General features: G+C 44.3%; 3 protein-coding genes across 4 annotated transcripts; all 3 read left to right on the top strand.

Moving 5' to 3' along the window:
- The first annotated feature begins 1,859 nt into the window (after positions 1 to 1,859).
- Positions 1,860 to 29,057, top strand: LOC306779441 (calpain-9). Its single transcript, XM_079271362.1, has 20 exons — positions 1,860 to 2,155; positions 8,305 to 8,374; positions 10,194 to 10,312; positions 11,306 to 11,439; positions 13,324 to 13,495; positions 13,674 to 13,745; positions 14,051 to 14,142; positions 15,603 to 15,677; positions 17,214 to 17,374; positions 18,249 to 18,400; positions 20,180 to 20,388; positions 20,482 to 20,524; positions 21,742 to 21,816; positions 22,817 to 22,874; positions 23,898 to 23,962; positions 25,044 to 25,112; positions 25,233 to 25,311; positions 26,457 to 26,573; positions 26,725 to 26,783; positions 28,552 to 29,057. Exons 1-20 carry the CDS (start codon positions 1,904 to 1,906, stop codon positions 28,576 to 28,578), a joined length of 2,100 nt encoding a protein of 699 aa, XP_079127488.1. The 5' UTR covers positions 1,860 to 1,903; the 3' UTR covers positions 28,579 to 29,057.
- A 5,829-nt stretch (positions 29,058 to 34,886) lies between these two features.
- Positions 34,887 to 95,591, top strand: LOC306780074 (alpha-actinin-4-like). 2 transcript variants are annotated; one of them, XM_079272275.1, is made up of 22 exons: positions 34,887 to 35,281; positions 68,192 to 68,306; positions 70,107 to 70,226; positions 75,401 to 75,487; positions 76,769 to 76,856; positions 77,849 to 77,927; positions 78,179 to 78,260; positions 81,224 to 81,309; positions 83,329 to 83,421; positions 83,552 to 83,677; positions 83,843 to 83,947; positions 84,168 to 84,315; positions 84,938 to 85,088; positions 85,942 to 86,050; positions 87,288 to 87,428; positions 87,523 to 87,705; positions 88,623 to 88,757; positions 89,373 to 89,552; positions 89,739 to 89,885; positions 91,957 to 92,037; positions 94,593 to 94,751; positions 95,394 to 95,591. In XM_079272275.1, the coding sequence occupies exons 1-22, from the start codon at positions 35,159 to 35,161 to the stop codon at positions 95,550 to 95,552; spliced, it is 2,697 nt and encodes an 898-aa protein (XP_079128401.1). In that variant the 5' UTR covers positions 34,887 to 35,158; the 3' UTR covers positions 95,553 to 95,591. The 2 variants fall into 2 exon arrangements, with proteins under 2 accessions (XP_079128401.1, XP_079128400.1); XM_079272274.1 differs by lacking the exon at positions 81,224 to 81,309 and adding an exon at positions 79,535 to 79,620.
- A 3,217-nt stretch (positions 95,592 to 98,808) lies between these two features.
- LOC306780099 (SPARC-related modular calcium-binding protein 1-like) lies at positions 98,809 to 115,102 on the top strand (the record flags this gene model as incomplete). The annotated part of the gene is made up of 10 exons (XM_079272308.1): positions 98,809 to 98,968; positions 99,501 to 99,734; positions 99,841 to 99,894; positions 100,208 to 100,255; positions 100,462 to 100,536; positions 101,529 to 101,703; positions 102,477 to 102,550; positions 103,336 to 103,429; positions 106,249 to 106,542; positions 114,964 to 115,102. The coding sequence occupies 9 exons, from the start codon at positions 98,809 to 98,811 to the stop codon at positions 106,472 to 106,474; spliced, it is 1,140 nt and encodes a 379-aa protein (XP_079128434.1). The 3' UTR covers positions 106,475 to 106,542; positions 114,964 to 115,102.
- Positions 115,103 to 138,806: the final 23,704 nt, after the last annotated feature.

Below are 138,806 nucleotides of genomic sequence, written 5' to 3'. Positions count from 1 at the left end.
ATGAAAGTACAGGTAAGTTTGAAACCGAAGTGATGAAAATAATATCAAATTCCCCTAAAAGTAGTTCCAAGGAGAGCTGATTCCACACAGCTGACAGCTGTTTCAGCACATGTGGATTTAACTCTGGGCACCACCCAACTGACCGTTCCCTACAGATCTGAGAGACCCGTCTCGCTCGTTCGCTGCAAACATATCGGCGATATACACTCACCGGCCACTTTATGAGGCACACCTGTTCAATTGGTTGTCAACACAAATAGCTAATCAGCCAATCACATGGCAGCAACTCAATGCCTTTAGGCCTCTAGACGTGGTGAAGAGGACTTTCTGAAGTTCAAAGCGAGCATCAGAAGGGGATTGAAGTGACTTTGAACGGGGTATGGTTGTTGGTGTCAGACGAGCTGGTCTGAGTGTTTCAAAAACTGCTGATCTACTGGGATTCTCCAATGGCCACATCTCAATCCAACAGAGCACCTTTGGGATGTGGTGGAACGGGAGATTGGCATCATGGATGTGCATCAGACAGATCTGCAGCAACTGCGTGATGATGCTATCGTGTCAATATGGAGCAAAATGTGTGAGGAATGTTTCCAACACCTTGTTGAATCTATGCTACGAAGAACTAAGGCAGTTCTGAAGGCAAAAGAGGTCCAACCCGGTACTAGCAAGGTGTACCTAATAAAGTGGCCCGTGAGTGTATGTCGGGCCCAGATTGTTGAGTGATTCATAGAAAATAAGTAGGTCCTCAAACAATTCTATATGTCACTGGACTTAAGAATCTGAGAAATATGTTCTCTTTTCTTGGTTTGTCAGTATTCTGCCAGCTGCATGTCTCTCACCTCGTTAATAATCATAATCATTCATCAATCAAAAAAAGGAAATTGAATACAACATTTACACGTGATGGGATGCGCTTCTGTTTCTTGCTCTGGGAACAAATTCCATGAGCTAAACTTGGGCGCTGCTCAGGGTGTGACCTTTTAAGGGTATTTATCTGAAATGGATCCTTTTGAGAAAAAGATCTTAGCACTTAAATGTTCATGGGAAGCTCCAGGTCACGGGTTGTGGAGAAAGGTTTGATATCAAATGACCCCAGTTATGATGAATAAGTATGACGGCACACAGGCTTCCATCCGCACTGAGCTGCTGGTTCATTGAAGAACTATCACTGCTTTCCAACATTTGAAAGCAGCAGTTTCACAATGTCATGTTATGATAGAGCTATGACATGAGAGGTCCAGCTAAATATGATCATTCTTTTGTTGTTGTGGTTGTTTCAGTGTTGTCTCACATTAAGCAAACTCAGTGAGACGTTAAAAAAAATATATACGCCAAATATTGATAATTTAAATTATTTTTACTCCCAATCACTGCATGTTAAAATTTTTCCTCTTATGGAAGTCCATTTATGTCACTGATGAATAAAGATCCTGTAAATCATTCTGAGAAACTTTCTCAAAACAATAAGTATCTCATAATTATAATAATATGGTATATCATAATCTCATAATCATGATATACTACTGTACTCATTATTATGCGATACTAAGTCATTATTATGAGATACTAAGTCATTATATTAGGTTTCTCATTATATTGAATTACAGGATCTTTATTTATATCACAGTGGCGGAAATGGGCTTCCGTACCCGCTTGTACTTCTACCAATGATAATGTTATTTTCGTGTGAAAATAGGTGGACAAAATCTCTCAGTACAGTACTTACCATATATGTAAATATACTTCGACCGGAAACTTCAGCTCCACCCTCTGTCGCCTCGCGCTCAGGTGAGCGTCTACCTATCTAGCGTGCATTGGTTTGGGCGTGGCTTCTGAGTATTATCTTCTGAAGGGCAGAAAGTCGAAAGCTCCGTTTCAGAGAGCGCGTGTCTGCTTTTCCGACATGAAGAAGTCGCTGAGTGTGTCGTCCGAAGGCTCCCTCCCTCCGCTGGACGACGACGCGGACTCGGTCTGCTCCGACGAGCTGCTCGGCTCTCAGTCCCGCAGCTGGCTGTCGGACCTCATGACGAACGGGCTCGCGCCCCCGGAGAGCGAGGACGCGAACACGATCGCCCGGGACGGGCTGTTCGTGGACTACAACTTCCCGCTGGGAAAGCTGGAGATGCAGGCCGGGGTCAAGTGGAAACGACCAAAGGTAAAGACGGAGATGGAGGCTGAACCTTCTGTACCTCTTCTGCTGTGGTGCAATGTATCAAGTACATGTACTTCTGTGCAGCTTTTTGTACTTTACTTGACTATTTCTACTTTCCACTAGGCCTATATTTTGGAGGCAAATATTGTAGTTTTTACTGAACTATATATTTTTTGATCCCTTTAGTTCCTTTGCAGGTTCAAAAAAAAATGTTGTATTAAATATTACAGATTCTGATACCAGTGGCGGCTGGTGGAACATGTTCTAGGTAGGGCCATCTTATCAATTTGCTGAAATTGATAAGATGGCCCTACCTAGAACATGTTCCACCAGCCGCCACTGGTATCAGAATTATTACTTGGCAGTTAAATATTTAACATGTATTCCAACATGAAAACAATCAGTAAATAACACTTATATAATATAATATAACATGTTAATTTATTGAGATGCCCCTATGGACCTTGTTATAGGAGGTAAAGATCAGGAGAAGTAAACATGAAGTGTAATTATGAATACTGATGTTAAATTAAGCTATGATGAGTTTTCACTGTTAATTTAACATCTCTATTACATGTTGATGCCTCCATGACCAAGTTAAGCAGATGAGACTGAGGACAACTATGTAGAAGAAAAGATGTTCACTTTGTCTAATATGTAGCTTGACAGAGTTCTCATGTGTGTCCTGGTGTTCTCATGTTTCCTTACCTCCTCATCCCTCACTCCCTACCCTGGTGTTCTCATGTTTCCTTACCTCCTCATCCCTCACTCCCTACCCTGGTGTTCTCATGTTTCCTTACCTCCTCATCCCTCACTCCCTACCCTGGTGTTCTCATGTTTCCTTACCTCCTCATCCCTCACTCCCTACCCTGGTGTTCTCATGTTTCCTTACCTCCTCATCCCTCACTCCCTACCCTGGTGTTCTCATGTTTCCTTACCTCCTCATCCCTCACTCCCGTAACTGTCCGTGCTGGATCTGTCCCCGTTGTTTTAAAAAGCTAAATAAATGATTAGCATGACGTCATCCAGCTAGCCAAACCTGTCTGGTGTACAGCTAGTACAGAAGCTTCATGTACTGCTTCCCTTTCCCGCGAGTCTGCTGTCTGATTGTGAGGTCAGGCTGATCTGATATCAGCTCTTTGGCTGCAGAATCTCCGCCAAAGTTCTCCTCTCAAACGGGTCTTGGAGGAGGAGTGCTCGCCTGTAGAGACTTCTCCTGACGAGAACGCGCAGCGAGGGGGGCCTGATCGTTCTGGCCCACAGCTGAATCTATTTGAGGGCGCTGATTGGCTAAATTGTATGTCACTCATTTATATCTTGAATCAGCAGTTGGCTAAACTGCTTCATAGACCCGTCTCTTTTGGGCCAAAACGATCAGGCCCCCCAAGCTGCGCGTTCTCAGAGTGTCGTGCACACAGACAGAGAGCACGAGCAGAGAGCACACAGGCGGAGAGGACGAGCAGGAAAAGCATATATTTTGCTTTGCTATATTTTTAAGTTACTAACCAAACCCTGGCTTTACAGCAGGCGGCAACTTCCAGTTCTGCCGAGTGAAGCCAATGCAGAAGTGTCTTAAAAGTTGCATTCTCTCTACTGACCAGCAGGGGGCGACTCCTTTGGTTGCAAAAATAAGTCCGATTGTATAGAAGTCTATGAGAAAATGACTCAGTGAGACTACCTCAGCAACAACCAGCGGGACAGAAATATACCTCTGAAATTGACTGAATTTAGGAATGTGATCACTCTATAACGTTCTGTTGAACAAATCCACATCGAGTACTCGAGTAACGTTGCTCACGCCCATCCTAGCTGTTTATCTGTCTTATCGAATAGAAACTATCAACCCTTTTTTAGAAAGGTTTATTTGGGATGACAGTCTTAGCTTAGGCCACTGTAAACATAGGCAGCCATGCATTTAGCTAACATTGACAGAGTTATAAAAAATCCACATTGGCTGCTTTATAATTTGCAAACGTATACATTGTCTGATCAACTTGGTGTAGGACTTGTTGTTGCTTGTCATTTTCAAAGTATTATGTTGAGCTAGTCCGTTGCTTGTTCAGTTCAGTGTCCTCAACCTGGCAACCGATCGTGAGCTTGAATCTTGGGAGGAGGGGCGGGGGGAGACAGGGGGGAGTCTGGCCATCAATTTCATGTTGTCCCTTTAACCCAGGAGGCAACCTCTGGTGAAGCCAATGCGGAAGTGTCTTAAAACTTGCATTCTCTCTACTGACCAGCAGGGGAGCCTCCGGTCCGATTGCATGGACGTCTATGAGAGAATTACTCTACTTCTCTCTTGATTTATTCCCTCAGTAAACATTGTAAACATAAGTTTATGGTCTCAATCTCTAGTTTCAAGTCTTCTTCAATACAGCATGATGTTCATGTAGTAGATGATGGTCCATTTAGAGTCAAACAGACCATAAAGCAGAGTATGCTTTAGGGCGGGCTTACTGTGATTGACAAGTCGCTACCACTACCAGAGCCGAATACGGCGCCTCTATATCACTCCTCCCCATTCCACATAGAGTAAAGGCTGTATTCCAAGATGGCGATGGCGAAATTGCCAAACTCGAGGTTTCATAACATTAGTCCACAAATCAACTGAGTGACGTTACGATGACTATGTCCACTTCTTATCTACAGTCTATGTTCACACTGCTTGATGCCCTCAAATCCGAAGCACTGCGCCTTTAAGCATAATTCTGCGGTTCTTGAACTTTACTTGAGCATTTCCATTTTATGCTACTTTGTACTTCTACACCTTTAATATTGACTGACAAAACTGAAAGCTTAAAGTCATACTTTATTTTGTCGAGTGGAGGCTTCCTTTTTACAAATACATGGTATTCTTTATCATTTTTGATTCTATAGGGAGAAACTCTATGTGCAATATACCATAAAGCACCAAAGCAAAAAACTAGCATCTCATGGTTTAAGTTACTATAAGGAACAAACCACGCAGGATGAAAACATCCTCATATAAAGTCCTAATACACTCGCATTTACAGTATAACTCTGTACTGTAGTGATCACTCCTAATGAACTTGAGGCTCACTATTAAGCCTTAAAGCAATATAACACCAACACTGTAGTCGATCCCTCAGAGGTATACAAACACACACACGTTATGCCTTGTTTATGAATGTTGCAGCAAGTTTAATAGCAGGCTTTTATAAAGTGAAATACTGTGGGTAAATGCAGAGTGCTAGAGCTCCGAGAAAACTGACGTAACGGCCTCATAAAATCACTTTTACTGTCAGTGAGTCACACCGGGATCGTGTCATGTCAGGAGGCAGACCTGCCATGACATTTATGAATACCAGTTGAAGTTTGTTCCGAATGTAAACCTGTGGTTTTTTTATGCACCAGTGTCTTAACTGGGGAAGCTACCTCAGTTTTTTGATATTGTTCAATTTGTGAGAAGAGGAACAATTGCAGATGGGTGCGTTTCAAACAAATCACATGGAGGTATAATAAAGACAAACAAAGGGCTGCAGGGCAACGGGAGGGAAAGGAAGATGTCAGCCCAGTGTTGTCCATCAATACACTCGGTATCGGTAGAAGTACTCAGATCCTTCACTTAAAGGTTCACTATACAACATTCAGAGCATTAATATAGCAACAAACGGCTATTATCTCTGTAAAGATATAGTGGAGTAATGTCTTCCTGAGCAGAGAATGAAGTTGTAATCTGAGCCTCTCCACGCTTTGTGTACGGTACATATGCGGCCAGGCAGCGCATGCTTTTAGTGCACCGTTAGCTGCAAGCCGCTGGCTCAGTCCTCACCATGTTAAGAGCTGCTGTATATGTGTGCTCTGAATTTGCGTTTCTGATCCCACACTGAGAAAATACTCCTCTACAAGTCCTGCATTCAAAACCGTACAAAGTAAAAGTATGTAAGTTTTATCAGCTAAATGTACTGAAAGTAGTGAAAGTAAAAGTAATGATGGTGCAATTAAATGTTCTCTGTCAGTGTTTTACTATTATATATGATGTTTCTGGATTCATATCACTGCTGCATTAATGTGTATGTTGCATTTTAACTCCTTTATGTCCTGTTGGTTAGTTTATTCTGCATCAATGCATCATATTCTATGAGATCATCATGTTTGTAGCGTCTCTGTCCTGTAAGAAACCTTGTGTCTCTAAACACACCAACAGTCCTGTTTTCAGCTTTGTGACGATGCATTTTCCAGCTGATCCAAGAGGCTTTTTAAAGAGTTTACTGAGATGAAGAAGTAGGAGGATTTTCTCAACACATAAAGGAACACTTCATCCTTCAGTTTATCACAAACACTCAACATCAACACATCTGGAGATACGTGGTTTCCACTGGACAGGAAGAGGAGGGGAAACTGTCATCTGAAAAGTAACCAGAGCCAGAGCCGGGGATCGAACCTCTGATTGAAGGACGGTCCTGCTCTCCACTGAGCCACCGTCGCCCGCCGTGATGTTTGTACGTGGGGTGAACAAAACAACAAGAACGCCTCAAAACTTGCAGAAGGAAATCCAAACCTCAGTCTCAACACAAATAAAAACCATAACGAGCTTCACAAAGGTCGCATTTACTGCAGAGCTGTCGCACTGCGTGTATCAATCCCGCTTTACTTCTTTCACTTTCCCCAAAACCAATTACTCACACGTTATTTCCATAAAACTATAAAAACAATAAAGCGAAATCCCTGTCATTGGTAATGACAGGGATTTCTGTATGTACTTTATTTCAAGTCTGTTTTTGACCATTGGTCAAATCTTTCATGTAATCTAAAGCTGCTAAAGTGTGTCAAGACGTTAGACCAATCTGAACAAATGTCAGTAAATACAGATTTCAATCTATGATTTCTCAACAAGAACAAAAGATATGTCCGTGTTTAGAAAGAAAGTTGTCTATAATCGAGTCGTCATCATTCGTCGAGTGTTTGATGTGTCATCTTCTCTTTGTGGAATCTTACCACATCTTGGCACAAGTCCATCTGCTGACCTAACATGAAATGACATTCAGAGACGAGCACTAGCAGGTTGTCAATCATGTCATATATGCCTGAGTTGTAGTTTGATCTTTTGACATCAGAATGTTCGTTTCCAGGATTCACATCAATCCGGTTCAACTGGCACTGTGGACTGTCACACACACACACACACACATATACTGTCCTGCACACATCCTCATCGCCCTCTTCAACAGCGTTTATATAGGTCACAAGTCACTCCGCTCATAATGGAACACTCACAGATTTATCTCTGTCACTTCTGTTTGTGTCGCCTCCACAAAGTACCATCACACAAAAGGTGTCCCTGAAGTATCTATTATATGTATGAGCTAATCTACGATGAGTGTAATGATAATAATAAACTTTATTCATAGAGCACTATGAACTCCTAGATAAACTAATAAACTACTAGAACACAAAAGGTGCTTTACATGGTTGAATCAGTAATGAAAACAGTTTAGGACTGCGAGGAAATAAACTCAGTTTACAGCAATATAAAAATCAAATGGAATGAAATATTTTCCATATTTAAATCTATTTTTGGGGCTTTTTTTTGTCTTCATTTGATAGTACAGCCAATAGATAGGAAAGGTGTGAGAGAAAGATAAAAAGCGGCCGTTTATTTTCCATTTCCTCCGCTCTTGAACTTGCCTTGCCTTCCATGTGCAGGCCTAAAGCGTTGTGTATGCAGGCTGGTGTTGGATACACACAAATGTGCCGTCGTCGTGGAGGCTCGGTGATGACAGAGCAGCTCAGGTCAACCCGCTTACTGCGACAGGCTGCGTTCAAAACACAAGTTTGTTGCTGTAACTATCGCAGTCTTGTGAGAAGGTTTTCCTGAGGGGCTAGTTCACGCTGCTGTTTCTTGTTAACTCGAGAATATCACATACCGGTACTTTTTAGAATTATCACTTGTGCATCTACAAAAATGATCAATCAAACACTTTGCACCACCGCACAGAGATGCAACTAGTATCAATCTTCCCGTCTGACTCCGGGCTAAGAACTTAATGAGCCGCCACTCCCTGTTCAGACGCTCTGAAACCTGTTTTTTTTTTTTGTCATTTCACAGTTCCCTTCTTCTCCGGTTTCCTCCCGCTCCTCCTCTGTTTTTTTTTGTTTGTTCAACCAATCATCAAACTCCTCTCTGTTTCCAGGAGCTCTGTTCGTCGCCTCAGTTCATTGTAAACGGAGCCACGCGCCTGGACGTCCGCCAGGGAAAGCTCAGTAAGTAGACGGCCGCTGTGGTGTTACACAACACAGTCTGTTCAGACACGACGTGTCCACGGAAACACGTAAAAACGTAAAAAGAAACGTTTTTAACGTTGAATGGCATAACAAATGGTGATATATTCATTGGTGTATTTTTTAAAAGGTAATGTGAGTTTACCCTCCAGTACTTTTGAGTTGTTCCTGTCTAGTTTTTATGTGACATGGGTAAGACATGTTCTTCATGTCCTGACAATAAAATAAATATTTGGTACCGGCTGCCAACAAGAACAAACAGGAACGTTTACAACTGTTTACATCCGGTAGTGGATTTCTTTTCACTGGTCCACGTCATGTGATGCATCTACCAGTGGTTCATCATCATACATACAGCTAGTAGTGGTGTAACAGATCATAAAACTCACGGTTCGGATCGTACCCCGGATCAGAGTCACGGATCTGATCAGCACAACAAAAAAGGGAGCAAATATAACTTTTAGAGGCCACGTTCACGTTTTTTTTTTTGCCAGCGATACTAATTGCCGATCGTTGATGATCCATGTTGACAGATACAGATCCCTTTGCTGTGTGATTATGGCAGCTGGTCTACATTCAGCTGATTTCTTTCTTTGCCAGTGTCCAAAAAATCATTCCAACCACCTTGAAGTCTGTAAACAATCAAAGATTATAAATATTGTTCTTTGACTTTGGTTTACTAGATTTTTCCATAAAAACACACAATTTAAATAAGGAAATAAAAGATTGTTTTCATATAAATTAAAACAAATCTTGTCAAAAGGAATTTGAACATATTTTTATTTATTTATAGAATTTATTCAAGTTTCTCATCAACAATACAGTTTACGAGGTTACATTTGAACACTTCATGATGACGTTATAATTTACCTTCGCCCAATTCTCGTTTTCACTGAACAGAGCCTGAACGCATCACGATGTGCACCTGAACTGAACCTTCGTTGGTTTGCTGTTAGCGGTGCTGCTGACGTTCACGAGCTCTCTACGTGTCAATTTAAACACTGATTGGTTGTTTACAGTGTAACATTACCAGAGATTGGTGACTAGAAAAACAATAAATGCCGATGTCCTGATCGCATATTTCACTGAATATTGGAGGATAATTACTGATAATGATAAGAAAAACCTCATTTCACACTGTGATGGTTAACTGAGTTAATCCGTGGTTCCCATACGTGACTTTGACACGGAGGAGCCGGGCATCGAAACCCGCTGATGGAAGACCCGCTCTACCATCGCGAGCTTTGCGCTTGTGTCTTCGTGAGAAAACATAGTTTGAAGACCTCATCTGGGATTCCAAGTGAAAGATCTGGAAGAGTCCCGATTACAAGACGGCAAGCTGCGTTGTGTGAACAGTACAGCGAACTGACGACTTTGAAAGTCTCACAGTGGGAACTTGGTTTTAACTTTTATTTGTTCAGCTTTGCCGTCAACTGTTCTTACGTCTATTTACTGTACATTGAGAGAGGTGCAAAACCAGAGTCAAATTCCTTGTTTGTGCACACATACTTGGCCAATAAAGATGATTCTGATTCACATTTGTCCCCCAAATAAATACAAAGTGGTCATGTGATATTTTCTGCCTGCATGCACCATGAATCAATCTAGCTCGTGCACAATGAATCATGGGAAACTGAGGTTCCACAGAGGATGCACCAGCTGTGTCAAAAGACGTCTGTGTATTGTGGAGACTCCAAAATGGAAACTTACAAAACAGTTCATGGCACTCTGTGGTGAAGTGCAGTCATGACGCACCCTCCTGATAACCTGACCTACCTGCCAAACCTCTCTTTTCCTTCAGATGATTGCTGGTTGCTCTCTGCCATCGCGTCTCTCTCCGTGCATCGCGTCCTGCTCAACAAGGTCGTGCCTCTGCGACAGAGCTTCCAAGACGGATACAAGGGCTGCTTCTCCTTCTGGGTAAATAGCTGAACGTTGCCCAACATGCTCCTGTCTGTGCAGCACGGATGAATCTCAGTCTCCAGAAGCCGACATTTAAAGTCCCAGTGGAGCTGAAGTTTGAGCGTCTTTAGCTCCTCAACGTATTTCTTTGTGAAACATGTATTTCAGCAGTGTACAGTCACAAAACTGATTCAAATCGAATCCTTTGCATTGGATTGGACCGGTAAAAAGTAGTCTGGCTTTGAGTTTAGCGTGATACGGAGCAACAGAAGACTGTTAGTTCCACACACACCTCCATCCCCTGTTGTTACATCAGGAGGACGAGGGAGCGATGAAAGGGCAACTTTGCTCTGTCACATTACATGCCGATTGAACGGCGCCCGGCTTAGCTCCATCACCATGTCAGTGGCCAGCAAAACTCTGCTGGTCCTTTGGCGTCATCCGGCGGACGTTCATCTGCATGTACTGCAGTGACACAGGCGGTTCGGAAATCGGCAAAGTTTCCCTTGAATGAATTTAACTGAAGCCACATTGATTTGGAAATGAAAAGTAGAGTGTTTGCCCCCTCATATGCAAACACACATCGCCTCTAAGTCGCCCGAGGGATGCATTTTTTGAGTGCAGGATGAGTCAACAAACATTTGAAACTCTTGAACAGAAGAGAAAACCCTTTTACTGGTATTTTTGACACATATTTAGCTTACAAACCACAGAGAAATGAGCGATTAACACAGCGACACAGGTTAAACTGGGGAAATGTATTTTCGTTTCACTGGAACTTGTGTTGTATGTGATACAGACATGGGGTTTCAAATAATCAAGGACAGTGACAAAAAGGAACTTTTTAATCTTTCTTTTCTTCTGTTGACAAAATAATGTAGCTTTCATCGAGAAAATCTGCATGATAGATTTTGGAAAATGTTGAAATATTATTTTTATGGCCTTTGTAAACTTGATGAAAGCAGGCCACTTGTGACCCCCCCCCCCCCCCCCCCATCTCTCTCGCTGTAGTTTTGGCAGTACGGTCAGTGGGAGGAGGTGAGGATTGACGACCTGTTGCCGACTCAGAACAACAATCTGATCTACCTCAGCTCCCCAGAGAGACTGGAGTTCTGGAGCTCCCTACTGGAGAAGGCCTACGCCAAGTCAGTGTGTGTGTGTGTGTGTGTGTGTGTGTGATGAAGAAATCATCACCTCATTTGGATGCGAAATGAGATCAACCTTCACTTAATTAGAATGTGAGAGTAATAACATTCCAATTAATTGACCAATCGCTAATTCTCGCCCGCCAACGCAGACTGGCCAATCGTAGCGCAGGCCAGCTATGACGATTATCACGCACTAGACTCGCATGCAGTCTTTTCAGATGTTCTTCCTCTTCAGGCTGGTTCAGAGGATTGACGTTGTGTAATGGTGAAGGAGATATACCTTTCTAAAAAGTTTTGTTTCTATGTAAAAACCTGTGGCGCTAACATTAGCAGAGTGCATTAGCACATCATGAACTTGCATTAGCACTCCTATGCTACGCCAGCTACTGAAGCTACACTGAATGTATACACGTGCTGTTATGAATACCTACCCGCCTTTATTTCATTGTCTTCTGTCTGGATCTCCAGGTGATGTGGTGGATCACTTTAACGCAGTGATCTGTAGCTTTAGCTTCTATCTTTATCTTTTTAATCTTTTTAACCTGTTTTCACTGCTGAATCACTTTGACATCCTGGATATATTCATTAAACGCTTATTGCAGACCTTTCTGTCTGCTTCTCTGAAATAGCTTTTACGTTTTTCCAGAAAATGAGATCATCTGTGGGGAGTGCAGTTAGTGACAGTGTGGGCTCTATAGCTCTCACACCTATCGGAGTAGCAGGCGGGTGGTGGGGGCTTAGTGAAGGGTCAGTTGTGACACTTTTTCCTACGGGCACCTTGAAAAAACATTTCATTTCTAAAATCTCTGGAATCTCTGGAAACACCCTCAGAATAGACCTTAGGATGCAAATTCACCATGATGCTGTGCTCTTTGCTCAATAGTCTCAATGAGTGTGTTGAACATTGCTCCAGGGCAACAATTTAAGGCCTTTACACACCGAGAAATTCAACTGGGGAGGATAAACTAGATCCTTATTTTTTTAAACGCGGTGCCCTATTTATTGCTGAACAAACTAAATATATCTTTAATATCTCCAATTCATCATTTCCCTTTATGCCTCTTGGCATGTAGGGCAGCAACAAAAGTCTTCCCCTCCTGTCTGTCCCGGGCGAGTCGCTGGATGGTGCCCCATGAGTGGTTGAGGCTCTGCATCTCCTTCTCCACAGTTCTTCTCCGTGTGTTTCTTGGTCGGCCTCTTTTTCTTTTCCCTTCTGGTGTCCAATGTAAGGCTGTTCTTGTGATATCAGCAATCTTTTCTCAACACATGTCCCATCCATCCCCATCTTCTCAATATCTCCAATTATACTGGGTTTATTCTAACAGGTTTGACCACACCAATACCCTGCTCTTGAATCTAATTGTTTTTAACTCTGCTCTGTTGTTTTAATGTTCTTTGGATTTTATTTTTTTAATTATTTTCGTGTGTATTTATTCTGTTTTAATTGTAACATCGACCTCATTGAATATAAGGGCATGCCCACAATGATTCCCTTGAGATTTAAATAAAAGTTAAATGAATGAATAGATGGATGAATCTATCTACTGTATAACCAGAAATTAACTTCAAGAAAAAATATGTAAAATATTCATTAAATTTGTGACATCCTGAAGTCCTTCTCTTCCTACTTTTCCCTCTCTATGCTACCAGATGGAATTCAAACATATTGGAAAGTACATCCTCAATACTGGAACAGATTTACCAATTTCTAGGAATTAAACTCTGTTTGTTCACCTGTATTCATGTTTTCTTAGAGAAAGCCTGTCTCTCACAAGCCTTTTTATTCCCAATCAGACCTTGTTTTTCCAGTTATTTCCCTGTTCGTTTACCACCTGGAATCTATCTGATGTTTTTTTGTCCTCGCTGTGTCTTTTGTCCCAGGCTGAAAGGTGGCTACAGAGCTCTGGACATGGGCTTCCCTCACGAGGCCATGGTGGATATGACGGGCGGGGTGGCTGAGATTTTGAAAATCTCCTTGCTGCCTCGAGACCTGCCGGCCTTCCTCAGACACCTGCTGGCTAAAGGAGCGCTCATCAACTGTGCCAACTGCCAGGTACGGGGAGGAGGTTAGCGGTGGCGTGGAGGCTGGAGGGATCGACTTGTTAGGTCTAGTTTAAATCCCCGGAACACAGAAGCAGAGCATGTTCCCATTGAAGCTGTACGTGAGGTTGGTGTAACGTTTCTTCTGTCCTGACAGCAGGTGGGTGGATGTGTGTTTTGTTTTCCTCCAGGGTCCTTTGGAGAAACAGGATGAACTGGGGATCATGTTCAGACATGCCTACTCTCTGACTGCAGTAGAAGAGGTAATTAACTATGCCCGTTAACGGTCCTATTTTTGAGAGCCTCACTTGACTTTAAACAAAATAACGTCCAAAATATTATTATTATACTACATATAAAAACAATATTGGTAGCCGCATGCTTTGGATAAAAAAGTCTTATCACAACCCTCTGATTTTTTTAATTTAAAGACTCATGTGTGCACTTCAGAGAGGAAGAGGGAACTCCTTCTACTGAGGCTACAAGTCCTAAACTCAAGAGGAATTGAAGTGGAGGATTTACATGCATTCATGTTGGCCTGCTCTCTCTGTTTGTCCTCCTCCGCCAGGTGAAGACGGCACACGGCAGCAAGGATTTAGTACGCCTCCTCAACCCCTGGGGCAACACAGAGTGGGAGGGGCCCTGGAGCGACCTGAAAGGGTTGGAACACATTTTCGATTTATTTGAAGAGGAATCACATTTTTCCCCTCAAAAGCTATGCCACATGACATTTTTTGTTTGTGTGCATTTGCATTTGCATTTGTCTGCCTGTCTCAGTCCAAGTTATATATTTACTAGGGGTGTAACGGTTCACAAAATCCACGGTTGGGTTTGGTACGATACAGTGGAGCCACGGTTCGGTACGGTTCGGTACAGTAGAAAACTATAAATGCCAGAGAAATGTACTTGATTTTAAAATATATTTATTCATTACAACTAACATCATAAAGTTATTCTTTGACTTTGAACAATGATGGAACTATACCTGAGTGACCCATCTTCTGGGGTGTCTTCTTAGCAACACATAAGCATAAAAAACTAAAACTGCTCCTTAATGTTATGTTGTATTGTTACTTACATCTTGTATTGTTACTTACATCTCGCAAAAGAGATTTTTAATCTCAATGGGACTACCTGGTTAAATTAAGGTTTAAAAAAAATATATATGTATATATTTTTTTTTTCCAAATGTATTCGGTTCGTCATGCCTACCGAACCGTGAGCCTCGTACCGAACGGTTCAATACGAATACACATACCGTTACACCCCTAACATATATATATATATATATATGTATATGTATATATATATATATATATATATATATATATATATATATATATATATATATTAATTATATATAGTTTTAATTGTTTGATGCATCAATAACTATAATCCAGTAATCTAATATATATTATTCTGAAATGCGCCATCCTGCAAGATGTGTACTTTTAAACATCATGCAGGATGTGCTTTAACTATATTTTACTATTTAACATTCATTATTAGCACTGTTGGCTCCCAACTGTCGCCATGTTGAGAGCCGCATGGAGGCAATCCCTCAATCATAGACGTGCTCTGAAGTAAAAAGATCTGAGTATTTCTAACCACCACTGAAAATATGACTAAAATAATCACCCAAGTGGGACTAAACCTAATTAGAATCTAAACACAGGAATGCAACATTATGTAAAGTAACATATAAAGTAAAACATAGACTGGTAGCCTCGTGAGTAACAGTAAAATGTGTAAACTGCAATGTGAACTGTAATGTAATATTTATATACGTATTGAGAACAGTTGTAGATTATATGTATCGAAATACATATACTGTGAAGGATATTGTTTCTCATGCTTGTCACCTTTTCTCCGTCTGCCTTTCTTTGTCACAGTTTCTCAAATCTGGCGTCAAATTTAAAAATTCAACAATAATTATGCATATTAACTGATGTACAGCTTAATTTATCTGTATTTACAGATGGTACTTAAATATGTCTCAAAAAGACAAAAATATAAACATGCTTCACTAAGAGTGGTAACATTTGACCTGTTTGTGTTTTGGCGTATGTATGAAAGTCTCCTCTCTACTGGTGTGCCTGTGTCTCTCTGTCTCTGTGCAGTCCAGAGTGGAAGACAGTGAGCGTGGAGGAGCAGAAAAGGCTGGAGAGAGTGAGCCGGGAGGACGGGGAGTTCTGGTGAGTTTGTGCATCTGAGCGTGCTCTCTGTGACCCCGACCGCCCGCCTTCTGCAAACATGTAACAACACTCTGACATGCGAGGCTTAACCGCAACGAGAACAACGAGGAAAACAAGTCGGCTTATCCGCTACCTTGTCGCACGCACATGTGCTTTTCATTGTCATTTGTCAAAGAAAGGAAAAAGCATGCAGTGAGGCTTTGTGACTGATGATCTGAAGGACTGAGTCTGGACAGTGTTTTCATTTTCTACTTAAAGTATTCTTACAAGGCAAGGCAAGGCAAGGCAAGTTTATTTGTATAGCACATTTCAACAACAAGGTAATTCAAAGTGCTTCACATAAAACCATTAAAAGCATCAAAACATAAGGCAAAAGAAAAGGAGATTTAAAAACAATTAAGAACATTCATTAAAACATTAAAAAACAGTGTAAGAAATAAAATGCAGTAGTAAAATGCAGAAATGCAGGAAATTGATTAATATATGAATTGAATGTGGTTCAATTAAAGGCAGCAGCAAACAGAAAGGTCTTCAATCTTGATTTAAATGAGCTGAGGGTCTCAGCAGACCTGCAGCTTTCTGGGACTTTGTTCCAGATATGTGGAGCAGAAAAACTGAACGCTGCTTCTCCATGTTTAGTTCTGACTCTGGGAACAGAAAGTAGACCGGTCCCAGACGACCTGAGGGGTCGGGATGGTTCATAAGGTAGCAGCAGATCAGAGATGTATTTTGGCCCTAAACCATTCAGTGCTTTGTAAACCAACAGCAGGATTTTAAAGTCAATTCTTTGCTGGACAGGAAGCCAGTGCAAAGACATCAGAACTGGGGTGATGTGATCCACCCTCCTGGTCTTAGTGAGGACTCGAGCTGCAGCGTTCTGAATCAGCTGCAGCTTTCTGACGGACTTTTTACAGAGACCTGTAAACACACCGTTACAGTAGTCCAGTCTGCTGAAGATAAATGCGTGGACAAGTTTTTCCAAATCCTGTTGAGACATAAGTCCTCTAATCCTTGATATATTCTTCAGGTGATAGTAGGCTGATTACAGATTGAACGATATATATATTAGTGGTGCAACGGATCATAAAACTAGGGAGCAAATATAACTTTTGTGGATCCCTGATCCCATTTTTTTTTCCCGCTGATACTAATTGCCGATCATTGATGATCCATATTGGCAGATACAGATCCCTATGTATGTATATATATTCTTTTATTCATAAATAAACACAATTCAAACGATAAGGAAAGAAAAGATTGTATTTTTACTGTGTTTAGTAGTTTTAACGATGTATTATATGCTGCTTAGAGCTGGGTTAGGAAGTTAAACAGCTCATAATTCATCTCTAATATCGCTATATTTTGTTGTGACATCTCCAAGCAACTGGATTCATTCAAGTTTCTCACCAACACTACCTTTTACCAGATTACATGTGAACACACCATGATAATGTTATAATTTACCTTAACCAGAGGAGTCGCCCCCTGCTGGCCATCACAAGGCATCTATAACTGGCCTATTTCTCTCTGCATCAGGATGTCGGTGTCAGACTTCCGACAGCACTTTGAGACGATGGAGGTGTGCCACCTGGCAAACGATCTCAGTAAACCAGGGTCCAGCGTGGTGCCGTGGTGTTGCGTAATGCATCATGGGAACTGGGTGCCAAGCATCTCGGCGGGAGGCTCCATGCAAGGGGGTAAGAAGACACACGGCATCTTAACTAACTCCAGCACATTTACAGTGTTTCTAAACCTTTTCAAAATAAAAGAACGAAAATGTTTTTTGTTCAAACAGACCTGGGGCCATTGTTTGCACAGCAGCATTTGTTTGTAAATGTACAGTCTGTGGTATCTTACCTTGTGTGTACAGTGCTGGAGTCATAACCGTCCCTCCTCCCTTTTTTAATCCCCGGCCACTGAGGTGTGTTTGTGTATGATGAGTTGCAGACTCATCATGCTGAGACAAGTTTATTGGTCTGGTAACAAAGTGGTGCCACGGTACAGTGTGTTTGATCACTGTAACTGCTCTTCAGTCACTGACCATGACAATCTTGCAGGTAAAAGTGAGAATCTAAGACATGAAATAGTGCTGAAGTTAAAGTATAGTGAGCCACGGTCGTATTAGTATCAGATAAAAACAATGTCCTGACTTAAGAGTTTCATTCGCAACATAAAGATACTGTGTAAATGTCGGTCAGTTCATTGTTTTCTAGGCAGATGTACGCTGATCTCGTAGAATGAGATGGAATTAACCATGTTGAACATTTCTAGTTAAAGTAGCAGGATGTCAACTTTAAGATTCAAGTGTTAGCGTGACTCTGACTGAGTATGAGTTAATGGCCTTGCTTGTCTTAACAGCACATTTACTCCTACATGCATGTTGTATAAATCTGAAACCAGTGAGTAGAAAGGGGAAAGGCAGTTGAAGCATTTGTGCTGATCAGCTGTTGTCATAGTGAGAAACGGAGGAGGGAAATAGTTCACACTACTGTACTCGTTCCAGTGTAGGGTTAAAGGCTGAGGGACGCAGTACAAAGTGTAGTACTAACAGTGTGTGTGTGTGTGTTCCAGGTTCGTTCTGGCAGAACCCTCAGTACTACTTCACGTTGTCGGAGGTGGACAGCGGCACAGCTAAGAAGACCTGCTCCTTCGTTTTGGCTCTGATGCAGAAACACCAGAGGCGTAGGGGCGTTAACCTGGCTATAGCCCTGCATATTTACCCGGTACGCACGCACGCACGCACGCACACACACACACACACACACACACACACACACACACACACACACACACACACACACACACACACACACACACACACACACACACACACACACACAGTTATTCATTTATTAAATGATCACAGAATTATTTTACAGGTGCAGTTACTCTGAACGTCAAGATATTACATTAAAAAAACATATGTTTATTAATTACTTTACATTGATATATAATAAATCAGTGGTTTCCAAACCTTTTTACTTGCAACCTCTTACACAGAATGGAAAGTGTAGTTAGGGCTGCTTGTCATGCCTCAGTTGTCGATGGGACAAATATTGAGATCAGAGGAACAGGAGCAGCTACAACAGTAAAACGCTGCTTATACATTGACACACCAGTATTATAGTTATCTAACAATGATATAATATTTATAAATCATTCATAGGGAACTCTACTGCACAATGAGTACTTTTACTTTGGATACTTTAAGTCTTTTTGGCTGATGATACTTCTTTTACTTATGTAGGATTTTAAATGCAGGACCATTGTATTTTTACATTGTTGTTCTGGTACTTTTACTTGAGTGAACGATCTGAATACTTCTTCCACCACTGCAGAGAAGTGTGGGAGGGTGGTATAAGTACAACAGCGTATTACAGACAGACGGACGGACGGACGGACGGACGGACGGACGGACGGACGGACGGACGGACGGACTGACGTGACTGACGTCACTGACGTGACTGACGTCACTGACAGACGTGACTGACAGACGTCACTGACGTGACTGACGTCACTGACTGACTGACTGACTGACTGACTGACTCACGTCACTGGAACCAAAACAGACTCAATAAATAATCTGCTGGCATTTCCACTTCCTGCTGCTTCCCCCGAACATCACACTGTGGCCCTCCTCCATCGCTGAGTCTGTGTGGTAGTGGCATTCTCTTTTTAATCTCTAACATGTTTTATACTTTGTGTGAATATCATACAATAGTCTTATTTCTATATATGTATTTTGTATAGACCCTTTGTTAACACCTTACCGTTAAGGAACGGAGTCACACGCGTACCCTTCCGCTAACTTTGCCGTTTTTATCGCTAGCTCTCGCTGGGACTGTGTTGGGCAGACTTGGTTTGGGGACTGTAGGGACGCTGGTTCAAGTCCCTGCGCTTGCCAAGTATGGGGCGTGGACTGGCAGCTAGAGAGTTGCCTGCTGGCTTTCTGGGCATCGCAAAGGTGGCCCTTGAGCAAGGCACCAGCCCCTCAAACTGCTCCCTGGGTGCTGTTTACTAAATAGCTGCTTGCTGCTCCTAATACAAGGGTGCTGTGGTTTAATTGTACTGTGTCTGACAGTTAAAGTTGATATGATTTGATATGAATACATTTACCATGACATATAGTATATGGGTGCATTACAATGTTGCCGTCGGCTGATTTGACCACCGAGATGCGAGTGACTGCTGGCTTGAGCGCAGAGTGATGAGTGATGTGGCTCCTTCACAAACACAACAACTTCAGATTCATCTCAGAGAATTTCACTTTCTTACTAAACCACTGTAATCTCGTAAATGTACCACTTTTCTCTGCCCAAGCAGCGTATTCATTTTTGTTTTACCTACAATGGCTCTAAGATGTTGTGCTACATAATAGCTTGGATAGCATGAGGCTTTCAATCTGAAGGTCCAGGGTTCGAGTCTCTGTTCAGGGAGACGTTGCACAGTGAGAAACAGTGGTTTGTGTGTCCACGTGTTCTAAGTGTTTGCTGTCCCGCCAGGCCCATCCTAAGAACACATACCTGTCCTCAGAGGACCTGAAAGTGCTCCAACCGGTCCTCTACAGCCACAAGTACTCCCCGCGCCGGGAGGTGGTGCTCCGCGGCTCCCTCCCGCCAGGCCGCTACATCATCGTCTCTTCGACCCAAGCAGCCAATCAGCCGGGAGCGTTCCTCCTCCGGGTGCTGACGGAGCAGGGCAACGATGCCACGTGAGTCACGGATACGACCTGAGATTAAGAAACATCAGAGGGCTCTTAATCATAAGAGTGATGATTTTAATATGTGGGGTTTTTTTCTCCCAGTCTAGCCCGCAAACCGGCAATCGACATCCCTCCATTGAAAGAGGTATGAGACAAATCAGTCAGTAAACAAATACTCACCTGGTGGAGTGGAGTGGGCTCCAACGAAATTCAGCAATGATGGAGATAAAAGTCACAGAAGCTTTTATGCGAGACAGTGTCAGTTGGGGTTTAAGTGTGTTCACAAGATGTGTAGGCTGTAGAAGAGCCGTTGTACGTTGTTTTCGCTACTGTAAAAGATTGCTGCTGAAGCCTGGATAGCTCAGTTGGTAGAGCATCAGACTTTTAATCTGAGGGTCCAGGGTTCAAGTCCCTGTTCAGGCGACAGGAGTTTTAGAAAGCTAGTATAAGGCAGGACCAGGAAAGTCTCTCTGCAGTTCTATCTTGAGTACAAAAATGTGCAGTACACATAAATCATATAATATGTTCTGCAGTTCCTGAGAAGAAAGCTGCATTGCTTCTGTCAGTCCATGATGCTTGTTTTAACACATGCACGCCGAAGGTCAGGCACAGCAGTAAGTACATCACAGTCACTGTTCTGCCTCAATTCCATGTCACGTCCAAGTCTTACATCTACTGTAAGCAGCACAGAAAGAAAATATAACAGCTACTCACACAGCTGCATAGATTTCATATATAATAGAAATGAAGAAAAGCAAGAGCTCAAAAAATCCCCCACAAAGTATAAAAAATCCCCCACGAAGTATTAAATATGACAATCAAGATGTTCTCCATTTAGTACTGATTGTTTTAAAGCCGCTGATTGATTTTCCTCTTATAGCTGTCAGTCTCTGGGGTTTTAAAACAAGTCTCGCCTGAACAGGGACTTGAACCCTGGACCCTCATGTCTGATGCGCTGCCGTCTGAGCTATCCAGGCTCTCCTTGTGGAATGTAACACTGTAACACGTATTTTTCAAAAATCTCTATCTCTGTGAAAACTCAATTCTTAATATTACTTAATAATATTGATGTTTGCAAACCTCTTTGTTAGTGTTTCTCACACGTTGAGTTTTCTGAACTTTTACATCGACAATGTGTCAAGGTAAGACTAAAACGTGGGAATTCAGAGAAACAAAACCTTCCACCTCAGGAGCAGATACGTGCAAAATATTGTCACTTGAGAGTGAATTTAGTTTATCTGAGCAGCGTATTTTTAAAGGAGATACACATAAAAAAACTTCAATATGTGGTTCAAAAGTTGTAGAGGAGGCATGTGTTTGAGTCCTGTTTCTGAATTGAGGCTCTGTGTTTTCGTCTTGCAGCTTTCATATCCTCACCAGGCTGCTCTTCCTTCACTTGAATCAACCAAACAGCTGTTCAAGAAGCACTGCAGCAAGGTGAGATATCTGCTTTATTTCGCTGAGTCATCATCACTTTCATTTGAGTGACTTCTCTATTTTACAACCTGGACATGCTTTTCACAACATTTCCTTGTTTTGCTTCTTCATATTAAAATCTCCCAATTATCTAAAGAATGGGGGACTTTTATTGTGAAGAATTTATAGGGAACAAAATTCTATTACCGTATTACATCCGCTGCTTTTAAATGTCATCGACTCAAGACAAGCGCGTCGTCAGTGAAAGACGTACCTCGGGCTGACTCGTCTGAGTCAAGCCAAGGCGGCACATGAGGAAGGCCGATTGTTCCCCACACAGTTTAGACAACCGCAATATTTAATTTAAAAGATGTTTTCTGAGCTTCTTGGCACAGATCTGAAGAAAGTGCGTTCAACTTCCATCCTCTCTACTGACCAGCAGGGGGCGGCCCCTCTGATTGCAGGAAGAAGTCCCATTTTATAGAAGTTTATTAGAAACTTAACCTACTTCTCACTTGATTTATTCCCTCAGGAAACATTGTAAACATGAGTTCATGGTCTCAATCTCTAGTTTCAAGTCTTATTCAATGGAGCATGATGTTCATTCAGTAAATGATGGTCCATTTAGAGTCAACCAGAATATAAAGCGGAGTATCATTTAGGGCGGGGCTACACAGTGATTGACAGGTCGCTGCCGCTACCAGAGACGTACACGATGTCTCTACGTCACTCCCCGCAGTCCAAATATGGTCACTTCTGTTCACTGGTTGCAAAAAAAACCAAGATGCCGGCAAAATACCGAACTCGCATCTTCTAAACCGCAGGCCACAAATCAATGGGGTGACATCACGACGACGACTATCACTCCTCATACTGCAGTCCATGGGTAAACCCCACCCTTCTGCTGCTCCCAGCAGTTTGATACAAATACTGAAAGGTGAACCTGCAAAGACTGATGTGTGTGTTGCACTGACCTGTTTGTCTTGTGTCGTGACTGTTTCCTGCTTTGTGTCATCTGAAGGGGCTTTGCAAACCACTGCACCTCCACAAGCTGCTGACCGAGGCCATACAGGAAGGAGGTCAGTGGCGGTCATCTGTCTCTTTTCTCTTTCAACAGTAAATAGTTGTAACGCCCTTAAGGATTGTTACACGTCATACTCAATGTTGTTTTCTGTTTGCAAAGCAGCCGCGAAGGATTTTCACGGGAACAGCAAAGCAGAATAAGGTCTACAGTCGTCACATTTTTAGTGTCATATTAGTTTGGCGGGCATTCGTCTGGGATCATGACAGACATCTACAGCTGGTTGGTGTGGAGCATTCAGTTCCTTTAGTTTCACCTGCTCAGCTCAAACTAAATCTGTATATTTTAATCTTAAAAAAAAAAGAGAATCTAAAACATAAAATAGTGCAGATGTTACAATATAGGAATGAAATATCATATAGATATACTGTTGAATTAGAATAGAATATAAACTATGATACTGTGGGTAGACTGGTGTACAGTAGTATAAAATGAATAAACTGTAATGTAGACAGGATTTAATACAGAAATATATATGTTTACTGCGGTGTGTTCAGGTAGTAGTAGAAGTAGGTAAAACGTATGTTTTGTTTTTGATCTTTTTACAACACTTGTGGATTATGACACATGTTCATGAGGGGTATAAGATGATTATTTTTTCCAGTAGGTCACCACACTAAATAGTCAATTGACCTGAATTATTTTTGTACTTAAAGGGGCCAGTGTGTGTGTGATCTGGCGCCATCTAGTGGTGAGGTTGCAGATTGCAACCAACTGAAACTTCTCATGTATCATGGTGTTCGGTTTGTCCGTTCTGGGCTACTGTAGAAACATGGGACATCAAGAGAAGAGAAGGATGTGCATCACAGCTTCCTTTTTAACAAAAGAACATTCCTGTGCTTTTTTATTTTATTTTTGCGATAAACTGATAGAACTATTGCATGTCTATGAAACACAGGGGTGTTTGGTTTCACCACTGTTGGTCCAACAGCCACCTCTACTGAAACCGACCGACTAACAGAACAATATATGACGCATGCATGGTAAAGTCTCCACTAACGGTCTAACCTGTTGTGCTCAGTGTTGGCCGGCAGTGAGAAGTACTTGGCCCTGGAGCACTGCAAGAGCCTGGTGGTCCTCATGGACGTATCCTTGAAAAGTGACATCATGTCCATCACCTGTATCATATCTGTCATCATCTATCTGTATCTATCAAGCACACTCCGCATTGGACATAAAAAACATCTTTTAAGTGGTAAACAGCAACAACTTCACACCATTGGTAATTAACAAATGCTGCAGTAGAGACATAAGACTGAGTCTCACAGACTGAGAGCTGCATAACAAAGTTACATTTCTCCTGTTTAATGACATGTAGTCTAAATGGTAAACAATAAGAGTTTCATACTAATAGCAGAAGAATGAAGAATAAAAGAAAGAATCCGATGCAAGTACGTTTCCACATATATACCATCATAAACTCACAGAACGTAGTCTGTAAACTACAACCAGCCTACAAATCTGATTTAACAGGATGTAACACTCTGTGTGACTTCCTGTCTGTTCTTTAAAGGCGAGGGCCGGTTCATCTCAAACAAGCCTTGTTTTTTGTGCTTTCTTTCAACTGTGTTCCACTATATTTATGCGTAACACTTGGACATGTTATGGAATTGAGGCACACACACTTGCTTCTGTCAGCGCCGAGGAAACTTAAAAGATGTCTGGCCTGAGCATCAACTTGAACCCTGGAACCTCACATTAAAAGACATTTAGGAATGATATTTTAGCGGTCAGAAGAAAGAATGACGGTGAACTATTACTCCTCTACAGTTCCTCTACATCGGTGAATACTCTGCCATGGTATCAATATTTTCAAACATATACATAAAGTAAAGTATGTGTGTACTTTTCTATTTGTTATCTACCTGATAAAACATCTTGGTGACAGCTGCTGTTCTGCAAAAAAGCGCTCACTGTTATTTTGTCCATCCTTTTATCCCAACGAGGGCAGGCTAGATAACAGAAAGGCCTCTGTGTGTAAAGCAAAGCATCACAAGCTGCAGCCTCCAAAACAATCATTCTTTCTTGAATGTCTGTCATGTTCGTCTAATTTGTCACCCGTTTGTCTGACTGACATGAACACAAAAGAAAGAGGAAAGAGAAGTCTCTGTTGAGGCTCGGTGGCATTTGTCTGGTTTCATGTCCTTGACCTCGGGCTTTTCTTCAGACTCAAGGCAACGCTCGGCTGAACTGGCTGGACTTCCAGTGTCTGTGGGACAAGATCAGGAGGTGGACGGTACGATTATCACTTTTGTTTTTAATGCTGTTGAGAACCATCATAAAACTTGCTCCATGTGTTCATCAGTTGGACAAAGTCCTTCTCTTCTGTAATGAGACGCGGTGTCGTGTGTTTCAGGATATCTTCCTGATGTTTGACAAGAACAAAACACAACACCTGGAGTACAAAGAGGTGGCCCCCGCTCTGAGCAAAGCAGGTAGGACTGAGGACACACAGCCAATGAAGTTACTTCATTCACATTGAATGCATTTCTCAGTCAACGTGTAAAGCTAGTGCAGCTGTCAGAAAACAACCCGTATGTGACCAGCAGGGGGAGCCAGACCACCTCTCTTTACCTCTTCAGCAGCTAAAACTATTAATACACACCTAAAAACACCAATATCAGTCTTACTGTGTGCTTTATTTAGAATATGTACCTTCAGAGCACAGGATGTGCTGGTTGTCCACCTCACTACCAATCCATTTTAGGTCACTGACTTTTAGTCAAGGACATTTTTTGAACTGCTGCATTGAATGTGTTGTAACTCTGTAATGCTGTTCATTCTGTACACACGGCATCATTGCACTTCTGTCCATCCTGGGAGAGGGATCCCTCCTCTGCTGCTCTCCCACAGGTTTCTCCCTCTTTTCTCCCTGTTAAAGGGGTTTTTGGGGGAGTGTTTCCTGTTTCGATGTGAGGGTCCCGGGACAGAGGATGTCGCACGTGTACAGATTGTAAAACCCTCCGAGGCAAATTTGTAATTTGTGATTTTGAATACATTTATATACATTTATATACAAAAATAAATTGAATTGAACTTTAACTTCTACTTCAATAAGAGACCAGTAAATTCGCAAGATATCAGCAATAGCACTACACATGACACTGTTTTCTTCCTTTGTCTGTGCCAAGCCCTCACACATGCTCACAGCGCAGGGGAGTAACTAAGTACACTTGGACTACTGCACTCAAATACAATTTTGACTTGCTTCATACTTGTATTTGTCACTCCACCACATTTATCATCTTTCGTTACTTTTCTGATGAAAACCTGTGAGTTTCCAAAACAAGATATAGTTCAGGGTAGCATTGATATCACTGTTATAGTCAGAATAATCCGATCATATAGTATATGATACGGTATCATTGTAAAGACCTTTACTTTTGCTATTTTAAGTACTTAACCTTTTGAATGCAGGACTTGTATTTGTACGCTGTGCACTTGAACAGAACTTCTCCCACCAGCGCCTGCACACACGTGGATTTAAATACGTCTAATGTTTGTTCGACACTGCACCTGTCGAATGATCTCGGATTGATTCTGACCCGTCGTTGGTTTGTCCCGTGTGTCTCGGCTCCAGGCATCGTGGTGGACGATCTGATAATGCAGCTGGTCGGACTGAGGTACACGGAGCTGGACGTGACCATCAGCTACCCCGGCTTCCTGTACCTGCTGATGAAGCTGGAGAGCATGACCCGTAAGGGAGGGACACGGAGAAAGAGGGTTCTGAAACATTCACACCGTTAGAAGAGCTTCTCCAAACACCTGCCACGACAGGCAGGAAAACATGTCAACGTTTGCCATCTTAGTTCAAACGCTTCTCAAACATTCCCTGTCCTCTTCTGCAGACAAATTCCAAGCGTACGACGTGGTGGGGATTGGAAGCATAACTGTGAGCTACAGACAGGTACGGCCAATCATTAAGACTCCTTCCTCTGCTTTAGATACTTTGAACAGAGAATTGAAAGAAATACAAACATGGAGGTGGCAGCTGTGGTATTTATCATACTTTTAAAATGACTTAAATATCTACATGGCAGTTTGGCAGTTTGGTCATTAAAGCTGTCAAACACGACAGTAAGCGATGCACACTGCAGTTAAAACGTTCTGATTCAGCCGTTATGTTGGTGTTTTTCTTCTTTACTTCAGTCATGACTATTTTTTATTTATTTTATTGATTTAAAAGGGACCATGTACAGTTTAAACATAGATGTCTCCATTCGATGCACTGTACCAGGTTGTAGTTTAAGCAAATTTGCATATGCAGTCCCTTGGCAGGTCAAACAAGGACAAGACAACAACACAGTAAAAGGAAAAGACATAATACAGAGATATACCACAAAAAACATACAAGACACCCAATACAACGCTACACACAAATAGCACATCAAAGATGAGTGTTTGTCAATAAAATCAAGTCAGAAAAGACTAGAAGAATTGAGGTCAGTGTGTGCAGTGTTGTGCAGTTTTTTAAATACTTTTTAAGTTGGCTTTAAAAGTGCTAATGGTGCTGCAGCTCCTCACAGCTTCAGGCAGGCTGTTCCACTGCTGTGTTGCTGTTACAGAGAAGGCTGATTGACCAAAAGTAGTGCGGCGAAATGGTCTTGTACAGTCTCCTGTAGAGGATATTCTCACTGATCTAATCGAAGTTGCTGAGCGAGTATATACAAAGTCACGGAGTGGAGGAGGGGCCAAACCATTTAAAAGTACAGACCAGGCACAAATTTGAGAACAATCTAAAATTGTTAAAGCTCAGTAGATTGTGCTTCTCCAGTACCCGACAATGGTGAAAGTGCAACGGCCTTTTGTCCAGAATTTTTATTGTTTGCTTATATAAAGACTGGAGAGGTCTTATGGCTGTTTCACCAGCCTGCCCCCAACACGTAATGCAGTCAGACATATGTGAGAGGATCATGGCATGCATAAATATCTTTGCTGCATTTGGAGAGAGACAGTTTCTGATGTGTCGAACATTTGCTAGGTTGTATTTTATGGTTTTAACCATATTTTTTTACATGTTTCTTAAATTTTGATCTAGTATCACACCAAGATATTTAAAATCAGTGACTATTTCTAGCCTTTCTCCGTTGATAAGAATGTCCGCATCAGGATGGTTTTAGAAAAAAACATCCCTTTTGTCTTATTTACATTTAGAGTCAGACATGATTGATCGAGCCAGTGTGTGATCCCTTCCAACGCAATTGTTAGCTTGGCAGCTGCTAACTCATCTGCATACATTTGCAGTTCCACATCATGACACTGTTGAGGGAGATCATTAATATATAGACCAAACAATAAGGGAGCTAACACTGACCCTTGTGGAACACCCATTGTGCATTTCAGGTTGCTGGAGAGATAAATACTGTACAATTCAGACACCAAATGTTTTATTTACGTTTGAAATACTGTTGAAGAATGAACGGTGCATCTGAGCTCTAAATGTTGAGTGGGCGTGTCTTTCTTTGGGCCCTCTGCAGTCTACTCAGTGGTTAGATTGAAGAGGTTTAATCTGCGATTAGTTCAGACATTCAGACATATAGAGTCGTCCTCTCAGACGTCAATCAAGCTTTGTGGCAGGAGATTCATAACTTTTGAACGGTTGTGTAGATATTACTCTTTGCCATTAAACCAGGTGAGTTTAAACTAAATGTTTTCTGCTCTCTGATTGGTTCCAGTGGCTCCACATGACCATGTACAACTGACCTGGGCCACTTGGAGGGATTCATCAGGATTTGCTCTGTCTATTCTCCTTTCTTCTGGTTTCCCTGCAGGATTTTAATGTGTTTATTTTTTGTTCACACGTATGAATGTAGATGCACAGCTTGCTGATAGAAACATGTAGCAACAAATCATTTTTTTAATGTCAGTAATCAACTGGGCACGTTTCCTGTTCATTTTCTTACCCTACCCGCCTGCAGTGTCTCCCTTATGACCCATTATTGAGGGTATTACTTTAATGTCAAGAAGTCTATTAATTGATTGATAATTAAGTTGACTCATCATTTCACTGTCCTCCACTATGCATTTATTTTTTACATGCTTTTATTGTGACGCCTTAAAGCAGTAAGGTGATAACCTGAATACAAAAGGATCCGTTCATCTGACGTGTACTTGATTGTAAAACAATGTACAGAGGTTTTGACCTCATGTTTTGTTTCAGCCTCACGCTGCGTGAATAAAGAATAAAGGAGTCACAGTGTGTGAAGTCCTTCTTCAGTTTGTTTAAAGGTCTCTGGAAAGGTGAACACACAATTCATTTCGGACAGAAATACATTACTGAACTGCTTCAAATCGTCCCAGCTCTGCAAACAGTGGTAGAATGTTTGCTTACTGTACTTACATACGCAAAGTACTTGTACTTTATTTGAGCATTCCCATGTCACGCTACATTATACTTCTACTCCACTACATCTCAGCAACCAGGAAGAAATATAAAAAGGACTACACAGAGACACAAAGACTCACAATGACTGTGAAACGGGGGTAAACAACCACACAGAAACACAAACATCAGCTCCAAAGAGACTCGGAAAAGACAAAGAGAAGCAAAACAACTACCAACTGGGCCAAACGAACAAAACCAAAATAAAAGAAACTACAAACAGACCAAAATATTTACAAAGAGACACAAAAACAACTGCAAAGAGACACAGAATGACCACAAAGACACAACTGTTTTTAGAGATACGAGGTTCTCACAGGACAGAGATGCTACAAACATGATGATCTTATAGAATATGATGCATTGATGCAGATTAACCTAACCAACAGGATATGAAGGAGTTAAAAACATCTACAGCAGTACAATGCAACATTCACATTCATGCAGCAGTGATATTAATCCAACATATTCACGTTACGTAGCATCATAGAGCAGCATAGAGTGGCAGAGGGAACTGTATATCAACTTTGTTGACTTTGAAAAAGCATTTGACTCCATTCATCGTGAGAGGCTGTGGCGTATATTGCGGCATTATGGGATCCCTGAAGATATAGTTCATGTGATCCAAAGTTTTAATACCAACTTCACATGTAGGGTTGGAAACAGTCTCCAAACATTCCAAGTAAAAACAGGTGTGAGACGAGGATGTGTGATTCAATATTACGATTGACTGGGTAATGAGACAAACAACTGAAGACCAAAATAGAGGCATTGGATGGAGACGATTGTCATCACTTGAAGATCTCGACCATGCAGATGATCTCGCTCTTCTTTCACATACTCATCGACACATGCAGGAGAAAACATCCCGCCTCAGTGGTTTTGGTCAGAAGATTGGCCTGAAGATCAGCAAAAAGAAAACAGAAGTGATGACTCTGAACATTCCCGATCCCTCACCAATTCAGGTAAACGGAGAAGATCTCCATAAAACTGACGAGTTCACATATTTGGGCAGCACTGTCAGACACGATGGGGGCACAGATAAAGACATGAAGAACCGTCTCAGTAAGGCAAGGAACGCTTTCAAAGTACTGATTAACATATGGAGGTCACAGCAGTACACCATCAAGACCAAACTCAAATAGTATCAGAGCTGTGTTTTATCCACCCTGTTGTACGGTTCTGAATGCTGGAGAATGACACAAGAAGACCTCAACAGACGATCAACCTTCCACACCAAGAGTTTAAGAGGAATACTGCACATCTTCTGGCCAAACACCATCTCAAACAAAGACCTGTAGGACAAATGCCAACACGAAAGCATGGAGACCATCCTAATGAGCAGAAGATGGGGATGGATGGGACATGTGTTGAGAAAAGATCTTGCTGATATCACAAGAACAGCCTTACATTGGACACCAGAAGGGAAAAGAAAAAGAGGCCGACCAAGAAACACACGGAGAAGAACTGTGGAGAAGGAGATGCAGAGCCTCAAGCACTCATGGGGCACCATCCAGCGACTCGCCCGGGACAGACAGGAGGGGAAGACTTTTGTTGCTGCCCTACATGCCAAGAGGCATAAAGGGAAATGATGATGCTATTAATCCAGAAACATCATACAGTATTTAATAGTACAAGACTGACAGGGAACATTACACTGCACTATACTATTACTGACCAGATACATTTTGCTGATAACACCTGCATGCTTTTACTTCTTCAAATGAATGTCTCAAACATTTTTGGTACTTCTGAGTATTTATGTCTCGCTGGTTTCTTGGGTCTTGTCAGTTTTGTTTCCATGATTCGTCAAATGTACACCGGATATTTGTGTGCTAGTCTGGTGATGAAGAACTTCTCTGTGACTTCTCTACATTCTCTGAATGTGTGTGAACGACCTGACCACAGGAGACATTTTGAGAAACGGCCCTCTATTCTTTGCTGATGTCTGGTATGTGTAAATATATGTCCTCCACCATTCTTTAAAGTGAGAACAGTCAGTTACAAATACCGGAGGTTGTGTGTGTGCGCGTGTGTGTGCGTGGCTGTGTGCGTGTGTGTCACTGCTGGAACATGCAGAGTGTTTTTACAGTGTGGTAGCTGCTGTTGTTTTAGGATTGCATGTGAAAGTTTGCCCTAACGACACGCTGTCTCTCTGTCAGCTCTCAGAGTGCTTCATTGAAATGAACATGAGACGACTGAACTTGCCTCCTTTGTTTGATCTCGCAGGAACTTACGTGGATGAAAATAAAAGCCATCGCCCCTCTCGGCTCCGAGTAACGGATTGCGTGGGCTCAACCACCGGATGACAAACACGAGACGAATATAACCCCAAAGGCTCAGTTGACCCCAAAAACAAAGAACTACAAACACTCCCAAAATTCAATGCATCAACAAATCTACAACGGTGGCAGCCAGTACAAGAACACAAAAGCAAAAACGTGTTTTTCCACTTAGCTCGACTGATGTCTGTCCATGCTGAGAGCTTTTGTTTGAGATATCTGCCTCTGAAATATCTGTTGCACCTCAGATCAATGCCGGGGAATCACTGAAGTTTCCAGAAACCATTTCTTCAGGAGAGAGAAAACTGTTTCCACAAAACAGATAAAACATTCATTTATATAGTTTTTAATGGGATATGTTGTCATTATTTGTAAGATGATGTAAAAATGTGTTGTCATGTGAAATATTGTTGTAGGATTATATAAAACATGTTTGTAGGACATTTGAACAAACTGAGGACTGTGAGAATGTGTTGCTTGCAAACACAAAACACTGACTGAGTTTTGTGCCTCAGCATTCACATCGTCAGCTCCGATGTAAACATCACCGGCTACATTTGGAACTCGACTTGTCTTTGTTCAATTCAAAAACATTCCATTCAGAAGTGGCTCCTTGCTGCTAATGAGCCAGCGGACCAATCGCAGAGCTGCACTATATGGCATCACATGACAACATCAGAGCTGAGGCAGGGTCCTGCTGCAGTCTGTATGCCGCTCTGGGCCGCGGTGACGCTAATGGGCCGGGACAGCCTGAGCATGACCTACTTCTGTAGGTGGCTCCTGCAGGCGGGGGGGGGGGGGGGCAGACAGCCACCCTCCAAATCAGGCCGAGCCTCCGTGTAATGGATGATACCGTGGATCAGGCTTCTCTGTTTTATGAGTGTCAGTCCTCTGGGTCAGTGGCTCTCGAGAGGTTTGGATCTTGACCTATTGATGGTTCACCGGCTGGACATGAATCAACCACTAAAAATTGATTTCCCCTTTTCAGCTTGTTTCATTTTTTCCCCTATCAGCGGAGAAACTGGATGCTATTTCATATTTTACAAGGAAAAACGTTTTTTTCAATGATAATAATCAATAATCAAGGACATCACATTCAAATTAAAGAGCAACTTCTGGCCCTGCATCAGCTGGTGATGCTCAGAGAAGTCACAAACAAACACTGCTGGGTCAGAGGGGGGAAGCCCCATGTTTGACCAAACTGCAGCAAAAGTATCCTCCTGGATGCACACATGGTAGATACATTTGAAATAAGAAGTGCCCCCATGGGAGCACCTTCCAGTGGAGAAAACATGATGACATGCCCTTCAGGATCAGAATCAGAGTCAGAATCAGAATCAGCTTTATTGGCGGTGTATGCGTGCGCATACATTGAATTTGTACTCCGGTTACACATTACTCTCATCGTACACACACATGAAATATATACAATAAACAAGACAAATATAAGAAAAACAAGGACATTTAACAGCTACAGTGTAAGTATAAATATATCCCAAACAAAAAGTATATATATATATGATGCAATAGTGCAAACAGAGGTAGTAATGCGATATGCCCTTCCAGTGGAGAAAACGTGATGAAGCACCCTTTGGATGTCTGTCTAGTGAAGGAAACATGATGAAGTTCACTTCAAAATGCCCTTCCAGTGGAGAAGAAGCGATCAAAGGCCCTAACAGGGTATTTTCTGCATGCTGGTGCCGCACCGCATGCCGCATCCCCTTTGTACAATATGTCGTGCACAATATGTCGCCATTTCCTCCGGGACCGAGTTCGTGCAAGGCGTACACTATAAAACGCAGATCGGCAGAGATCTTTTCCAGACGTGGTTTGTGTGCGAGTAATTGCAGAATTGCGGCAGTGTATGGTTGATTGCGTGCAGCGTAATGTCTCAGGGAGACATCAATTATTGTTTCAATGTATGTTTTAAATCTCCTTTACTTTTTACTACTGAATTTTATTTCTTACACTGTTTCTTTAATTGTTTTTAAATCTCCTTTTCTTTTGCCTTATGTTTTGATGCTTTTAATGGTTTTATGTGAAGCACTTTGAATTACCTTGTTGCTGAAATGTGCTATACAAATAAACTTGGCTTGCCTTGCCTTGCCTTGCCTTGTATATGTTTTACGCCCATGCCCCTCAGACAGCATGAGTCCGCCACTGTAAGAACAGATCAAGGTCACACTGTTACAGAAAAATCACACATAAAACAACTCCTCAATACAAGTCGTGTTCAAGTCTGGCAACAGATGAGGCCGACTGTTGCAGTTTGGAGTCAAATATGCTGCTCAAGGGCACCTCAACAACAGAAACCTGCATCCTTCTGCTCACAAAGTGGCTTCTTTACTCTTATTCCCCTGCACATACAAAGGTTACTCGTCTCTACCTTAAACGAAATTGATGCTTGTGTAAAATGATCAACAGATTAATTTGCAGTTTTATTTGATAAGACGGGTGTGACTGTTGGTTGGGTATAAATATGTGTATATGTGTGTACATATATATATGCAAATATATATATATATTTTTTATTTTTTTTACATTTACAATGTTTCATTGGTGCAGAAGCTCACGTTCAAATAGTGTATGAATATGCATTAGCTGTCTGGGCCTATAGAAGCTCCTGCAGACAGGTGTGTCATTTTACACACAAATACAGTTCCACAGGGCGACATACGTGACGTTCCTTCAAAATAAAATACCATAACTTTGTGTGAGGATTTAAACAAAATACACCCCAAATTGACTTTGCTGTTCGTTTCATATTGATAATTTATAATACAAGTTGGAGGCATTCACATTATTATGGAAGATGGAGATTAGGGACATTTTCAGAATTGATAATATAGATTTCTTGTTGTTTTTTTGTTGGAAAATCACAACCCAGTTTATTGCCAAGTAGGTTTGCACATACAAGGAATACGCCTTAGTGTGTTCCTTGTATTCCATAACATAAACATAGTAGGAAAGAATGAAAACACAAGGTAAAAGAAAGATATACATATTCATGAATATAATATGAATTTCAAAAGTCCCCCAAATATGTACAATAAACTAAAATATAGAATGGAAGAGAAATACAATAGTTTTTTATTTTTGAAAAGTCCTATCCAAGCAAATATAATACATTTGTGTAAGAGAAAAAGAAAAAAGCCCCCCTGAACAATTCAACAAAAAACCTCAGAGGTGTTTGTGTTGGTGTGGGGGGAGATGAAAGCTAAAACGCGCACAAGAATTACTTTGAAAGGCGACACCGGAAGCGTCGCTCCCTGGCGCGTGCAGCTTGTCGGTGCCGCTTTCAAGCCTGTAGGAGCGGCCGGTTCCTCCCAGCAGCCTCACAGTTCCGAGGGAAAGCTTTTTCTTCTCACAGCAGCAGCGGAGATTTTCTGGCTGCACACGCCGGATATTCATCATATAAAAAAAAGACACTCACTCACGACCGAAAGCGGCGAGAGCTAGACGGACACCTCCCTGTGTCGTGTATCCCTCCACGGTCCTCCTTGGTTAGGCCGTAGTTGCGGTTTTTTTTTTCCCTCTTCATTTTTATGTTTTACGTCTAAATTTTTTCATACGTGTTGTCAGTCTCTCTGTGTCGCACTCAGGTTTGGTTGTGCTGACATGGTAGATTACCACGCTAATAATCAATCCTCGACCGGACGCGCGCAAATGTACATGGAACCAGAAAACGACTGGGACCGGGACCTGCTGCTGGACCCGGCATGGGAGAAACAGCAGAGGAAGGTAAGGGAACCTAAAATCGGGCCCAGCTGGGCCGAGTCGAGCCGGGCTGAAAGCGGCGGCGGGCGGAAAGAAAATGGCAGGGGAGGGATGGGACGGGGAGTGGAGGTCAGAGACCGAGCACGGGCCTCTAAACCCCGCAGCTCAGCTCACAATGCCCCACTTTATTTTTTTGTATCAACCATTTTCTTTCTCCCCCCAGCCAGGCTCTCCTCTTCGCTCGTCTCCTCCGTGTACAGCTGCATTATTTCCCCCAGGTCAAATGCTAATATATTGTGTTTTAATCCCCCTTCCCTGTGAATGAAAAGTAATAATTCGGTTTGCTGAGCAAAGTCTGAACATTAGCTTTCACTCCTTTTTAAAAGGGAGAGATTTTTCCCCCCTCTCCGCGAGCGGAAACACGGCGCCACATTGTTGCAAAAAAAAAAAATCGAAATTGTTGTTGTGCTGACATTTGGGGCTTAAAATAGCGAGAGATACTGTGCTTTTTGGACATGGTTAGTGCGTTATCGAGGCTTCCTGTCCCGCTTGGCTTGACTGGCCGCTCGGAGGCCGATAACACCGAGGCTGCTGGAAGAAGAGCCGACCGATACGACGCCGTTCAGGGGCCGATATGCAGATCATTTAACCCTGAAGCTGCTGCGGTTTGTTGCGTCCCACTTTAGTCGTTCGTGTTAACTGAGAGGAGTTAGTGATTTAACCCATTGTCCTGCTGGGGACATTCCTAGCATGGTTGGTTAGCTTTTTTTTTTTATCGGTTTATGGCTATTTTTTTTTAGAGCAGAAATGAATCCCAAACATTTGAAATTACTCTGACACATTGTCCGTCGTGGATTAGTAAACCAGGATGTTCTGTGAACAGCAAAGGTGTTTTAAACTAAGAGCTATGTTGAGCACACCTGTTGTACAAATATGCACACACTGCAATGATTGAGGGAACACACCCATATGTAAAAACGTTTGCAACATATATCTCCTTAAAAGTCTAACCAGGGACATGATCTGCTTCGGCTACAAGTCCTTAACACATTGCATCTGTTGCACTTTATTTAAATGTAACATGGCCTGTGTGTTGTCCCTGTTAAATATATAAATACAAAATAAAATGTTCTCTCCACAGCTCTGGGACATGCAGGTTTCTGTAGCCACACTGGTTTCACTGCACAGAACTAAACGCTCACTTGCTGCAGATTTTTTTTATTTATTTTTAGCTCCAGTAACGATTCTGCACAAATTGAGACAAAAAAAATGATCATAAAACCCCACTCGGTACCACGTGGAACATCGTTCCCCTGTTCTTTGGCCTAACACTACGCCAATCCTTCACAGTTGTACTCCTCTTCACCACACAGCGTTGTGCTATTTCTACTTGTCTATAACCAGCAGCTCCTACTCCTACTCCACTCTCCCACCCCCACCTTCATCAGCTCTCCGTCCAACTTCTCCTCATCCTCTAACTCTTCCTCGACATGGTTATTTTTTTTAACAGATTCCGCTAATGTTCCTCCTCTGATACTCACTAGACAAAGGTGACCTTGTTTTTTTTTTACGCAGTGTCTCCTCATGCCTCAAAAAATAGACCCATTCAAGCTCGTGCAACATGAAAATGGGCGTGGCGACGCGGGACACATCACCCTCTCCCATGAGGGAGTGGAGAAGTGCTGAAGAGCCCCTGCCTAACGGAGTGGAATGATTTGAGTGGGGTGTGTTTTTCATGCTAACCGCCCCCGTCTTACTCACTCGCCGGCCGGATGACTGGCATACTTTTACTAGTGGTGCAGCAGCATGCCGAACATTGACTCGTGCATTTCTATCTGGCCACTCAGCGTTTTAGGCCGTCGACGTCAGACATTCCTGCTGCTGTCGATTGGCATCAGAACCTCTCGGGCGGTGCCGGGCCTTTCGCCTTTCCCCTCGTGGCGGTTGGACAGCCCGCGAGGACTCTCTGCGTGTTTGTTCTAGACAGCGCACGGGTCAAAGTTTCCTCAGCAAGAACAGAAAAAAACCCTAACCTGCCGATCATTAACCGAGCGAGGCTGTTTGTGCAAACCTGGGCCGAGGTCCACCCCTGAACCTGCAATCATGGGTGTTTGGTTGCACAGGCCCGGCTGGGGACACGTCGTCCCTCCCCTCCTCCTCCCCCTTGTCGAGCCTGAGCTGCTGGGGAACCAAGGGCAAATTCCTGCGGTGCATTCGCGCTCACTGTGCTAGTTATTGCGCAAAAGTGAGCACATGCCCTCCCACAGGAAATATGAAGAGAGGAGTGGATGTAATGAGTGTGGGAATGGATTTGTCCTTGTAGGTGTGTGTGTGTGTGTGAGGGGGCTTAGTCCGTGAGGTCAAAACCAGGAGCAGGTTTGTCGGAAGCAGTGTTTTTTTCCTCATGCTGACTTAGTTTACGTTGTCCCTGTTGAGTAATCTAACACGTGGGGGGGGGGGGGGGGTGGCATTCTTTATTCAGTGACCGTCAAGTTGAGCGGGACGGACGGGGTGATAGGTGTAATGTAAAACAATTAAATGCTTCATACTCGCACCTTTATGTTTTCAGTAAAAAGTTAGAAAAGATGCTTCAGAGACGTTTGATTTTAATTTGCTGTGTTGAATAAACTTGTTTTGAGCGTCTCTCGTGATGTCTGAGTCGCACAGTGTTTTGTTTATTTTGCCATTCGAGCATGTCCCAACAGCCCAGAGTACCTGGACTGAGCCCAGCTGCCTCCGGTTTGTAGCAAGGCAAAGCTCCTCGCCCCCGATACACAAAACAAGTCTTTCTCGCCGCTCTTTGCACAGCAGGCTGCGACATGTCAAAGGTATGCAGCGACGCCACCCGAGGTTTCACTGCCGCTCTGCGCATGTAAATGCTGCTCCTCGGCGACAGTTAGGCTGTGGCGACCGTGCAGCGAGGTGGGCGGGTGAGCCAACCGGGGAAGCAGTTAAGTACATAAGCCAGAAGGCTTGATTGTTCTCATTCGTCAAGGCCATGCCTCATTCGTCAAGTTTGAAATCACATTTACCTGAATTTGTCCCGCCAGTAGTGTTTGGTTGATTCACAAAACAAAGCAAAAGGTCGAACTTCAGATGATTTGGACAACTAGATAAATGGAGCCATGCAAATCAGAGCAGATGTGCTGCCAAAGCAAACTGATTCCTGGATTCAGGTCGGAGCTCTTGTGTTTTTATTCCCTTCCCTCAGCTCGTGTCAGGAGTGCGTAGCCACGACCGTGGAGCATTTCCTCATGAATCAGCTCGTGGCTGAATCAGTTGCGGTCAAATACTGTGATGTTTATCTGTCCTTCATTTTCCTACGCTGACTGCTCGAGTGCACAGACGTGATTTGCATCAGGGGAGGGGGGGGGGGGGGTGCGAACCTTCTGTTCTTGTACGTGACCTGTCAGATGGTCCGTTACAGTTTACACATTAAAAAAAACCTCCATCTTTTTCTTGTCCCACGTTTAGTTGTCCCAGTGCGGATGTGTCCTCCGATGTCACAAAGCAAGCAGCACGAGTTGTGCATAGACGGCCTCCTCACCAGTGCCCAGACTTGCAACAAAACACACACGGATTTATTATTTTCCCGTCACTGCCAAGGTGGCCAGCCGGACACACAATGTTAGTTTGTTCCCCTGCCGCCCACTTTTCACATGCTTTCTGCATGACTGGCAGGCGGAGCCAGGTTCAGATGGCCCGGTTGACTCTGGACATTTCGTCGATCGCTGCACGATAAGCTGTCAGTTTTTTTGTTTTTTCCTCTTCCAAAACATAAAAAAAAGAAGAATAAATGGTCGACTAACTAGCCGACTCACGAAACAACAATAGACAATGCTCTGTTTGTAGAGAGTTAAAGGAGAATACGCTCCAATTGGTTTGTTTTTACGTGCGAGCGTGTGATTGGCTGATTCGGTGTAGCCAGGACCGACCTGACCGGGGAGTGGCCGATTCAAGAGGGAGTCAAAGCTGTGGAGCTCATCGGGTTGTGCAGTTTAATCCAGATTATATTCCAGATGTGTCTGCATCGTGTGTGTTCTAGATATGAGGTCTCGCTGATGATGATTGTTGTTCAAATGTCTTTTCGGAGAATAAAACTGACGCGGGAAATCTGGTGCAAAGAAAGTCAACATTTTTGCATTTTTAATTGGAATCATAGTTTTGTGGAAACAATTAGTCAAAGGCCGAAACATTTTAGACAACCGATGAATCGTCTGCTTCAGTTGTGGAAGAGAGTTGGGGTTTTGCAGGATTGCAGATGTGGTCTGTGTGATTGGAGGCGAGAGGAAGAATCCTCCGTGGGCGAGGATTTCCAGCTGCGGCGCTGATCCGTCGCTCCAAATATTTATTTGCAGAAATGTTTTCAGACTCCACCAGACCAGAAGAGTCCAGCACACCGAGCCCCTTAAAACACAACCCGATCAGTGGGGGGACTGTAGCCGACATTGGTCGGCTGTATGCCGGAGTCTTCTCATTGAAAAATCTCTTTCCGGGTGGGTTTCACTTCAACTCTTTGTGTTTGCGCGAGGAAGGCGTTGCATTCCGGGGTCAGTGAGGAGGATCTGAATGTTGCAGAATCCACGAATACAGTTTATGGCTGACACAACCTCCTTAGCTGCCCCCCCCCCCCCCCCCCCCCCCCGTAGTTATGAGGATTAGTAAATGCCATTTCCCCCTGATGAATTGCAAATCGGCAACAATGGAGTAAGAATTTCCGTTTGGTCGGCTGCCAGCGCGCATGGCGTGGTTTATTTTGAAGCTCAGACTCCCTCTCTTCTTCTTCTGTATCCTCAACCGAGAGATTTAAAGGAAGATCAAACTTCTTCGTTTTTGATTCATTTGTGTAAAAACAGTTATTGCAGTGTTTCTGCTGACCTCAGTGCTTTACATCATCATTTCACACTGAAGACAAAAGCTGAAACCTGGAGTGCTTTTGTGAAAAGATGTCATGTGTCATCAATTCATCATTTCATTCTTCTGTCGAGCTAAAGTGCAGAACATTTGCAGGTTCCCACGTGTGAATTCTTGCTTTGGCACATCTTTGTGTTTTGGACGGGTGGACAGAACACGTTATTTGAAGGTGTCTCGTTAGGCTTTTGTGTTTTTCACTTTTCCCTCGTTTCTAGATAAAGTATTATAGCTAACGTTAACAGAGGTTGCACTGAGTTACATTATGATGCACCAGAGAATATATAATCTAACATAAAATTCATGATTCATTGCGTTATTTGCTCTCAATGAAGCAACGTGCTGCTCGGTTTAACGGCGGTTTCTTTGAGTTAAAAATGAGTATTCGGCAAAGCTAAATTCTAGCGTTATCGTGATGTGTTCAAATGTCGTCTTATGAAATGTAGTTTTTGGTTAGAAACCTGAATGAATCCAGTCGTTTTGAAGGAGATGTTTTCCTAACACTAGCTGTGAGTTTATTGTTTTGTCTGCCATCAATAATTGTGTCATTTCACTGGTATTATGGACCACGGCATTTCTGGTACTGTGACAGCCCTCCCTAGAGCGGACGGTGACCTGTGTGTTCTGAAGCAGTGTTTTGGGGTGGTGGGTGCAGTCTGAATGGGAGGTTTACCAGTCGAGTCACATAGCTGTGGGTTGTCTGCCGGTAAACAAACACAGGACATCATGTCTTCAATTACTGCCAGTTTCAAACGAAGGTCTGTTGAACGCGGGGAAATAAAACACGTCTGAAGCAATAGAATATTGAAAAGGTTGCAGTTCAGCTTTTTGCTTTTAGCAACTTCCTCGTAAACAAACGCCTCGATAGAATTTGAATTGAGGAATTACAGTAACCTCAACTCACACCCCCGCTTTATGTAGGTGTGTAATTGGGCTCCACTTACACCGCTTAAAAATAATAAACATCATGCTGCGTTCACTGCTGCAGTTTTCTAAAACGGGAGACTATTTTTCTGAGAACGACTGCAATGAAGGGTCCTTCTTCTGCAAATTTAGATTCTAGTAAAATGTCATTATAGTCAAACTAACTTGTGACAATAAGGGCTGAAAGACATGATAAAATGTTGACGGCAGTCGTTTCGTGAAGCTGTTTTAATCTCTTTAAACTTTAAAGGGGGAACTTCACTGATTTTACACACAGAGGGAGGGAGTACCACCTCTGCCTGAAGACTGTTGTTCTGTGGAGATTGGTGAAGTCTAACATAAAGATGATATTCGTTGCATTATGGGAAATGTAGGATCTGGTGATTTTGGAGCTTGTCCCACACCAGGGACTAAAAGTCAGGATATCATTTCCTTTTTATCTCGTACCAGGTTTAGCAAATAGCTTTTATTTCAGTGTGGAACAAACCTTGTCATGTCGGTGTGTGTGTGTGTGTGTGTGTGTGCACTGTATGTGTTGTTCGCATAGTCTTAGGTCATCCTTAATCTGGTCGTTGCTGTGCAGCAACATCTGTGTGTTTGGGACACACTGCCACTCGCCCAGAGATTACATCCCAGCTCAGATGACCAGCTTATGTCCAGACCCGACACAAACCTGACATGAACAGAAACGGTGGGGAATGATGCGCATGACACCTCCGACATGGCCGCTGCTTTATTTGGCTGTTTGGTAGCGAATTAAGAGTAACAAATGTTAGACACACTTTTCAAGATTGGTGCCCTAAAGAAAACAATGTCCTCGTGAACGGATTAAAAGGAGGTGAATAGCTGTCTGGAACGCATCAAAACATAAGGCAAAAGAAAAGGAGATTTAAAAACAATTAAAGAAACGGTGTAAGAAATAAAATTCAGTAGTAAAATGCAGAAATGCAGGAAATTGATTAATATATGAATTGAATGTGGTTCAATTAAAGGCAGCAGCAAACAGAAAGGTCTTCAATCTTGATTTAAATGAGCTGAGGGTCTCAGCAGACCTGCAGCTTTCTGGGACTTTGTTCCAGATATGTGGAGCAGAAAAACTGAACGCTGCTTCCCCATGTTTAGTTCTGACTCTGGGAACAGAAAGTAGACCGGTCCCAGATGACCTGAAGGGTCGGGATGGTTCATAAGGTAGCAGCAGATCGGAGATGTATTTTGGTCCCAAACCATTCAGTGCTTTGTAAACCAACAGCAGGATTTTAAAGTCAATTCTTTGTTGGACAGGAAGCCAGTGCAAAGACCTCAGAACTGGGGTGATGTGGTCCACCCTCCTGGTCTTAGTGAGGACTCGAGCTGCAGCGTTCTGAATCAGCTGCAGCTTTCTGACGGACTTTTTACAGAGACCTGTAAACACACCGTTGCAGTAGTCCAGTCTGCTGAAGATAAATGCGTGGACGAGTTTTTCCAAATCCTGTTGAGACATAAGTCCTCTAATCCTTGATATATTCTTCAGGTGATAGTAGGCTGATTTTGTAATTGTCTTGATATGGCTGTTCAGGTTGAGATCTGAATCCATAACTACACCTAGATTTCTGGCTTGGTTTGTGGGTTTTAACATCAGTGACTGAAGCTGAGCGGTGATTTTCAATTGTTCTTCCTTGGTACCAAAAACAATTACTTCTGTTTTATCTTTGTTTAATTGAAGAAAATTCTGGCACATCCAGTTGTTGATTTGTTCAATGCAGTTACCCAGCCCTTGTATGGGATTATAGTCCCCTGGTGACATAGTTATGTAGATTTGTGTGTCGTCTGCATAATTATGATAACACACTTTGTTGTTTTCCATAATCTGAGCTAGTGGAAGCATGTAGATGTTGAACAGAAGAGGCCCCAGTATTGAACCTTGGGGAACACCACATGTCATTTTAGTCAGCTCTGATGTGTAATCAGCTACAGACACAAAGTATTCTCGGCCCTTCAAGTAGGATTCAAACCAGTTTAGTGCTGTGCCAGAGAGTCCCACCCAGATTTTTAGTCTTTCTAGGACATCTAGTAACACTAAGACTGAACTTCTGCCATTGTCTATGTTTAAGTGGATGTCGTTGAAAACCTTAACAAGAGCAGTTTCAGTACTGTGGTGCTGTCGAAAGCCTGACTGGAAAACATCAAAGCAGTTATTTACGGTCAAGAAGTTGGTCAGCTGTTGCAAAACTGCTTTTTCAATTATTTTACTTAAAAATGGGAGGTTTGATATTGGCCTATAATTTTTCATCGTTGCGGAGTCTAAACTAACCTTCTTTAGGAGTGGTTTAATAACTGCAGTTTTTAGGGCTTGTGGGAAGACACCTGAGAGAAGGGATGTGTTTACAATTTGTAAAAGATCAGTGGTCATCCAGTTTGAAATATTTTTGAAAAAGTGTGTTGGTAGAATATCCAAGCAGCAGGAGGATGACTTCAGATGTTGTATAATGTCTTCTAGGCTTCTACGGTCGATTGAATGAAATTGTGTCATGATATTTGAATGGATGTTATTCAGAGATCGGGACAACACATATCCTGTGGTTGGTGTGGAGGCACTGACTGCTTGTCTAATTTTCTGAATTTTGTCAGTAAAAAAGGTGGCAAATTGATTGCATGCCCAGGTGGATTGGAGTTCAGCAGCTACCGACACTGGAGGGTTTGTTAGCCTGTCGACAGTAGCAAATAAGGCGCGTGTATTGTTCTTGTTTTTGGTTATGATGTCAGAGAAGAATGACTGCCTTGCATTTCTAAGTTCCAAATTATAATTGCGAAGTCTCTCTTTATAGATGTCACAGTGAACCTGGAGATTCGTTTTTCGCCACCTGCGCTCAGCTTTCCGACACTCTCGTTTCTCCATTTTGACCAACGTAGCATTTCTCCAAGGAGATCTTTGCTTACCCGAGACAACCTTCACTTTAGTGGGTGCAATGGCATCAATAATATTTTTAAGATCAAAATGATGCCGAGCTTTAGGTTAAGATTTATTTTCCTTTGCTGTTTCAGTTCAGGAATCCATGAAGCAGACTCTTCAGATAATAGCGTTGTTGCTGTAGAATAAAGCTTGATGGGTATCTGCATAGTCGGCCACACCTAGACAGGTTGTTCTCCCTCTGTGTGTGTGTGTGTGTGTGTGTGTGTGTGTGTGTGTGTGTGTGCGCGCGCAACAAACAGGCCGTGCTAGTCTGGTAACAAAGAGATAGCTGAGGTCCTCATGCTACATCTGGGATACGCTTACACGCACATACGCTTACACACACATGCGCACACAGACAGGGGGCAGACATCTGGAGGAGATGTTGGGCTGCATCTGGGTTTAGCACCGTAGCTGCTGCAGCTCCAGATAAACCATTAGACAGGCATTAAAAAAAGACTCCTGATTATCTTCGGTTCTTCACCAGACACAAAAAGCTATTCCTGAATTTTGTTTTGGTTCCTCGTCGCAACCAGGTGGAAACCTCTGGTTCTGAAGAGTGAAGCCAATAGTGAAGTGTCTTAAACTTGCATTCTCTCTCCTGTCCACCAGGGTGCGGCTCCTCTGGTTGTATAGAAGTCTGTGAGAAAATTACTCTACTTCTCTCGATTTATTACCTCAGTAAACATTGTAAACATGAGTTCATGGTCTCAATCTCTAGTTTCAAGTCTTCTTCAATACAGCATGATGTTCATTTAGTAACTTATGGTCCATTTAGAGTGAAATAGACCATAAAGCAGAGTATGCTTTAGGGCGGGGCTACACGGTGATTGACAGGTCGCTGACCAAGCTTCAAAACGTCTCTTGTAGCAGACTGTTGCGTTGCACCTACGCTTTCTGAACGTAATAAAATAACGGCAGACACTTCGTTATCGCCCACATTGTCAACAGCAGCGCATAGCGGCTTCACTGCTTCCGTTCTGACCTTTCACAATAAAAGCCCTCGACAAATTGGCCACACCGCATCAAGAGGCAGACAAGATCAGCTAGGCGTCACATGCACGTCTTCGTCCAATCAGCTCACACAACGGTCTGTCTGCGTTTAAACAGAGCAGTGAAATGTCTTTAATCGCCATGAACAGGTTGTTCAGGAAGCTGTAGCTGCTTCACAATAAAAGCCTTGTAATGTTTGGCTGTTGGAGAGCTTCAGCAAAGCATTAGTGTTTTTTTCATTAGCAAAGTCGGCGCATGTTTTCTTGATGGACTCATTTCTGTGTAATTCCACATCACATGTTGATTCTGTTCTTTACGGACGTTTGACTTTGCACCGTTGTCGGTGCACTGAGCTGGACTCAGATCTGCTTCTGGGATCTGCAGGCATCGTTTGTCGTGGAGCGGCTTTTAAAAACAGAAGACACGAGTGGAGACGGGCCAAACGGACCATGATTCAAACAGAGTGCGTGTTTGTTTCCTCCGCGGCCGTCTCTGATTTCCTCCCGCTGTATTATTTAACAGCTTTCTCACTGGGGAAAGAGGTGTAGAGGAGAGGCCTACTGGGACACACGCATGCATACGGCAGACATGCTGCATAGTGAGTATACAGTTATTTCAACACGCACACTACAACTGCTTTCCATGAAATATGTGTGTGTAATATGTATGTATTTCCAAAGACAGTGAGTCTATGGCAGAATCGGAAACATAAAGTCCTTCCCAAAAGTTACACGATGCCAAAGTGACATCTGGTATTTTACACAGCACATTTGAAAGCCTGATAAACATTTTGTGGATCTTTTAAAAGATTGATTTGTAAATGAGAGAAGACAAATCCAGACTTTTAAACTGGTGTGAAGTAAAACAAATAATTGGGAGAATTTGTACACCTGAAGCAGAAACATTTCGGTGGAGCTTCCATGTGTGCTGGTTTCAGGGCACATAACGGCAGCATTAAATATTTACTGACTGTGCCTGGCCTTCAGCGAGGACGCTCCACTCGCCAGAGAATCCCACGCAGCGCTCTCCCTCTCCCGACTCCACATTCATTCCTTCCCTTCGCACATTCTCCACCAGCTCTCTCTCGTCTTCGCCAGAGTCGTTAAGGCAACCGGTTCAGACAGAAGAGAACAGGTGTGTGTGTTGCTATTTTCAGGACTTGGCCTGTTTGGTGTTGCAATTGTTGCCCTGTGTGATTCAGCTTTGGGGCTTCTAATCTATATTGCGCAGTATATTTCTGGTCGGGCATCTCCAGGACCACCCTGGGGTCTGTTCACTTCAATCAGTTTATCGTTGTCTTTCATAGTTCAGAGGAAGTCCTTCAGAGACCACACGCCCAGAGCTCCTTCTCCGCTTAGAGTTTTACAACACAGAAGAACTCTGTTGGTCTTTGAGCTCATACATGAACATTTCACTTTAAAGACCCATAGAATCGTTGAATATTTCGAAGCATTAATTCCTAATATTGACATTCAAATTATTATTATTAACTCACAAACATTGTTTGCAATAATCCACCTTCTCCCGACCCTCTCCTAAACACACACGCAGCGAGCAACGCAGCACACACTCATTGAGATGTATAACATCATATTACATTTGTTGGCGTTGAGCCTGTATCTGTATGGGGCGGTCTAGCAGTAATCTAACGGCACCATGAATTACACTTATGAATCACAAGAACATCAAATATAATGACATACTATTGCAGCTTCATTGGAATATTCTGAACATGATGATTCGGCCAAGCCCTTTTTGGCATAGTGTTGATCTGCAGAGAACAAGCGAGAAATCAAGACGCAGACGGACGGACCTTTACAAACCATTATTTTGGGATATACAGTCTCCTAATGTAAGACTGCATTCAGACTCCAATAGCTGCCAGCAGAGAGCTCGAGACAGATGGATGATAAGCACTTACCGCAGGTTCACTGCCGGTTTATGCTGCTGCTGGCCTCAGGGTTTCACACAAATATGGAAAGCAGAAGGATTCCTTTCCTCTTTTCTGTCATTTTCCTGGTGACTGCATCGGAGAACTGCAAATCTGAGGAGTTGATAATATTGATTTTTGGTGGTGAAGTGGTTGTGTGTGTGTGTGTGCGCGTGCGCAGACTGAACCGGTGGAAGAATGTGTCACGTGGACAAATAATTTGTTCAGAAATCCAGAATGCAGAAATAATCCTTTTATTTTTGATAAATGGCTCAGTGTTAAAGAAAAACCCCGAACCTCAGAAGCAGAGGATGAGTGTGAGTGAGGAGGAGGCGTTGGAGGGTGACTGCAGCACTGTGTGTTTTTTATCCCCCTGGGAGTCGTAGTAGTGGGAGAAAGAGGAAGGAAGGCTCTGTGGTTTCTGCGGTTTTCTGTCTCTGATATAAAGGCACCACACACGCACGCAGTCGGAGAGACAGACAGATAGCTGTGTGTGTGTGTGTGTGTGTGTGTGTGTGTGTGTGTCACCCCGCCTCAACGGACCAGATGGCTGGCCCGAGAAAGCAGGCACCCACTGTATATCGAGTAAACGCACAGAACAAGGAGTTATCTGTCACTTTTAAAACTGTAGTGAAAAATGCACTTCACACAGTTGTCTTTATGTTTCAGAAGGAAAATACCCCCCCCCCCCAGTGGAAATACCAGAAATGAAACAAAACAATTGCAAAAATAGGGTAGTAATCCTCAGCTGAGGTGGAGAAGTTGCAACAATCTGCACTAAACGCCATGTTGACCAACTGTTTCATGGCACTTGTACGTGAACGCTGAAGATCCTTGACAACTGACGTTTTAAATTCTGCCTCCAGAAGACTTTAGGAGTAGAAGGCTGTGTAGCAGGAAGTGGTCCAGGTCTCCGCACTCAATGTGGGTCAGGGAAGTCCTCTCCGCCATCGGCCACGAGCCCACTATCCTGTCTGATCCGATCAAAGCCAGCCTGCAGGGGGATTACTCAACTACCCCCCCCCCCCCCCCCCCCCCCCTTCGGTTAACAAAGACTACTCTGTTGGCCCTCGTCTGACTCTCAGAGCTGTGGGGAGTGCATGCGCCGCAAACACAGACCCTGGTACGGTTTTGTCTCGGCTCTCTGGCAGCGTGAGCGTTGCAGCGTTTCCTGCTAAACGCGCTCTCTTAACACCTTCACGGGGTCGACGGGTTATTTCTCGCTTTCTCGCACACGTCGATGACTGCAGCGGTGCTGCTCTCCAGCTGCGCTTTGTTGTAATAAGTTGTTTGATTTGTCGGAGTATATACAGGTGTGTGAAGTCTACTTTAGAGGAGGATGGAGGTGACGGGGGCAGCAACACTCTGACGGATGAGAGGCCAGAGAATGAAAGTGTAGTCGGACTGGTTGGTACCAGGGACACCAGGTGCATTTTAAACCGTTCTAAAAATAAGATGCTGTAGCCCTGGGTTGCTTAGCAACAGCCCTGAAGCAGTCGGGGTGCTCATACGGCTGCTGCGTTATCCTTCACCACCAAACTGTGCATGAGGATTTTTTCTCAGTGAAACTTAGTGATTATCTATAACAGCAGCTGTAACATCTCATTTGAAGACATTTGCAGATCTGTGCAACACTCAGAAGTCTGTCAGTTCTTGGAAGAGAAGTGTCTGTAAAGTGGAGGAAGCCAGCCGAGCGTTGAGCTCTGAGACGACCGAGGTGTGAATGTGCAAAAGGAAGTTCAGCGTTTCAAAGTCTGCCCCGACAGATCCGATACCAGTGTGATGTAAAAAAAGGTTAAATATGTCACAACGACCTCTCTAATATCTATTTTATGTTGCTGAGAAACAACTGGAGTCATTCAAGTTTCTCGCCAAGAACTACATTTTACGAGATGACATTTGAATGCATCGTCGCAACGCAAAAACGTGTAGCTCTGCCTCATGCTATTTGTTACCGAACATAATTCAAACATATCATCGTGAAACTCAGTGCGACCTCCGTTCACGTTAGCCGTTGGCGCCAATGGTGCTAGTTAGTTCACATTGGCCCAATACTCATTGTTGCTGAATGGAGCTTGAATGCACCGTAATGCTGCTCTGTTAGCTCCATCGTTTAGCCAAACAGGACTGTGCTTCAAAGCTCTCACTTTTATGCAAACAATGCAATAAATTAATATTTAGAAGTACTTTGCTGGCGTTCACGCTTCAGGACTGTCACAGTTGAATGCTTTGTTCTGGTTTGATCATGAGATTCATGCTATGTTTCGTTTACACTTGGTTTAGGTTGAACTCCGGTTCATTCTGCTCGTCCAGATGGACAGGAAGTGGTTGGCGTAGTTTTAAAGGGATAGTAATGATCTGCAGCTGTGATTTTATGCACCACAATTGTTCCACAATCGACGACAACAATAAAACAGTCTGCCTGGTAATCCCTGACCGCCACTTTTAACTTCTGATGTGGCTGATTAATGTCCATTTGCATGCCGATTTGCTTTGGCATGCGCTTGACTGTGTGTGTGTGTGTGTCAGACAGGCTTTGGGCCAGTGAGTGTGGAACGTGTGCGTGTTTAGTACGGGTCATCAACAAGCGGAAACTCCAGAAAACAAACTCCTTGTATCGCGATCTGGACCCTTTCAGCTCCCTTACGAGCCCCCCCCCCCCCCTTCCTTATGACAAGCAGCACCAGGAAGTCCTTGAAAAGTCTGGAGACCGTTTGCATGCATCTAGATTGAAGTCCTTGTCTCGCATCAGCTTGTAGATATCTGGTTTTACCTGCCGATGACTGGTTAGCATGCATGCCTTGAGTTTGAAGAATATTTTTGACTCCCTGAGAAGTGCAGAAACTCCCACACGGGGTATTAAAATCCAGCACATGGGAGCCAAGGCCGCCTGAAGACACGCACACGCTTGTTGACACTTGTTCACTTCCTGTCTCTCTGCGTCCCTCCTTCTGCTCGTCGGTCTCTCTCTTCCTGTTCCTGCTGCTTCATGGGAAGCAGAACGGAGGCACAAAAGGTGCATTTGTGTGTGCGTGTTTCACATTCCTGCACTTTACAGCACACACACACACAGTGGACATGGATGCACTTGGGTTACTTGAAAGGATCTTGAAAGGTGTTGCCCTGAAAGTGTTTTTTCATTTAATTCTAAACTCTGCATGTCCATTCTTGGTGTGTTTATTGGGGGGTGAGTGTGTATCAGCGGCGGGGGGCTCACCTTGCTACCCTCTTACACCATTGTCGCTGTGACAGCCAGTCAAATGCGTTGCCTTATGAGGTAAAAGTGTGCAAGGCGGGTGGAGAGGAGGAGGGGCAGGAAGAGCCTGTTACCGTGACAATGCTGTCTGCTGCCGGGCAACTAGGCCGGCCTGAAACTCCCGTTTGGCCACATTTTCTCTCTCACGCTCACACACGCGCTCATGCACAGAGCCCTCCGTTCTCTCCCCTTCGTATCTGGAGCGCCACATGATTCACTCATTTAATATTTGCTCCATGAGATAAGAGACATTTCTGTCCCTTTGTCTGTCTGTCTCTCTCTGAGGTGTGTGTGTGCACTGGGTTTTGTATGAGATCAGCAACACAAATTCCATTTTTTCGAGGGAATGCCAAGTATGTAGATTTATAGCTGTTGGAATGTCGCGCTTCTCATACCGCACACACGCAGATTACGCTGCTGTAAAACAAGCAGGCCTGCTTTGTTTGTTCACACTCAAACCGTGCAGTTTCTTCTCCTTTTCCTTTCTTTCCTCCCCCTCAGAGGTCATGCTGCACTGACCTTGGTTTTATCACTTGATAATCAGCCGTGTGTGTGTGGTAGAGGGAAGCGATGCTGCCAGCTAATCATGTGTCTCTACAGTGTTTAAATTAAAATAACCCAGCAGCACTGAGTCTTGTAGCGCTCACTCATTCCATCTACAGCGGTGTTTCCTGTCTGACACGTTGACCCGCTACAGACAGAGGGGAGATCAGGTACAGCGCTGGTGAAATGTTGTTTCTACTTGTATCAGTAGTTTTAATGCCCCACCCCTCTAGATGAAGACAATAAGAAGTTCAGTTCTCACACATTGTGCACCAACAAAAATGACTTCTCTTTTCGGACCAATAACTTCCTCTAGCTGGTTATCAGTCACGGTTACAAACTGACTCTGTGGTGTGATGGAACAGTAGAAAACAGAAGTTAAGCATCCTCTGCGACCGTTGCCTAAGCCTGCCTTTACTTCGTCACCAGATGCACTGTTTAGTTTCATTTCTTTTGAATGTACAACAGTGTTGGCGAGGTAATAATGACATGCATCAAAATAACAATAAATAGGTGCACTGTGCAGCAGTAAAACACTGATAACATGCGGCGATCAGAGAAGAGACTCAGTCAGAAGTGTATGAAGGTGAGATCTAAAGAACCAATCAGACTTTGTTGCTGGTCAGAAAACTGGTCCCGCTCCTTGAATACTCGTCACTGCTGATGTTTCATTGGTCGTAACCACACAAACCATCAGCAAGGCCTCCGGTCTCAGACGCCATCTTCTCTTCTCCTGCTGTGTCCCGTGCTGCACATTGTGATCTATGCAAGCCGCATCGCATGACATCTTTTGTATTTACACCATCATCTCTATTTTGAGATGAGGCCGGTTCTTTTGTAACATTTGAAGGTGTAAGAGTATGATTTTTGAGGGAAGACGCCCAATGCTAATATTTCTGATAAAGTATGCCCACCATCATCTAACACGATAACATAATAGCTAACGCATGTTAAAAATACAATTATCTAACTAACTGACTTTGATACGCTCACAATAGCGTCTGACTGTGCTTTACTCTACAATATGAAGACAACGAGATGTGACTGGTGAAAGTAGTCCAGTGTGTTTGTGTCGAGCTGGTCTTGTGTGTTAATGGTGCTGATGAGCAGTGAACGCCGTAGCGGCAGCCATCACATCATCAGCAGCGCCGTCATAATAGTGGACTTGGCATGTGTTGGGGTCTGGCGCTATCTCCTGGCTGGCTGAGCTCCTCACATGCTTCCCTCATTCACCAAAAGCCTGACCTCAGATCAGACAGTCATCTGCACAGATGACCACACCTCCACCTTCGGCCACAGCTGAGGCCAACTCTCCATTGGCCAAGAAAATGCCTCCCGCTGTGCGTGAGACCAGGTTTATAAGCTCGAACACGGCGATATTCCTCCTCTTCAGCATGGACCTCAGTCCTGGCTACACAGAAGATCCATCGGCCCCCCCCCCCCCCCCCTCCAGCGTGACGCTGGCCACGAGGAGCCGCGGCCTACCACCCTCACTCAAACCCTGACAGGTCACATGCCATTTCGCTGGACGAAACAGACAGTGTGCCACGCTGAGTAAGGCCCCTTACCCAGCGATAACTAATCCGCTTCCGTGATCCGTTCTCTGCTTTTTTTCATTTTGTGCACACTCCGGCAGGAAGACGTCTAATCCTCTCCTGACCGATGATTCCCGGTAAGACGTACGGACCACGTCGTCTCAGCCGAAGTTAACTGTCCTCCCTGCAGCGAGAACAGATCGGACCTGCGTTTGCTCACACGAGCCACGCCACAACGGACCGAACACAGCGCCAGCTGCAAAGCCGCGCCGATCAGCAAGCTTCACCTGCGCCCCTTCCTGACGAGGAAAAAGGACAACTCTCCCACGAACACTCTTCCCTTGATTTCATTTTGTTTTCTTGCTCTATTTCCTTGAATCGATTCTGTGAGTGAAGTGTGGAAACGCGACTATCGTGCACAAGTTTCGTCAGTTCGCGAAGCGACAACGGCAGCTGGTGCAAGATACGATCTGCGACCCTCACGCTCACCACGACGCGACGCCGCACACAGAAACTCTGATTCCTCTCTCTGTCCTTTTATCTCTCTTGGTTTTCCGTAACTTGCATACACATAGTCTGCCCCTGGGTAACCCCGTTGCCTCTTGTCCCAACTCACGCGATGCATCGACACACGTGATTACATACAGCTGACCCCCCCCCCCCCCCCCCCCCCCCTCCGCCATTTTGTCTAAGTCACTCGACTACGCCATCTGGTGGTGGTTTAGCTGTAGTTCTTTAAGGCCCCTCCTCTTTTACACACGTGACTACACAGACTCCCCCTCCGCCATCTTTGTAGTTTTCGACTGTAGTTTCAAGACCCCCCTTTCTTTTCACACACAGACCCACACACATACTTGCATACATACACCCTCACCCATTTCATTCATTTGACTTTGGGTATTAGGCATATAAAATTGTATGATAACATTTGTTGGTTGCAATATTAATTGATTTGATCATTTACTATTTTGATTTAATGAACTCAGTTGTACTTTAAGGAGCAGTCGTCTGTGATTACTTGTGCGTAATGAAACTGTATGTAGTAGCCGTGTGTACGAACTTAAACCTTCACTGTCACTTCGAATGTGTAGTCGCACCCGACTATTGACATTACGAGTGGCCACCAATTATGAGACTTAGTTTTATCGTTTGGTTATTGGTCCCTGCTCGCAGGGTGGTGCCCCGTTGTTATTAATAATAATTAATAATTGTTACATACATTCATAATTCTGTTAAGAATTCAGTTTCTTAAATGCTGATAACCCAAACACGCTCCATTACATTCCCAACAGCATGCTATGGTTCAGCCGGTTGTTACTCAACAAATGTGTGCACACGGACACACCCGACGTTAATGGTGACTCACTTCACACTGGCACAGAAAATCACGTCCACATGTTTTCCAGAAATATCAGCTCTGTAAAGAAACCTTGTGTTCACTCCAAATGAATTCCTTCTTGACCGACTTGTTGATGCTTCATATCATGTTTGCCGGTTTTACCAGCTGTTTAATTCCACCGTAAAGCCACTACGAGGAACTTTTGTTTTGTGTTGATCTTGGCGGTCCCTGTGGACAGAAGCGGTAGTGTCTCCAAGCACCAGTGTCTCTTTCAAAAACCCCTCGTTTTGACTGCAGTACGGGTCTGCCGGTCTGCCCCGCTCAGCCCTGGTTCTGGTTCCCCCGTGCCTTCTTTCCAGCGGGACGAAGCAATGCGACCTGGTTCGCCAGCGCTGTGGTGTCTTCATTGGCTCCCGGCGGGTACCGGTGGAGAAGCGAGGTCCGCGGCAGACTGTTTGCTGCCGTTAGGTTCCAAGGGAGTCTGAGCTAAAGGAGTTGCTGGTGGACCTGCATGATCTCCCACCAAATTCCGATTCAGTTGCATCGATGACTGATCATCAAGAATCCCGATATAGAAATAACAGCCGGGGGTCTTGTTCTTGGTCTTGTTCACTTATGGTGGACATTTAGAGGCATCCTTATGATAATTGACTGTTCCTTTAAACTTTAACCATTTTAAAGAAATCTTTCCATTTCATGTGTTGCCATTGCTATCGTATATTCTTCTTTTTTATGGCATCAGTCTGGTTTGTTGCCATTTTCTGCACTTACAGAAACATGTTTGTCTCACGCTGGGAAAACCCATAAATGTTGAAAAAGCCCCAACAGCAAGAGCCGGCACCAAGAGCCAGTTTGGCATCGAGACAACGGAACGCTTTGTAACCAGAAGCGGGTTCGGTGGAGTGATTCCGTCTCCTGCTGCCTGAACTGATCAACAACAGAACGGGAGAACTGGCGCTCTGGAAAGATTCAGCCAGCGGTTTTAATAAAAGGCCGACAAACAGCTGACGCTTCGCCCTGCCAGCTGCTATCGGGCCTGCCAAAGCTCCTGATTGGGACTGTGTAAAAACACACACACAGAAGTGGGTGTGTTTGGTAATAATAATAATAATAATAATGACCTTGGCTCATTCAGCGATTGCAGAGCTCTGGTTTTGTAATGGGAGGTTGGGCTGAGGAAACAAGGGGAACACCGCTCTGGCTACCGGTGGTTCTGGCTGCCCAGACCATTAGAACGTAGAACGCAATGAGCCACTTCTACGTCACAGCAAGGCAAAAAGTCAACTCCATCAAAGTCAAAAGAGGCGTCGGCTCTCTGTTTATGGCGTTAACATTTCCAGATTTGCGGCCAAGTTGAGACTCGACTAGTGCGGTCAAAGCTTTTGTCCCGTAAAGAAGGTGATGTGAAGTTAGATTCACTCAACTTGGACATGAAGCACGTCGTTCGTTTCCTTATCTGTTTTTCTGTCCACCTTGTCTGGTTGTCCTGTACACAAGCTCCAGTTTCCAGGTGTACTCATGACCATGAGCTGGCTCTTCACGCGTTGGTCCATGCTGAATGGGATCCTGAACTGGATGACTGTGTATGTCACCACACAGATGTTTTGAGCAGACGTCATGGAGAACAATGAGGGTCTGTCTTGGTCTAGCTCGGCTAAAAACACAGAATCTGTTAGCATGTTGCTCACCAGCCAGTTTTTATCCGGCACCGTCGACGTTGTCTTCACTTCACTTCTTCAGCTTTCTTTAGCAGTTTAGCTAACACAAATGTGAACTGAGCACACGGCGGTGCGACACATGCAGAGTGAATGTGGGGAAAACACTGGAATGGATACTTTCTGTTTATTTTTTTTGCCTGTCTAACTATAAGAAACGCACCTTGTTGACTGTTTGTGTACATTTTGAAAAGTATATTCAGTCTTACTTTACTGTCGAGGACTTTGAGGAAGTGTCAAATATAGTTAAGTAAATGCAGTTGAAGTGGTGACATATCAAGCGAGTCATGCGTAATAGTGTGCGTGTCATTCCCTCAAGAGTAGTGGAACTTTTCCAAACTCACACGGCGGTTGTGAAAACGACAGGCCGGTTGAGTCATTGAGTGGGCGGGTTTTAAGGCCCTGGATTGTAAAACGCCGTTGGTCATTGCACCGCCTGTTCTCGTAATCTTTACCACGCGGTCGGTTACCTGAGGTGTGGCTTCTATAAGGAAGGACTGTGTTCAACAAGAGGAGTCATATCTCTCCTGGGATCAAGTGAACAATTCATCTTTTTGTCTGTGAAAGTGCAGTGTGCGTTGTTTTTATTTATTGCCATTGTTAATTCATTTCATACTGAAGCGGGTTGTTTTGAACATTTACTTATTTTCTTATTTTAATTAATTTGGGCAGGCCCCCTCAGCATTTGGATGCCTAAAAAAAAAGATTCCATTCAACTGCATTGTCGTTCGTTAGGATTTAGAAAATGATCCGAGAAACATCAGTTAGCCACAGGAGCAGGTGTTCATGGAGGGACAAAACGAGCAATTTGAACATTGTTTTGACATTTTAAGTACCGGTAGACAATAGATTCATGCAGTTTCTAAACGATAACCTCGTAATCAATAATTCGAATTATGGTGAATTTCAGTCCTAAAATCTTAAATGTTTTGCTGTGAATTTGTCTGATAAGCTAGTTGGGAGATCTGTTACTTGTGAGCCCATGCAACCTTTCTTTACAGCCTCCGTGATTCCATTGAACCAAACAAATGTGACGGTGGATCTTTCTGCTGTGGCTCTGGCCTGAGAAATACAAATTGCAAGTGTGAGATCCTGAGAGTGTAATTGGCCAGATACCGGTCACCTCTCACCTCCAGACTTTCTGCAGTTAGCAGCGCCTTCCGTCCCACTAACCTCACTCGGCTTTCTACATGAGTCACCTCAGTTACTTGAATCACCACAGCGCAGCAGCCTTTATGAACTTCCTGTGCACGTTCCTTTCTGAGCCCATTGTCTGTGGACATGGAGGCTGTATACCTCCAGACGGCTAAGTTTCCTCGGGGGTTAATGTTTCACGTCTTGTACAGTTGGGATTCATTTGCCGCATTCCTGGGGAATTAACATGGACATCCTCCCGCCCCCGCCGCTTCCTGTGCTGCGACTCTAAAGACAGGAAGTGGATTAGTTTGGCTGCTGATTGGCTGGGGAGAGGCGATGGTGTGATATGAGAGAAACAGACGCACACACTGAGGGGAAAACCTTTTGCGCAGTAATTCTGACCTCGGGTGAATGAAGTTGTTTTTTCCTCTCTCCTCGCTGTGTCTTTGAGCTGATCTTATTCATCTTTTTACATTCAGCTGCAGCAGAACTTTGTCCTACTGTATTTGACATGCAAAGACAGAAAGAAGGTTTAGGGGGAAACGGAAAAAAGGACAAGTGAATGGTTTGTTTGATTACTTCATATCGGTTTCCATATCACTTTTGATCATAGAAGTACCAATTGAGTGCCCGCCCACATGTTACAGCTTATTGGAGAGTTGAGGATCCTCACTAGGTCCGTCACACATGACCTCTGCATTTTTAACTTATCGACTTATTAAGCGATACTGTATTTCCCCAAAAAAACTTAGAATTCGGATACATACAGAACAGAGACGTCAAGCAGTTTCCTGCTTGGAGGAGATTTAACTGTTTCTGGCCTCCACAAGCTTGAACATAGTATGAAAGAGAGAGCGAGAGCTGAAGACGAGGGTGGGATAGAGGAAGGAGAGGAAGTGGCTGAGAGGAGGAGAGAGAAGATGTGCTGGACGGGGGGAGTCAGAGGGAGGAAGAACAGCTGGCATTCCTGACGTCTCCGTCATGTTGAGCAGGGGTTGACACTCGTTCATCAAGCGTTCCCTTCTTCTCTTTCATCCTGTCCTTCTCTCCTCACCCCTCTCACCTTTCTCTATGTTTCTTGTACCAGCTCTGCTATGCAGAGCTGGTACAAGAAAAAGAATTTCACGAGAAATGTTTGTAGTTAATTTTTAAAGTGGGTGGAGCCAGACAACACAAACATATTAGAGTTGTCTGACAACGGCAGATCAATTATGCAGATAAAATTGTCCATGACATTTGCATACTAGTGGCTCTGTTTTGCTTCTGTGTGCTCAAAACAACAGAACGTTAGTGTGTATGTACCGGTAGTTTGTCAAACCTTGTATCCCCCCCACCTTTTCTGTTGTTGCCGCTCTTCCCTTCATTTCCTCCCGGCATGAGTCCCAGTGTCCGAATAAATCTCTCTACCCCCTTAGCCCCCTCCTGCACACAACTGTCTCCGAAGCATCACACATTAGTTGTGCACATTTTGAAGTAGCACATTAGAAAAGCTGCATGGAAACTAAACAACGAAACCAAATTTGATTCCTCAATTGCTGCGGTCTGTTGACGCTCGCTCGGGATGGTTTTTGGCTTTTGTTGAAATAGTGTTGACGGCTAAATAGGTAACGGAATGGGCCTTTATTGATTTAAATGCTGACGTGGCAAATCTTTTCCTCACGACTGATCAGCTGTTTCCCCCGTCTTCCCAGATATTCCCGCGTGCGAATGCTTGTCTTTTTGCCGAGTTGTAACAACTTCCTGAAGACCCCTCTGTGTTTTTCTCTTACAGATGGTTTTGTTTCTGGTTCACAACCTACTCTTCTTCTTCTACTTTTATTTGCAGGATTACAGACTCATGTCTGCCAACATGGTGCCAACTTGTGACCAAACTAGCAGATTTCTAAACTGTTTAGAATTTAGCGAGTGTCCGGATAAGAGAGGGAGAGTGAGAGTTTGTGACGATGAGTATGACGTTGACGTCAGTGACGTAGTAGCCGTGAACGTAGCAACGCTACAACAAGTTCCTGTGTCTTGCATGTCATTCAGCTGATAATGGTGAAGCTGGTTAAAACGTAACATTTTCTCATTAAGCGTTGAGGCTCTGGGTGGTATTTGCGCTCAGACTCCTCCGGTTTATTGCGTAACAGCAGGTTACACCGACTACCTTTAAGGAGGAGTGACTCCTTAATGGCGGCCCCCTTTAGAGCCGGAGTGATCACACTTACTTTGGAGGATTAATATTTTTAATGTCTGGGCGATTTTCTTGTCTGAGTGAAGTACATGTGGTGGCTTAATGAACAGTAAGTATGTTCAGTCCAATTTCTAATGAAGACTTGACCATAAAAACCTCAGCACATGCGTAAATAAATCCATCTCTTCTAGAAGTCTTTGAGTGACACACCAACCTTTTTATACGTGCTACGTCGCGGATCATCGTGTCAGCCGAAATCCTCACCTGGAAAAGCAGAAGATTAAGAAACGTGTGTCTTTTGTGGTGGACGGTGTCGACATACGGCGATGAAACGCTGACGCAACCGGCCCCAAAGCCCCCAGCAGTTAGTATTGAAACACAGCCGGACGACGTGGCCTCGTAGTGTAGAAACACGCAGCCTCAGGTTGACTTTCTTTAGGACAAACCGCTTCGATATGAGAGCGGTATGTCGAAGTATTTCAATCTTTACTGAAGTAAAAGTACTTGTACCACACTGTAAACAAGTCCTGCATGGAACATGTTAGTTGTACTTAAGTATATAAATGTCCCTGTGACTATTTCATATTCTATCTTTAGATTATCATTACTCATGTAAAAGCAGTAGTTAGTTGGGCTGGAGCTTGTTCTACATTATGAACTATTGATTATTTTCATTATGGATTCATCTGCAAATTATTTGCAATGCAGAAAAATATTCCCCGTCTTTTAATTCAAGTAAATGAATTTGCGACAAACTTATTCATGAGTTAGTGTTAATCATTTGTTAGTCTCGCACAGCCAGTGTGTGTAAAGTGCGTCTTGTTTTTAAGAGCGAGGTCGCTGATCCTAAAATAGGACACAGTCTCTGTTGGTGGAGGTGCAACCCGACCCAATGACGGCAACAAAGACAGGAAGAGGCATAAACAAATGAACAAATGACCCCACTGCTCGACACGTCAGCCCTCCTCCTGCCCTTGTTTCCTCTCCTCACTCGCCACCTTTTTAAGTCTCCTCTCATAACATGCTAGCTATTCACTAAAAGCCAGCAGCCAGCTGCTGATTAGTTTGGACTTTGGCCGATAAACGGTCGTGTGTGTGTGTGTGTGTGTGTGTGTGTGTGTGTGTGTGTGTGTGTGTGTGTATCTATATCTATATCTATATCTATATATATCCCCTAATGAACGATGGCGTGACCGTTTATCGGCCAAAGTCCAAACTAATCAGCAGCTGGCTGCTGGCTTTTAGTGAATAGCTAGTGTGTTTGTATATGTATGTATATATATGTGTGTGTGTGTATATATATGTATGTGTGTATATATATATATATATATGTTAAAAAAACTATGTAAGACGTGTGCTTGGATAGACTAGTACCAACCAATAATATTGTGACGTCCCTCCATCGATCAATCTGCAACTTTTGGCCACCAAGGAGGTGTTCGTGTGGCGCCACAGTCTTCTTTAGCTCAGTATCAAAGCCCGCCTACTTTTTAGCCATCCAATGAAATGCGAAGGATTCGTGTCGGCCGGGCGCCGAGCTCTCCTCCTCCCCGCCGGAGGATCCGTCTGTGGGTGAAGTTCTTTAGAGAGGCCGGATCTGTCCGCTGACGTGCATTAAGACTCACGATACTCTTCTTTATGAAGGTCCTATAGAGGCGGCAGCAGTAAACTGAGGCTGTTCTCATCACCACTTAAAAGATCCCCGCATGAACTCTAATTATATTTGTCACATATGTCATCTCTCTTCCTCCCAGTTGGATCATTCATCATATGTTTCTCCTCCTCCTCCTCCTCTTGATCATCTCCTGGCTTCCTCCCTCCCCCTCTTCTGCATTTCCTCCCTCTCCATTTGTTTCTGTTATCTCCTGGAGAGCCGTGTGTCCGCTCTAAGCTTGTTGACTCACATAATGGCATATCTGAGGGGCATTCGGCTGGCCAAGAAGCACACAACAATTACATGTCTGTCAGCTCCCTCTGGGGTGTGTGTGTGTGCCCCTTATTATAGCAAGCACTACTTTACTGACTACCTGTCGGCACATGAAACAAGAGGGAGGCTCCCTGTGTGTGTGTGTGTGTGTGTGTCCTCTGCCGTCCAGACTTGAGGGCAATGAGACCAAAACAAACCTCTGCAGCAGAGCTGTGCGTCGTCTTCCTCGTCTTCTTCCCGGATCTATTCTTCCTCCTGTTCGCCGTCACATGGCATGAACATGTTGTCAAGACTTTTCTCACAACAAACTGTTCACTGGTTTAGCTGCAGGGCGGTTCCTCGTCGTCCTCAACCCCTCAGTTGTCACACACGCATGCACCGATTCACTGTGAAGCCCCCCCCCCCCCCCACGGTGTGGTGTTCCCTTACTGTGACTCCAGAGCGGTGCAGCAGCTCTACAGTAGTGGGCCTGCATGTCCGCTTCCAACTGCATGGAACCAGAGTGCAGTGGAATCTATTTCCTGGTTTGCGGTGTCTAGATTTCTGTTCCCGCTCTGCGTCGTTGTGGAAAGGAGGCGTCGTGATGCTTGTTTCTCAAGTAGAGTTCGAGGAATCTTGAAGATGGTGATTTGCGTTGTGGTTTGCTTGACTTAATGGAAGACAGTTGTGACTCCCAACATTTTTAAATGTGGAGTTGACCTTTTGGTAGTTGACAGATGCTGGGAATGCATGTGGGAGACTTCTCCTCCCTGTGTGTTGAGGCACAAAGACCAACCCGTCCTCCACAGCGTCTGAAGCCAAAGACTGACGACGGTGCCACGGTGTCGCACGCCACAGCCCCATTTTAGTTTTTTTATAATCCCCGTGCCTCTAAGAATAGGAGGCCTTGTGTCAGGCCAGACCAGACTAGCTGCCGAGGCCTTTGGTCTGGTGCAGCCGGTCCAGTCTAGTACGGCTCCATCCGAAGTTCCTTGAGGTTGTAGCTCTCTGCCAGCAGGTCCCATAAAACTCCTTTAACTAGCAGCTCAAGTTAAAGTTTTGATGCAGCAACTTGCCGTCTGCTTCCGTTTTTTATAGTTGCGCTTTTTTCGTTCTCTGGCTCGTCGTCGTGCCAAGCCCGGGCTTCACCTCTACACAACAGGCCTCTCAATACAACCAACCTGACTACGTTTACATGCACACGATATTCCAAAAGACTGCTTTCACTCATGAATTGTATTTGGATTATATATTTCATTACATTGCAATTTTCAGTTTCCAGAGTCTCTTCCTAACCTCCCCCGTGTCACTTTGGCTCTTCTTCTCTTTAGTATTTTTCACGACAGTCTCGCTGGTGTTGTCGAGGTGTTTTTTCAGCAGCAGCACAGTATGGAGGACAAACACTGCTGCCTAATTAATTCAAACCGCACTTTCAAAAGGTGCAAACTGTTGCTCTGCAATTGTTTTTACAGGAAGTGACAAGACGTCTTCATGTGTCAACAGTTTCATCAAGTCAGAGTCTCAACGTAGCAGTGAGATATGAAACCGAGATGAATTGCACAACTGGGCTGTGGTAGGAGTGTGTTTGCAGCTTGTATAGAGGTGTGTGTGTGTGTGTGTACGTGTACCGTGGCTGTGCTAGGAATACATCTTGAGGAAGACCTTGAAAAAGATGTGGCTTGAAAGCGTGTAGCCTTTTTGACTTGTGAGAAGAAGTGTTGCCTCAATGAGGTCAAAACTCTAAGTGTGAAGAAAATGAAGTGTGAAGAAAAGTGTGTAACTGAGACTGTATATGAAGTGGACGTAGTCATTGTGACTTCACCAATTGGTTCGTGGGCTGCTGTTTGGAAGCACTGTTCTTTTTGGCCATCGCCATTTTTTGCTACCGCCGTCTCGGTTCTTGTCCATCGCCGTCTTTGTTTTTTGGCCGTCGCCATCTTGTCTTTGTGGAACCAGAAGTGACACGAGAGGATGGCGTTAGGTACAGCTAAATGCTGAACAAGACTTTCTTAGGTGACCAAATTCTTACAATTAACTTTCATGAGCTAAACACGCAGTGAAAGGGGCTCATTTGTTAAGACGAAAACACGGACAACACCGTGGTAGTGACCTGTCAATCACAAGGTAGCCCCGCCCTAAAGCATGAAAATAAAGATATTTCATAACTTATTGAACAGACTAATATGGTTTAGTAAAAACATGTTTACCAGTTCAATGTTTCTTTTTTTTTTCCTCTGGAATATTTTCTGAGATCTGATAAGATAAATGTTTATTGATCCTCAGACGGGAAAATCTGTTGTTGCGGCAATACGGATATAAAGAGAAAGTAATAAAAACAAGACTAGAATTTAAAAAGAACTATACGAGCATGTGGAGAGTTAAAGTGACAGTATGATAGCTGTTTGTTGAAGAGTGACACAGTCAGCAGTGTGGATGAGTCAGTGGAGCTGCCACAGAAACAGGCTGTCGGTGTGTGCAGTTGCTTTAAGAGTGAGCTCATTGGCGCTGGCAAGACAGAAAAAGGGTGTGATCTACAAAACACACACACTGCTGACATGCAGAGAATGCACGGCACTAGAGCAATAATAGTGTTCAACCTGGCTCATTCTTCCCAGGTATAGCAAGACACACTAATATCTGTGTGTGCATCCTTCAGTATAAATACAATTAGGTTGCCTATGTATTCAGAGAACTGCACATGCATTAAGTCGTTGGGTGTGGGAAGAACTGGTGAAATAGTTGAAGAGAGCAGCACAGGTATATGATAGGTGTGTAGTGGACCATCCATTCAACTGTGTGTGTGTGTGTGTGTGTGTGTGTGTGTGTGTGTGTGTGTGTGTGTGTGTGTGTGTGTGTGTGTGTGTGTGTGTGTGTGTGTGTGTGTGTGTGTGTGTGTGTGTTCACTGTTTCAAATGGAGGTTTGTGTCATGTGTTTTCATGTGCGTGTGCATTTTAGAGTTTAAAACTTCTGCAGAGTTCCTCTCTTTGAAACGAATAGCCATCGGACCCTTGACCTTTGACCTCTGTAGGGCCCATTAGGGTTGGGTGGTGTCACACTGATGACTGTGTGTGGAAACGGAGATCAAACGGCTGACCCCAGTAGACCCCGTTAGGCTCAGTCTGTTTTTCCACCCTCTGGCAGCAGTAAAGCAGCGAGGAGGCGGCTGTATATCTGCCACGGAAGACGGAGACACGTTGGACGACTTAACCGCTTCCAGATATTACTCCAGAACACAAACAAGGATGTCTGATTTTGTCGAGGGACAGTTCATGCTAGAAATCCTGACCCGGTTGCTGAAGATAATCCACAGACCTTGTTGTGGGCAGTTTCATGGTGGAACTACAAGTTCCTTGTACCAAGACAAAGATGAACATGAACGCATTTTAACATCAGTCCATTGCACTTTGAGAGCTAGATCTATGAAGAACTTTGTGCTCTTGTAAACAATTTAATCATTAAACCCGTTGGTTGTATATGTACAGCGATGACACCAGTCACACCCACAAAGTGTGATAAACGAGACGGGGGTCAGGGCGGGTCGGTTGAGGACAGTCTGCCCCTGGGTTGATGGTATTGCAGGGAGTCCCTCCCACTAACCCTGTGCACCGTAAGGCTGCTTTGATAAGGATTTTCTCTTTAATTTGTTTAGACAATGATAGATGTAACAATTGGCCGCCGCCGGTAGATAAAATTATGACTGTTACAAATGGAGCTTCGGACGTGTAAAATCCCCAAAAGCAGCTCTAACCCACGTCACCGTGATGATGCGTCGGGGTTCAGCAGTGGCCTCAAACGGCGAGACGAGAGCCCATGCGCGAAACAGTGATGTCAGAGAGGACGTTGTCCACCGTGACTACAGATACCGGAGGATGAGAGCCAAGCTGGGTCGCAAGTGTTGAGAAGGTGCCGCGCAGACGTCTGCTTGTTATGTGTCCTCAGAGCAGAAGTCCTCTGGTCTGCGCGCGCGCGCGCGCACACACACACACACACACACACACACACGGAGCAGCTTAAACAGGCTTCACTGGCACTCGGCCCATTTGGTCAGTTCACTTTTAAAGTCTGTCGGTTCAGCCAGTAGATATCCACGACAATCAAAACTGGAACTCTGATGCGATAACGACTTGCAAACTCATTTAAATGAGCATGTTAAACTGGGTGATTTGAAAGCCAGTCGAGGTGAAGCAGTTGAAATAATGCTTGCAGGCACCAGTACAAGGTTTGGTCGCACCCTTCTTTTCTGTTACAGCAAAACATGAGTCAATGCTCAGTCTGTCCCTGCTGCACTTTCCCCACTAGCCTCCTCTCTGTCCTCATTTTTGCCTTTTAGAATTATCAGCCATGTGCTGCTTAATTTTTGGCAATCAGTAATCGATGGTGGCTGATATCTCTAATCCATAATGATGTGTTTGTACGAGGGGAGTTCAGATCAGTTCACCTTGCCTGAGATATCTCACGATAACGTTGTCACATGCTAGACCTGATGGTGTGTGTGTGTGTGTGCGTGTGCCCGTCCGTCCGTCCGTCTTCAAACATGTAGCAGCACCACACCTCGTTGTCCCGGAGTGACATCAGCTAGCCAGAGGCGTGCTACGTCCCCCCCATGATCAAAGCTAGCTGAACGCTGTCACGGACTCGACTACAGGGCTACTGTAAGCTACGACGAAGCCGGGCTGAAGTGCCCTCGAGCAAGGCGCAGAGCGGCTGACGGGGGTCTGACCTCCGGTCCCTCAGAGGGAGGTGGATGAAAGCCGTGGGATCCGCAGCCTCGTAAAGTTCCTCTAGCTCCCTGCAGGTCTCGACCCGTTCCGGTATCATCCTCGTCCCCGCGCCCAGTGGCAGCGCTCCTGTTAGAACAGAGCCCGCGTTTAGCACGGCTGCTCTCCCATACGGTTTAACGCTCCTTTTATTTTCTTTTTTTTTTTTTAACAAAAGCATCCAAACTTGCAGAAACCCCTCGTCGTTCCTCACTTCGCTCCGTCCGGGTTTAGGTGGCAATTCAGAAAGATTTGTTTTTTAGTTTAGTTCACTTGATGGTCCACCAACAGCTACACCTCCTCTTTTCTTTTAACAAACCTGTTCAACATCTGTTGGTCTTGGAGCATGGAACAGTCTGTTGCATCATACAAACTCTGTACGAGGTGAGGTTCATAGTAAAGTTTGTAGAAAGTACTTTTCAAACAAAGTTTCAGAGTGAGACGAGTGTGTGAATGTTGTTGTTGGGAGATGTGGCCATTCTTCTATCCAGATATAGATCCTTTATATCTCTGACTATAAATATCACCATGTAGCATGTTTTCTGCTGTGTGAAATAACTACGTCTTAAAGTGAAATACTAGATTAAAAATAACATAAATACAGGTCTATTCCATATCTTATCGAAACAAAGATTTCTACACGTCTGAATCGACTCCATAACCTCGCTGATTATTCTATTGTCATTGAGTTTTTTGTACTTCTTTCAGACCTGCTCTGTTTACGTTCGGTGTCATCGCGATGTATTGGACGTGTAAGCGCCATGGCGTCACACAATGTTGTCTGTTATCTGGAGGTGTGTGCGGCCTCCACATTGTTTTATTCAGTTTGTTAGAAACAACGTTGTAAAAATTCCAACTGAAAGACATTTTTACACATCGTCATGTCGTCCAGCCCGTTGTAATGCGCTTTACCAAATTAGATTTTTTTGTATTAAAATAATAGAAATACAAAACGTATTGTCGATGCTTTACGATGCTCTCAAACCGGAGGGTTCTTTCATCTTTGCAAGGCAAGGCAAGTTTATTTGTATAGCACATTTCAACAACAAGGTAATTCAAAGTGCTTCACATGAAACCATTTAAAACAGAAAAAGAAAAGGAGATTTAAAAACAATTAAAGAAACAGTGTAAGAAATAAAATTCAGTAGTAAAATGCAGAAATGCAGGAAATTGATTAATATATTAATTGAATGTGGTTCAATTAAAGGCAGCAGCAAACAGAAAAGTCTTCAATCTTGATTTAAATGAGCTGAGGGTCTCAGCAGACCTGCAACTTTTTGCAGTGCAGAGATCAGTGACGGTGATGGATGCAGCTCCGCTCTGATTGTCTGCTTTGTGTTGAACTAAGCTGGAACTTCCTGCTGCATTGTCGTTAACTCTCTCTCTCTGTGTGTGTGTGTGTGGGGTAGAGAGGGCATTGTCTTTCTGCTGCCCCCCTGCCCTCCCAACTTTGTCTGTACGTCTGTTTGTTTATGTGAAATGTATCTCCCCTTCCTCCCTCCTCAGCGTATGTACTGGTCCAGTGTTAAGTGTGTGTGTGAGTGTGACCCTCCCCCAGATAAGCAGATACCAACCCCCAACACGCACGCGCACACACACACACACACACACACACACACACACACAGCTGTGTGAGAGAATACAGGGGGCTGAAGGGTGCTATTATCCAGGAGGCTCAATGGGCGCTTTGTGGCGGTGTCCGTGGTGGGACGGGGGGGGGGGGGGGGGAGCTGGCAGGGCAGCGAGTCCCCCTGTCATGATGTTTGTGAACGCACAGCGGTGGAGAAAGAGGTTGATCCGTACGGGTCATACCGGAGCTAACGGCTAACGTACGGCGGTTCCATAGAGTTCCATTATCTGGAGCCTTGTATAAGCTGCTATAACAAGACAAGACGACAAAAAATATCATCGACAATCGGTATCGACAGCACAAACATGTTCTCGCGGGCATCTCTAAAAGTTATATTTGCGCCTTTTTTTTCTTCTGCTGATCCGATCTGTGACTATAAACGCTGATACGATCCATACCGTGTGTGAGTCTGCAGTGAAGCCAGAGTTCATCTCTAGGATTTTAAAATAAGTCTATGAATTGTCTGGTGAGAACTCATCTTTATCCTCCAGTCCAAAAGTGAAATGTATATAAATAAAGATGAAATGTACAATGAAAGAAAGCATCAGCAAATTTCTTAGTTACGAAACTACTAAATGTTTCTAGTTCATCTTACTTAACTGTCTGTTTTACCTCCTTTTATTTTCCAGCTGGGGAAAACCTACTTTCCGTCCTTCACGTTCTTGCTTCCTTTTTCCTCCTCCCCTCTCATGACGGACATTCCCTCTCAAAGCTGTTTCATTCCACCCGTTGTGCTTTATAACACGTATTTTAGTCACTTGGCATTTTTTAGGCACTTGCCCTGAATTATGTAACACGTCAGGAAATAAGTGTTTTGACACATTGACGAGCCATAAGTGTGATTTCTGACTGAGTGGCGTGACAAAAGCTCTCAGTGCCACAAAACCCTTTCACAATAAAATGATTCCAAACACATTTCTGCTGGCGAACCAGAAGCAACGTGAAAGCAGCTGTTGACGTGTGAGATTTGTGCTGCTCGCAACGCCACATTGTCATTGTGACATACAGTGTAAATTGTTCTTTGATGTCACTGGCCGCTCATTTCTTAGCTGTAGGTATTGTATTATAACATCTGTCTCCTCCCCTTTTTTCTTCTGCTACTTCCTGTCTAATCAAAAGTAACTCCCTGACCTTCCTTCCTGTCCATTGAAATTCATTTTCTTTTGATTTGAAAGTGATTTATTGTCATAAAAGCTGAAAAACCAACAAACCAATAATAACCATGTGCCTCCTGTTTCTGTTCTCTCTCACGCAGACGTTCACGGCATGGTGCAACTCCCACCTGAGGAAGTCCGGCACGCAGATCGAGAACATCGAGGAGGACTTCAGGGATGGGCTCAAACTGATGCTGCTGCTGGAGACCATCGCAGGTAACTCGTCTGTAGAGAGTCGGGCTGCAGAGTGGACACGTTTTTTAAAGTTATATCTCGACTAAACCGGCCGTAGGGACGTTTTACACAGAACCCGCAGGAAAAGCCGTCATGGCACACACACACACGTGTCTCTGAGCTGTCAATCAAAATGTTGTTGGTTGTTTAAGATGCACAACGTCTCTGTCTGTTCCGGGGCGTGGTCGCTCACAGCCTCAGCATGGACCCACAGACTGTATAAAGATGGGCGACATGACAGCTCAGCCCCCTTGTGGTTGGCTGCAGTACAGGTCCCAAAGTCCTCCATGTTAGCGCCCAGAATAAATCAAAGTAAACGTCGAATAGATTTTTCCCAAATATGCGGTCTGTGATTTTTGTGGAGTTCTTGTCACGCCGATGTATGTTAAAGTGTTTGTTCATTCTTTATTTGATGCTTAGAGATTCATGTGACATCATGACTGACAGCTGAGTCAGCAGTCCCAGATCTGGATGCTTGGGGAAATGTACGAGACAGGAGCTGTAACTTTGACTCTCCATAACCGTCTGGGTGATAGAGCGTGTGTCAGTTTGTCAAATAGTGGCCGATGGTTAGCCACCAGTCACTCGGGGACGTACGACTCCACATTATAATCTAGACAAATGTTAAATACTACATCAAATAGCACTCGTACTTCGAGACCAGCACTCCACTCCGGCTGTAAATGCCAGCAGACTTAAAATTTTGATTTGGATATTTAGAATGTTTGAGCTATTTTTCTTCAGAAAGTAACGATCCACTTTATGTCCATGCATTCCAGCAATAACCTTCAAAAATCCACGATCGACCTCCAATTTATAGAGGTATCGTGGTTCGTTATTGTGTGCTTGCCAAAAAGCCACCGCGGCACTGAAGTAGCAGCTATGTGGCTCACGCTAACAGACTGTGGCCGCCTTGCTCAGCTCATGATTGGCTCTAGCGGGTGTTTGGGCAGGACCTCGATGCCGCTGTGGCTCCAAATGACGTCCAAATCGTCCAAGTATTATTTATTCCCTCAGTAAACATTGTAAACATGAGTTTATGGTCTCAATCTCTAGTTTCAAGTCTTCTTCAATACAGCATGATGTTCATTTCGTAAATTGTGGTCCATTTAGAGTCCAATAGACCATAAAGCAGAGCATGCTTTAGGGCGGGGCTACTGTGATTGACAGATTGCTACCAGAGCCGTATACGGCGTCACTACATCACTCCACATTCCAAATATGGTTACCGTTCATCGGTTGCGAGGAAAACAACATGGCAACAGTCGTATTCCCAGATGGCGACTAAAACGGCAGTCCACAAACCAATGGGTGACGTCACAATGACTCCGTCCACTTCTGTTGTACAGTCTATGGGCAGCGTCCTTAACTGGCATGCTTTGTCTTTACCTTTGTACAGTGGAAGGAAGTGGAGCCGCGTCGCCCATCTGTATATACGGTCTATCTATTGACCACAGAAGCATAGAGAACCTGCTCTACATCTGTCACTGTATGACTGCAGTCCTCTCCTTGTGTTTAATAGCAGGTTGTAGCTCAGTAGATCATCATATTAACTGCTATAATAAAATCTGACCTTCTTCACATTCACTCCAGTTTTGTTTTTTCTGCCTTGAGCGACGGCATCGTCCCCTCTGTAACTCTAACTGTCCTGACAGTGTGTTTCTGCTGAGCCTGTGGAAACATGCTAAGCTGTCGTCACCGCAGGAGCTAACTCTTCACTTTTTGTTTGTTCCCCCGTGTGTGTGTGTGTGTGCGTGCGTGTGTGATTGTATGTTTCCACAGGCGAACGGTTACCCAAACCTGAGCGAGGCAAGATGAGGGTGCACAAGATCAACAACGTCAACAAAGCCCTGGACTTCATCGCCGGCAAAGGAGTGAAGCTGGTCTCTATTGGAGCAGAGGGTAAGCGTGTAAAAAGAGGACACCCGTCCCCAAATAGAAACATATTCATTAAGAGTCCTCAGACCTCACTGGTAAAACATGTCATCATCCACCTCTGTCCTGCTTAAAACTTCTGACCTCACGATAGAGGTCAGAAGTTCTACGCAAGAGTAGAATCCACAGCGACGGTAAATCTGAACAGGGTTTAGTTAAAAATAGGGCTGTGCTGAAGAAGCTTTTTTATTTTGCTTCTGATCAGTCTTTTAATATTGAATATCTGGAAACCAAAGCCAATGTTTCTTTATTTTGTCCCCCATAAGACAGCTGCACAGCATACTGATGCTAAAGTAATATCTCACACAGTAGAATTAGAAAATGAATTTCAATCAGGATGGTGTAACAGCTGTCTCTTCATAAACACAGAAGCTGCTCCGTCTCTTTAAGAACACAGAAGCTGCTCCGTCTCTTTAAGAACACAGAAGCTGCTCCGTCTCTTTAAGAACACAGAAGCTGCTCCGTCTCTTTAAGAACACAGAAGCTGCTCCGTCTCTTTAAGAACACAGAAGCTGCTCCGTCTCTTTAAGAACACAGAAGCTGCTCCGTCTCTTTAAGAACACAGAAGCTGCTCCGTCTCTTTAAGAACACAGAAGCTGCTCCGTCTCTTTAAGAACACAGAAGCTGCTCCGTCTCTTTAAGAACACAGAAGCTGCTCCGTCTCTTTAAGAACACAGAAGCTGCTCCGTCTCTTTAAGAACACAGAAGCTGCTCCGTCTCTTTAAGAACACAGAAGCTGCTCCGTCTCTTTAAGAACACAGAAGCTGCTCCGTCTCTTTAAGAACACAGAAGCTGCTCCGTCTCTTTAAGAACACAGAAGCTGCTCCGTCTCTTTAAGAACACAGAAGCTGCTCCGTCTCTTTAAGAACACAGAAGCTGCTCCGATTCTTTAAGAACACAGAAGCTGCTCCGTCTCTTTAAGAACACAGAAGCTGCTCCGTCTCTTTAAGAACACAGAAGCTGCTCCGTCTCTTTAAGAACACAGAAGCTGCTCCGTCTCTTTAAGAACACAGAAGCTGCTCCGTCTCTTTAAGAACACAGAAGCTGCTCCGTCTCTTTAAGAACACAGAAGCTGCTCCGTCTCTTTAAGAACACAGAAGCTGCTCCGTCTCTTTAAGAACACAGAAGCTGCTCCGTCTCTTTAAGAACACAGAAGCTGCTCCGTCTCTTTAAGAACACAGAAGCTGCTCCGTCTCTTTAAGAACACAGAAGCTGCTCCGTCTCTTTAAGAACACAGAAGCTGCTCCGTCTCTTTAAGAACACAGAAGCTGCTCCGTCTCTTTACGAACACAGAAGCTGCTCCGTCTCTTTACGAACACAGAAGCTGCTCCGTCTCTTTACGAACACAGAAGCTGCTCCGTCTCTTTACGAACACAGAAGCTGCTCCGTCTCTTTACGAACACAGAAGCTGCTCCGTCTCTTTACGAACACAGAAGCTGCTCCGTCTCTTTACGAACACAGAAGCTGCTCCGTCTCTTTACGAACACAGAAGCTGCTCCGTCTCTTTACGAACACAGAAGCTGCTCCGTCTCTTTACGAACACAGAAGCTGCTCCGTCTCTTTAAGAACACAGAAGTTGCGCCGTCTCTTTAAGAACACAGAAGCTGCTCCGTCTCTTTAAGAACACAGAAGCTGCTCCGTCTCTTTAAGAACACAGAAGCTGCTCCGTCTGTTTACGAACACAGAAGCTGCTCCGTCTCTTTACGAACACAGAAGCTGCTCCGTCTCTTTACGAACACAGAAGCTGCTCCGTCTCTTTACGAACACAGAAGCTGCTCCGTCTCTTTACGAACACAGAAGCTGCTCCGTCTCTTTACGAACACAGAAGCTGCTCCGTCTCTTTACGAACACAGAACTTGCTCCGTCTCTTTACGAACACAGAACTTGCTCCGTCTCTTTACGAACACAGAAGCTGCTCCGTCTCTTTACGAACACAGAAGCTGCTCCGTCTCTTTACGAACACAGAAGCTGCTCCGTCTCTTTACGAACACAGAAGCTGCTCCGTCTCTTTACGAACACAGAAGCTGCTCCGTCTCTTTACGAACACAGAAGCTGCTCCGTCTCTTTACGAACACAGAAGCTGCTCCGTCTCTTTACGAACACAGAAGCTGCTCCGTCTCTTTACGAACACAGAAGCTGCTCCGTCTCTTTACGAACACAGAAGCTGCTCCGTCTCTTTACGAACACAGAAGCTGCTCCGTCTCTTTACGAACACAGAAGCTGCGCCGTCTCTTTAACAACACAGAAGCTGCTCCGTCTCTTTAAGAACACAGAAGCTGCTCCGTCTCTTTACGAACACAGAAGCTGCTCCGTCTCTTTACGAACACAGAAGCTGCTCCGTCTCTTTACGAACACAGAAGCTGCTCCGTCTCTTTACGAACACAGAAGCTGCTCCGTCTCTTTACGAACACAGAAGCTGCTCCGTCTCTTTACGAACACAGAAGCTGCTCCGTCTCTTTACGAACACAGAAGCTGCTCCGTCTCTTTACGAACACAGAAGCTGCTCCGTCTCTTTACGAACACAGAAGCTGCTCCGTCTCTTTACGAACACAGAAGCTGCTCCGTCTCTTTACGAACACAGAAGCTGCTCCGTCTCTTTACGAACACAGAAGCTGCTCCGTCTCTTTACGAACACAGAAGCTGCTCCGTCTCTTTACGAACACAGAACTTGCTCCGTCTCTTTACGAACACAGAACTTGCTCAGTCTCTTTACGAACACAGAACTTGCTCCGTCTCTTTACGAACACAGAACTTGCTCCGTCTCTTTACGAACACAAAACTTGCTCCGTCTCTTTACGAACACAGAACTTGCTCCGTCTCTTTACGAACACAGAAGCTGCTCCGTCTCTTTACGAACACAGAACTTGCTCAGTCTCTTTACGAACACAGAACTTGCTCAGTCTCTTTACGAACACAGAACTTGCTCAGTCTCTTTACGAACACAGAACTTGCTCAGTCTCTTTACGAACACAGAACTTGCTCAGTCTCTTTACGAACACAGAACTTGCTCCGTCTCTTTACGAACACAAAACTTGCTCCGTCTCTTTACGAACACAGAACTTGCTCAGTCTCTTTACGAACACAGAAGCTGCTCCGTCTCTTTACGAACACAGAAGCTGCTCCGTCTCTTTACGAACACAGAAGCTGCTCCGTCTCTTTACGAACACAGAACATGCTCCGTCTCTTTACGAACACAGAACTTGCTCCGTCTCTTTACGAACACAGAACTTGCTCCGTCTCTTTACGAACACAGAACTTGCTCCGTCTCTTTACGAACACAGAACTTGCTCCGTCCTGCCGATTGAGGACACAGGTCCAGGGCATCACACTGCTGTGTGTGTGTGTGAGAGAGCTGGAGGAGTGTGACCTTTATTCCTACTTTATCAGGAAAATGTGACATTCTTGCCACATGACTGCTGATACTGAACGCCATTGAACTCAAAGTTGCCCAAAATACTGCACTACCAAACACACTCTGCACGTTGTGAACTCGCACACACACACTCTTTCTGGCCTTCTCTGAAAGCAACCCACTAAAGGTCATCTAGTGGAAATGAACAGTGAGACAAATGCTGACATAGAAGATGGAAGAGGAAAGAATTGAGGGATGGTGGCGACACGATGAGAGAGGAGGAAATCCTACAGAAACATTGTAGAAGGACACATTCTGGTTCCCATGTGATCTTCAGGGACTTCAATCTTAAAGGAATACTTCATCCCCAAAAAATGTGTTTTATCAGCTACTCACCCTGTATTCTAGAAGAAAACTGCCTTCACAGTGAACGGAGAATCCCAAAACTAAAAAATGTAATTCTTCATTAATTGAAGTAAATGCAGCAAAACTATACCAAAACATCTGTTTCTCACACAACTCATGCTGTATAATCCAAGTCTCATTTATCCGGTTGTATTCTCACTACTTCCAAACGCATGCATCTTCACTGATTCTTCAAGATTTTCAAGGTAACACGGGGTGATTTATTAAATTAATGCTCATTTTGTGGGCAAAGTATTCCATTAAACCTTCCTGTAATACATTGAAGGACAAAGTTGGGGAGTCACAGTGGGTCATCGTGTAATACAACAGAGCAGGAGAACAAAATGAAAAGGCACTGAATTCAAAAGGAAGATCCTTACTGTCAGTCTGATATTGACTCAAAGACGTGTACATTAGCAGTGCACTGTGCATAAAACAGTTTGTACCTAAAATCTATTTATAATGGTGATAAATAATCGTGATCTCCATATTGATCAAGATAATTGGGATTATCATTTAGGCCACAATCTGAGAGTCAAACACAGAAGAAGGTTAGAATGACAGCGAAGTGAGAGTGTGATGGACTAACGAGAGGACGAGTGTATGACCGCACTGACGGACCAATGGTCTCAGGTCTGTGTTTGAGCTGTGAGTGGAACACGACACACCACCCTGGTGTGTGTGTGTCTGCCAGATAGCTGCTGATGCTGGTGGAAAAACTGAGATTGTGATATTTGAAAGTACCAGCCTGTAAATATTTTTCCCGGCTTAAAGGAATTTGTTGGTTGTATGAGTTGACGTTCTAAAGAGTAAACTAAATATTGATTTCACCACAGGCTCGGTTGGTCAATATGCTCTTAGTTTGTACAAATCCACAGTCGCTGGTGTTGGAAACAAGTTCTTAATCCAATATTGTTTTTGGGGGGGATATGTGTAATGAGTGTGTTTTTGTATGAGAGAGATTTAATGTCCTGAAGGAAGGGTTAGTTGCTGGGCAGGACGGCTTTAAGTCTATTTCAGCATAAGATGATTACATTCATTTAACATGCTAATATGCCATGATTAATACAGGCTAACGGCGTGCACAGTGGCTGATGTAGTTCATTTGGACAGAACGTGCAGACTTTTATATTCCCCCATCAACCAATCGATTGGATTAAACAGTTGACTGCATTTTATATCTACGATAATTTAATTTTATGAAAGACATGATGAAAGCATCTCACTTGGAAGAGAAACTGGAAGCTGTGGGTGGGTGTGTCGGCATTATTAGATGAAATAGCAAGGTTGTACAAACAGCAGTGACAGACGGTGGATGTAGACGCAACAAAAGAAATGTGCTGATTGATTATTGACTATTTTCATTTAATATTTTTTTGTGCAGAAATCGTGGACGGAAACGCCAAGATGACCCTGGGAATGATCTGGACCATCATCCTCCGCTTCGCCATCCAGGACATCTCTGTAGAAGGTACAACTTCCTGAGGCTTTCAGTTTGCATCAACACATTCAGCAGCAGCTTGGCAGAGAAGTGCCTTGCTGAAGGGCTCTGTTTTCAGGATTATGAAGGCACGGTTGGTAATATTTACCTGACATCCTGATAGCAATCAATGAATCAAATGTTCTGTCCTCAAGCTGCTAGCTTGCCAGCTGTGAGTGCAACAGCCATGTTTGTTGTTTACGTTATGCTCATTTTGGGGGCGTGGCTTTTGAGGGAGGCCTGACGGGGACGGGCTGTTTGTGTTGCCGACTTGTCGACTTCCTCGCTAGATTCAGCAACTTTTGTAGCTGCTGCTGCTAGCTGCGTTTATTGGAAAAGAGTTGGCAACCCTGGGCTGTGGGAACAAGAGTGAAAGTAACGGAGCTAAAGATACGTACTTTTAAGCTGACTGGGATAATTTGCTCTTATTAAATTTTTTTCCATGACTTGAGGACTGGCTTTGCTTGCTCACCAAATTTATTTGTGCTTCTTTCTTTAGTTGATATTAAACTCGTTGTTTTGTCTGACAGTGTTGCTTTATTCCATTTTTGGTGCATTTATAGTTTAATTGATGTGGGAGGGACCTCTCGTTAATGTTACCCTGTTGATCGTTTCATTGATCATCATCACTGTTGCGCATGTGTCTACTTTCTGTTTAAATACCTGTTAATTTGGTGCAATTTAAAGGGTTTAATCCTCATTTTAAATTTAAGGAGAATACTTTGTTATACAACGAAAAACTGCTTCATATTTTAAACTTTTTCAAACCAAGTCTCCCCACTAATGGTCGTATCCATGAACCGTTTAGTCTGGAAAATGTCGGAGGATAAACTCTCGGCGTCCATGCTGACAACTTCAAATGAAACCCAGGACACTGAATTTAGACTGATTGAGCTGCGGTGACTCTGCTGGCTAATTAGAAGCCGTCTGTGTTGAATTAACTCTGGTGGGTGTGGGCCACCAGAAGCAATATTGAGTCATATTTGTTACACTCCAGATTAGCAGCTAATACGCTTCTTGATGTTTGTACGGGCACACGCAGTAAACAACAACATCCCTCACTCCTCCAGTCCGCTGAGGACGGAAGCAGTTTATATTTAGCTCACATCATAAATGGGCACCGTTCATAGAAATATAATAAGACGGTGATTAAATGTGATGAAGAGACATTTTCTTCTTATCCAGACCTCCTCGTCCTCCTTTTCTGCTTCTTCTTCTCTCCTGCTGCTCCTCCTCTCTTCTCCTCCTCTAACTTCTTCCTCCTCATTGCAGAAACTTCTGCAAAGGAGGGTCTTCTGTTGTGGTGCCAGAGGAAGACCGCTCCCTACAAGAATGTCAACGTGCAGAACTTCCACATCAGGTAATACACACATACACACACACGTACATTCTACATTTTTCAATATTTCAAGACATAAATTGATTATTATGAATCTACTACTCATAATAATAGTAATATTAATAATGGATTAAATCAATTGTATTTTTAGCAATTCATTGTTATCACATATAAATATATTAATCAGAGAGCACTTCCATTATAATTCAGAGCAGTTTATTTAAAGTGATGAAGGCCTACTGCAAGGGTCTGGGGGCGATCCAAAGCTGGCTCAATCGGTAAAAATTACAAAGAATGAATTAATTAAATACAAAAAAAACTAAGAAATACATGAATGAATAATGTTCCAGATTAATTTGAACTATGACCCAGACTGAACCTGATCTCCCGTTCTTTTGCTCCCTGACGGGGCCCCATTGTGCCAGTGGACAGGACGGCCCTCCGCATGACTTTAATGTTATGGTTGTAGTTGTTATTAATAGTAGCTCTGGTGGTGGCAGTAAATAAAGGATCAGTATTGGCATTAGTGTACGACCGACTCCTATAATGTGTAGGAAGGTCGCCCCCTGTTGGAGAAACGGGAACATGTTTCACTTCTCTGAAGGAGTCAGAAGACACTTACGTTATTGTGACGGGGAAATGTGGTGTACATGTGTTTGTACATTCACTCAAAAACCATGCAAAGACCAGGTCTAAGTTAAGACCAGGTCTGAGTTAAGACCAGGTCTGAGTTAAGACCAGGTCTGAGTTAAGACCAGGTCTGAGTTAAGACCAGGTCTGAGTTAAGACCAGGTCTGAGTTAAGACCAGGTCTGAGTTAAGACCAGGTCTGAGTTAAGACCAGGGTTCATACAGTCATGAAAACCTGGAAAAGTCATGGATTAAAAACAAAACGGTTACAGGCCTGGAGAAGTTTTGGTTCAAGCGCAACTTTCCCTGCCTCACCCGAACCACAGCTGGTTCTGTGATGTTACCCCGCCGCCTCACACTCTGCTCATCTGTTCTCTCCAACAGCTGGAAGGACGGTCTCGCCTTCAACGCTCTGATCCACAGACACCGACCGGATCTCATCGATTACGACAGCCTCAGAAAGGTAGACCGCCACACACACACACACACACACACACACACACACACACACACACACACACACACACACACACACACAGTTACACTACCGCTGGACGTCAACACTAAACCCAGTCCAGACCCAAATGTTGTAAAGTCTTTGCATATTGTTACGCAAACTAGTGAAGTTTGAAATGACCACTAATCAAAAACTTGCTGATAACAATTTAGTTTTAAACGTGAAGTTGTCTCCTGACGCTGTGATTGGTTGTCTAGGATGACCCGGTGACCAATCTGAACAATGCCTTCGAGGTGGCTGAGAAGCACCTGGACATCCCCAAGATGTTGGACGCAGAAGGTAGGTTCTGACGTTTCCTGTGATTGATGCCGTGTTGTTATAGTTTGGTCCTGCTATATGTGTGTGTGTGTGTGTGTGTACTGTAATCCACCCTACTGTATGCAAACTGTTTTCAATGAGTGGCTGTGTTTACGTGCACACAACAAGGTGACTGTGATGCGAGTGGGCAGTAGTCATTTTACAACCCTTGTATTACATTTGTCAAGTACTCGTACTCCAGTTTTCAGCTGTGATTCAAAATGTGAGCAGATTTAAAACAGGAACAGCTTCCTGTATCACTGTCAAGTGTTTAGAACAGGCTGGAATATCAACAGGCAACGTGTTGCTTTATCAAAGCTCTTCTTCAAACTTCACAGTAGAACCAGAAGGTTTGTCTAGAGTTAGTATGTTGAACATCAGCTGAACTAATCCCAGTTTAAACCTCTTCAAACTGAGTAGACTGCAGAGGGCCCAAAGAAAGACACGCCCACTCAACATTTAGAGCTCAGTTCAGTCATGATGGAGGATCACTGAAGACTACATCCAAGTTCAACAGTATTCTCTCCCGTCATGTAACACTGAGGGCACGTCTGTAAATGGAAGTTTGAATCTTTTCATGATTGAAGAAAATAAAAACATCCACATAACAGCTGATTCATAACTTTTCAACAGGAGTGAACATAGTTTTTAGGTCCCAATGCTTTCTGATGTAGTGAAACTGTAACACAGACCAATTTATAATCGCTTAATCAGTTTGAGTGATTTCTTTTTTTTTTTCTCCAGAAAATATTCACATTTGAGGAGCTGGAACCTTCTTTTCTGGTTTATGTCACAGTAAACTGAATATCTTCAAGTTGAGGACAAACAAAGACATTTAAGGACGTCATCATTTTATAGATGAAACAACTAATCGATCAATCGGAAATAATCAAAAAGATTAATTTACAATGAAAACAATCGCTGAATTTCATTATTGTCTCACTTCCATTACAGTCACAGTGTTGATGATCCATCCCTCCCCCTCCTCCTCTGTCTTCTCTCATTCTTTGGATTGTAAAAAAATTTCGTTGCAGAACTTAAATCTTGTCATTCTAAAATATCCCACTTCCCCAGAAAATGAAGTTATGGTCGTCCTGTCTGTTAACGGCTACAGCAGCTTGTTAAGTGTGTGTACGATGTGAGTGCATGTCCCTTCACGTGTGTGCTGTGTATAATCGCGTGTATTCTGTCTTGCCTGTGTATATATGAGTGTGTGTGTGTGTGTGTCTTCATAACCACGGTCTCCCCCCTTGTAGACATTGTGAACACTGCTCGTCCGGATGAGAAAGCCATAATGACTTATGTGTCCAGTTTCTACCATGCCTTCTCTGGAGCACAGAAGGTACCCTTTGACCCCCTGACCATGACCCTTTAACCCGCCCCCTCCTCGTTACTAACAAGGTGCGGCTTCCTGTCCAGCATGGCCTCAGTTTCTCGACAGCGCCGCTAAGCCCCCGAGCCTCGACAAGGACACTGGATTCATGGGGCCCACAAACACACACGAGCTCAAAGAGTGAATGTAGCTATGCTGGGGAACGCAGTAAATGTTCTGTCTTCTTGTCGAAATGAGTCCGTAGATTGCAAAAGGATGAGTGATGACTATTTCAACAAACGCTTGCGATCATCACACAAATAATTGTTCAAATGTAAGACCGTTGGTGCATTCAGGAGCATCTTTTATAACGAAAATATCATATCACTCTCTTCTACCCTCCCATCTCTCGTTCACCTCCTCCTCCTCTTATTTAGCCTCCCCTCCCTGTAGGCCTGTGACAGGAAGCCAGTTGATGCGGCTCTTGTTTTGCTCTCCTTCCTCTAATTAATTTTCTGGCTCATTCAGAACTTGTTTGTGAGCCTCTGCAGTCTCAGGAGACGGCCGTGTGCGTGTGAACTTGTTCCATGTGCAGCTGATTCTCCTTCTTGAATTATTTACACAGTCAGACACAACAGAGACAGTTTGTATTTGTAGCAGCTTTGAACGATTAGAAACAAACTCGTAAATCTCCGGACGTGCTGCTTTCTCGGCGTTGTACTATATGTTCTTACATCACACGTAATCCTGTTCACACAAAGTTTTCATCAACATCTGGTGTCGGTTTCCAGTCAGTTATTCTTCCAAATGTCCAAGTGACGAGTTACAGTTGAGACCCTGAAATTGTGTCGCAGTCATTTGTTGGGCGTAAAAAAAAAAGATCATTTAATTTCAAAGGAAACTTTAAAGCATTTTGTGCTGATTAATGTGCTGTTTTTACAAACGAGGAATCTGCTGAATCAAATCTGCAGATTTATAAGATTTCTAAACTTCAAACCTAGCACTGAAATGAATGATTATATTTGTTTTGTTATGCTGTGGTTTAGTATTAGTTTGTAAAATGTCAAATATTGAAGGATGCCCAAGTTCCTAAAGCGCTCATGACAAAAAAAGTGAATTAGCATGGATGTTAATTGCACGACAAAAAAAATGCGTTGCGTTTTATAGTTCGGCATCGGAGCATTATTATTATTATTATTATTATTATTATTATTATTATTATCCTGATCATGTAATGGCATCATTCCCACCCGCCGAATGAACCTTCACACTTTGAATGATCTGTTTTGAGTAAATTCGCCTCAAACGCAGATTTAAAGAGCTTCATTCAGCAGACGATGTGTGTGTTTGTGTCCCGGCCTTGAACCTCGTGGCTCCAGTGTCCTTCAGCTCACTTCAAGAGGACATGCATCCTCCCGCTGAAGTCCCTCCTCCTGCTGTCAGTGTGGGGGGAGGATGCTGGTGGTGGTAATAGGAGGAACCTGAAGCTGTGGACCTAAAGAGGGAGCCACTATCTCTTCCTAACGCTTGCGCAAGGACAATGTAGATTTGGCTTCACGCTCTCTCTCTCTGTCTCTGTTTACTTTCCTTCGCCGACCTCTCTCTGTCCTGCTGGGTGCTGGGTGATGCGTAGACATCGTGGGTACGCTGAGGCCGGATGAGAAGGCCATAATGACCTATGTGTCCTGCTTCTATCACGCCTTCTCTGGCGCGCAGAAGGTGAGCTTTTCACCCTTTTTCAGACTCTCATTCACACTTCAGTGCAACAACAGTCGTTATGACATGGGTCATTTTCCTTTGGGAATGTAGGTGATATCATCTCGTGTCCAAAAATGGATCAAATCACAGGAATATACTGGAACGTCTCCTCATTGGAAATCAGATTGCTCTCTTTTACGTAGTTCTGGAAACCAGAACTACGTAAAGGGAAATGTCAACAGATTAGGATCATATGGGAGTTCTGACGACAAATGCTTTCTGATGCTTCTGTTTCTCTGGACGTCGACTGTGTTTCCCCCAAAGTGGCTTTACCTTATGATCTTGATTTAAATTCCCAAACTCGTGTTAGTAATGTGATCATCTACTGTATACTCTCCTACTGAAAGAATACCATGTGCCTTCACTAGATTATGGATCTCAGCTGGACAACTGAAGACGCACTATTAGACCAGTATCACAAATGCTTCCAATATAGCTTAAGATGCTGGATCTCATCATCGTATCATTTATCAGCTCATTTAGGCTGCGCAGGAACAACCACATGTGTCACCTGCTACCGGATCAGCACTGCACATGTGCAAACTAGTACTACACACCTGTTGTTAAACACGCTTGTGAACAACTAATTATCATTGAAACCAGGAGAACTAGTTAACGTTGGCCGTTAGCAGTCGGTGGGCATCACAGAGCTGCTCGGCTACAGGAGGGAGCTAACGGCTAACCTTAATGGAGGTTGCACCGAGTTACATTATAATAGCTCTAGTCAGTCAAAATAAGTATTGGGCAACAGTGAATTATAACGCTATCATGATGTGATATGAAATTGGATATTAGAGAGGGAAGTATTACCCCTTTAACTTTTGGATCGGCACGATAACTATTTGGAATCGGGAAGAAAAAAAATCTTATCGGAACATCCAATTTGAATTTATATAAATGTGTGTGTATATATGTATATCATTTTTTTAAAATGTTTTTTTCTAGGGTTGAAAAGATCCATTAAGTGACTCGATTACTAAAAATCGATGAAAGGCGTAGTTTACTTTTTCTCCTTAATAAAGCAAAACTATTTTGTATCTGATTAATTGATGGAATAATCGGTAGAATGATCAATTACTAAAATAAATGCAGCCTTAGTTTCCTCCAGAATACATGTCCGTGTGGTCGTGTCCGTCCCTCCGGTGGAAAGCGATGGAACATGAACGATCGTCCCACTGATGTGGTTTTGGGAAATGCAGACCTGTTTGGGTTTATTACTGCGGGAAACACTGGTCGATGTCCTCCACTTTCTCTTCAGCCATTAACATCTGTCAACTCTAAATGTTTGTTTTATTGTGTGATATTATTTGGTTGTGTGTGTGTGTATATATATATATATATATATATACCGTACATGGAATATATTAGCTTAGAAGTAAGTATTTCAATTTCAAAGCGTGTTAGAAAGTTAGTCGTACAGAATATTTTGGCTTTAATCCACATGTCAAAGTACTGTGTACTGTGTTTGTTTTATTCCAGCGGTACAGTAGTGTAATATCCTAGGCAGCCCTACCGATGTGGACTACAGCGCTACATGAACCTGTAACTAGATGTATGGACTGACTCCTGAGTTTTGTCGGCAGACGCATGGAGCTTTAAAACACAAAGATTGATTTTTGTTTTTGGCACATTTAAACTAACCATCAACAGCTGGAGCATGATTTTATGAGTCCAATCCATTTGACTTCCATTTGTTTGAGTTCATTTGCACTTTTCTTTAACAATGTGTGCCTCTTATGGTTGGATTTATTCCTATTCACTGCCTGTGTGTGGAGTGTGTAATCACAAATTAGGGAAGTAACAGAGTTATGATAACGCCAGTAATAAAAGCCCAGGTTGAGGTTGTTGCAAAGAGCCGGAGACGCTTGTTTTCTGTTTGTTTTAGTGACTTTTTAACGAGCAGCTACAGTGACTGGACTCAATCTCACAGTGCTTTGTCCAATCACTGCGAGCGCCACTCACCACTCTGTTTCCCGATAGGCCGAGACGGCCGCCAATCGCATCTGCAAAGTGCTGGCCGTCAACCAGGAGAACGAGCAAATGATGGAGGACTACGAGAAGCTGGCCAGCGAGGTGAGGACAAACACCCTCTTCCTCTGAGATCCTCAACGTCCCCCTGAACATTCCACACACGCCGATACACCGGCTAGAAAATAACTTTGATCACGAGCGTCCTGAACCCGTCTTCCCCTCTGCCTCCCAGCTGCTGGAGTGGATCCGTCGCACCGTCCCCTGGCTGGAGAACCGAACCCAGGAGAAGACAGTCAACGACATGCAGGCAAAGCAGGAGGACTTCAGAGACTACCGCTGTGTCCACAAGCCGCCCAAGGTACGGGCAGTTACTTCTGCGGTGCAAATAGGCACGGCGACGTGTGAGAGTGACTTTTAGATTTAACAGTAACCAGTAACCAGTCTCGCTGAGAGCCAGTTGAGGGTCTTTGTCCCGACGCTGCATGAATGTGTCCACTAACGCTTGTGAGCCTCTTTTCTTCAGGTCCAAGAGAAATGCCAGCTGGAGATCAGCTTCAACACTCTGCAGACTAAACTGAGACTCAGCAACAGACCTGCCTTCATGCCATCAGAGGGACGCATGGTGTCTGTATGTATATTCAGTGATCGTTCGTGTCACCCATTCCGTATTAAAAAGGTCCACGTCTTAAGACATTTCAAGTTTATTATCTGTTACAGGCTGCATAAAATATGCCCATCGCATTAGAAAAAAGATAAGGTTCAACTCTTTCTACTAATGGAGTAGAGAGGCAAAGAAACAGGCACCGCGCTGTACTCTGATATCAGTATCTCATGCCGTCTGGTCTCAGGATATCAACGGAGCGTGGCACACTCTGGAGGGGGCGGAGAAGGGCTACGAGGAGTGGATCCTCAGCGAGATCCGCCGCCTGGAGAGACTCGAGCACTTGGCCGAGAAGTTCCACCAGAAGGCCGCCATCCACGAATCCTGGACCGACGGTACGTGGAGGGTTTAATCTCACACACACACACGTCTACACTGGGTGGACATACAGAGTACTGGGCTGAATTGCCTCTGGGATCAAGTTGGATCCTCTTTTTTTTTTCATTAATTTGTTTTAGCCTCAGTTTGAAGATGTCAAATCCCTCTTAAATATTTAGTCTCCTCTTCCTCCAACTGCACTTTTTGTTAAGTTGACTTGTTAAAGGACATAAATGACAGAACACAGCTTTGGTGTTTATTTAACCAGTCAGCCTTCCTCCTGAACAGAGCAGATGACGCAGGTATTTCAAACAATGCACTTGAAGCACAATTGAGTTTTTTAAAAAAGTGTAGTAAGCGTTTATTTTCTTGAGGAAAACGCAGACTAAATATGTTCGTCGAGAACCTTTTTTTCCCACGACTGGTGATCCGTCTTTATTTTCGTTATCGGAAAAAGAGGAGACAAAATATAATGGATTTTCTTTCTATCCGGTCCGGAGTTCGTCGGGACACGATGAACACGCTCATTCAAAATCGACAGAAGCAAAATAAACTCGCTTGGTTGGTCTTTGCACTGCTCCTACAATCACTAGCAGCACTTTCAGATGAAGTGGATGAATGCGTTGTGTGTGTGCGCAGGTAAGGAGGCCATGCTGACGCAGAAAGACTACGAAACCTCCACCCTGTCAGAGGTCAAGGCGTTGCTACGGAAACACGAGGCCTTTGAGAGCGACCTGGCGGCCCATCAGGACCGAGTGGAGCAGATCGCCGCCATCGCACAGGAGCTCAAGTGAGGAACAAGTGTGGACAGGAAAAAGAGCTGTGGACCCGACAGGTCACAGTGTGAAAACAATAAACAGAAAGTCAAGGGGGTATTTTTTCTTTGGATTATTGCAGAAAAACAAGCTCTATGGCAAACAAACATTTATGATACTTCCACACAGGAAGAAACCTGAGGAGGCAGGGTGCTACCGCAGCGTTGTCTGTTCCGGGAGTTGTCTGCGTTTATGCCCAACAACTTTAACCCTTTCGCTGTGTTTTCACTTCATGGAAGTTAATTGAAACAATTTGGTCGCCTAAACATTTAAATCGCCTCTCGTGTCACTTCTGGTGGCGAAAAACCAAGATGGCGACGGGGCAAAATGCCGAACTCAAGGCTTCAAAACAGTCCACAAACCAAATAGTGTCACTGTGGTTACGTCCCTTGCTTTGATAGTCTATGGTTACAGGTTTTGTGCAGTGAGATAATCTTCACAAATGAACCACTTTTATGATATTTTGAGGCGTAAATAAGCTAAGTCAACGGCCAAAAGTAAAAAGCTAATGCTAGGCTGTAAAGGAGCTACACCGCGGTCACATGGCTTCATGTCACCACTGCTACGCTAAAGGGGGACCAGTTGGCAGTGATGACATGTTGTAGTCTCATTTCGACACTTATTAGCAACCGCCTTTTTTAAAAGCATCAAATCACTAGTAGTTAACTACAGACCTTATTTCAGGGATCTGACCAAAAACCCACTCAAGAAACCCACCCGGGTGTTCGTACTCAATCCTGCAGCACACGACTCTAACTCTATAGAACTGGATCATTCATCTGTTGAAGTGACGCATGTGCTCTGAACTCCTCTGCTCTGTGTTTGCAGCGAGCTGGACTACTACGACTCGGCCAAGGTCAACACTCGCTGTCAGAAGATCTGCGACCAGTGGGACACGCTGGGAGCCTTCACCCAGAGCCGCAAAGAGTCACTGGAGGTACGGCTCGCTCATCAGCCCGCTGTGTGTATGTGGCCACTAAATATCGGGCCATTTGCTAATGTGTTCTACACCCTCGCTGATGGCACACAGATCTGGAAAGTCAACTTCTTCGGCTGTCTTTAGTAGGGTTGGGTACCGAAAAACGGTGCCGGTATGGAACCGGTTCCTATACGTCCAGTACCTACCGGACCGAAACGTAACGGAGATTTCGGTACCTTCTTTCGGTGCCTGAGCCGATTGAAATACTTTTTTTACACTACTCTGATGACTCCGTGACTCTGGCAGCAGGACTCGGTCCTCCGCTCCTCACTCATAGTATTACAACGGGCTACTTAGCGCTGCCGCTCATAAGCACAACAACACAGGCACGCGAAAGCTTCTTCTTCTCCTCCTTTGAGTAGTGGCGGTTGGCAAACGACGAATTGGCGCATTACCGCCACCAACTGGTAAAATAAAGTCATGAGACGTGTCGTATTTTGCCAGAGAAGGAAAATATGCTCATATTGCTGCAAAATAATTGCTGAAGTTTGAAGCTGTAGTGTGTGTACAGAGTGTGTGTGTGTGTTTTGTATTTATTTATATTTATTTAAGTATACTGTAAACTGTTAACAGTTAATATATTGTTCATAGTTAAAAAGTTTGAAGCTGTAGTTTGAAGCCAAGTGTTTTGTATTTATTTATATTTATAGTATACTTTAAACCGTTAATATATTGTTCAATTTGAAGAAAAAAGTATCGGTTCAGGCACCGTTTAGGCACCGGTATCGTTTTAAAAGTATGGTTTTAGCACCGGTATCGGAAAAAACCCAAATGATACCCAACCCTAGTCTTTAGTGGTTTATGCCGATACTTAGCTTGAGAAGCGCTTGCACTCCTTCTGTACTTCTGTTGCCAAACAGCGTGCGCACGCGTACGTCATCGTTGTTTACGGAATGTGAAATGGTCTGTAGAGCTTTATGAAAATGATTATGCCTCTTGTTTTGTCCAGGGTGTTTGTGTTTATAGGTTTGTAGAAAATAGAATTTACAAAGATTTTACCTTTTTTGTTAAAAATCAATCGGTAGAAAAAACCTGTTTTGTGTAATGTTATCCGTCTCTAATGCCTAGTGAAGTATTTACTCTGTCCTCAAACAGCTGTATCAAGTACTAGTAGCCACACGTTTACTTTCTCGTCATTCATTTGTTAAAATGTATTTTGACAAAACTCCTCCTCTGGCCGTTTCCTTGCCAACAGAGGACAGAGAAGCAGCTGGAGTCGATAGACGAGCTCTACCTGGAGTACGCCAAGAGAGCGGCGCCCTTCAACAACTGGATGGAGGGAGCGATGGAGGACCTGCAGGACATGTTCATCGTCCACAATATCGAGGAGATCCAGGTAACCTGTCCAGAGGAACCGGTAAACTATATCTGGCACAAGATGCATTTTTATTACAGATGTAATAAATGTGTTGTTTTTTCTCCTCCTCCAGGGTCTCATCACAGCCCACGAGCAGTTCAAGTCCACCCTGGCGGAGGCCAACAAGGAGCGAGAGGCCATCCAGGCCATCCAGGCCGAGGTGCTGAAGATCGCCCAGAGCAACGGCATCAAGCTGAGCGGAGCCAACCCGTACACCACCATCACTCCCGAGAGCATCGACGGCAAGTGGGAGAAGGTAGGCTGCAGCCCGGGCTCGGCACAGGGGGTCCTACGGTCACGAGAGACCTGCCGCAAGTCATGGGTTTTAAAAATGGCAGATAACCCCGAGAGGTTTTGGAAGAAAACAGTCAGTAACTACAGTCATAGCAGGTCATTCAAAGCCAAAAAGAGCCATCGTATAGCATAACATGTGTATGTTATGTGTGCTCTATATGTATAGTATAACTTATGCATTTGTATATGTTGAAAGAAAGACCGTACTGTAGTACGATGAAAAAAACAACGAGACTGTGCTGTTGTGATTACAATATGTTCCTGACTGTTCCGAACTCAATTGAAGAAACTGTACATTTTAAGTCAAGAGTCTAAAAAATGTATTTATTATTATTTACAACAGAGGTTGAACCCCGTTTGTAATGATTAGAAGTGTTTTATTCTTTCACCATAACTCGTATTTTTGTTGCTCTAGCTTATTGAGTTCATGTGTACATGATGCATTAGAGATGATTTCCATGATCTGCTCTTGTTTGTCATCTCTGCCACTTCTTGGAGTAGTTATTGTTATTTGCTTTAGGGAGATAAACTTCAGTAACGCCACAGAGTTAACCAATGAAAGCAGCAAACACTTGACGCAGGTCTATATATTTTGTTATTCATACCAGAACCATAAGCTGTACCTCGTCCAGTATTTATTTAGAGATGACTAGTTGATTGATTCCTAACGTAGCTGCAGCGAGCCAAACATCTCTGCAGGCCGAATGATCTAAAGATGGTCTCCAAGTGTGTGTGTGTGTGTGTTACAGTAGGACGTCTTTCTAATGTGTGTGTGTGTGTGTGTGTGTGTGTGTGTGTGTGTGTGTGTGTGTGTGTGTGTGTGTGTGTGTGTGTGTGTGTGTGTGTGTGTGTGTGTGTGTGTGTGTGTGTGTGTTGCAGGCGATGGCCATGGTGCCGCTGCGTGACACCGCCCTGCAGGGCGAGCTCAACAAGCAGAACTCCAACGACACCCTGAGAGCCAAGTTCGCCACCCAGGCCAACGCGGTCGGCGCCTACATACAGGCCAAGATGGAGGTAAAGGATTCCGCCCACGCAGTCGAGTCCGACTGACCGTTGCGTGCAAAGCACTTCCTCACCGCACAGCTGTGCGCAGTTTGTCGCAGCTTCTCCGGCCAACATTGTGCATCAGTGAGCTCATAGAGCAAAGTAGGGTCTGTTTTTTTTCCACATGGTTGATCACTAGTTTTTGGGGTTGGGTCTTTATCCTGCTGCAACACGCACCGCTCTACTTACCATTCATGACAGTACACACTTTATTTTTAGACATTTAGTTGTTTTTTAAATGGAGCTGCTGCAACTTGTCACTGGTGCATCTTCACTTACAGTGCTTTCACACTAGTCCCGGTTGCTTTCGGTTAAAACAAACTCCGGTCCGGTGTAGTCCGGTTCCTTTTGGGCTCCTCTGAAAGCTTTCAATCGAAACCCGTTGGGGACCAAACTAACTGAATCGAGACCCCCTGAAAAGGCTGGTCTCTGGACTCTGATTCGGTTCGTTTGTGGTGTGAAAGCAAACCAGATTTTATGATAGAAGATGTGTGTGAGAGCTTGCGTCCGAGCGTCTTCCGAAGATTTCACACTCTCAGCGGTCAACGGGACAGTAAAACACTCGTGTGCATCTTTTGTCGGCAGGAAATCGGCAGGATATCCATCGAGATGAACGGCACCCTGGAGGACCAGCTGACCAACCTGAAGGAGTACCAGAAGACCATCATGTCGTACATGCCCGAAATCAACACGCTGGAGGGGTACCATCAGCTCATCCAGGAGGCCCTCATCTTCGACAACCAGTACACCTCCTACACGATGGAGGTAACACACACACACACACACACACACACACACACGTAACAGCTTCATGAATGAATCCGTTCGATCATCGCGGTCTCGCTCACAAATGCTGTTTTGGGCCTTTTTTTCCCCCTAGAATTTCTAAATGTAACGCGTGTCCTCCCCCCGTCTCCCTTTGCTTCCTCCCTCTCGTGTCCTCTCCCACAGCACCTCCGCGTGGGCTGGGAGCAGCTGCTGACCACCATTGCCAGAACAGTCAACGAGGTGGAGAACCAGATCCTGACACGCGACGCCAAGGGCATCACCCAGGAGCAGCTCCACGAGTACCGCGCCTCCTTCAACCACTTTGACAAGGTCAGGGGCCCGAGCTCCGGGGCCACGGCTCACACAGCACACTTGTTTGGCAGTCTCTATACTCGCTATGTCAGTGTTTCAAGAGGTCCTCTGGAGAATCAGTTCTCGGGCTGGGAGCTGAGTCATTTCATTCTTCTTTGCTGGTATTGTTTAATTCAGTTGTATCTGGGCAGCAGGTTTTATGTCGACTCAGTAAAACATACATACAAAACCGGTTGCAGTTAATTGCTTCCTTTTTTATGAATTATGATTATATTTACTGTAATATCACAGCATACAACATGCATACAGAGCAGTAAACACAGTTTTTGATTATTTATTTATTTAACATTTAGATTTACTGGCAGTTGTCTAAAATCGCTTTGCAATTATTGTCAGTCTACATTTTTCGTGAGGATTTAGCTTCTATATGAATGCGTAACACGGCTGAATGTTCAGTCCTTACTAGGGGGTGAGAGAAGAGCCAAGCGCGTGAGTATTCATCCAGATGTTTAGCACATGTTGGGGAGAGCAGAGAGGGAGAGTGCTGTTTGGTGACCGGCCCTTTAGCTGAGAGGGCAAAGGGTGAGGATATGATGTGGGAATCACAGCACAGGTCCAGACTAAAGACTGGTGGGTTAGTCACAGGGACAGGTTGGCTGTTTCTGAAGCGGGTAGAATGAGGTACTTATCTGTAATCGGTGTATTACTACAGTAGATGGTGTTTGGAGAAATAGGCCGCAGAACCAGCACGAGAGCAAAGCAATGTACTGCTGTGGACCGGGGGGGGGGGGGGGGTCTATATCAGAGAATTACTGTCCGCTATATTTAGAATACTTTCACCGCTTTACTTTACCATCAAACAGCCACTTAACTGACAGACACTTAATCTGATATCGATATTGCAGTACATGGTTTCTCTAAACTCCATCTACAGTCCTGCCTATGGAGAAGCACCTCATGCAACCCCACTTCAGAAACAACCGAACGTTCCCTTTAAGGTCGATGAAGACATAACGAATACGCTACATTTCAGCTATACATAATAATAATAATAATAATAATAACTTTAATTTATATAGCGCCTTTCAGGGGACCCAAGGCCGCTTTACAAGAGTAACAAAAACAGTTTAGACAAACAGTCAGAAAAACAGAACAAGTAAACTAGGGGCCGAAAGCCTTGGCGAACAGATGGGACTTGAGGGCCCTTTTGAAGGCGTCCAGAGTGGAGATGTTGCGGATCACCGCAGGGAGAGAGTTCCAGAGGGTGGGGGCTGCCACACTGAAAGCTCTGTCCCCGAAGGTTCGCAGTTTGGTGCGGGTGGTGGCAAGCAGGCCAGAGTCTGAAGACCGCAGGTTCCGGGGAGGGGCATGTGGGCGGAGGAGGTCCGATAGGTACTGGGGGGCATGGGCATGGAGGGACTTGTAGGTGAGGAGGAGGATCTTGTATGAGATGCGGGACTTGACCGGGAGCCAGTGGAGGTTGATGAGGGTGGGGGTGATGTGCTGCCAGGGCTTTGTGTGCGTAAGAACATCTGTTGTCGTCACCCTGATGGCGGGTCAGAACCTGTTATTTGTAGTTTAGCATGAAGATGCACTCGCCTCACAACTGGTGCTTCACTGGATGTAAAATGCACAACGTGTCGCCAACCTCCTGTGTGTCAATCCACCGCCATTCACCATCTCACACCACTGTGTGTGTGCGTCTCACTTTGTGTGTCACTGATTCACGCTGCTGTCCGACACTCATCCATCACATCACAGCGGTGTTTCTGGGCACACGCCACTAGAATCTCCACACAGGACACGAGGAACGTCATCACCATGTTTCCCTCTTTAAACGGTGGCATTTTTAATGTTGCTGCGAACACACTTCATGAATAACTCGACGTGTCCGGTCCTCAACGGGTCCGTCATGTGTGTGTTTGTGTGTTGACATTGTCTAAATGTCCGTGAATGTCTTGTCTGTCCCCCTCCACCCTCCATGTCCTCATCTTCCCCTCTGCATGCCCGTGTGGATCTCACGCTCGCCATCCACCACCCATCCCCGTGTTGTGATTTGACGTGTCGTTGGGTGTTGGGCTGATCTCAGGACCACAGCGGGGCGCTGATTGCCGAGGAGTTCAAGGCCTGCTTGATCAGTCTGAGCTACGACGTGGAGAACGAGAAGCAGGTAGGAGCCGTTCGGAGAGAGTCGCTGTTTTGTCGGGGCCTCCGAGCAGGAGAGCGGAGCGGTGAACACCGGGCAGTCTGAGCCGGGGCTAAAGCCGTCGGCCATTTTCAGGTTTTTTCATTGATTGTTTGAAGAAACAATGAGGAGGATTTTCTTAAAATAAACAAAAAAAACATACAAAATCATACAAAAAATAGAAAGTTGTACGCTGTAGTATCGGCGTGTTTTTCACTCGCACGCCTCACACAACAGATATTTTAAACATTAGACATTTTAATCCTTTTTACCACTAATCTGGTTTATTATCCCTGTTTTTACAAACATTTCTCTTGATTTTGAGTTGCATAACAACTTTAAAATGTCACCAGCCAGACTGCACGTACAACTCTTAACTCACGTCGAGATGGAGACGAGACAACGGTGAAGTCTGGCTTCAAACATTTTAAAATATCATAATCCCTCACACTGAAGACAAAACATCTGGATTACTGACACAATTGGATTAGTAATTTAATTTTCAGGTAAAAAGAACGAGATAAGGATGGAAACTGAGTATATTCTGAAAATGATCGGTGCTTTTGCCTTCCTGCATCACAGTTTTTAGATCATAGACATTGGTCATGTTTTATCTATATTAATTTGACGAATTGAATACCTCGTATTGTCGTATGAAACAAACTGGTCCGTGATCAGCCGGCTCCGAGGCTCCTGCTCAGGGTCCAAGGCAGGGTTCAGTCCACCAGCATGGAGGGCAGAGACCATGTCCCTGTTGGTCCACCGGGGGTCTCTGCTGCTTTGTGCCGCTTTAGCTCGGAAACCAGGCTCCTCTCGCTCTCTGGAACCCCCCCCCCCCCCCCCGTCTGTCTGTCTGTCGGGTTCTACTTTCGCTGTTAACAGATTGTGCTTTTTTTTACATCTTTCTTTCACCCCCTCCCCAAACATTTCTCTAAAACATTTGGATATCTCTATTTCTGTCCATCCCTCTTTTTCATCCTGTCACTGCTCCTCTCTGCCACTCGTATATCTCTCTGACTCCCCCCTTACCACTCCCCCCCGGCCTTCGCTGCGCCGCCTCGCGGCCCACAGAAGCGATCGGGTCAGATGGTCTCGGAGGATTTCCGTGCTCTACTCATTTCTACAGGATACAGCCTGGTACTGCTGCTGCTGGCATGATGCTCTCACAGGGTGTCCGCAGGTCCAACAACATCCCGATTCTACCAAGTGTGGCAAATTCAAAAACCTTAAGTGACTTCAATGAATGTCTCCCGTCATGCTAATTTTCCAGTGACAATTTGACCCATTCATGATTAGGGCTGGATGTCCATCTATCTCTATCTGGTAGAGTAATAGCCCAAATGTTTACTTATTATTCAATCACATATTCCCTCAAATCAACATTTTTATAAACTGATATGTAGCTTTTTGTTTGTAGTTCTTTTAGTATACTTCACCTCCAAAATGACCATTTGTATGTCGATTATTCACCTCGAGTTCTTGAAGAGGGTTAGGGTCTCTTCTTGAAGAGAGCTCTGTTTTTCTCGCACGTCTTACGGTGAACGTAGAATCAGAAGAAGATCTCGAGGAACTGAAGTCAATTATTTTTAACTACAAAACTACATCAAAACATGGGTTTACAAGCTGTCACACAGCTCGAGCAGCATAATCTCATTCATCCAGTGGTGTGCTCTCTGCGTCCCAAACACATGCATCTTCGCTAAAACCGGACTGTTTGAAACCTCGTCCGTAGAGCGCCTGTGCATGTGTTTTAAATGTGAGAAAAACCAAGTTTTCAAGGTAACAAGGAGTTAAGAATTGACATAAAACATGTTCTTTTAGGAGGTCAAGTATTCCTGTAAGGAAAAAATGTTTAATTGATGCATTTGAGAAGTTTGGCTTTTTACTTTTTTGATTAAATAGCAAAATGGGTTTTGTAAAGTTTTGTATGTTCCTCAAAGTAAAATATAAAAAAATATAAAAAAAAGAAATATTTTTGAACCAACCCAGTCCTATTCATATCATCACAGATATATTTACCATTTGTTTCATTTTAAAGTATATTTTGGTGCAATATCTTAAATCTGAGTTGACACCTGCAGACACCCTGCTCTCTCTCCCCCCCTCTCTCTCCCCCCCTCTCTCTCACCCCTCGTTGCTTCTCTGTTTGTCACATCTGTGTCGCTTTTCTACTCGCTACCTTTCCTCCCCGGTCTGTGGCTGCCGACTGAAGGAAAAATGTCATTTTTCATAGAGACCATCAGAATTCTACGTAACCGTTTGTCCTCGGTGCCGTCCTCTTGTCCGTGTTAGACATTAGGTATTAACCAGTGGTCGTGTAATCTATGTATATGCATGTGTCCAAAGTGTGGAATACAAAACATCAGGACCACCATCACAACTTTACTTTTACATCTGTTTTTTGGCTCAGTCTATTTCCTGGAGGTCCTGATGTGTGTACAGTCTAGTTCTGCGTGTCACGTTCTGTCTCTGTGTGTGTGTATGTGTGTGTGTGTGTGTGTGTCTCTCCTGGGTTAACCCGTTGCTGTCTTGGTTGCCAGGGAGAGAGTGAGTTTGCTCGCATCATGAGCATAGTGGACCCCAACGGCAGCGGCGCCGTGACCTTCCAGGCCTTCATCGACTTCATGTCCAGGGAAACGACCGACACGGACACCGCGGACCAGGTCATCGCCTCCTTCAAGATCCTGGCTGCTGATAAGGTGTGTGCGTGTGTTTATGCAGAATCATGTTATTTTGTATTCATTTTCACATTATTTATAACCCAGATGAAAGAATTCAGTAAGATGTTTTCTAATTGGATTATTATTTAAAATAAAACATGTTGAATTGACCGAACAAATGCAATCCTTGCCTCTGATTGGCCAAGGAAACCAGACGCTCTCATTGAGGCTTTTTGGATTTGATTTGAAGTTCTTTTCAAACTGCAGTACATCTAAACATTATTGAACAACACATGCAATTAGCTTTAATTCTTAAATGAAAATGGAAAATCTTTTGGGAAATTGCAGTAAATTTGATGAATGATTCTGTCTGAATAGTCCACATTGTAAGAAGGAAGTAGATCAGAACAATAGTTTTGTCCATAGTTTCATCTCTAATGATGAGTCACCAATAAGCTCTGTGGTGTAAGAGAGGGCGCACGCACTGCAGTATATCATATGTTTAAAGCATAACAGTAAATTGGTCCTGTCAGCTGTACTTGTGTTCTTTTTTTAAATTGTGGCTCGTAATTTGTCTTTGAATAAAGTAAGAAAAGGATTCAAGTGTACAAGTGTAGACCAATACAAGGACAAAGGATTGTGGCCATCACTAACTGTCTCCTTCGTCTCCGTTTCCACCAGACCTTCATCACGGCCGAGGAGCTGAGGAGGGAGCTCCCCCCCGACCAGGCGGAGTACTGCATCGCCCGCATGGCACCCTACACGGGGGCCGACGCCGCCCCCGGCGCCCTGGACTACATGTCCTTCTCCACTGCCCTGTACGGAGAGAGCGACCTGTAAAGGAGGCAAGAGGAGGAGGAGGAGGAGGGCGGCTGGACAGGACGGAAGGGAGGGAGGGAGGGAGACAGTCATTCTGTGCATAGAGAAGACGCCCAGGAATCAAGCGTCTGGAACGAATTGGAGTGGTGGTTGTTGTAAGGTGCCCCTGCGTGTGCCGGTTTAGAAATCGTCAGAATATTTCTTTTAAAGAATGCGGATACTTGTTGATGGAACTTGTAGTTAGGTTTGGCCTCTGTCGAATGTTTCTTCCCAGCCTCTAAACGGATCCAGAGTAATCAATTTGTGGTAAAAAGGTTCATATGAACGGGCATATCCAGGGGCAGCTGCGGGACGTGGGTGTCATTCAGCTTCACCCTCGCTGCCTTTTGTGGGATCAAACGAGCTAATCTGATACTTATGCTTTTTTTGTTTTTGTTTATTTTATTATAATTTCTTTCTTCTTGCCAGGCGGGTTCAGGGCATGGTGTTGGCTTTTGACGTGGCAACTGGCGAGGTTTGTGTATTAGTTCCTAGAGATATATGCTGCGGGACGGGGTGTTGACCAACCAGAGATTAAAAAAAAGTAAACATATTTACCCATAATTCCCATGTTGCTGGATTAGGTGTCTAACCTCGGCTCTTTTTTCCTCCTCCTGTCTGTTTATTTCTTTTTCCCGAGCAGGTGGGCGGAGTTCGGGTGGGTGGGGGGGCTCAGCGCTGTACATATTTTTTTCAGTGCGGAGTGTGGCACACAGGGTTCTAGTTGTCGAGAGTAATCGCTCACAGGCTTTCAATAAGGGGGGGCAAAGAGTGACATTTATTATAAAAATGAATGAATAAATAAAATGACAAACGCAAGCAATTGGAAAAAAAGCCAATGACAGCGAGAGCAGTTTCACCAGTGGATAGGTTTGAGCTTCCAGAAGTCTTCACTTCTTTTTTGTTTTCGCAATGGAAGACGTTGGTCGGCATGACGTTTAAGGCTAGTGTACCTAAAGGCCTTCTCCTGTAAAAATCCCATGACAGGCAAACAACCATAGTTATCCACAAATATTTGCTTCTGTGAAACTTTTCTCCTGGGGTGGGCTTGAGGTGCTTATTTAAATACAAAAAGACTATACATTTATACGATAGGTAGGATTGTAGTAGTCAAAGTTAGACCAGTTTTATATGCCAGAAATTGCGCACACATGCAGAAATATATTCAAACACACACGTCATGGATGCATCTGATTGGCTGAATGAAAGTTTTTTTTTTTTTTGCACTTCCTGGATTTTTTTTTTAGGAGCTGACAGTGCCGCGCTGTGGAGGGAGAAATGGAAAAACATAAGAAATGAGATCAATGTGCCTATTGGTGGCCGCAGCCCTGTCCCCCTCTCGCTCTCTCTCTCTCCCACGTCCTCCCCCTCTTTTCTTACATCCCGTCATTTGTCTCTAAAGTAAAGGGAAAGAAAATTTACTGCGAGGAAAGGGGTAAAGATCAGGGAGGGGTCTTTATGTAAACATTCCATTATGTGCAAATGAAAAATATTCTAAAAAAAGGAAATTATGTATTAAAAAAAAAAAAAAAACTATGCAATAATGTGTTCAATATCTGAGTTCTAGGGGAAGTTGTGGGCATCAATCGGGCCCTTTTCTGAGAGCAGTCCCTGTCTAAATTAAACGCAGGTTAATGATATTTCTCCAGTGTTTGTTGGCTGTTGGGGGGGAGAGGAGGGGGGAGAGGAGGGGGGAGACGGGCAGACAGGGAAAGCAACTGAGAAGAAAAGACTCGGACCAAAAGCTTGTTTCTATTTTTTTTTTCTTTCTTTCACCTTTTCCCCCTGCGTGGTTGGAGAGAAAAAGAACTCTGAAATTGTGATTTATTTTTTTCTTTTTTTTGTACTCTTTAATATCAAACCTTATCTGCTGTACTGGAAACTGCAACGCCTTCTGTCTCTAATGATGAGTGAGTTTCACAAAAGCACACATAAAAGTTTCCTTACAAAATACCTCTGCTTGCCTCCGTGTCTTTTTTGTGTCTCTGTCCGTGTTAAACTTGAGATCTGCTGTCAATGAGACAATTATTGTGAAGATAGTCTTATGATGATGCAGCCTTGACAGTTTGATGTGACATTATCATAGTTTACATATTTAATACAACTGATTTATATTAATGTATATATGTGTATGTATGTGTATGTGTGTGTGTGTGTGTATGTATATATAGATATATGGATATATGTGTGTGTGTATATATATGTATATGTGTGTGTATATGTGTATATATAGCAGCATGTTAATGGCCGCTATAACTGCTTAGCTGTACAGACTGATGGCAGAGACTGCTACGTTCACAAGTGAGCGATTCAGCCCTTCACAGGCAGTAGTTCAGACGCTGAAATCCCCGCTGCTGGGTGTCAACAGGCCTTTCAGCAGCGTCAGCAAGTCTTTTCCAGGACAAACATCGCGTTTCAAAGCTCTGGAGATGAGTTTTTATGTTTTCCTAAAGCAAGAAGCAAGTGAGAGGCACGAGGAGACAGTGGTGGCTTGTTCTGGCTTTCTCTGCTGTTCGCTTACTTTCTCTCTGTCTCCCTCTCTCTGTCGCTCTCTGTCTCTCTCCCTCTCTCTCTCGCTCTGTCTCTCCCTCTCTCTCTCTCTCTCCCTCTCTGTCACTCTCTGTCTCTCTCTCCCTCTCTCTGTCTTCCTCTTCTCTTCTTTTCACATCTCCTTTCGTCTCCTCCCGTCTCCTTGTTTTCTGTCCTCTTTTCTCTTCTCCTCTTCTTTTGTCTAGGGGTGAGCGAGACACAGCATGAATAAGCCGCATCTTCCCCCATCGGGTGCTTCACTCCAGCTGATGTCGGTGCCGGAGGAGTGTCTTGAGAGACAGCACCTTGAGAGAGATTTGGACACCATTGTTTCAGTGGTGTGTGTCTCTTCTCTTCTTCTCCTGGGGGGCGGCTGTGGGTGGAGCCGGTTGTCCTGTAACTACAAGGACGGTAGTTTGATACCCGTTCTCTGTTGAAGTGTCCCTGAGTGAGACACTGAACCCCAGGTTGCTCCCTGGGCTTAGGATGGGTTAAATGCAGAGGTCAAATGTCATGTATGTTTAGGACAATTGTATAAACATTGAATAAAACACGACTGCTTTTGTCCATAGGGAACGCCAAAATCGACACGAAATGAAAGTTGCTCATAGTATCTATCACTGTATGTGTTATACAGTTCCATTGGCTGGTTTTAATGGTTATTCCTAAACATCAGTCTGTGCGTTTGTAGCCTTTCCTGATCGCCGACATGTGGCCCCGTGGTTGTGTCCTGGACTGCCAGAGGGGGCGCCACAGAGCCGTGTGCGGCAGCATCGTGGAGAGTTCTGGGACTGTGTATGCATGTCTGTGTTTACAGGGAACAGCATTCGTACCTCCACACTCCCCGTCGATGGGAGCAGATGCAGAAAGTACTCACCTCCGTTACTTCAGCAACAATACTACAGTGTATTCAAATACAAGTACAGGAGTAGTGGCTTTAAAGTATACTTAAAGTACACAAAGTTAAAGTTTTCATTGTACAAAGTGGCCTAGGATAATATATAGTATAATATTGGATTATAATTATTGATGCATTCATGTGTTCATCACGTTATTGTTGCAGCTGGTAAAGGTGGAGCTACTGGGTAGCGTGTGAATATGTTGTGTTATTAATCTGAATCTGCAAAGTCACTCAAATGGTCAAATGAATGTAGTGGAGTAAAAAGTACAGTAACATTTGTCTGAGATGTAATGTAGTAGAAGTATAAAGTAGAATTCAATGGAAATACTCAAGTAAAGACCAAAGTGGACCAATTTTAAAATGCATTGTCATTGTCAATGCAAAACATGGTTTTGAAGAATACCTGAGTTCCCCTCTAAGTACTTGAGTAAATGTACAGAGTCACTCTCCACCACTGGGAACATCTGGCCACTAATGACTCGATGTCCCTTTCTTCTCAGACCCGAGTCAGTCCAAATGCCAGCTGGCCCGGTCTCAGGCCCTGGAGGCCGGCGCTCACCACAGCGGCGGCCATGTTAGCCCGGCAGCTGCCGTCTTTGTGCCAGAGTGCGGTCCGGACGCTTACTTCCTGCCAGTGCAGTGCCACAACCAGACCGGATACTGCTGGTGCTCCATGCCCGACGGCAAACCTGTCAGCGGGACCTCTGTCCTCCATCTGATGCCCGACTGTACCGGTCAGATGTACTTTATTCACGTTAAAAGCAACAAAACTAGCTTAGACATCCACGTGTCCGTCATTAAAGCTTGTGTATTTCTGTCTCAATAAATCCTCCCGAACAGATCACATCGCCAAATTGGCTCAGACCAGCGATGCAGATTCAGCTCCAATTAAAGGTGAGAAAGACGTTTAACTCCAAAAGGCAGCATTGCTCCCTCTCTGCATACAGTACATGTTCATTCCTCCCATTCTAGATGTGGACTTGAATGCATACTTGTTCTGTATGTTTCTCTTTTTTCCCGTCTCCTGGCATGGCACTGCTTGTTTTCTCTTGCCAGACGCACCTGCAGGAAGTGGAGCATTCACAGGTCGCTCCACGCGCAGAGACTCCCTCCGCTCTCTGGTCCTTCACATGCCTTCTTCCTCCGAGACGATTCCCTTTTCTCCTTTTCTGCTTCGTGTTACTTTCACTCTTCTCTTACGTTCCAGATGAAGTTGGTGAACCAGGACCTACATTGGAGCCCAGGAAGCCTACAGGTGACAAACCCAACCTTCTCCAATAAGGACACGATTCTTTTTGTCCACTTACCAAATTACAGATTTCATCCAAGCGACACTCACTGAATACAGTTGATCATGTACTCCATGTTTCAGTGAAGCGTTGTGCAGTTAACTGGCAGATCTTTTGCTTCGCTCTCCTCTTTGCAACATCTCCACAAACACCTTTCAACGTTCTTTGACAGAGCTGACCGCTCCGCCGCTCTGGGTGACATTCCTGATGAACTCTGACCCTAAAGAGTTGGGCATGGACCCCTCGGGTCGTCTGGGACCGGTCTACTTTCTGTTCCCAGAGTCAGAACTAAACATGGAGAAGCAGCGTTCAGTTTTTCTGCTCCACATATCTGGAACAAAGTCCCAGAAAGCTGCAGGTCTGCTGAGACCCTCAGCTCATTTAAATCAAGATTGAAGACTTTTCTGTTTGCTGCTGCCTTTAATTGAACCACATTCAATTCATATATTAATCAATTTCCTGCATTTCTGTATTTTACTACTGCATTTTATTTCTTACACTGTTTAAAAAAAAAAATGTTTTAATGCAATGAATGTTCTTAATTGTTTTTAAATCTTCTTTTCTTTTGATGTTTTGATGCTTTTAATGGTTTTATGTGAAGCACTTTGAATTACCTTGTTGTTGAAATGTGCTGTACACATAAACTTGCCTTGCCTTGCCTAAAGGGAACCGCTCAGTGAGACGACCCTCTGGTAAGAGCCAGCGAGCCGGTTCACTTCTGAAAGTCTGCAGATGTATTATGGTGACTAGAAAATGAGCTGTTGCTCAAAAATGCCACCAGGTTATCACTCTTTGTTTTCCAGGACTTATAAGAGAACTATACGCTTAAACACGCAGTGTCCACTTTATTAGGTACACTTCTAATATCCTGTACTTCACTGCTGAGGCTCCTGTTGGTTAAATGGATACATTGTTAAATTGCCATTATGTCTTGTTTCTTCAGACTTCAATCCACCAAACACTAAACAACACCAAACAAGAGTCAACGGCAGAATAAGCTGTTTGGCAGAGAAGATTTGGTACATTTTTCATGGGCGCAACCCACATACTCAGCTCTGCTGCTCATCCCACAAATGCATGTTTCTTACAAATGTGGCACCTTTCAAAAGGGAAGTGAACAGGCTTTCCAACGGTATGAGATGTATTGCCAAGAAGCATTGTTCCAACAGAAATCGATATAGGGTGTGTTGCCTTTAAATGTCCTCACAAATATACTGTAGTGTTCATGTGTTTGCACAGACATTCCTCAGACGCGCGAGCGGGCGTCGCTGCGCTCTCTCTGGCAGGAGGAGCGCTTCGTCCCAGAATGCACTGCGGACGGCCGCTACAGCCCCGTGCAGTGTCACGCTGCCACGGGTTACTGTTGGTGTGTCCGGGTGGACAGCGGCAGGCCGCTGCCGGGCACATCTGCGAGGTAATCAATCGGTCTGTTCGTTCAATAGTCCTCAATAAGTCATTTAGATTGATCTTTTCTTTGTCTTTCCTTCTGTTCTCCCTCCCCTCTCCTCCCCCCTCTATCCTCTCCTCCCCCCTCTCCCCCTCTCCTCTCCTCTCCTCCCTGGATATGAGGACTTTCTATATGCACAAATGTAATTATGCACTGATGCACAGAAGCGTCGCCTCTTAATCATCCAATTTTACACCAATTACTGCCTCTGTTCCCTCGGTAAGTCTCCCTTAAAGGAAACACACAGAACAAATCAGAATCCATTGCGGTCGGACGATTTTGTTCTCCGGGGGTTTTATCAGCGTTGTTGATGCTCAACGTTTTTAATAGGATGGTTTTCTTTGGTTCACTGGTGTGAGGAGAACTCCCCCGAGAACCTGATAATGTTTCTCCAGACAAACCGTGTATGCGCCATCTCTGGCTGGAATTAATGACAAAGCATTTAATTTTGACCAGGGAAGGACCTTTTGACCAGTTAAGTCATCCATTTCTGTACCTTAACAGAATAATTCCACCACTAATGTAGCATCACATGAACAGAAGAGCCCTGTTTTAAAGACGTTTAACTTTCTGTTTCTGTTGCTGTTCAGAGGTTTGGAATATTTAGCTATAAATGGGTGGTCATTGAATCGTCTTTCTCCTGCAGTCAGCTGACAATTCCTTGGCTTTTTCCAGTCATCATACATACTTCCACTGTGATGTTGGTTAACTGACTGTTAAAATCCTCTGTTTCTATGCAGGAATCGCATCCCAGAGTGCACTGGGGCAGAGGAGGCACCAACAGACAGGAGGCCCTGGAAAAACCCTCTGCCTGGTAAATATGAGTCTCTGTTCCATCCAAAAAAAAAAAATATATATATTTAGAAAAAATTATAATAATTCTGTTAAATGTTTCAGATATTTTCTCGAGAAAATCCAGTTTATTTCATTTCTAATTCTTGAAACATTTAGTTTGTCGCCTCTCCTGAGGGAGGTGATGGAAACAGCAAGCGGGAGGATAGGACAGGGTCGACCGTCGTCGCGTGAGGACGGGGCCGACCGTCGCCGCGTGAGGACGGGGCCGACCGTCGCCGCGTGAGGACGGGGCCGACCGTCGCCGCGTGAGGACGGGGCCGACCGTCGTCGCGTGAGGACGGGGCCGACCGTCGCCGCGTGAGGACGGGGCCGACCGTCGCCGCGTGAGGACGGGGCCGACCGTCGTCGCGTGAGGACGGGGCCGACCGTCGTCGCGTGAGGACGGGGCCGACCGTCGTCGCGTGAGGACGGGGCCGACCGTCGCCGCGTGAGGACGAGGCCGACCGTCGTCGCGTGAGGACGGGGCCGACCGTCGTCGCGTGAGGACGGGGCCGACCGTCGCCGCGTGAGGACGAGGCCGACCGTCGCCGCGTGAGGACGGGGCCGACCGTCGCCGCGTGAGGACGGGGCCGACCGTCGCCGCGTGAGGACGGGGCCGACCGTCGCCGCGTGAGGACGGGGCCGACCGTCGCCGCGTGAGGACGGGGCCGACCGTCGCCGCGTGAGGACGGGGCCGACCGTCGCCGCGTGAGGACGGTCTCCAGCATCCTTGGTAACGCTCCTCCCTGCTCTCTTCCCCCTCAGGCTGTCCCGGAGCTCGTAGGAAGCCCTTCATGCAGAGTCTGGTTCGAGCTCTGCAGCTGGAAGCAGAGCATGCTGGAAGTGTGAGCCTCGACCGGTAAGTCTTATTCTACCGCTCATCACAGCAGGTGTGGTGACTGTGTGTGGGCTGTTTACCTCTTTTAGCAGCTGATGTCCCAGTAAGGAGGCGGGGATCAGATGGTTGCACTCTGTTTTATATCCATGGTGAGATTGTTGGCGTGTTACACAGGAACTCTCCTGAGTTCAAGCGGAACCCAGGGTCACACTCAGGTGAGGTTTTCAGGATCCGGCCGGTTTTTGGCTTTGTCCCATTTTATGTACTGATTGGTTTATTTGGTAGGGACAGTGCACATTAATAAAACATCAAATGTGCCAGAGTTAGCCAAGAGGCTATTGTGCATCTCTATTCCCTGGACAGATGTTACCACGTCACCCTTAATTAAACAGAATATAAGATACAAATGACAAAGTCATGCATCATTTATCCTTTCTAAGTGTACAGAAACAATAATAAAAGAAGAGAGAATATTAATATGAGTAGACACATCAATTCAGGACACCCTCACACTACATTGTCAAGTACTATTAAGACATCCAACACATGCAAACATCCATCCATCCATCCATCCATTTTCCTCCGCTTATCCGGGGTCGGGTCGCAGTGGCAGCAGGCCGACCCAGACCTCCCTCTCACCGGCAACCTGTTCCAGCTCATTCTGGGGGATCCCGAGGCGTTCCCAGGCCAGCTGGGAGATGTAATCCCTCCAGCGTGTTCTGGGTCTTCCCCGGGGTCTCTTCCCAGTTGGACGTGGCCGTAAAACCTCAGCTGACTCCTTTCGACGCGAAGGAGTGAGCCCCCCCCCCCCAGGTCTTCAGGCGCTGCCTCCTCTGCAGAGGACATGTTGGTCCTAAACCCGACATGTCCAAAGCAAACAAATGAGGGATAATTGTGTTGACAGACACATGGACTAAAGACAAGATTATGCTGCTAATTATTATGCACTAAACACATACAGAGCAGAAGCACAGAACATAGAACCATGCAGAGTGTGACCAATATATCAATCAGTCTGTCAGAGGACAAGAGTTCAAGCTTTTACTTTGCAAGCAACTCTATTGTATTCAGGCTTCTAGCTCTACGTACAGGCTTATGTACTTATGTCCCCATAATGGTGAGGGCCCGGCCCAGACAGGCAGGCAGAGACAGACGGATGGGCGGACGGACGGACGGACGTTTAATATTTCTCTTTAAACTGCAGAGTGTTCATATGGCCTTGGAAGCGCGTTAAATGCATCTTCTACCTCGTGAAACATTTCCAAAGTCCCTGTTTTGAATCGTTAGAACTCGTCCTCCTCTCCTCTATAATTGTCACCTTGTTGATTACAAACACAAACAGCCCAGATGAGGCTCGTCAACATTATTACCGTAGGCACCACTGGTGGCAAACATTATACTCATTTTCCACCGTGGACCTCGGGGGGAAGCTTTCCTCAGGTCAGTGCCGAGACGCTGCTCAGAGTGCCAAATGAAAACCAATTTCACAGTTCAGTGAACAACCGACTCGATCAAATCGCTGGTTAACTGATGGAAGAACAGCACGGACCGACTCATCCGTTTCCCTGTTCCGCGCCTCTCTTGGCCAATCAACGTTCATTACTTACTTCTGTTCATCTCTCCCTCTCACTTTGTCGTCTTCATAACATCCTCTTCTTCTCATTTTCACCAATCTGCGTGTCATCCTGCACCTCCTTCTCTGCCTCGCTCTCCTGCTTTCCCATTGTTACCGTTTTATGGTGTAACAAAAGCCTCGTTATGCCAGATAGCACCTCTGCAAACACACTCTCACACTTACACGATGCCCAGGTTCCATTTCCACCGTTACTTTCCCTCCTGATAACTTTGTGTTTGTCGAATGAATTTCCAGGTTTGCTTGTGTTTTGGTGTGATGCAGGAAAGTGGAGCTGTGTTGTTCAGCTCGCTGTGTAACCGATCAGCAGCCCGGGAGACGCCCGGTGAGTTTGTGTTTCAGCGGGCTGCCACATCCTCGTGAAATTGGATATTTATCGAGTTCAGGATGAATAGAACGTGATTGGTTGACAATCATTTGGACCTGTTGACGCCTGCTGTGGCCGCAAATATAATCTCACTTAAACTTGAAATCTAATTTTGTGTCACGCTCACGTTACACAGCAGCATATAACGGTGGCATCTGTGGTGTGGTTGATCCAACCTTGCAAAGTGAAACGATGTGGTTCCTTTCCTGTGTGTTTTATCACCGTGGGTTTTCGTTCTCAGAAATATGACTTCATAAAAAGATTTTCCTCTGGACTTTACAACTTTCTCACACATTACCCCCTAACCCTGGCTCATCATTAAATCATCACAATGTGTTTTACTGGCGTTGTACATTCACCTCTCCAGGCTTTAGTGGCTGAAAGAGTTAGTTTGTGATGGATGTAGATTGGATTCATGTGTTCAAAGGGATCCTAAAGCATCCCCCTTTACATGGTCGGGCAAAAAGGATCAAAACAATATCTATAGGAATGTTTCCAATCATTCCTGCCACATGATATACTTCTCATCCATGTATGGTCAGTGATTTCCACTGATGTATGACTAAATACATATCTGACCCTGGTGAGCTCCACAGAAGGGATATGATTGCCATACGTTGGGTTTTTGGATGTTAGACCAACCACTTCCTGCATATAAAGCTCTCCTGCAACTGTCACGGCTGTTGACATGCATGTTCAGTCGCCATTGTAACAGCTGTGAATCAAAGCCGTCTGCAGCTGCAGCTTCATGTACAGACGGAGTAAAACGACAGATTCTCAGTGGATTACTCCTTTAAACCTCTCACCTCTTTAGGTTTTTGTCCCGTCTCTTTCCACCAGGCCCTCGAACACGCCTCCCTCCAGCTCTCCCGCTCCGTCCTCCGCCGCTCCGGACGCCGCTTCTCCCGCCGCGGAGTCCTCCGGGCCAGAGGTGGCGCTGCGGTGGCACTTCGGCCGGCTGGACGCGTACTCCAGCGGGTCGCTGAGTGAACGCGAGGCCCGACCCCTCCGGCAGTTCCTGCGACGGAGGCTGAAGCCGCGACGGTGCGCCAAGAACTTCGCCTAGCACTGCGACGGGGACGGAGACCGAAGCCTGATGCTGGAGGAGCTGAGGGTCTGCCTAGGCCTCGAAAGGTGGGTCAGAGCCGGGTGTCCCAAACCACTGTAGCGTTATCTCATAGAGCCAGGTGTCCCAAACCACTGTAGAGTTATCTCATAGAGCCGGGTGTCCCAAACCACTGCAGAGTTATCTCATAGAGCCGGGTGTCCCAAACCACTGTAGCGTTATCTCATAGAGCCGGGTGTCCCAAACCACTGTAGCGTTATCTCATAGTGGTTTCAAATATCTCATCGTTTAAGGGCCTGATCAGACAAATTTGTAAAAACTAACGGACCGGGCGTTTTTGGAAGTTTGCTGTGTTTTTTGAACACAAACCCATGAACTGTTAAACTTAGTGAAACAGAACAGTTTAGATGAATGAAACGACTTACCCAGAAATCTCAAGTACAGCACTAATTTGTCTCCTGCTGTTTTGGGTTGAGATCATGCAAACTACTAAAGTCATGTAAAGCAGCTCTGAAAACGATTCCCTCTCATTGAAATCAAGTGCAGAAAGCCGCCCGATCAGGGACCGCCACTAACAGCTCTGGCAAAAAAACAAGATGCAATGTAAGCCGAGACACAATACGATGAAAGCTGGCAGGTTGGCCGCCTTCAATTTTCAGCGTCAAAAAAACTGTGTTGATCCCAACGGTGGAGTCTAAAAGAAAGCATTGTGCACACTGTGCACGTACCGCCTGTTTCCGAGCCAATCAACCCATTAACCTGATTCAGAGCAGGTGCATCAGCTGGCACGCCAAAGTCCCCATCCACCAGCACGGTGCTCACAGCACAACCTGCTCTTGGCAGCATTCACCTACTTCGAACCAGAGCAATGGGAAAAACAATCTGACTGAGACTTTTAGACCATCTTCTGTATTATTCACTATAAACAAGCAGTAAATCATTCTATAGTGTGACCAACACAAGCACTGGATACAGCCAACATATAAACTGCTCTTTTAAATAGGCCAGCGTCTCTGTGAGGAGTGACACACAGATGCTGTATACGGCTCTGTATCAGCAGCAACCTGTCAATCACAGTAGCCCCGCCCTAAAGCATACTCTGCTTTATGGTCTGTCTGACTCTAAATTGACCATAATTTACTAAATGAACATCATGCTGTGTTGAAGAAGACTTGAAACTAGAGATTGAGATATAAACTCATGTTTACAATGTTTACTGAGGGAATAAATCAAGAGTATTCTGTTCTTGCTTTGTGCAGGAAAGCTTAACAGATAGCTAACAGTAAATCCTTTCAATAAAGAGTTTCAGGGCTTTAGTTAGAAGTTCTTAATTTTGTAAAACTGTGGAAACACAATATGAAATATGGCCTTACAAACTGTCCATATACGCATACGTTACATGAATACATAACAACAATCTATATATATATATATATATATATATATATATATATATATATATATATATATATATATATATATATATATATATATATATAGCCAACATGAAAGAATGTTCGACTAGCTAGCTTCTAAGCTAATATTAACATTGCTGTCAATGGAGAAATGCTAATCGCGATTAGCATTTAATACAATGCAAATACTATATTAACAGAGCAAATACAATAGAATATAATATATCTTCTCATGCTTCATGACGAAATACTCACAGACAGGTCTCTCAAGGTTACCAAACAGAAGAGGTGAAACATTAGTGCAGCGTGTCCTTTCATTAGAATACCAGAACAACGAGGTACTAACTACGGCAAGAGAGGAAGGACAAATGCGAGCATGAAAAGGCAATGACATTCTACAACACAGAAATGTGGGGGCAGAACACTCCCCGCCTGGTATTTTATAATACCACTATATTCCCTCACTGAGGAGCAGTACAACCTCTGTAACAGGTCTTGAATACACCTTAGGGGTACCGTCTCTGATGATCCTGACATTAACTTTCCGAACTCTGCCATCCCGGCTTGGAGTGGTCTCAACAATAAGTCCTGTGGGCCACTCGTTTCTCTTGACTTGAGTGTCTTTTAGGAGTACCACATCTCCAACTTGCAAGTTTGGTCTTTCGGATTGCCACTTCTTGCGAGGCTGGAGGCTCACCAAGTATTCTTGCTTCCAGCGTCTCCAGAAGGTTTCAGCAAGGCTTTGGACTTGCCTCCACTGCTTGTTATAGAGATCCTTGAGATCCATCTTCCCTGACGGAGCAGAAACTGCGTCAGTCATCTGAGTGAGCAGCATTGCGGGTGTGAAAATTGCTGGCATCTCAGGATCGGAAGACACTGGAACTAGGGGTCTTGCGTTCATGATTTCAAGGAAAGCTTCATCTTCAATAGACAATGCCATTTTCTCATCATCTTTTGTCCTGTCAAAAACTTTGCTTCCAAGATCATCGTCCTCTAGGAGCTCTGTGTCTTCAAAGGTTTGACTACTCTGACTTGACGTCCTCTTGTTAACTTTCTCTTTGACATGGATGACACTAGCACATGGACTAAGGAAAGACGTACGTCCATTAGGTAGGATATTGGTCCTGTAGACATTGATGCTGCTTGTCTTGTGTGCTCCTCTGAGACATATTTCTCCAACAATAACCCAGCCAAGGTCAAGTTGTTGAGGATATGGTGCATTGTTGGGTCCATTGTACTGTTTACGCACCTTGTGTACACGTAGTATGTCTCTGCCAAGGAGAAGGAGAATGGCTGCCTCAGGATCAATGACTGGGATTTTATTCGCCACTGGCTTGAGGTGGGGATAACGATGTGCTATCTCTGGTGAGGGGATCTCTGAACGGTCATCAGGCATCATGTCACACTCTATGAGTGTGGGGAGAGGGATCTGTACGTTGCCATCTATTGACTCAACTATGAGTTTACTGGCACGCCGTCCTGATGTTTCCACGACCCCTGAGCATGTTTTAAGGTTGTATGGAGCGGCTCCCGCTCCAATGCCAAAAAGGTTGAGTAGCTCGGTCTTTGCCAAGGACCTATTACTCTGTTCATCGAGGATAGCGTATACTTTCACCGCTTTCTCTCTTTGACCTGCAGGGTAGACCCTGACCAAGCATATTTTGGAGCATGATCGCGAGCCAACTGAGTCTCCACAGACTTCTGTGCACTTTGACATAACCTCTGGAGTTTTGTATTCCTGTTGCTCCCCGCCTTGATCTTCCTGAGTAGCAGAGTTCACTGTTTTCCATACCGCTGGCCCAGGGTGAAGCGCCGAAGGGTGTCTGTTGCTATTGCACTCTTTGCACTGCACAGATTCGTCACAGTCCTTGGCGAAGTGACTTGTTGAGGCGCAACACTTGAAACAGATACGTTTCTCTTTCAGGTAAGCTTTTCTGTCCTCTAAAGTCTTGCTGCGGAACCCACGACATTTTCTTAGTGGATGTGGCTTATTATGTAATGGACACAGTCTGTCTGGATCCTCAAACTGTCTCTCCATGTTGTTTTGCGTGACTTCACCATCCAAGGAAACCTCAGTCTTCCTGCTGAACACAGATGTTTTGATGTTTTTCAGAGGGTTATCTGTCCTGATGGACCCACCCATGGTCAGTTCAGCAAAGCTGGGATCATTACGTGTCTTGGCCTGGTCGCAGATGAACTTTACAAAGATGCAAAAGGGAGGATATTGAACCCGATAGTCATTTTTGTATTTAGAGCCAACTGAGATCCATTTCTCCATAAGGTTATAGGGGAGCTTCTGTGCAATGGGGTTGACTCCACGGGATGTGTTGAGGTAAAAGAGTCCAGGTAAGAACCCATCTTTTCTAGCTGCTTCCAGTTCGAGCAACAGGTCCCCTAACTCCCTCAGTTTCTCATTATCCTTGTTTGAGATCTTAGGAAACTCCTCTAACTTCTTTAACAGAGCGTTTTCTATCATTTCAGCTGAACCGTAGCATTCCTCCAATCTCTGCCAAACCATTTGGAGCCCTGAGCTAGCATTATGGATGTTGACTGCACGGATGCGTTTGGCCTGCTCCGCAGACTGTGGTCCAAGCCATTTCGTCAGTATGTCTATCTCCTCCCTGGGGCTGAGGTTCAGGTCACTGATGGAGTTGACAAAAGGATTTCCATGCCCAGTAGTTCTCTGGTCTATGGTCAAACTGTTGGAGTCCTGAGCTCACTATTTCTTTGCGAATTAGGTATTTGGCTAAGTCCGCTGTGTCTGACTGAACATGTGGAGTTGCCCTAGAGCAGGGATTCCCAAAGTGGGGTGCGCGCACCCCTGGGGGTGCGCGAGCTGCCTCTAGGGGGTGCGCGAGAGGAAAAATGTAATGGCGGTGCAGTCCTGTCTCCTAAAAATTACGTTCCCCCAAAACTAAAATGCATTCTCAATTACGTTTTACCACGAACGTATTTTCTCCCTGATTACGTTTGTGTTTGACGTACAAATACGTTTCTCATCAACATATCTTTGCCATACTCGAGTCTTTATTATTTTTCTGTGATCTGCCTCGCCTCTACCCCGCCACCCACGAGTTATTGACCCGCGGCCTGTTCCGAGGGCTGACAGACCTGATGATCGGGTGCCTCACGGCGGGGACGGCTGGAGACCTCGCGTCCCGGCGCCAACGAGTGAGCGCGCGCCACTCGGAACCATAAAACCAAGTCCCGGATTTCACCCGGGGACATTCTGGAGGTATTGTGACCGGGTGATGTGCCTCGTTGCTGGGGAGGTATGAGCCGAGAGTGGCGGGGTGTTATGGAGGTATATATTACAACTCGGTGTTGTTCCCGTGCGTGGATGAGCGCATTTCTGCCGGAGACAGGCGGCGTGTTGTGGTAGTATTCTGACCGCGTAATAGGGAGGAGAGGCGGTGGTGGAGAGGGAAAAATGTTAGAGAGATGGTGGAATGTATGATTGGAGAGAGAGAAGCGAAAAAGTTGGACGTGATCCCGGTGTCCAACAACACTGTCGGGCGCATCGATGCTTTGTCCGAAGACATCCTGGCTACATTGGTCGGTCGCGTGAAGAAGAGTGAGTTTTACTCTCTGCAAGTAGACGAGCCTACAGATGTGGCCAATCTGGCCAATCGTCCGTTACCTCCGTAACGTTACGTCCGTTACCTTTTCGAAGGCACGGTGCAGGAAGAGTTTTTGTGTTTTTTATCTTGTAAACAAACGCCACGCGCGAGGAAACTGTTCTCTCATTCGTCCGATTTTTATGCGGCTCTGTTGCTTTTTTTTTTTTAAGGTGTGTGTGTGTGGGGGGGGGGGGGGGGGGTTGGGGTGCGTGAACCCGGTCGGGATGTAGAAGGGGGTGCGTGGCCTAAAAAGTTTGGGAACCGCTGCCCTAGAGGGCATGAAGTGGTTTGTACCTTCAGTCGGTGTAAAGTGAGTCTGGAGGGGGCGGTGTTCTTCTTGGAGGAACTTGAAAGGGCTCACGTGACTTTGTTGAAGGTTGGCTGTAGTCATGCTCTGGTGTTGTGCTGATAATTCTCTGAATGTGTGGTTGTTAACTTTTCCCAGACTACCAATGTGAATACCAGGATTATCTACATCATCGTTGTCCATGTTTGACTGGCGCATTGATGAAGAGATGGGTTCTCGTATTGTGAGTTGGTGCTGTTGCTGACCGTGGTCCCAAGAATGTTGTTGCACATATTCGCTGGTGTGCTGAGGTGATGGATATGGAGCTAATTTTGTCACATTTTGCATTGATGGTCCTCCACCTTTTTCCTCAAAAGCTGCTTCAAGGATTTCAGCTTCTGCGATGGCTGCTTCAGCAGCGCCCTGCATTTTCATTGCCTGGAGGTTCGCCTGTAACTCAGCTGCCCTTTGCTGCTGTTCCGCTTCCAGTCCTGCTTTGCTCTTTAATTCTTCTGCCTCTATCCGTGCCTGTTTGATTAACATGTCTGCTTCTCTTTGAGCATATGAAGCCTTGACCCTCGCAGCTTCTGCTTTAGCTCTTGCTTTGGTGGCAGCAGAACTGTGTGTTGAGACATGGCTAGATTGGATTGAGCATCTGGAATGGCAGGAGTATTGAGACTGTCCGTCTGATGTTTCCAGCAGAGGATTTTCTTCTTTATGTTCCTCCATAATAGCTTGTTTGCTGAGCTGTATTTCTGATCTGCAGTGTTAATGAATCACTTTTCGTTTGATGGCAGACTGAGTATTTAGTCTTTTTACTATTCTGTTCTTGCTTTGTGCAGGAAAGCTTAACAGATAGCTAACAGTAAATCCTTTCAATAAAGACCCAGGCATCCGTTGAAGAGTTTCAGGGCTTTAGTTAGAAGTTCTTCATTTTGTAAAACTGTGGAAACACAATATGAAATATGGCCTTACAAACTGTCCATATACACATACATGAATACATAACAACAATCCAGCATATAGCCAACATGAAAGAATGTTCGACTAGCTAGCTTCTAAGCTAATATTAACATTGCTGTCAATGGAGAAATGCTAATCGCGATTAGCATTTAATACAACGCAAATACTATATTAACAGAGCAAATACAATAGAATATAATATATCTTCTCATGCTTCATGACGAAATACTCAGACAGGTCTCTCAAGGTTACCAAACAGAAGAGGTGAAACATTAGTGCAGCGTGTCCTTTCATTAGAATACCAAAACAACGAGGTACTAACTACAGCAAGAGAGGAAGGACAAATGCGAGCATGAAAAGGCAATGACATTCTACAACACAGAAATGTGGGGGCAGAACAAAGAGAGACGTCGTCATTTTCTCATAGACTTCTATACAACCAGACTTGTTTTTGCAACCAGAGGAGTCGCCCCCTGCTGGTCAGTGGAGTGACTGCAAGTTTTAAGACACTTCCGCATCGGCTTCACTCGGCTGAACCGGAGGTTGCCGCCTGTTTAAAACCAGACCTCTGACATTTTAACGCGGTAGCGCTGCGAGCATCGAAAGCATGCACGTGGCATTTTACAAGCTCTTCATCCACTCTCATTCGCCGATGTCCCGCTGAATGTAGGACGGGGTGTGTGCACGTGAAGCCCACGTGGGCCAGGTGCTTCTAACCCTCTGGTTGTTTTTAATCACAGACTTTGTGAAAGCTGTGTGAAAACACAATATTTAGCTCATTCTATCAGATGAGTTTTGTTCAGTTTGTCAGTACAGTGGCGATTATCGAATCGCTACAACAAAGTTACTCATGAAGTAACTAATAGCTCATTTGCAGCTCCATGACATTTAAAATCATTCAGATGACACTAAGCTACGCTTTCTGTGCTCCAACACAACAAACTCTGACGATACCGGTCCTCTTTCCAACTCTGACTCACGTTTTCATCCCGTTGTTTTCACCTCTCGCGAGATTTCAGAACGAGACTTCTGTAAGACACAAAAACAAACAGACTGGATCAATGGAAAAGTAAAGAAAGATCATAGATTTTTTCTGTAGGGTTCTTTCCATAATGTTGTCGGCTGCAGCGTTCTCCATCAATACTAGACCAATGTTTAAAAAGTCTCGTCCCCGTTACAAAAAACATGTTAAAATAAGGGTTGAAAAATACCAAAGTCACCCTTTAAGTATGCTTCAGTGAAGGTACTTCGCTGCTTTCTACCACCTCTCACAGTGTGACTAAGCTCAGGCCATCAGCGGTCCACAGGCTGAGATAAAAGCCTCTTTTTTTCCCCTCCTCTCCCGCATGCTGATGCCAGGGGAGCGGAGCGTTTCGGGGGCCGGCAGCCAGACAAGTTACACCCAGCGCTGTCCGAGTGTGTACCTTCATGAAATGAAAACAAACGCGGGCAGCGGTTTAAATGGCCTGCTTGTCAGCGAGCCATCAGTCACAACTCAGCCGTGACTCCAGCTCACTAATCAGGCCGCCGCAGACGGCCATGACAGCTGGAGGAGTGTGTGTGTGTCTGGCTGGGAGTCGGGGTGTTATTATGAGTGTGTGTGCGGGGTCACTAACTCACTATTCTCACTATTGTTATTGTTGTTGTTATTGTTGGAATGCTTAACAGCATTCCAACAATAACAGCTTATTCATAACGTTTCAAAGTTAATGTAAATGGGGGGAAAAGTCCTTACCATACAGTGTACTATGTGGTACAGTGTTTTATGACTCTACTTGTGTGTGCATACATCATGCTGGACATATTTGGGATTTAAATTCAACAAAGGACTCTTCGACAGTCTGAAACATTGTCGTGTCATTTCCCGCAGACTTCACCTGCATCATATTTACATCACAATCACTCAGTGAAGTGAGGTGTGCAGGCCAGCGGGGATTTGAGGGCAGGAGATAGAAATGAAAAATGGAGGAATAGATAAGGAGGAGAAGAGCTGCTGATGATTCTGAGACTGTGGGAAAGGAGGGGGGGGGAGGAGGAGGGGGGGGGCAACATGTGTCCGGCAGAGATAGTGACGGAGGAGAGGAGAGGCTGCCATCAGGGCTGTAGTTTGGACTTGTTGGTTTTTAATGTTTTATGTTCTCAGTACTTTATCTCTCTCTCTCTCTCCCCCCTCCCTCCCTCCCTCTCCCTCTTTCTTTGCCACAGAGAGCAACAGAAGAACTCACCCGATGCCAAAGGCCGACTGGTTTCCTTCTCCCGCCGCCTCACTCTCACCGATCACGGTTCTGTTCATTTGTCCATAACATCAAGGACACCATCTCAATGCTCTCATCCTTTTCAACCAGCACTGACTGAAGGGAGAACTCGTCACCTTTTATGTGGATGTTCAATCAGCGCTGAATGTAAATGTAGTCCGCTGCATCGGCTGAGTAAGCTGCTGTCTCCGTGTACCGGGATGCATTGCACGCAAGCTACGAGGCTCGCCACGTTACACACGTTTTATTCTGATCATTTCATTCAAAATGCCGATGAAGCAACATCTGAATCGAAAGACAAACAACTCGACAGCTTCTGAATTCAAGTTCCTCTCTTGCACCAAACTGAGACGTGCTCGTCGTTTAAACTTCCTTCATATGAGACAGAAACAAAGGAAAACTCACCAAACGTGTCGCTTCATTTTTCCACTGTTCCAACAACTAGTTTGTAAATGGATGTTTTGAAACAGGTTTGCTGTTGATAAAGATTTTTCTCAGGTTTGGGATTCTTTGTTCAACATGGAGGCGAGAAAAAACAAGACTTTAAGGAAACATGGTTGAGTGTCTACTGTACAAATGGTCATTTGGGACTTGTAGTATTCCTTTAACTCTCCTCTCCTTGGTCCTTTCCTTCATTTCTTTGATTCCTTCGTCCTTCTCTAGGTTGCCTGAATCCTCGCTTCCTTCTTTTGTTCTTCATCGCACCTTCACTTTTTCCCTCTCTCCTTTACTTCATCTATTTCTCTCATTCTTGGTGACTTTCCCTCTCCAAACATCCTCACCTTTGGTGTTCCCTTCCTCCTCCTTCCTACCCTCCCTGCTTTGAACATACTTTGCTTCCCCATATTTTATATACATATTGCCAATATATTGATGTAACATATTTTGAACATGTATTCATAGCTTTGTATACATTATGTTTCATACAACACACTTTCTCAGAGACCGATTGGTTGATTGAAACTCAACTGAAGAACGTCCGAGTCATTTCCAGTTTTTGATTCCCTGACGTTTGTAAATGTGATTTCAATAAAGTGATGACATCATTAATCATGTGCCAGTAGTCATCAGTGCATGTGAATGAAGTCCTTCTCTGGTTCTGGTCTCACCGGAAGGCCTGGCTGGTTGCCAGGCCTGGTTGCCAGGCTGGTTGCCAGGCTGGTTGCCAGGCCAGACCGCCGCCCTCATTGCCCCACGGTAAACAAATCAACGAATAAACAGGAAGCAGCAGAGGAGCAGCGGCCAAGTATGTCCCAGGATGCATTGGCTCCTGTCAGAGTTGATCACTGTGCTTGAATTTGATTGGACGGGACGTTTACAAGGCGTTCACAAGGAGACGTGTCTCCGGCAGGAGGAGGCGTGTCTCCTGCAGGAGGAGGCGTGTCCCCGCGTGATTTCTCTTCCTCTGTGGTGTCCAGACTGAGCCTGAGGGGCTGACGTGAGGACTGTGTGTGTGTTTGTATTATCAGGGGGCTCTAACTACACAAAGCTACAATGACACCCGGAGAACAACCGTGTTTGTCACAGTAATGACCGTCTGCTTATCTGTCCCTGATGGACAGCCTGCAGGGCTCAACGGGATCAAGAGTCGAGGTTTTTGGCTCGATGGAAAAGCTACTGAATGAGCAAAACTACAGAATGTAATAAATGTTTAAAAAAAGACAAAGGAATGTAAAGCTCGTCATCAAAACAACCTCTCTTTAATGAGGCCAGAGCTCCATGGACTCCAAATCAATGACATCACATGGTGTGATTTCATTAAACTCCAAGCGACTGGTCCGTCATGTGATGTTTTAATGGGAAGCGATGTGTTTTGTGATACTGTGTCGATTCTAAAAAACACTTGATCTTTAATTAAAGGTCTAGTGTAGGATTTGGTGGCAGGCAGCAACCGGCTGCAACCTCCGGTTCTGACAAGTGAAGTAAATGATGGTCCATTTACAGTCAAATAGACCATAAAGAAGAGTATGCTTTATGGGCAGGCTTACTGTGATTGACAGGTCACTAAAATACGTATACTGCGTCTTGAGGTCACTACTCCGCAGTCCAAACATGGTCACTGGCTGCAAAAATCCAAGATGGCGACAGCCAAAATGTCGAACTCGAGGCTTCAAAACAGCCGTCCACAAACCAATGGGTGATGTCACGTCGACCACGTCCACTTCTGATATACAGTATATAAATACTACCAACTGACTACCCCCCCCCCCCCATTAGGGCCAATCTAGTCTCAGTAAGTAAGAGTGTTGCTCTCTTCGTCTCTATTTTGCCCATCAGACAGATAAAAAGGATGGTTTTTATTTTTTAATAAAACAGTGCAGATTAAATGATGTGACGATCGGTGTTCCTATCCTGTCTGCATGGAAATGTGGTTTCCTGTCTGCAGAACACAGTCCCATCATGCACAGAAAAACAAGTTGTCAGTTTAAAGACTAATCTATAAAAAGGCAAACAATTGTGAAAAATGTTTTGTAGCCAACAGTGACGCTTTGTGTTACCTTCATTTAACCAGGGAGTCACATGATGAAACAATGTTGTCCTAACATGTTGTGTCCACTAGTCGTAAGCGGTCCAGTTGGGATTTCTTTCTTCTAAGCCTGATATATTTGAATTTAACCAGGATTGAAGAGGTGAAACTATCCAGTATTTCACAAAAGGAGCAAAAATTGTCAGGAAAAATAAAATCATTTAGCGCAGCAGAAATACATGTTTTTCCTTCTTTTCTTGTTCTCAGATTTGTGACTGTTTGGCGGTGTCCCGGAACAGCAGGAATCCCCACAAACTGACAAACTATTGTTCATCTTGCAACTCTAAAGTCAAATCCATCATCAGCTGACCACACCCCGGCCTCTCCACTGGGTGATGTATATCTGTGACCAGCAGATGGCGCTCTGGCTGCAGCGAGAGCAGCAGGTGAGGGAACCTCTTGCACTCACAAACACACACACACACACACACACTATCGCTCCCCAGACATAATACCAGCAGAACAGACAGGAAACGCTGCATACTGATAATAGATCTCATGAGAAAACACAGGTATGGATTTTATGATAATACAAACTATGAGATAGAAGTGAGCGGAGTTAGAGCCCCAGGAAGAAGAGGCAGGGGGTTTGATATGGATTGTGTAAATATATGGTATTGATATAAGTTATGCATGAGCTGGAGCCTTGCAATGAAAAGGTGTGTTTGTGTGTGTGTGTGTGTGTGTGTGTGTGTGTGTGTGTGTGTGTGTGTGTGTGTGTGTGTGTGTGTGTGTGTGTGTGTGTGTGTGTGTGTGTGTGTGTGCGCGTGCTGAGCCCATGACTAACAACAGAGAAATAGCTTGTGGGTCACACACAGCCATCAATCTGCCAAGGATTTCAGCACAGGAGCACATGGAGACACACACACACACACACACTACCACATGCACACGCATGGGAGTTCCATTTGCATGCTGGGATTAATCTATTATTCGTCCAGTATAATCCATAACTGCCATTTCCCCCTGGCTGTATCTTTGGGCCACATGAACAAAATGGAAACAGTAAAGTCTTTTCAGTCATAAAAAGCATGAATATTGAAGCAGCAAGTACAATTGCTTATCTGGAGAGAACACACGGATACACACACACACACATGGAGCACACATAGGTGCAGACCAGTGTGAGCTTTGATACTAAATTAATCAAGTCACACATGGAAGTCATTTTTTCATGAGTAATTGTGACTTCCATATGACATAAGAGGGCGTACCAGACAAGCAGGACAGACAGGGGAAGTGTTCAAAGTGGTTCTAGTTCAGGGAGCGAATGGGATCAAAGTGCTGCTCAACAACAGGACAGGTTAATCCCATCCTATCACCTGGACAAAATGTTGTCATGTGTCAAATGTTGTTTCTGAACCACAAATACGTTTCATAAGTAGCTCCATATCAGGGTGGTATCTCGCTTGCAGATACGCACAATGCCACGTGGTTAACGTTGTGAAGCGATTGGTTAGTTTTAGGCAACAAAACTACTTGGTTAGAAAAAATATCATGGTTTGTGTTGAAATAATAATGTTGTGGCAATTTATCATATTGTTCTTTTTAGAGGTCAAGATTAGATTTAGTATCGCTTAGCTCTGAACATTGTGTGCACGCAGACGTTACAAATGCAAAATTCGCCACCAAACAAATGTATCTCGTGTCTGACTTGGTGTAGTCTCAACCGGATGGTTGTGAAAGCCCACAACAGGCAGGAATAACAGCAATAACTACAATAATGTGCAGTTTGTGTGAAAGGTATATACTCTGTAGAACCAGTGACTTGTTGTTAGAACCATCCATGGAGCTCTATCCATCCAGCTGAATTATTCTAAGTGTCTGTTCAGTAGAATACTTAAAGACAGTTGAGAGCTTTCTCATCACTTTTATTTCTTCCCACCTCAAACAACAACGTAACTGCGTCAATATATAACCACCACCTTCAGCGGATGTTCTTCCATAATGTTTTGTAATTAGCGTAACAACGGTGCATACGGCCACTCCATATACTTCATCACTTGCTCTGTCTGAATGCAAAACGGCAACAGTCAACGCATACGTGGTTTGCAGAAACATACATTTCCCCTGGTGTGGGCTGTTAATCCTGATGATGGCAGTGTGAGTAGTCCTACATAAGACATCACAGCCGGTGTTTGCTGGCCACGAGCATCTTCTCGTCACGTACTGACTTGGTCTTGCTGGGTCAGAACCCTTGGCGTCGCACCGGGTAGCCCAGCGCGCCAAACTATGACGCTACTCCACGGTCACAGTAAACAGGAGGTTAACATTGTGAATTTAAAGAAAAACAACAAAACCGCTGAGCTTAGGTTTAGGAAAAACATCATGCATGGGCTTTAAAAAAGAACGTAAACTAAGTTAAGCGTAAACAACGTAGCATAAGTTTGGACCAAGCCCACACTTTACTTGTCTTTCATGGCAAAGCAACACTATATTCCTTGGACCAGTGGAAACGTTTAACTTCACACAGTCCAGTCTGCTTTCCTGTAAATAAAAGTGTGTTTGTGCTCAAAGGCTTTGGCCCGGTCCGCAGCCGCCAGTGGTACAATACACTGGCAACCACTGAGAACATGCAGCGGTAACATCACCATCTGCAGGAACTGGTATTCAGCTAATATAAGAAAACCAATGTGCACAAAAAGACTTCCATCCTGTGAAGATGTGTGGTGATATCTGTGGTTGTACTCGGCCAGCCCTAATACATGGACTTGTGTACTCTGACCCTGGGAAAGGTTACCGTGGGAAGCAGCCTGGTGCTGATGCGGCGTAGAGCCTTGTTTTAAGTCGACAGTTATGTTATTACACTCATCAGTGGCTGGTAGCGGTCTGATAGATGGGAAGGTTGATTAGAGGGTCACTTCCATAATGATGTCTCTGTTCTGTCGTGCTCTGCAGCCTCTTTGTTCCCGTAATCAGAAACGTTTCATATTCTACTCTTAACCGCAGGAATAAAGGCTTTTATTCTCAGGACCACCTCTTGTCTGCTGATCACATGCAGGCGGGTTAAACTGAAGTAACAATCCAATTCATTATTTCCACTGGAACTTCCACTCAGATGTATCATTTATCATGTCACTGGGGTCAGAACTAATAGAAATACAGGGGTGGAAGAAGTACTCTGATCTTGTGTACTTACTGCTTGTATACTTAAGTAAAAGTAGTAATACTTTTTAGAAATACAAGTGAACGTCCTGGATTCAAAGTCGTAATCAGAATCAGACACGGTTTATTGCCTTTGCATGTACAAGCACTGTGCACAAACACAGTACAATGGTATAAACACAGTACATAAACACAGTACAATGGTATAAACACAGTACATAAACACAGTACAATGGTATAAACACAGTACAATGGTATAAACACAGTACATAAACACAGTACAATGGTATAAACACAGTACATGAACACAGTACAATGGTATAAACACAGTACATAAACACAGTACAATGGTATAAACACAGTACATAAACACAGTACAATGGTATAAACACAGTACAATGGTACAAACACAGTACATAAACACAGTACAATGGTACAAACACAGTACATAAACACAGTACAATGGTATAAACACAGTACAATGGTATAAACACAGTACATGAACACAGTACAATGGTATAAACACAGTACATAAACACAGTACAATGGTATAAACACAGTACATGAACACAGTACAATGGTATAAACACAGTACATAAACACAGTACAATGGTATAAACACAGTACAATGGTACAAACACAGTACATAAACACAGTACAATGGTACAAACACAGTACAATGGTATAAACACAGTACATAAACACAGTACAATGGTATAAACACAGTACAATGGTACAAACACAGTACAATGGTATAAACACAGTACATAAACACAGTACAATGGTATAAACACAGTACATAAACACAGTACAATGGTATAAACACAGTACAATGGTACAAACACAGTACATAAACACAGTACAATGGTATAAACAGTACAATGGTACAAACACAGTACAATGGTATAAACACAGTGGTACAAACACAGTACATAAACACAGTACATTGGTATAAACAGTACATAAACACAGTACAATGGTATAAACACAGTACATAAACACAGTACAATGGTATAAAGTACACAATTTAAAATAACGATGGGATACAATAGAATATGAACAAAGATAAGAATATGTAAAAGTCATCAATATGTTATTCAAGTGTTTGTTGTGTTTAAGTGTACATTTTACTTCAGTAAATGTTGAAAAGTATTAGCATCAAAATATACTTAAATTAAAGTAGCAAAAACACTCGTTATGCAGAATGTCCCACTTTAGAATAATGTATATTTTAGTGTTGGATTATAATTATGAATGCATGAATGTGTTCACTTTAATGTTGACGCTGGTAAAGCTGGAGTAAGTTTTAATGACTTTATATGCTTTACCTGATGGGTAGCCTGGGAATTTATACATATATTATTTTTTCAAAATGTTGGGGGGGGGGGGGGGTAACTTTTTGTATTATTAATCTTAATCTGCAAAGCTATATGAGCTTTAAAATGAATGTAATGGAGTAGAATTATAAAGTAGCAGAAAATGGAAATACTCAAAATTGTGCTCAAGTACAGAACTCGAGTAAATACTTAATTACTTTCCACCACTGTAGAAATGTAACCCAAATGACAGCAAGATCCCGCTCTCTTCACTGACACTCACACATTCCCTGTTGCATATCCAACACTGTGTATTGGACGTCATGGAAGGATGATTCAGCATTATTCACTCTCACCTAAAAGCATGCGTACCTCCTGCAGAGCATCCATCATCACGTTCAGGCGTCCCGGCGGCTGGTTCTGGCCTGATTAGCAATATCTGCATCTCCACAACCGACACCGGCGTCGGACTGACGCTGAGCTCACAGCGCCGCACTGACAGAAGTGATGTAAAGTCCTCAGCACAGATGGTTGAAGCCAGAGGCAGGATTTGTACCTCCGTCTGTCGCTGAGGAGTAATGGAATGAGGCCATTAAAGTGTCTTGCAGACTAAATCAATTTCATATTTGGAGCCACTAAAGTAGAGCGTTTGCTCGTGTCTCAGTGAAGTTGCTTCTTAAAGGGATCAGTATTGACTTAAAGCCAATGGGACCACTCACGGTCAGGTCCTGAAGGGGGTGAAGAGCAGGTCAGAGGAGCAGATTCATGTTTAAGACTAAAAACAGGAGCCATCAATGTCAACATTCAGCTGATAAGCTTCCAAGTGGATTGGCATCACAGTGCTGATTGTTAACTAGCCCAAATCAGCATTTTAAATCATGCTTTAGACGGGCAGGTTCATGTTAAAATCAACTTCATTTTATAGGCAGTGCGATTGCACTGATCGATCGATCTGAGTGGCTGCAAACCGACAGGCAGCAGAAACTTGTCCGTGTGAGAATCCTATAATTGAGGCTAAATCCTCACTAATATATTTTCGTTTTAAAACCCAAGATGTTTTTGGGTCAGACCAAGAAGCTAGATGGGCGGAGCATTTTAGCGAGGTGCTGAACAGGCCTCCACCAACAACACAGGCCAACATCCAAGATGCAGAAGCAGATTTGGATATCAGCATTGAACCACCAACCACAGATGAAATTATAATCGCGATTAAATCCTTAAGAAACAGGAAAAGCCCTGGCCCAGACAACCTCAATGCAGAGCTCTTCAAAGCAGACCAGATTCTGCCAGCAACAATTCTGCAACCACTTTTTACATCTATGTGGGAGAAGAAGAAAATACCTGATGACTGGTCAGAGGGGATCATCATCAAATTACCAAAGAAATGTTCTCTAAGAAATTGTAACAACTGGCGTGGAATTACACTTCTGTCAATACCAAGTAAGATCATGGCAAAGATTATTATTAATCGAAGAACAGATGCTGTAGACCAACATCTCCGAAAAGAACAGGCATGTTTCAGAAAGGGTAGAAGTTGCAACGATCACATATTCACGTTACGTAGCATCATAGAGCAGCATAGAGTGGCAGAGAGAACTGTATATCAACTTTGTTGACTTTGAAAAAGCATTTGACTCCATTCATCGTGAGAGGCTGTGGCGTATATTGCGGCATTATGGGATCCCTGAAGATATAGTTCATGTGATCCAAAGTTTTAATACCAACTTCACATGTAGGGTTGGAAACAGTCTCCAAACATTCCAAGTAAAAACAGGTGTGAGACGAGGATGTGTGATTCAATATTACGATTGACTGGGTAATGAGACAAACAACTGAAGACCAAAGTACTGATTAACATATGGAGGTCACAGCAGTACACCATCAAGACCAAACTCAAATAGTATCAGAGCTGTGTTTTATCCACCCTGTTGTACGGTTCTGAATGCTGGAGAATGACACAAGAAGACCTCAACAGACTATCAACCTTCCACACCAAGAGTTTAAGAGGAATACTGCACATCTTCTGGCCAAACACCATCTCAAACAAAGAACTGTATGACAAATGCCAACACGAAAGCATGGAGACCATCCTAATGAGCAGAAGATGGGGATGGATAGGACATGTGTTGAGAAAAGATCTTGCTGATCACAAGAACAGCCTTACATTGGACACCAGAAGGGAAAAGAAAAAGAGGCCGCACAAGAAACACACGGAGAAGAACTGTGGAGAAGGAGCTGCAGAGCCTCAACCACTCATGGGGCACCATCCAGCGACTCGCCCGGGACAGACAGGAGGGGAAGACTTTTGTTGCTGCCCTACATGCCAAGAGGCATAAAGGGAAATGATGATGGCTCATGTGCAACCCTGTGGAGATTGCTTGTGCTTTCTTTGGTGGCATTCATCGTGACCGATCCTTGTCTGGAACTCTGGAACTGTCCCCTCTTCATCACTGTGTAGAATCTCTCCTGTTGGTGCTGGAGCCAGAGGTGCGGTATGAATTATACTGCAGTTTGTTTGCTGATGACATCCTGGTTTTTTCCCACATCCTTCATTTGGCCCCTGTGGCCTGGCGGCATCTGACAGCGCAAAACCCAAACATAAATTTCAGTTAGCCATTTCACGTTTGCCAGCATCTCTCTTCTTCTGGCCCTGATTTTCATCTCTCTGTTCTTTATTCTGTTGTTGTTGTTTCCACCTTATATTATTAGCCAGCTAAAGTGAATTCATGAAGGCGCACACAATAAGGCAGCCGTCCACCGATCGCATTACTGCTGAAAAGTTGTAGTCTGTGTTGTTCATGGTGTCTCCCTCTCTCTCTCTCAGCTCCTCATGTCTCTCAGGGCTAATGGTGATGACAGTGAGGTGCCAATATATGTTTCGAGATTGATTGATGAATCCGCATTTGTCACACACACACACACACACACACACACACACACACACACACACACACACACACACACACACACACACACACACACACACACACACTGAATGCCGCTCCTGCTCTCCTCCTCTCCCTCATTGTCCCAACAGACTCATTGTACATTTTCACCCCGCCCTCGACACCTCCTCCTGGCTCCTCCATTCGCTCCACATTTTCTTCTTTTCTAAGCCGTTATCATTTTCTTCTTGTGCAATTTCTTGGGTTTCCATTTTCTTCTCGCTTAGGGCTTTTCTGATTTTCACCCCCTTGGAGATCTCACTAAATTCTCCTATAAATCTCCCTCGTCGTCTCTCGCCTCCACCTCATCATCGTCTCAAGCTTTCCATTTTACTCCCTCATCCTCTGTCCATCTCCCCCTCGGTTTCCACAATCTTTTCTTTTGCTCTCTGCTTCTTCTCACCTCACTTGACTTCTTATCACCTTTCTCCTTCTCTCCTTCTCTCTGCACCTCTTCCTAGAATCTCAACATAAGCACCCAACATTCACCGTCTTTACCTGGACTGAGCTGAGTTGCAGCAGCTTTCTTGGAAAAAAACGAGACGAAAGCTGAAAATCAATACATCGTTTTCCTGTGATGAATCGCCAGTACCAATGTTTTTCACACATATTTTCACTGAAACCTGAAGTAGTGATAAGAGATGATTTGTTACATTTAAACACAGTAAAAGCAAGAAACTATGCAGAAAATCTGTATGTGGCGCAAAGCTCTATGGCCTCATTTAAAACTAATATATGTCTGTGTTTGTGTATATATATAGATATATATATCTATATATATATCTATATATACATATATATATATATATATATATATATATCATGAAGTTAAGGTTGAAAAATATATTTTCGTTAATTGTGATTTTATGCCATTCATGCCACCAGTGGTTTCCAACCCTTTATTGGCTTATGACCCTTTAGACCAGGGGCCCGAGGGCCAGAATCCAGCTCACTTGATGACTTTGCAAAGCGACATCTTTAATTCAAATGTTTCCATCAGAGGCACAGCTATTCCTATGATGACGAGCATGATTCAGGGATGCTCCACATCTTTCTTTTTTTTTTTCCTTTTTTTTTTGCCTGAGAGGAGGGGGGGGATCATGTGTTCGTTCGTGTGTGAGTGTGTGTATCTGTCTGTCTGTCCACGGCTAATCTCACAGACTGATGGACACATCAGCTTGATATTTCTTTTTTGATGATACATGACTGTATGCTCAAGGGCCTGTTGTGGTTGCGGTGATTTCACAATTTTTTTATAACTTGATTTCCAGCTAAAAACAAGCCTTACCGAGTGTGATTCAAAAACTGACCTTTACAGGAAAGTTTAGTCTCATTTTGAACCAGAGCATCATTGGCATTAATTCCATGTTATCTCAGTCACCATCTTGACTGAAAGGAAGCCAGGATTGTCAATCGACAGAGACACGCCATGTCGGAGATCTGGGGTCCCGTTTATAACCGTTGCGTACGCACAAAACAGGGCCTGAAAGACGCGTACGTACCTCAACACATGCGTATGAACATTTTGGAGACGCAGGGAAATTGGCAACGCAGACAGTGAGGTGGTGAATTGAAGCCAGATTGTAGAAATGAAATGTGCATCAGTACAGGTATGATGATGCCTCACACATTTAATTTGACTTTATATCACAAGTCACTTTGCACTTATAGCCTCCTCAGCGCAGAGGAGACACCAAACTACCGACACTCGTGGGAGCAGCTGATGAAATGATCATTATCTGTAAGACAATGTCAAATAGCGTTAAAGAACTGCAGAACAGAGCGACAATAGTTTTGTTGTTTTTGTGAGTAAAATCACTGCAGTGAACACGACTTTATTTATTCATTTATGGTTTATTCCATCGTGACAGATACAGTATACTGTACAGAAAAACTGAAAACAGCTATCCGACGCGAGTATCAGAGCTCACTGGAGCAGAGGTTCCACCTGCTCATGATGATTGTGTATATAGCCATTAACAGCTCTCGCACAATCTCAGGACAAACTCATTTCCCTTTGCTTTATCCGTCAGCTCTCAACCATGCAGCCGCACCAGGAGGATCGATGACAAGATTTCCAATCGGAGTAAGCCATTTCTTTCTCCCTCTTTGGCCTCCACTTCCCCCTCTCTCCTCCGCTCTATCTTCATCTCAGTATGCCTTCATCTTAGCTGTATTTTCTTCTGAGTCTCTTTTTACATAATTTCCCCATTTTAGTAGTAGTCATCGTGACGTCACCCATTGGTGTGTGGACTGCCGTTACGAAGCCTCGAGTTTGGAGATTTCACCGTCGCCATCTTGGATTACTGCCGTCGCCATGTTGTATTTTTCGCAACCAATGAACAGAAGTTAAAATATGTGGAATGCAGAGGAGTGACGTAGAGACTCCCTATACGTCTCTGGTAGCAGCAGCAACTTGTCAATCACAGTAGCCCCGCCCTAAAGCATCCCCTGCTTTATGGTCCGTTTGACTCTAAATGGACCATCATTTACTAAATGAACATCATGCTGTATTGAAGAAGACTTGAAACTAGAGATTGAGCTAAACTCATGTTTACAATGTTTACTGAGGTAATAAATCAAGAGAGAAGTAGAGTCATTCTCTCATAGACTTCTATACAACCAGAGGAGTCGCCCCCTGGTGGTCAGTAGAGAGAATGCATGTTTTAAGACACGTTTTTTTGCCATACATATTTTCTCCCTCCAACACAGCTGAACATTTAGTGTGGATCCTACACCGTTTGATGAAATGAGACCCCTGCACTCCGCTGGGTGCACTTTTCCAGTTCATTAGTTGTAAACATTTGTTGAATTTCCTCTTGTGACTGCACAGGGTGACAACGCGCTGAAGCTTTACATGTGCTGTAATAATCAGCACAAGCAAAGAAGCCCATCTCATGCCGGCAGTGTTATAGTTGGCGCTCCCCAACATTTGAACTCACATTTCCCATCATCTCTGTTACGCTGTGTTCCCTGTCTCCAAACATGTGAGAGAAACTCCTCCACCAGTCCATCACTGTTCCGCCATCTGCCACGTCGAGAGAGCGGAGCTCCGGTAGTTTGCAGGAATGCTGCCGTCCGCTTGTTTTGTCCCATAAAGCAATCAACCCACTGGCATACAAAGGGAAATGCAGAGTGCAGGCTTTTAGAAGCCCACCGTCATCCTGCCAATGGTGACAATGTTGTACTAATGTCTGAAAGTCTTATGTTCGTTCTGACTGATTCCTAACTATCTCTCTGCTGTGCGTCTCTCGCTGTGATCCTCCAGCTGTGATCCTCCAGTCAAGTGGATTTGATTTAGAGGGGGACAAACAGAGTTCCCCAACCATGCAGTCACACCAGGAGGCTCGATGAAATGATTTCCAGTCGAAGTAAGTCATTTCTTTCTTCCTCTTTGGCCTCCACTTTCCCTCTCTCTCCTCTTTCTCCCACTGAGTATGCCTTCATCTCAGCTGTATTTTTGTCAGAGTCTCTTTTTGCATGATTTCCCATCTCTCTTGTCTTCTTTTCTTTTCTCGGTCGGCTATCACAGACACCCTGTAGTTACACTGAGACAGAGATATTACAAGTTGGTCCAATGAAAGCTTCCGCTGTTGTGGGAGTGCTCCCACCATCTGTTGCTGGAAAAAGGCTCAACTTTGCAACATGTTTCTGTCACAGAACGCATTGAAACAAATCGCTTTGTGATGCTCAGAACCAGCAGGCAGCCGTCCACGGCCCAAAGAGCTCAGCGGCAAACAGTAGAAAGTAATTGTGGCCGTTTTGGAGCCCTTTGAGCCTTTTGACTTGAATACTTGATAGCCCAAAGATTAAAAAGTATGTTATTTAAGGCAAAAGTCGGGTGACCATAGTCTGATGTGACCGATTTACACACAAGCAGCAAAAAATATGGTGCGTCCAAAAGGCCTTTTCCCACAGATGTGTCAGACACTTTGTCATGCCAGAGGAACAACCACAGGTGTGAATAATGGCATTTAAGACATAGCTGGCAAAGCTGCTTTAGTTAAATGTTATTCGTAACATCTGTGATATATACAGTCAGGGGATGTCGATGGGAGACGTGTGCATGGTTTGCGTCTGGAAATGGGACATTTACATAATTGTCCTGCGCTCACGTGTCCGGGACTCGTGGGATACATCGCATCATTTATCTGCATGAGAGCGAGGGGCAGTCACTGCTGCAGGCAATAGGCTTACCCTGTTCTTTAAGTAACATTGAATTCACAGAGATGTGTGTGTGTGTGTGTGTACAAGCACTTTGGCGTTGAGATGTATAGTGCAGCACTGAGGTCATTGTGTGGTAGCAGAGACTTACTGCCAGACTTTTCTCTACTCTCTGATATTTAATGAGGCGATGACGAGAAACAGAGGTGTCTTTACCTGCACCCAGGAATTATTTCAATCAACATACCAAATATACTGTATGTATCATACATCAATAAATGTACCATTTGAGTCGGTTAAAGCCCAAGTGCCTGTGGCGGGAAGCGGTCGGGTTTCCGAGCACCCTCTTTAGAAAAGTTCTCTCCTTACTGCAGCAGAGTCTTGTTCTGGTTCTGTTGCGTTCAAGGTAACGCTGTAAACTCACCAGGTTCTTGCTTTTGCTCATGCGTCTGTGTTGGTTCTTATGTTGTGGTTTTCGGTATGACTTGTGTTTATTCTCTGTCTCTGTTTTGTATCATTTTATTGCTGTTCAAAATTAAAAAATATATGTTGAAAATACAAAAGTATAAAGTATTGTAGGCTAAGCAAACACTTCCAAGTGTAAAATTCAGGTGAAATGAACTGAGTGTTTTTGTTTGAATGTTTTTTGTTTTATTATGTTGGCCCTCTCAATACAGCGTATTCAACGTATTGAATGCATATTTCAGGAACAGAAGTTGTCTCAGGTTATATCAGGTTTTCATACATTTGCCAGACGGTGAGATCTGATAAACTGTGAACTGATGAACGAGACATAGAGATGAATGTGTGCTAGAACACTGAAGGAGAAGCAGAAGTGGGCTCTCTGTAGACGTGGAGTCTGTCTGAAGGAGGTGGTGTACGCTCCGCTGGCGTCCCAGTTCTGCCAGGTAGATTCAGCACAGCGAGTCTATCCAGAGGCTGATTGACGGACTGTATTTCCTGCCTGCTTGCTCAGCAGTTCTCTGCAGTCTAAAGCGTGGCGCGCCGGCTAAGTAATTGGCCCCTGCTCGATATTCTGATGAATGCCCCCCCCCCCCCCCCCCCCCCTCTCTCCCTCTGCAAACGCTCCACTGCACCCCTGACTTCAGTTATTGGGTTAACTCAGGAAATGCACAAATATGGAACCTGCTAATATCCAGATATTAAGAGCGTCGGTATGATAATGTTTAATGATGTGACTAATAAAAGCAAGGAGGAGACGAAGATGTCTCGTGTCTGTTTGTCCAAAATTCACGAAATTGTAAGACTGTTGATTCGTGTACAAGGACACCAATTTTTTTGTGTCACTCAGCGGGAATGTCAATTCGGATCCTTTTTCCGTGGTGTAGCAAAGACTAGAAGTGGACGTTGTCATTGTGACGTCACCCGTTGGTTTGTGGACATGGTGACCATATTTGGACTACGGAGGAGGGACGTAGAGACGCTGTATAAGGGATCTGGTAGCTGTAGCGAACTGTCAATCACAATGTAGCCCCGCCCTAAAGCATGCTTTATGGTCTATTTGACTCTCAATGGACCATCATTTACGAAATGAACATGTGTGTTGAAGAAGACTTGAAACTAGAGATTGAGACATAAACTCATGTTTACAATGTTTACTGAGGTAATAAATCAAGAGAGAAGTAGAGTCATTTTCAAATTAGGGTAAATCTATACAAATCTATAAGAAATGTCAGCATACATACATTAGATTTGAGCCCATTTACTTAGTTTGATCATGAAAGTGTAAAGCCAGTGACTCACTTGACTGTGTGGTCATCTCTGAGCGCTTCATTGCCTCGTGAGAGAATATTTGAACGCGCTCATCGACTCTTGCAGCTTGATCGACTTCCTGTGTACATCGGGCCGACATCAGTGTGGTCAGTGCCGCGCAGACACCTGGTGCGCGCCGCGTGACTCATCTGGCGTCCGCAAAAGGTCCCTGTCTCAGGCTACAGTAGTGGCTGGGTGGAGGGGGGGGGGGGGTAGTTATTGGCTTTCTGAGAGGAGACCGAAGGGCTGTTGAAGAGGTGTGCGTGTGTGTGTGTGTGTGTGTGTGTGTGTGTGTGTGAGGAGACAAGGTGATCCATAACGAGGATATAATTAACGTTGACCGAACTGAAGTGTCTTCATGTGTGTTCGTTTACACATGACACATTTTTCTCAATCCATTCTTCCCTCTCGCCCACTCACACACACGCAGACACACACACACACACACACACACACACACACACACACACACACACACACACACACACACACACACACACACACACACACACACTTAACACATCCTAATAAGGTCAGGAAAGAGCAGAGATGGAACAAAATGTTTGTCTTCATCACCACTTAGCCTCGTAACCTCTCGAAAGGTTATCTCTCTTACACACACACACACACACACACATTCTGTAAGTATCCCTTTGTGTTCATTTGCTGCTGCATCCTCCTTTTCTTCTGGAACTTTGTCATGAATCCACATCACTCCATCTTCCACTTCCTCCTGTACTGCTGAATCCAAAATTGATACACTACACCTGTCAATCACAGTAGCCCCGCCCTAAAGCATGCTCTGCTTTATGGTCTATTTGACTAAATGGACCATAATTTACTCAATGAACATCATGCTGTATTGAAGAAGACTTGAAACTAGAGATTGAGACCATAAACTCATGTTTACAATGTTTACTGAGGGAATAAATCAAGAGAGAAGTAGAGTCATTTTCTCATAGACTTCTATACAACCAGAGGAGTCGCCCCCTGGTGGACATTACAGAGAATGCAGGTTTTAAGACACTTTCACATTGGTTTCACTTTTTTGAACCCGAGGCTGTCACCTGGTGGACACACAAAGTAAACACAGCCATGTGACTGTGCAACGGTCAGAGCTGGTGACGTAGTATTAAATCGTAAGTATTCGAGAGTGTTGTTGTGAAGTGACGTGTTCGGGGCGGTTTTCCTAAACCTAACTGGTTTTGTTCCCTGAACCTAGCGTTCGTTCGTGTGCATGTACAAAAATAACTAGATTACAACTTTGTGACTATTTTGTCAGCTGCCTCGAGACTGTGTTGTCTTATTCACTTTGTATTCTTCTTCTTCCACTTCAGTCTCTCTTCCTTTTCTTTGAGGCTGCACTCCACCTCCATTTCTTAAATGTCGTCCCCCATGTTCTTCTCTCCTTTCTTTCCACATCCCTCCTTTTGTTTCATCCCGTGTCATTATTTATCCTTTATGTCACCTCTCCTCTCCCCTTCCGCTCTCATCTCCACTCTTACCTTCATTTTCTCCCGTCCTCTCCTAGAATTTACTCTCCTCTCCTCTACAACCCATCAATCACTTGTTTAACTCCATCCCTCCTACTCTCCATCTCTTTTTTTCATTCGTTCCTCTCCTTCCCTCTCCTCTTTTTTCATTTTTCTTAAAATTTCTATGTTTTGTCTGCAATTGACTTATGTCCTTTATCCCTCCTTTAATCCTCCTCTTGTCTCCTCAACTCCCGTTTCCACTCATCTCCTTGACTCCTCTCCTCTCTCTTTGTCTCCTCTCCCTTTTCCTTTCCATTCCTTGATGTATGTCCTTCATCCCTTCTTTAATCCTCATTTGCTCTCTCCTGGCTTCCTCCCCTCTCCACTGCTTTTATCTCCTCTGTCCTTGTCTCCTCTCCTCTCTCCTTGTCTCCTCCCCTCACCAGCTCCTCTCCTCTCAACTCCTCCCCTCCCCTTGGTTTTGTTTTTTCCCTTCTTTTTCTATGTTTTGTCTGCACTTGATTTATGTCCATGTATCTCCTTTAATCCTCCTTATTTCCTCAAATCCCCTTTCCTCTCCTCTCTTCTCACCTTGTGTCCTCTCCTTGTCTCCCCACATTTCCTGTCCACTCTCCTCTCTTTTACATTTCCCCTTCCATTTCTGTTTTATCTGCCCTTGATTTGTTTCCTTTATCTCTCATTTAATCCTCCTCTTGACTTCTTACCTTATCTTTCCTTCCTCTCCTCTCTTCTTGTGTCCGCTCCTCTCTTCTCCTCTCTCATTGTCTCCTCTCCCTTTTCCTTTCCATTTCTATGTTTTGTTTGCTCTTGATTTCTGTCCTTCATCTCTTCTTTAATCCTCCTCTCCTCTCCTCTCCCCTTGTCTCCTCTCCTGGGCGTACATTCCCTCTCCCCATCCATCCGCGCCCCCGAGGACAAACCGCGCTCCCCGCCCGGCTGCGCGCTTTGTGTGATGAAGGGACCGCTGCGGAGCGCGAGTTCTTGTGTGCAGTTAGTTGAGTGTGTCAGAGAGAGAGAGAGTCGAGCAGCGGGGACGGAGCGGCAGCACCGAGATCAGTTTTCTCTCCCACTCTCTCATTCTAACATCAGATGCTCACCTCCTCGCGTGGCCGGCACGAGAACACGAGGTAAGAGACATTCTCCCTAACACTTCTGCGCTGTTCTAATGTGTTTGGTGCGCCTCTGCTGTGCGCCTTTGCTCATGTGCGCTTGCACAGCCCCATGCCGGCATCACCGGGCTGCTTGCTGACCGTGGCCGCGTCCGACCATGTGGAGCTGCTTTGTGGTGCCAAAAAAAACAAGACCACTGACAGAGTGCGTCTCCCTACAAGTGTTGCAGTTGCTTTAAAGGCTATAGGTGGATAGAATATCTGCTTTGACAGCCAGTTGTCATAATCTGTGGAAAGATTCAAATATATTTACAAACACGCTCGACATCATCATGTATCCTCGTTTGCGAGGCGTCTCTGTGTCCTACATTCCCTCTGAAGTTGTTTTGTATGGAGCGTGAGTGAAATGCGAAGGATGTTGCGGGGATTTTTTTTGCGAGCGATGCACACGGACCCCTTTCTTCCGAAGTGCCTCCCCGGCTCACCCCGCGTGGCCCCAGAGGGAGTCCGTGCAGCCCTGGGACCGCTGGGACCGCTGGGACCTCGCGCGGCGGGTGGTGTTGTTCCTGCGCCGGAGATCAACAACACCAACCAACTCCTGGCGTTTTTGCTGGAGCTGCCTTCATTTACCGCGGAGAGACAGTTCACCACAGATAGCGGGGGATTTTCTGATTATGCTTATAATTGAATGAAAAAAATGAAACATAAAAATGTGACGTAAACCGGTGAGGATATCAAACGTCTCCTAAATTAAAATATTTTGAAGCCGTCGCTTCGTTGGTGGTGAAACAACTATATGAGGTTGTAGTAAATCAAAGATGACACTGCGCCTCTTGCCATGCGTCAAGTCAACAGGAATAAACACGCAAATTCCGGTTGAACTTTCAAAAATAAAAGCCCTGCAGATAAACAGTTTATGGGAGTTGAACGGAAGTGCACGTGTTTTTTTTTTAAGACTGACTTTGGTCAAATGTTTTGCATTGTGATTGTATTTCCTTGTTGCACGTCGTCTATGTCAATAACCAAAATACATTTCTGTAACCAACGAAATGTAGCAGTCCGAAAACAGTGTGTGGATGCATGTAATATGGAGGCTGCGTTCGGATTACTGTGACACAGAATGAAAAGCTTTTATCTTGAAAGCTACTTTGCTCATCTTCCGGTTTCCCGTTGTCTCTTTCTGTCCACCTTGACGCAGCAGTGTTCTGTCCGGGCAGGGCTTTCTGCTCAGCAGGTTGGGTTGGCTGTGTGATGTTCCATCACCCGACTACGGGATCACCTCCACCCGTCCTCCATCCACCATCATCTCACCAGACTCATTTTTCACCGTTTTAACTGACCGAGTCACTGCAGGTTTCCAACGACTTTATTGATGTTTTAGTTGAGCACAATATTTGGAGGAAATATAATATATATATAAAACACAGAATCTTCATGCATTTACATGCAAATATTGCACCTTAAAGTGTTTTTAATTGATATCAGATTATGAAGTGAACATGTCTTCATTATGGCCATTTAAAACATTTTTTTTTAAATATACATTTCTTTGTTATTATTTAGCCCCGGCTTAAAGGCAAGTCTGCTGGATACAGTGAAGGATGCCCATCTCTTGATTCTTAATGTAGAACAGTTTATGCATTCAGTTTGAAGTCTGTGGGGGGGGGGGGGGGGGGGGGTGCGGGTATATATAAGGGCCGGGCTGCAGCATGCAGGCAGCAGAGAAAGTAGAGAAGTGGGATCCTCCTCCTGGCACAGAAGCTGCAGCGGGGCTTCCCAGGGCTTTTCCTCTCTCTCTCTCTGTCTCCCTCTCTCTGTCCCTGCAGTTTTTTTCCGGGGCTTCCCTTGTTGTTCCTGCACCAGCCTTCCGCCCAGCCCCTCTCTGTCGATGGGGCCGGGCTACTCCCCTCCCTCCATCCATCTATGAAGGGAGAAAATGCTGTAGGATACAGATGCAGCAGCAGAACGAGATGTTGAATGTTTGGAAAAAGAACACAGGAGAATGCTGTTTGAGTTCCATGAAAACCAACGAAATGCTACTGCTACTTTTGTTGCCTAAACCTAACCAAGTACTTTTGTTTTGATTTCATTTGTAGTAATTTTAAGCTGAACCGTGATGTAACCAAACAGGCGTTGATGTCACACGATTATTTTTTTGTCGTACGTTATCCACGTAATCTTGAACGAAGACATATAAAGACTGTGAAATCACACCCCGTGCAGGCGAGCGGGACGGGAGGTGGAAGGGTCCAACAAACGGCCAACTTTCAGCCAAGAGTGTGAAAGGAGAAATTATTGTTGATGTTTTTGTAACTCGCCTATTTCAGTAACGGCACATCCGTAGTTATTTGAACCCAAACGACGATCTATTCCTAAACCTAGGAACTGAGTTTCCTACCCAATCAAGCAGTTTTTTGTGTCAATTTACAACGTTAACCTCGTGTTTCAAACTGTTTCAAAAATGCGACCGTGACCCACGAGAAACATAACTAAAAGTGCAGTTAAGTTGGATGGGAACGTAATGTTGTTGACATGGTTGGAAATACAGGCTGTCCATACAATCAAACTTCTTTTTTGCAACCAGAGGAGTCGCCCCCTGCTGGCCATTACAAATAATGCAGGTTTAAGGCACTTCGGCATCGGCTTAACATCATGCTGTGTTGAAGAAGACTTGAAACTAGAGATTGAGACATAAACTCATGTTTACAATGTTTACTGAGGGAATAAATCAAGAGAGAAGTAGAGTCATTCTCTCATAGACTAATTAGAGGAGTCGCATTTCCGCATTGGCTTCACTCTTCAGAACCAGAGGTTGCTGCCTGGAAGTGATGCATTCAGTGTCTTTGTAATAAGCACACAAAGTAAATGTAAAGTTAGCATGGTAACTAATGAGCATGCAAGTTTAAATGCACACCCTCGTTGGCAGAGGTATAAAGAATCTGCAGATTACTTCAAGCAGAACCTTTTTCTAGAAGGATTTATGATAGTACAACACATCAGACAACACAAAGAGCAGCAAGCAACAAAGCCATTCATCTCCTTAATCAAAGTAAGCGGCCCGCTCTGTATTCCTTCGTCTCAGCGCCTCATTATCCATCTTCCTCCAGCTCCTACGTCCTCCGCCGTCTCCTCTCCACCCGATTGCTCTCTTGGGATACATTCAGGCTTTCTCAGTAGCTCCGGCCTCTTCACACTTTTTAATTACACAAATGATCCGACTGATTGGTGCAGGGTAAAGCGGCGTGTGTGCTGAGTGGGTCAGGTGGTACGCGTCAGGCTCGAATAAGCGGAGACGGGGCAGACGGGCGGACAGTCTGGAGCTCTGTCACTTTGGAGATTAAACCGGAAATCTCAAAATGTGAGAGTGCTGTAGGGAGAAGCATCGCTCTTTGGCTGATGTTGGATCAGTGCTGTATGAGCGAGCAAACAAGAAAACAAATAAAAGAGCAAACAGACTGATCTTTTCCTAATCCCTACACCTCCCATTTCATTTTGGAGGATAAAAAAACAGAGAGAGATTAAGTGTAGGCAGACATGTAAACAGACAGACAAAGACTCTGGAGAGCAGGTGTCCAATAAGATCCAGGAGATGGATTTAGACAGGAAGACAGAGTCAGAAAATAAAGCCTTAGAGAGAGGAGATAGATGAAAGAGCACAAGAAACGAAAAGACGGCAAAGACATGTCAAAGAAGACGTCTGGTTTCAAGTCCGTCACAAGCCTTCAAGAACTAGTTCACGTCAATTCACAAGTCTTTATATGCACTGAAATTAAGTTGCAAAACGTTTTTTCCAGTGCAGGCGCCTAATTATTCAGACATTTTCGTCAATGTCTTATCCCTCTTTTCTGTGTTCTGGGATTTTATGGAGTCAAAACTTGATTGTTTTTACATGGAGGTTTTTTTTACCGTTGTTCTGTTACGTACCTTTCAGACTTTACGGATACTAGTTACGTAACTTACTTAGCGAAACATACTTATTTGAACCTTTTCCCAACGCTCACGGCGTAGTTTTGTTGCGTGAGTAAACCTTAAAAAAACTGTATGCATGTAAGGAGCGGAAACTCTACGTTTCCTCTGAACACAAGTTTATTTTGAAAAGACACTGTGTACTGTGTGCATGTTACTAGCACAAACTGTGTTTTTCCTGTGAACACAAAGTTTATTTTGAAAAGACAGTGTGTACTGTGTGCATGTTACTAGCACAAACTGTGTTTTTCCTGTGAACACAGAAGTTTATTTTGAAAAGACACTGTGTACTGTGTGCATGTTACTAGCACAAACTGTGTTTTTCCTGTGAACACAGAAGTTTATTTTGAAAAGACAGTGTATGCATGTAACATTATGGAAACTGACACACTGTCCCCGAATCCCAAACTGGTACCTAGAGCGTCAGAGTTCCATTTGCAGAAGAAGAAGAAGTTGTTTACCTCGATGAGCCTGAACCTGCAGCTGTTCTTCACGGAGCCGTGGAAAGGTCACCATCGGCTTATTACCAGCTGTGACACTGGTATTGTTTCCACCTGGTGGGACTGTGTGTGAGTCATCATCGCAAACCGGGTCCTGGAGACACCTACTGTAGCAGGAACGCACCACATAGGAGTTGTTTTAGTACGCGCCAGGTGTCTTATTTATATCTGATTTGGCATTGCAGCTGGTGTGATCGCAAGATTGTCTCTAGTTCTGTGAAGTACTGCGTTCCGACTGATTCATAGAGGACGGCTGACCTGTATTAGGACATCGCATCAAGCATTAGACGGCTGTGACTTTTGTTTTCAAGCTCATTCACTTGGAATTTGGCAGTTTTAACCTAAAAGAGACAAATTAAATCACAGAGCCACAATCGGTTCAACAGACTGATTGGACAAACGGACAGTACGGAGTGCATCAGGTTCTTCAGACAGACAGACAGACAGGCTGAATGCTGCATCGGTGTTTCATTGATAAACTAACTGCAGGCAGTGTTAGTGTGTGTGTGTGTGTGTGTGTGTGGGTGCGAGAATAACTGCTGCAGTAGCCCCCTGCTGAGAGCCTACGAGTCTTATTGTCAGATGTGTTTGAAACTGTGTGTTACAGAGGCACACAAACACACATGCCAGTAAATTGATTAGAATTAATATTGAACCGTCTGTTTGCTAACGTGTTACGCTAGCTAACGTTATTAGCATCTTTCCTTGGAGCAAAGAAAGTCGTTTTTGTTGATTTTTCGATGAATTTAGCTTCAAGAGAGATCTTCCACACTGTTTAATCCATATCCAACACATCTCCTAAGACACTGCCCTCTAAACTTTGAGGACATCTTCGGTTCCAGACACACCGCTGAAAGCTCGACAGGCCTCCTGGGTCTTTACTGACGGTTGC

The sequence above is a fragment of the Melanostigma gelatinosum genome, assembly GCF_949748355.1.
Source record: "Melanostigma gelatinosum genome assembly, chromosome: 7".
NCBI classification, from domain to species: domain Eukaryota; kingdom Metazoa; phylum Chordata; class Actinopteri; order Perciformes; family Zoarcidae; genus Melanostigma; species Melanostigma gelatinosum.
This window is presented reverse-complemented; position numbering and strand designations above follow the sequence as displayed.

Excerpts from the sequence above, each read along its gene's own strand:
- LOC306779441 (XM_079271362.1), top strand. The coding sequence starts at position 1,904 with ATGAAGAAGTCGCTGAGTGTGTCGTCCGAAGGCTCCCTCCCTCCGCTG. Across the intron at positions 20,525-21,741 it reads ACATCCCTCCATTGAAAGAG|CTTTCATATCCTCACCAGGC; the intron begins GTATGAGACAAA and ends TTCGTCTTGCAG. Across the intron at positions 22,875-23,897 it reads CGAGGCCATACAGGAAGGAG|TGTTGGCCGGCAGTGAGAAG; the intron begins GTCAGTGGCGGT and ends TGTTGTGCTCAG.
- LOC306780074 (XM_079272275.1), top strand. The coding sequence starts at position 35,159 with ATGGTAGATTACCACGCTAATAATCAATCCTCGACCGGACGCGCGCAA. Across the intron at positions 68,307-70,106 it reads GCTGCTGGAGACCATCGCAG|GCGAACGGTTACCCAAACCT; the intron begins GTAACTCGTCTG and ends ATGTTTCCACAG. Across the intron at positions 94,752-95,393 it reads AGATCCTGGCTGCTGATAAG|ACCTTCATCACGGCCGAGGA; the intron begins GTGTGTGCGTGT and ends CGTTTCCACCAG.